This window comes from Zingiber officinale, chromosome 2B (genome assembly GCF_018446385.1).
Source record: "Zingiber officinale cultivar Zhangliang chromosome 2B, Zo_v1.1, whole genome shotgun sequence".
Lineage (NCBI taxonomy): Eukaryota > Viridiplantae > Streptophyta > Magnoliopsida > Zingiberales > Zingiberaceae > Zingiber > Zingiber officinale.
The window spans coordinates 122,489,806-122,631,611 of record NC_055989.1 but is presented as its reverse complement, the minus strand read 5'-3'; the positions used below and the strand labels follow the sequence as shown (position 1 = coordinate 122,631,611).

At 36.5% G+C, this 141,806-nt stretch overlaps 6 protein-coding genes and 1 long non-coding RNA gene across 13 annotated transcripts; 4 read left to right on the top strand and 3 right to left on the bottom strand.

The window, feature by feature from the left end:
- Positions 1–7,334: 7,334 nt before the first annotated feature.
- Positions 7,335–25,404, bottom strand: LOC122046975. Of its 4 annotated transcripts, none has more exons than XR_006130445.1 (9): positions 24,938–25,404; positions 24,412–24,843; positions 24,249–24,308; positions 23,908–24,037; positions 22,686–22,743; positions 17,985–18,670; positions 17,656–17,914; positions 8,682–8,781; positions 7,335–8,593 (listed from the first exon to the last, which is right to left on the bottom strand). It is a non-coding gene; the product is annotated as an uncharacterized LOC122046975 (long non-coding RNA). The 4 variants fall into 4 exon arrangements; XR_006130442.1 differs by having other exon boundaries at positions 24,412–24,822; XR_006130444.1 differs by having other exon boundaries at positions 18,566–18,670; positions 24,412–24,822.
- A 1,333-nt stretch (positions 25,405–26,737) lies between these two features.
- Positions 26,738–37,048, top strand: LOC122046974. The gene is made up of 2 exons (XM_042607961.1): positions 26,738–27,679; positions 36,899–37,048. Exon 1 carries the CDS (start codon positions 26,956–26,958, stop codon positions 27,673–27,675), a length of 720 nt encoding a protein of 239 aa, XP_042463895.1. The 5' UTR covers positions 26,738–26,955; the 3' UTR covers positions 27,676–27,679; positions 36,899–37,048.
- Positions 37,049–40,073: 3,025 nt separating this feature from the next.
- On the top strand, positions 40,074–41,324 carry LOC122046973. Its single transcript, XM_042607960.1, has one exon. The coding sequence runs from the start codon at positions 40,172–40,174 to the stop codon at positions 40,910–40,912; it is 741 nt and encodes a 246-aa protein (XP_042463894.1). The 5' UTR covers positions 40,074–40,171; the 3' UTR covers positions 40,913–41,324.
- Positions 41,325–52,593: 11,269 nt separating this feature from the next.
- Positions 52,594–108,557, top strand: LOC122046972 (exocyst complex component EXO70A1-like). The gene is made up of 9 exons (XM_042607959.1): positions 52,594–52,719; positions 52,860–52,955; positions 66,291–66,533; positions 71,344–71,482; positions 71,564–71,776; positions 73,776–73,981; positions 89,854–90,054; positions 90,131–90,276; positions 108,477–108,557. Exons 4-8 carry the CDS (start codon positions 71,471–71,473, stop codon positions 90,264–90,266), a joined length of 768 nt encoding a protein of 255 aa, XP_042463893.1. The 5' UTR covers positions 52,594–52,719; positions 52,860–52,955; positions 66,291–66,533; positions 71,344–71,470; the 3' UTR covers positions 90,267–90,276; positions 108,477–108,557.
- LOC122046971 (exocyst complex component EXO70A1-like) lies at positions 92,041–109,935 on the top strand. The gene is made up of 6 exons (XM_042607956.1): positions 92,041–92,259; positions 108,054–108,254; positions 108,331–108,430; positions 108,869–108,981; positions 109,053–109,199; positions 109,540–109,935. The coding sequence occupies exons 1-6, from the start codon at positions 92,090–92,092 to the stop codon at positions 109,670–109,672; spliced, it is 864 nt and encodes a 287-aa protein (XP_042463890.1). The 5' UTR covers positions 92,041–92,089; the 3' UTR covers positions 109,673–109,935.
- A 2,236-nt stretch (positions 109,936–112,171) lies between these two features.
- Positions 112,172–117,498, bottom strand: LOC122046970 (magnesium transporter MRS2-F-like). 2 transcript variants are annotated; one of them, XM_042607955.1, is made up of 6 exons: positions 116,953–117,498; positions 116,340–116,600; positions 114,754–114,882; positions 114,361–114,503; positions 113,434–113,569; positions 112,172–112,794 (listed from the first exon to the last, which is right to left on the bottom strand). In XM_042607955.1, exons 1-6 carry the CDS (start codon positions 117,340–117,342, stop codon positions 112,741–112,743), a joined length of 1,113 nt encoding a protein of 370 aa, XP_042463889.1. In that variant the 5' UTR covers positions 117,343–117,498; the 3' UTR covers positions 112,172–112,740. The 2 variants fall into 2 exon arrangements, with proteins under 2 accessions (XP_042463889.1, XP_042463888.1); XM_042607954.1 differs by having other exon boundaries at positions 112,172–112,757; positions 116,953–117,493.
- Positions 117,499–122,553: 5,055 nt separating this feature from the next.
- LOC122046969 (filament-like plant protein 3) lies at positions 122,554–126,810 on the bottom strand. 3 transcript variants are annotated; one of them, XM_042607952.1, is made up of 6 exons: positions 126,681–126,810; positions 126,434–126,589; positions 126,066–126,351; positions 125,320–125,518; positions 123,094–124,982; positions 122,554–122,942 (listed from the first exon to the last, which is right to left on the bottom strand). In XM_042607952.1, the coding sequence occupies exons 3-6, from the start codon at positions 126,171–126,173 to the stop codon at positions 122,697–122,699; spliced, it is 2,442 nt and encodes an 813-aa protein (XP_042463886.1). In that variant the 5' UTR covers positions 126,174–126,351; positions 126,434–126,589; positions 126,681–126,810; the 3' UTR covers positions 122,554–122,696. The 3 variants fall into 3 exon arrangements, with proteins under 3 accessions (XP_042463886.1, XP_042463885.1, XP_042463887.1); XM_042607951.1 differs by having other exon boundaries at positions 126,066–126,346; XM_042607953.1 differs by having other exon boundaries at positions 125,320–125,515; positions 126,066–126,589.
- Positions 126,811–141,806: the final 14,996 nt, after the last annotated feature.

Here is a 141,806-nt window from a genome sequence, read left to right as displayed (position 1 = left end):
TAACCTTTCGGGAAATAAGCAACCTCAATGCTCGGAAAGTAGCGTAGTATACCCAAGTCTTTCATAGCAAAACGATGAGCTAACTCAGACTTTAGGGAAGCAATTCTATCAGAATCATCACCAGTAATAATCATGTCATCAACATATAATGATAAAAGAATACGACCTGCACTCATACATCTAACAAACAATGTTGAATCATGATTACTAGGATGAAAACCAAGCGAAGTAATCACTGTAGATAACTTCTCAAACCAAGCATGAGGTGCTTGTTTGAGACCATAAAGTGCTTTACGAAGCCTGCAAACTTCATCAGGTTGGTGTGAAATACCAAGAGGAGGTGTCATATAAACTTCTCCATGAAGATCATCATTTAGAAATACATTCTTGACATCCATCTGAGATACTTGTCATCGACGAACAGAAGCAACAATAATTAGAGTACGAAAGTCGTCATTTTTACAATAGGAGCAAATGTTTCGGTGGCAGTAAGGATGAGCTTGGAGGCTCTTAATGAGTTCAAGGTCTTATTGACAGGATGCTCGCAGTACATCCTTGGAGAACTCACCTATGTAAGTGTAACTGTGTGGCCGCAGTGTGGGGGGTCTAGGCAACTCCCCTTAGCACTTATGAAACAAGATTCGGTGGCATGGCCGTAATGCACCAACCCAGAAGGATTCAACCGTCGCCCGTGATGAGTTGTTACCATTTGACTTCACATATAAAAAGGTTTAAGTTCAAGACCTAGTTCACTTCAAACCTATGTGAATAAGATTGGTGTACTTAGGTGAAAATTCAAACCGGAAGGTATTTTCACTAAAAGCTCATTGCAACCTAGCCTCAGGACATATTTTTTTTTATTTTTTGTTTTTAACCGAAATGATTTGAATTTGTGAGGGATTGTTGAATTTTGTTTTAAATTCAAAGCATTTTTTGTAGTGTTTTTAGTCCCACATTGCTAAGTGGAGAAACTTGAAAGGGCTTATATAGGAAGCCCTTCCATCCTTGCTTAGCAATGATAAGAGGACCTACACGCATGCGCGGGCCAAGCCCAAATCGAGTGGATTTGGGGGGTTCGAGCTGGAAATCCATAAATCGGGCGTCACGTGCGCGATTAACGCGCGCAGGGGGGGTGCAAATCCCCAGCCCGTGGGCCTTGCGCTCACAGGCGGCCCGGTCTATTTTTGCTGGTTTGGTTCAGTCTGAACCAAACCAGTTTGGTTTCCGGTTCTGGTTCGGTCTGAACCAAAACCAAACCAGAGTTTGGTTCCGCGCTTGAGGAAGGTGTTGGTGCAGCGGAGACCGGCAAGAGGGGGGTGAATTGCTAAAAACAAAAAGTAACTATACCCTCCTCGTACTTTCAACTCAGTTAGTGCAATAGTTAACAAAATAATAAAACAGTAAAAGAAAGACACAGAAGAATTAACCTGATTACAACCAAGGAGGTTGTTAATCCAGGGCAGTAGAAGCGCACTAAAAGAAACTCTCCTTTGCTGAAGGCGGAGAAGCCTTTTACACTTTCAAAAGCTCAGAACTATTGCTAGGAAACACTACAGATTGAATGCTTGAGTTGTTGTTGAATTCCTAGCTCCAGGGGCCTTTATATAGGCCCTGGAAATCTTATCCCGAGAGTCCAAGGCGCCTCCAACTCGATCTGCGGATAAAACTTTATCCGCAGCGTAAACGGTCAAACTGGCCTGCTCAAGGTGCCTTGAACAGGCTTGAAGGCGCCTTCAAGCTTGTTTAAGGCGCCTTCAAGGGCGCCTTCAAGCTTGTTTAAGGCGCCTTCAAGCTACAGTAACTTCTGCTACAGTAACTTTCTACTACAGTAATTTCCAGCTTATTTTGACTCCTTTTCTTCTTCGCTTTGGCTTCCGAAGCTCCATTCTTTTGGGTGATTGCAGCCAACCGGAATAGGGCTCACCCGAACCCAATTCCCGGCCTTCTCCTCGAGCAGCCTTCCGTCCCGGCTTAATGTCCCTCTTCACGCCGCGCACGCTCTTCACGCCCACCGGAGTACTCTTCCACAGCTCTCTCATCCTTCGGACGCACCGAGCCCGTCGGCTCCCTTCCCGTGCCATCCTTCTCGCTAGCTGCGTCTTCCGCTTGACTTCCTGTGCTCCTAAGCTCCTACACACTCAGACACAGGGATCAAACACAGCAGGACCTAACCAACTTGGTTGATCACATCAAAACTACCACGGGGTCCAACAATCTCCCCCTTTTTGATGTGCATCAACCTAAGTTCAAGTTAGGGTTAAAAATAGACAAAAAACATTAATTTTAAAGAAAAATTACTAAATTAACAAATTAAGAATAATTTTTGCAATTAGTAAAATTGCAACACTTTTTTTTAAAAAAAAAAAATAAATTTTAAGTTTTCTCTAACTCCCCCTAAACTTGTACTTTTCTCTCCCCCTTTGATCACAGCAAAAATGGGGTCTTAAGAATATTCAAGTAAGATTGAAGTTTTTTGAAAATATTCTAAGTTAAAAATGAATTTTTGAAAAAAAATTGCTAAGTTAAAATAAATTTTCAAAAAAAAATTCTAAGTATAAAAAATCCTAAGTAAATATTCAAATGTTCCCCAAAAAAATTTCTAAGTCAAGTGAATGAACTTTTAGAATTTTCCAGAAGAAAATTTCTAACCCAAAAAATTAAGTTAGAATTTAAAAAAAAAAATCTAAGGAATTTTTGTTTATTTTAACAAATATTTGATAAACTTTCAAAGCATTATTTAATTTTTGTTTAATGCTTTTTCAGAAAGTTAATTAAACATTTTCTTTCAATATTTTATCTTCCAGGTCGTGGCGAGGCACTAGGCCTTCTTGGTTATTGGAGCAACAACCACTTCCTTAGACAAATCTTCCATAAAGAATTTCAATGTTTAATTTTCTCATTGTAAGCTTTTAATTTTTGAAAAATTAATTAAGCACAGATTTTGGAACCCAATAGAGGTTCCTACCTACAGGGTTATTCAGATACTTAGGGGGTACATAATTTTTGGGTATTCTTTTAAGTTGACCCTGATGGTTTCTAATGTACCAGTTTAATTTTCCATAAACTTTAATTTTTGAATTTGGAAATCTATTTAAACATGTATTATTTCTTAACTTCTCAATTTCTAATTTTAGATTTTTATTTTCAGATTTTAAATTTTCATTTATTTTTTCTAATTGATCTAATTCTTTAGACAAAGCTTTAATAAACTCAAAAGACTGTTTAGAGTTTAGGGAACGTACCTTACTTACCTCATCTTGCGATGCTCCCCCTTCATCATTGCTTTCTCCTTCTGATGTTCCTACCCCTTCATCTATGCTCATTTCTGAGCTGGACGTTTCTTCTAGCTGATGGTTGGCCATCAGTGCTAGTCCCGAGAATTCTTCGACTTTGGAGTCGGAGGACGACGAATCATCCCACGTGGCCTTTAGATTGTGTTTGGGTTGAGTGGGCTTCTTGCTCCTTTCCTTACTTTTGCTCTTCAGTTTTGGACAGTCATCTTTGATATGTCCTTCTTCGTTGCAATTGTAGCAACGAACCACCCTTTTCTTTCGCTGGAGCTTTTTCGACTGCAATCTAAATTTGTTAGAATTTACAAATTTATTAAACCGTCTTACCAGTAATGCCACTTCGGATTCGTCGATCGAAGCTTCAGAATCAGGATCGTCCCTCCTTGCTTGTAGGGCGACGTCGAGGTTTGACTTCACTACTTCTTTAGGCTCTGCAATCCGAGACTCATGAAGTTCAAAGGTAGAAAACAAACTTTCTAAGGTACTTACTGTAGGATCGAAAAGAATTTAGATATCTCCACAATAGAATGATATTGTCCACTTTGGGCTTAGACCCTCATGGCTTTGCTCTTGGGCTCTCCCCAAAAGGCCTCATGCCAATGGAGATATCTTTTCTCTTTATAAACCCATGATCTTTTCCATGTGTTTCCAATATGGGACTATGTTTGCAACCTTGCAACCCCAACAATCCCCCCCTCAAACAAAGGACCATAGGCTTCCCACGTCCGATCCTCGACCCACCAGGTCTTCCTGCCCCTCGGTCCACCCGACCTACTAGGACTTCATTGCCTAGTCGCAACTAGGACTTCCTGCCTGGTGTCTGGTCCTCTTGATCCGAACATAGGAGCCCCCACTTTCTTTGTTCGAGGTCAATATTGTACTCACATGGCTCAATCATACCATAACTCTTGTGCACAGTCGGCGGTTAAACCTTCTGGCAGTCCGGGCTCTGATACCAATTGTAGGATCGAAAAGAATTTAGATATCTCCACAATAGCATGATATTGTCCACTTTGGGCCTAGACCCTCATGGTTTTGCTCTTGGGCTCTCCCCAAAAGGCCTCATGCCAATGGAGATATCTTTTCTCTTTATAAACCCATAATCTTTTCCATATGTTTCCAATATGGGACTATGTTTGCAACCTTGCAACCCCAACACTTACCTCAAGGTCCTTAGAGATGTAGTAAGCATCTACTAAGGACGCACATTCCGGAGTCCTCGGGAAGGCGTTGAGCGTGTATCGGATGGAGTCTCGGTTCGTTACCGTTTCGCCGAGATTCGTCAGTTGCGTTATCAGCTCCTTGATCCGTTCTTGGAGTTGCGCTACCTTCTCGCCGGTGTTCATTCGGAGATTCGTTAGTTGTGTTCGAAGAATGTCGCGCCTCGCTAGCTTTGCTTCCGAGGTGCCTTCGTGGAGCTCTAGGAATTTCTCCCAGAGGTCTTTTGCGGAGTCGTAGCTTCCGATCCGACTTACCTCTTGGGGCGGAAGAACGCTGAGCAAGTGAAACTCAGCTTTTCCGTTCGCCACAAAATCCGCCTGCTCCTTCTTCGTCCATTGGAACTCTTCTTTGTCTTTAGGAGCTGAAAAACCGTATTTCATTGTTAGTAAGATATCGAACTCGGTTTTGAAGAATACCTCCATTTTTCGCTTCCATGTAGCGAAATCTCCGTCGAACTTCAGGGGATGGATGTTCGCGCCGGCCATTGTCTTGATCGTAGTGCTTCAGTTGGCGGTTAGTCCTTCTGAGGCGATCAGGATCTGATATCACTTGTTGGTGCAGCGGAAACCGGCAAGAGGGGGGTGAATTGCTGAAAACAAAAAGTAACTATACCCTTCTCGTACTTTCAACTCAGTTAGTGCAATAGTTAACAAAATAATAAAACAGTAAAAGAAAGACACAGAAGAATTAACCTGGTTACAACCAAGGAGGTTGTTAATCCAGGGCAGTAGAAGCGCACTAAAAGAAACTCTCCTTTGCTGAAGGCGGAGAAGCCTTTTACACTTTCAAAAGCTCAGAACTATTGCTAGGAAACACTACAGATTGAATGCTTGAGTTGTTGTTGAATTCCTAGCTCCAGGGGCCTTTATATAGGCCCTGGAAATCTTATCCCGAGAGTCCAAGGCGCCTCCAACAGGGTTCAAGGCACCTCCAACTCGATCTGTGGATAAAACTTTATCCGCAGCGCAAACGGTCAAACTGGCCTGCTCAAGGCGCCTTCAAGCTACAGTAACTTCTGCTACAGTAACTTTCTGCTACAGTATTTTCCAGCTTCTTTTGACTCCTTTTCTTCTTCGCTTTGGCTTCCGAAGCTCCGTTCTTTTGGGTGATTGCGGCCAACCGGAATAGGGCTCACCCGAACCCAATTCCCGGCCTTCTCCTCGAGCAGCCTTCCGTCCCGGCTTAACGTCCCTCGAACGTCGCGCACGCTCTTCACGCCCACCGGAGTACTCTTCCGCAGCTCTCTCGTCTTTCGGACGCACCGAGCCCATCGGCTCCCTTCCCGTGTCGTCCTTCTCGCTAGTTGCGTCTTCCGCTCGACTTCCTGTGCTCCTAAGCTCCTGCACACTCAGACACAGGGATCAAACACAGCAGGACCTAACCAATTTGGTTGATCACATCAAAACTACCACGTGGTCCAACAGAAGGGACGCGGACTTCGGTTTTGTTCCGCGCGTGAGGAAGGGACGCGGACGTGACACTGAGGCGCGTTTCCTCGCTAGTGAAGCAGTGCTTCGTACCTTCTCAGAGTGAATAAAAGGGGACTTGCAGCACCTCTATTCTTCACTCAAGCCTTGAGCTTTCTCCCTTCTCTGTGCGATTCTTTCTGCTTTCTTCTCGTCTTTCTTGTCCTGAGGCTTGGTCTTACGGCGATCTGAGGTTGGGTCCAAGTGTCGCGTCCGTTTTGGAGTGCACCTACGGACGAGACGAGCGGTTGTCGGATCTTGGGGGAATTTTGCCGGAGAGCCTTTGCACCGTGAGACTGCAATAAATTCTCTAAGGACAGTCGGCGTGCCGACGCTTCAACCGGATAACTATATTTTAAACCCTACTCCTTTATTTATCTGTCCATTGCATGCTTATTTTTGTACAAAAATAATACTGCTTGTATTGCTTTATTATTTTACAACAGTTTAGTCATCTCAAGTTAGGACATTGGAATGAGAAGAAGCATATATATGATATCGCATACAAAGTTTCACTAACTTGGCCTAGGTCATGATGGAAGTTTAAGATAAGCTCCTTCCGACTCCTATCTTATAGAGGAGGATAAGAACCTCTATTAGATTCATGGAGAATTGGAAGAACTAGAGGAATTAATCATGAAAAAGAAAGAGGGTTTATTAAAGTGATATTAATAGACTCATGGTGATGATAATAGAATATTTTGCAAATAAGAAGAGGAAGGATAGAATATAGTGGAAACTTGAAAATAGAAAGTTATCTTATCCAGTCATAAGTAAAATCAAAAGTCAAAAGACATGAATGATTAGGATCATCGGTGTTCCATTCCCATAGAAATTAAGTCAATGATGACTATTTATAAGAAGAATAATCTACCACTTAAAACCACCATGTGAATTGCCAAATAAGAGTTATGTGTATGACGAAATCTTATAAATATAAGAAGAAATCTGACATTACTATTAGATCATCAATTTTTGCCAACGCCCACTCTATTATTTTTTTTTAATATACATCTCAAGTATCCAACTCTTACAATTTGATTAATCCCAATTTGATTAATCCTAAAATAACCGATCCGACTTTACATATAGCCAGCTAAATAAGTCAAGAAATAGTCATGATTGTCAATCCGATATCTTTAAGCTTATCATCCTATTGGAAGAAAATATCTTGCAATGCTAACTAGAATTAAACTTTAGATATCTAGTTAACCACTAGAATGTCTAACCGCTGCACCAAAGCTCCAGCCAAAGGCACACCCACTCTACTAAAATACTGCAAGAGTATTTTAAATAATTTTTGATAAAACTTTGATATTGACTGCTTATCTAGATTCAGCCAAATGACCTACCCAAATTATTATAGGAAAGATATAGGAAAAATAAGAAATAAGAGAAATAACACACACTTAGTCTCTCCTCCCCTAAGAAAGATAAATCAAACACTTCGGATCAAACTCATCCATTTCCAACGATAGCTACCCACCTTATCTAAACTGTATTCACCTCAAATGAACAATTTTTGTCCTCTATCAACCCTCAACCAACATAGCTAGTTAAGTGGCTCAAACCAGTTCAACACATTAAATCTAACTGGAGGAGCATTGGATGACTGAGAACACCCGTAGAGAGCATGTATGCCTGAGGACACTTGTTGTTCAGCTGTCGCCATTGCAAGCCTTGATGCTGAAATTTGTACCTTTTGTATTCTATACAATGATATCAATCGCCCAACAGCCAATTATGGCATACATTGTTTATACCTTCCACGGGAACTTGCAACCCCGAATGAGGTACATCAATCCATCTCTTCACAATCTTATTCTTTTAGTTTTTTCGTGTGCTGTTACATTACAATAATCCTCATTGGGAGGGACCAGATGCAACCCGTGTGGAACAAATCAAAGTCTTGCCGCATTCAGTATTGGGGCGGATAATGTATTTTTATTTCCTTGAATCTTGGACTTCTCTGGTTTGATGATGAAACCTGCTTAAATTAACCAAATCTGCATTGGGAAGACACAGGGCGACGTCAGCCGACTGACGTGCGTTGGTCCATTGGAACATATCAAAAGGAGGGAGGAGTGGGGATTAGTTTATCCTGTCAGATGATCACCCAGCTGGTGTTAATTATTTACATCCATGGTTCTTCACATGTCTTTCATAAGCCATTTGCAAATTAAGAGATTTTAGAGGCATTTTGTTCGCAACAAAATCTTCACGGATCAGAGTCGTTACTGGATACAGTGCGGATACAACGGAAGACGCATCCAAAGGCAGCTTCACGGCATTTATTGCTTCTTTTCAACGCTCACTCGAAGACACTTCTAACTATTAACTTGCTTCTTCATGAATACTGCTACCCTATATTTCCAGAGGGGAAAAAAAACTTCTTCCACTCCCTGCAGATTTTATTCTCTTTTAAAACCCTCACGTGCATAAATTTAGAGGTTTAGCAGAGCACGATGGGGCATGATGTTTCCTGAGGAAGCATTACCATTATTTCCCATGATGGCTTTCTAGCCGTACTCATCCAATAATCCAATAATATTCTTGCAGCAACTATTCTCCATCTGAGGAACTGTGGGACAAAACCTTATCTTCAGCCACAAGTTCCTGTGCGCAGAAAAGAAAGACGACCAATCTTAGCAGTGGCATGAAGAAGAAAAAGAATCCTGAGGGTATTCATTCGTCTTTATCTTACTGCTGTTTTATCCCAATCTGTCAAACTATGAAGTTCTAAGCATCTAACTGTCCCAAAGTGGAGACCATCCAGATTCTTTTTCTTCCTTATAACCACAAATCTGCAGAAACATTCAATTATTACTCTAGTTCATGGTAAAATAGCTTAGTCGAGAGAGAACCACCTCCTCAAAGATTAATTATAGAAAATCTCGATGTCACTCCAGCATAATAGATGATTTACAAATAACAACTATTCATCTTACCAAATCATTCAAAAGGAGCAAACGCATACTTATCCCTTTCAAAATAGTGAAATTATTTACCGTTGCAAATTTTGATATGGCATATATCTTTCTTAAAGTCTCTACCAACTTATCTAAAATTATTTATTTCATTTCAAAATATTAAATAAAATCTATCAAAATATTAGACAAAATATCAATAAATAATCTAATTAAAAAATACTTTACTTAGTTAAAGGTTAAGTTGCAATTTTATCAAATAAATTATTTTGTTATTATTTTAACAAAGAAAAACCTTCTAATGGCATTTATGCAAAGATTTCGGAGCATATTTGCTGGGAAATTTTTTAAAATAGGCATAAATAGTAAAGTTATTACAAAAATAGGTAAAATTAAAACTTTTTACCAATCTAGGTGAGATGAATTCATATCCGGGATTTAAATCCCGTACTTATTATTTTTATTTATTTCCTTATATTCCGGAATTTAAATCCTGTATTAATTACCGGGATTTAAATCCCGGTACTTTTTTTTAAATTTTTTTTACAAATTGTTTCATTTTTCATTTGCTTAAGTTTTATTTAAAAAAAAATAATTATAATTATTGATTTTGTATTGAGCCGCATGTGCTATGGTCCCATTAAAGTTTCCGCTAAAGTTTTCTCGACGCGGCTCCATGCAAAACGTAATCAAATGGAATCTTAATCAATTTGCAGCGGAAATTTCGTGACATACAACGAGCAGAAATCACGCTGACATACAGACATGTCACACGAATCCTGCTGATCAGCAACAGTCATTAATTAACATGCACAGCGCATCATGCTGATATTTAATGGGCAGGAATCCCGCTGACATGTCGGATTGATTAATTGAGCAACAGTCATTAATTAACATGCGCAGCGCATCATTCTCTATATAAATGTGTAATGAATTAATTGTGAGAAGCGAGGCTCTGAAGGGAAAGCTTTCAAAGCAATTGAGGCTGCGAACGAGCTAGGAAGAGAAAAATTGTGATAAAACAGGTATTTTTTTTTTATCTCAAGAGCATTTCTACAAGTAGATTAAAGATTTATTTATCTTCCGATATCGGTTGCTTAAATTTCAAATAAATGAATTAAACAATTCAAATATATATCATCAAGTTTCTTCCAAGTTAGTTTTATTTTTTTAAAAAATAAGTAATTATAATTATTGATTTTGTGACAGCTTGAAAACTTGTTAATTACATGAAATAATATATAAAAATTAGAATTGTACTGAGCTATAACTTTGGATAAAATCCTTGTCTTAATCTGTATAATTTGATAAGTGTTGACGAAAAAAAAATATAGAGCACTCAGTTTAACTTTTAATTTTTCCCTCGTTTAAATCTTGTTAGATAAATATCAATATTAAGTCATATATAATATCAATTATATACCTTTTTAAAAATAATGATACAATATATATATAATTTAATTATTTATTCACAGATAAAAATAATTTAAAGACATAAAAAATGATAAATACACTCGCTTATATGGTAGAATTATCCTAAAGATTTGTCTACTATCTATCTTTTTTTGAGTTCATAAAAAAAAATACTTTAATATTTTAATATAATCCTAAATAACACGAGTAATTAATTTTCAAAATTATTTTAATTAATTAAATAATTTAATCAATTTAAATCATTTAATTTTATTATTATTAAATCATTTACAATTTACACTCTTAATTATTTGACAACTTAAATTCACATTTTAATTATTTTTCTAATTACCAATGAATTAACATTATGCTCAATCAATCAAAACTTTTATTCGGCCTTTTGAATTACAATATTTAATTAATTAATCTGTACCCTTTTCTTTCTTTTTCTTTAAAACCAGCAGATATTAATTCGTCTCTGAAATAATATGATGAGTCTATTTTTTCTTATTGTAATTAAAAAAATCACTCTGCATTATTCCTCTGACATGATTACAAACTAAATATTCAACTTACTTTTGCCATTTGAAAGTAGAATTAACAATAATTTTAAAAAAATTAATTAGTAAGTAAATTTTTTAATTTTATTATTATGCAGCTAGTAAGTGAAATGAATTTATTAGTATTTAATATTAAATAAGAAAATTTTAGTATGTAATTTTAAACTTGAGATTTTCCATGAAAGATTTTTTAAGTTAGTAATATTAAATATTATATTTGAGGTATGTGAAAATATATAGTGTTTGTATCTTATGTAGTTTTTATATTAGATTTGTATTATAACTCGTTAGCAATTTAGTTGTATAGGTTTTTGCTTTTTTTTTAAGTATTATTAAGCATAATGTAATTAGTACATTTAGTTTATTATTAAATAAAATTTTGATGTGTTTAAAATAACCTTATCTTGATAATAAATTTAAATTTTAAACTAATGAAAAATATTAATTTAAGAGATGTGAAAATAAAAAATAATTTATTTCATTAGTTTAATTAAAAAAACGTGTTATGATATTTTGTTTGTTGAGAATTTCTTTATGTTTACAAATTATAGTTTATTTAAAATTTGGTGTACCATTACTTATTTATTGTAGAATGACTTCAAGAATAAAAGTCCTTGTTAGCTATGGAGGTAGGATCGTTGAGTGTGAGCACGATGCAAATTATGAAGGAGGGTCGCATCGAGTAGTGTTTTTGCAAGAGAGCTTTGAGTATAGTGACCTTGTTGAGTCCATAAGCCAGAAATTGGAGCTCCGATCAGATGATATTATATCTGATATAATATATAGATTGTCTTGTATGTCAAATGGAGTCATCCATTATTATTGTATGGAAGTCAAAGATGGTGATGATATACGTGTCCTTGTTGATAGTATTGCTATTGTTGAAAGTACAAGTTATCCTCAGCTATATGTGAAAACTAGAAAATATCGAGTTCAGGGTAGGAGAAGTGTATGTACTCAGGAGGCAGAGCTGGGTGGTAGACGAAGTTTTTGTGATCGTAGTTTGGGTCTTTTGCATGAACCTGTTATGCAAAGTGGTAGGCATAGTGTATATGCTCCTACTTCAGAGCTAATTGGTGATCCTTTTATACTGCCTAGTCGTCACTGTATGTGCTCCAAGTTCTCAACCGTTTGGTGATTCAACTCTACAATGTGATCGACGAAGTGTGTATGTTCCGAATCAGGCATTGTCTGAAGCTCCATTCGAACCAAGTCTCGGCGCAAGTATTTATGATGAGGCTGGTCCATCACATGAAGTTATGGAGTCTTTTCGTGTATTGAGCCATTCAGATGTCCCACTACCTGAGAGTATTGGCATACCAATAGCAACAAATGATTGTCAGTCCAACCCTTCAGAAGAGGAAGATAGTGATGGGCTACTTGGTCAAGACGATTGTGAGGAAGAGGCAATGATCGAAGTTCCTGAAGCATTTCAGTTTACTGTAGGAGACAACTACCCTGTTTCAGCAGATTGGATCGGATCAGTGGGTAACACAGTTGGAATGGTAGTTGGTACAGAATTTGATACAACATTGGAGTTTCAAGAGAAGGAAGATGTAATTAATGCAGTTAAACAGTATTCTTTGAATTGCAGTCGAGAATATGAAATTGCTGAGTCAAGTTCGCGTGTTTGGTCAGTCGTATGTAGGAACACTAAATATGGGTGTAGTTGGCAGTTACGTGCAGCAAGGCTAAAGAAACTTGGTGGAGGATGGGGCATAACACGATATAAAGGTCCACACACATGTGTTGCGAGGGCTATATCGCTTGATCACAGACAATTGGACTCAAACTTTATATGCAACTGCATATTGGAAGGGGTGAAGAAAGATCCATCCAAGTCAGTTGGAAGTATTATCGTTGAAATTCACAATTGGTTGTATTTCAAACCCTCCTATAGGAAAGCATGGGAGGCTAAACAGAAGGCTATTGCCAGAATTTGGGGTGATTGGGATGAATCATACCAATGTCTACCACATTTCTTTGCAGCTTTGCAACAGACAAATCCTGGAAGTGTAGTATGGTGGGCATTCGATGATCACACTCATGTCAGGCATCGTGCAGTTGAATTCAACAAAAAAAATTTGCGTTGGCTATTTTGGTCATTCAAACGAGTTATTGACAGTATCGAGTTCACAAAGTCAGTGATCCAAATTGATGGAACTTTCCTTTATGGTAAGTATAAACATTCACTCCTAATTGCAACAACCATTGATGGAGATAACTCTGTGATTCCACTGGCTTATGCGCTGGTAGAGTCCGAGAATGTGGACAATTGGGGATGGTTCATGGCGCTCCTTCGAACGCATGTAGTAAGGTGTGATGGTATATGTGTCATTTCCGATAGACATATTGGAATTATGCAGACAATGAATAACCAATATCTCGGTTGGGATGAAACTCATGCAAAACATCGCTATTGCCTCCGTCATGTGGCCAGCAATTTTAACACACGCTTCAAAAATGTTGGACTCAAGAATTTACTCATAAATGCTGGTACGGTTACAAAACTTCGCAATGCTATTAATACTTATGCATACATGTTTTATATACAACATCTAACCGATGTCACATTATAGGGAGGACGTGTCAAGTAAGAAAATGTGAACGAGTTTTGGAGCGGGTAAAAGAGAGGAATGATGAGGCATGGAACTGGATTTCATCGCTCCCAATAGAAAAATGGTCAATGTCCCATGATGGGGGTCACAGATATGGGCATGCGAATACAAATGTAGCTGAATGTGTCAATTCAGTTTTGAAAGATACACGTCGTTCACCTGTTGCTGCCCTTATCGAGCACACATTTTATAACATGGTCAAGTACTTTGATAACAGAAGAAATGTGTACTCTGATCAGATGGCCAATGACAAAGTGTACACTTCGCAGTGCCTCAAATTACTTGATAGACGTTTGAAAGTTGCGTACACCCATCAGGTAATCTCTTTCAATCGTGAAGATGGAGTTTTTGAAGTGAAGATTGGGCACTCCCGTGAAATGCGAAAAGGAGGTAATAAGCAAATGGTACATCTTCGCCTTCAACATTGTAGTTGTGGAAAATTTCAGGGGACGAAGATACCTTGTTCGCATACAATAGCAGCATGTATGGCAACTGGAAGAGATTGTTTTATCTATATAGATGTTGTGTATTTATTGTCAACTGCGATCAAATGCTATAAAAGTAGTTTTCATCCCTTGGGTAATGACGCCCATTGGCCAATTATGGAAGGTGATGATGGTCGATGCCTAATACCTGACCCAGACACGAAGAGAAAAAAGGGTAAGCCAGCGGGAAGAAGGAGAAATGAGATGGACGTTGGACCATCCACAAGCGGAGTGCAACATTGTCGACGGTGTGGGCAACCTGGACATAATAGAAAAACTTGTCCACATGTTTAATTCTTTTTGTTCGTGTGTAACTTCAAATATTTTATAACTTTGTAAGACATGTGTTTTTTAATTAACTTTGTAAGACATTATTAATATTATGTATGGCGTACTTATATTAACAAAGATTATGTGTATAAGTATGATATAATATCTGATATACATATATTCATTTGTATCTGTGTATAGATATGGACCGCAGGCATGGACGTGCCGATTACCTTAGACATCTAGGTCCAGTTGATGGCGAGTTATTACATCTGCAGACGTCGCATAGATCCGAAACAATATGGGATAATGTGGTAATAAAATAAATAGTGTCGTTAATTTCTTTGTCATTGTATTTGTGCACATATGTTATGGTTATGATAAAATTAATTTGTTGTACAATGTTTCTTCAGGTTAGAGCAAGTCGCGGTGAGTCATATGACGCCAGTTACCTTGAACCTTTGGTTGTGAAGCGAACCAGTCTACATCAAAATGAGTATAATATTCAAAATGATCGTTTTATTTATTGGATGAGCGTAGCAGGATTCTTAGGGGTTTTCCAGGTTGGATATCGCCGTATTGATGGAGCACTTATTATTGCTCTTCTTGAGAGATGGAGGCCGGAAACACATTCATTTCACATGACCGAAGGAGAGATGACATAACTTTGCAAGATGTCGCAGTTCTGTTGGGTCTACCTATTCATGGGTCAGCGATATCTGGTAGAGCGAATGTTGACATATATGACTATTGTTTAAGGTTCCTTGATCAAGTTCTACAACCCTCTAATATGAAGCTGGGACGTCTTTCAATTAGCTGGCTGGCTAAAACCTTCGATCTAACGAAACTTCCCACCAATGCAACCGACGAAACTATACAGTGTTATGTTCGTGCTACTATATTGCGAATGATAGGTGGTGATCTGATGGGCTCTAAAATAGAGGGTTATGTGCACGGCATGTTCTTTCAATTTGTTGAGGATTTACATCGCATGCAAGAGTATAGTTGGGGTAGCGCATGCCTTGCATACTTATACCGCAATTTGTGTAATGTCGTTGACCCATATATTAGTCAGATATCGGGTCCCTTATTGCTTCTGCAGCTATGGGCATGGGAGCGATTCACTCAATGTCGTCCTATTATTAGGGGTGGGATAGAACACACACCCATGCTTCCGCTCGGGACTAGGTGCAATAGTTATTTGTTCATATTATTTCATATTAAAGTATTATATACTCATTCACTTGATAAAATTATGATTTCAGGTGGGCAGGTAAGAAAGAAGTGCGACAATCACTGCGATTCACTTTGCAAGGATGGAGATATGAATTCGACGTTCAAACACACCACCAAGTAAGATCTTTGTTATTTTAACTTTTGTCGTTTACAATGTTAGCTATATTAATGTAAAGACTAATTGTTATGACATTATGTAGATCTCTTGGGAGCCATATGCTCAATTTATTCACCAGTTAGATCCGATTTGTCTATCCGGGCAGGACTATTCACCAGTTAGATCCGATTTGTCTATCCGGGCAGGACATTTGGATGGCTCGAGTACCCTTGATATGCTTCAATGTCGTCGAATGGTATTATCCAGATAGGGTACGACGGCAATTCGGCTGGCTCCAGTTTATCCCTTTTCCTCCTTTTCGTCATTGTGGTTATCATTCAACCAGTCAAAAGGGAAAGTATGACGTTGATTGGAGAGTTGAATGGGCAAAAGAGATTAACATTTGGAATAACCGCCAACAATTTGTGGTTCACAGTAATACCAGTTTATTGACCCAACACTATCATAGTCAATATGGAGACTGGTACAGGCGAGTAACGCGAAGATTTATGACAATCGAGGGGGCCACTCATGTAGGAAGTATAAGATATCACCAAATTCTCTAATTGTTTCATAAATTAATATTCAATTGCACTTTAACAACCATTATATTTATTTTTTTCTTCTTCTGCTTGATTGATACTCACGAGAGAGCATGAATCTCATCATGCTCAGATAATGCTCCGATCGGACGACAGCATAACCGGATGGCTGGAGCTATTCTTGGAGCTTTTGGAGAGCAGCGAAGATACATGGACTACCCAAGTGAATATATCATTCAGGATGATATGCATATTCCTGATTATGGGTTCACTCCTACCGCTAATGCACCATCAGGTAGAGGTCCGAGAACTCGTCAACCAAGGCAAAGGTATGTCGATCCTCCTCGTATGAGTTGTGATACTATTTATGAACCGCTAGTCTGGAGAGATCTATCAATGCAAGCTGGCTCATCTTCATTCACACAAGCCCGAACAAGTTTTGGTGGTTATCCCACATCAGGTGGGTTTGGCCACTACTCCGATCCCCAATCATCTTCAGAGTCATTTCCGGGTCCATCATCGTTGCCAACCGATAGAGATTTTGGCCACCCGACCACTTTAGAATTTTCAATGTTTGAATCAGGCTCTCATTTTCAGGGTAGTTTGGAACCTGATTATTTTACTCCTATAAATATTTTTGCTCCAGTTCAAATGGAGCGCATGTCCACAATGTCTAACCTCCAATCAGTAGATATATCTAGTATGCGTTCCCATTTATCTGAAGCTAATGATGATGATCCACAAGAGGGCAATCGTGGGGATGACGAAGAGGCTGGAAATGATGCACATAACGACGCTATAATCCAACAATCACATGAGCGGAATACGGGTGGTAGAATTCCTTTTCTCAGACGATTCCTTCCACACCGAAATCGTCGACGTCCGAGATGTGGTACCGATTGAATATAATTTGTAGCATATTTGATAAATGTTTTTATATTTAGACGTGACAATCTTTCTACCAATAATATAAATGTCGATTTTCCTTATATTTAGATGTGATAATATTAATATATTTGCTAAATCTCATAATATCTTTTATTTTCAGTTTATTGAAATTATTTTCTAAAATAACTTATAATATATTTAATAAATATAAATATAATTTATTATTATTATTTAAACATATGTTAATAAAATAAATTAGCTTTGTAAAAGAAATTATAAAAAATTATTACGAATTTGAAATTATTTTTAAAAAAATAAAACTTAAGCAAATGAAAAATGAAAAATGAAACAATTTGTAAAAAAAAATTAAAAAAAAAAGTACCGGGATTTAAATCCCGGTAATTAATACATATCCGAGATTTAAATCCCGGAATATAAGGGAATAAATAAAAAATAATAAGTACCGGGATTTAAATCCCGGATATGAATTCATCTCACCTAGATTGGTAAAAAGTTTTAATTTTACCTATTTTTGTAATAACTTTACTATTTATGCCTATTTTAAAAAATTTCCCATATTTGCTAGCCTATATTGCAAAAGCATTTCATTTCAGGTTTGGACAATCAGACCTAGCATATTACCTTGCTCCCTGGTAGAGGGTCATTGCTCCTAGCAAAATTCCCAGAAGAAATATCTTTGAGAACCATTTTAGCATGCACCTAGTGTGGGGAACTGCATTTCTCAGACTTGGTGCACTGATTTTTCTCTTTTTCTGGCCACAGCTACAAGTCTAACCATGTGATATGTTGAGATAACCATGATCAAGGAGCAGGAAGCTACCATCAAAAGTTGCTAGCCTTATTCAAGAACAGAGTTAGGAAGAGAAGGATCAATCTAGACCTGAACAAAAGAAGGAGATTTAGAATTAACTCAAAGTTGCCATTTGATTTGACTAGATAAGTGAAATTACATGACAGTAGTTTGCAATTATAAATGGGGATGATAGAGGATCAGCTACAGGAGGAAGGTTTTGTTGCTGAAACTTGTTGATCTGATCTGATCTGAGAAGGTAAGTAATCAAATAGAACAATCATAGAGTTGTTTAATAGTGTCCAAGTAACATTTGGATGGAATCCAACTTAGCATAACATCATCAATGTGATAAAGTAACTGCTTCAACCATAATATTTATTTAGCACAAAGAACAATATTTTTCTTATTTGACTGTAATGAAATCAAATGACCAAATATTTAAAAGTAAAAAACGATATGTTGAGTTAAAAAACCAAAGTAGCACTAGTGTTTTATGCTTTTCAGAATATCCACACGATTGTTCTAAATACTAACATTACTATTACTAAGTGAACAAACTGGGTACCTACAAATACATGTGTATGTAATAGACCCATAAACAAATGGATTAATTATCCTTGATGTGAAGATTCTTCATGATACTCTCTAAAATCTATGTTTAATAGAAGAAACTCCTATACCACTTGCAAAAACCAGGACAATAAATTCATGCATGTCACTGACAAAATAATCATCTACCTTAAGATTTCTAAATGTGCATAAGTTGTACTCCAGATTTACTCGGTAGGAGAACCAAGGGGAAGGCTATCTACCTCCAAGATTAGTCGGGCGAAGCCCAAACACCTAGATTATATATAAAAAAAATTAGGTATTAACTTTATCAAATTATATCTAGTTCATATGAATTGGTTGAGGAATTTAACAAATACCAATAAAATATTACTTTGAACTCCTGATCAGAATTAGATGGCTCAAGCAGCAATCAGAAATTCACAAAAATATTAATGCACATTTGTCAGACTTTACCTGTAGTTGACTTCACAGTTGTACAAAATTGAAATATTATGATATAATTACCCTCCCCCATCCCATTTCTAAAAAATGCATAAACATTTTTATCGAGTCATCTTATATTGGTTTAATTGGATTCCATAAAACAGATTGATTAAATCTGTGGGAACACCCGAGTGATGTTTCAATCTCCCTTATTATTTCATCTTTGAAAACTGAAGCTCTGGGTGAAGAAGTGATGGAATTGAGGTAAATCATGAAAAAGAAACACTACTGAATGGGAAAATAAAAACATATCATTTTATATTGGCTGTGGATCATATGTACCATATGCAATTATGAAATTCATAGGAGATCCGAGAGTAGTTAAGGTTTTAGTATAAGAATCCATGCAATGAAATACTAAATATTAACTGATTTACTCAAAGTTGATGCTATTTACACTCCAACAAATTAAGATGCAATTATCTCTGGCGGTTCCAATTTCCATTCAAAAATTAAAAAAAAAAACTACAGACTCAAAGACAACATTGGGGAATAAGGTGGCTTACTAAAATTTTCAAATTTAATTATAAGTACCATAAAAATATGTACCATAGTGATAGTGCTTTAGAAACAAAATGAAGCAATTGCTTCTTTAGTAAAATTATCTTATTAATAAATATTTGTAATAAAATCCAAATAGTATTATTTTTTAATAACAAATTGATTGAGATGTGAGACAATTCTAAGGCATACAAAGTGGTAGAATCAGATGTCCCAGTCATAGCAACTTAGAGACATTGATTTGGGGATACAATCAATACATGCTATATTTCTATTATAAGATAGACTGTCATATCACGCCAATAGATAGAATGTAGACAACTATGCATGTGAAATATTTGAGACCAACCAACTAGACATGTCTCACAATGAAATATCATTTGAAATGTTGCCTAATATTTTAATTTGCTTATTCAAGGTGGGTGCAAAAAGTCCTTAAACGTAAAATTAGCATGTGATAAGAATGTCAACTTATTTTAACACAGTTGTATATTGAACCCTTAAAAGTGTTATATGTATACTTATGGTTAGATATGTTGCTAGCCTTAGGAATGTGAGTGATTGGTATAAAACTTATCACTCATGGTAAACAGGAGAATATATCATACAAACAATTCAATTGGTGACCCTTTTAAATGTTTGATCATTTATGTCATGGGCGGAGCTAGCACAGGCCCATTGTGGGCAGCTGCCCACTGAGCCAGGACCCACTTAAAAAATATTATTAACACAACCTAGGAAAAAAAATAGATGATACAGATGACACAAAAAAAGAAGAAGCGCTTGTTCATTTTGTCTTGTTACAATAATATTTGATGCATGTTAATAACATTTTTTGCAATCCCAAATTCTTTATAAAATTTCATTGCATTTCAAATACATTATTGAACAAAAACATTAATTTTTTACATTTTTTTTGTTGCTGGACCTAGGCACCGAAATCACCCTTAATTTTATGATTCTCTCATCTAGTATTTGCTTTTTCCTAACTAAACAGCATAACAAGCATATGCAGTATACCGAAAGCAAGATACATATTGATACACTTCTTTTCTTGTTGTGTTTTCCATACAAGTATAAGAAAAAAATTAGGCAGATGATGCCAAAAAAAAAAATTAGGCAGATGATGCAAAAAAAATTTAGCAAGATACACGACAACATGACTTGTAAAGCGGAGAGCTTTAGTTGCTTCACTACTGTTGGGCTGCTGTCGGAACTGGACGAGGCACCCTCCGCAATATGTCCGTCAACGGTAGCTGCAATTGCCTACACTAAACCAATATCCTAGCTCCGCCCCTGATTTATGTATACTACCATTATCTCTAGGAGTCTACAATCTATGCACAAGGCTCAACCTATCGACAAAAAAAAACATGTAATTTGAGAGAGAAAATTGAAGAATCAAGAGTTAATTATGTTCATAACTTTTAGATAATTAAGTGTTAGTTACTTTAACTAATTTTAGTAGAGAATTTAATTGGAATAAATAAAAATTAATTTATTTAATTAAATTTGGCACTTAATTAGCATTAATTTGTACGATTAAATAAAATTTTTGGCACAATTGTAACTACCATTGTCTTTGCTGCGCTAGTGAAGTTTCATCTGTTGTGGCAACCACCACACTTATGTAGACCCATATCTATATGCCAAAGCTCTAAAATACATTTTTCAGAGGCAAGCAATTGGCGCACTTAATATGGTACGTGCAGAATGCAAGGGGGCCCATTATTAAAAAATTATTTAAATATTTATATTAATAAAATTGATTAACATAAACCTGACAAAGTATATTAATATTATACACTTAGAAAACTAAACACTTATTTCCTAATGGAAAAACCACAAAGAAATACAATTAGGGGAAAAATTCCTCAAGTGCCTTTTCCCTTGATTTCATCTCAAGAAAGAGTTGGGAATTTATTCCACATGAGTCATTTTTTTGCCCAAATTAGGTAAAACCTCTACTTCAACACAATGTCAAGTAAATATTGTAAAAAAAAATCAAAATTATTTTTGAAAAATCCATCTATTATTTATGTTTATTATGTTTTGACAAATCAAGAAATTTTTAACCTTCCCTACTCTCTCCTCCCCTCAACAACTCCCCAAAGAAACCCAAAAAAAGGGAAATATTTTCCTATCCTTTCCCAATTGAATTTCTTTTATCTACCTCACTTCTCTCCCTAGTCATTTCTCTCCCTCATAGAAAACATGGAGTTACTATTACAATATAGAATAAGTATATATGTTAGTTACACGAAAATAAAATGTTTATTCCTTCCAAAACAAATATGTAACACTTACAAATGCTATTCATCAAACTCTTATTCAGTATTTCACAATCATTAAAAAAAAATCTTCTTTGGTGGAGAAAAATCATCACCAAAGCCCTAATTAAATTCCTATCTATTAAATGGACCAAACCAATTTTTTCCCCCTTCTCACTACATAGATATCCTAAACAAGCACCCACCTAGCATGCATAAGTACCTAGTTAGCCACCTAGGCAAATCACCTAAAGAAACATAATGCAATCCCTTGTTGAAAAGGGCAATGTGGCTGCATAGGCTAGTTTTTAAAACACTAGCATATGTAATGATTCACCATATTATATATGCAGCATATGAATATGTTTGTACAGTTAGATGTTGTCTTAATTTCCAATCAAGTTTCTTATCAAGCTAGAATATAATCATTATGGGTGGTAACTATTGTCCTCACCAGATGCCCAATTAGCTAGAGGGTGGTAGACTTGCTATAATGGGCAAAGGATCAATTCCCGGTGGGCACATGCCCTTGGGGAAAAAACCCCTTCCCCACTAGCCAACTTAGCGGTCGGTTATAAGTTGATCCCGTGATTTACCTCCCTTCACATAACTTGGGGGCGGGCTATGAGGGACGCCTAGGGTGAGCGTAATCACCTTTTGCTATAATTATGGGTGGTAACTATAAATGATCAACCAATATGAATGTAAATAATATTTTACCAAAACACTTATAATGAGTGCATATGCACACAATTATGCATACTGATCATATGTATGAACAAATCTTTCCTGAATGCTGTTTTAGAAACTTGAGATAAATATAATCCAAATGAGATTTGTATGCTAGTGAAAAAAGAGTGAAATATAAATAAGCAGATTGTAAATAGGAAGAATTGACATTACCCATGTGAATATATCCATAGAAAATGGCTCATACAGCAAATTCTATATATTACAATAGCTTGGTAAAAGGAAAATGAAAAGTAGTAACAAGTACATTGCACGTACAAAGTAACTAAGATTTAACATACCTAGGTTGTTGCCTTTTGTAGCTCTGAAAAAATGCTTGCTTTCTTCTTTTTGCCAAAACTGTTGAGATCACAAAATACAGAAGTGATTACAGAATTCTCAGACAAACATATCATAGTGTAAGGGCTTATGTGTAATAGCCTTTCATACATGTAACATATACGTGAGGACTTCAAAGTTTGATGAATGAATAACACTTTCACACACTCCAGCAGACAAGTGATAGTATGAGAAATATCAGGACAAGATGAAGTAATGTGTATGTAAGTGTCCTGTCATTGTGCACATGCAATAATATACCAAATAAATATACTTATAGATGTCAACAAATTAATCAAAATTAACAATATACATGATATCTGCATCTCTTAGTCCAAAACAATGGAAATTTTAATTCTCTTAAAAGTTAAAACCGTTGCTTCCTATTCCTGGATGTGGGCATCAGGATTTCAGACAATACCACAGGGATCATATTCCATAATTCACTTTAAGCAGTCATCCATTATTAATCTTAAGTGAAAAATTACCTCTTTATGGATCAAAAGTGCATGTACATGAACTAAAAACACAAGGAGAGGCATAAAGTCCATGATGCACAAATTGAAAGAATTGGTTCTATTGCTAAGATATAAGACAAAATTGCTAAATATATTAGCATTTGGTAAATCCACATAGTATAGAAAAATAACTGAAGACAAACTGCTAAAAATATTAGCATTTGATAAATCCACATAGTATAAAAAGATAACTAAAAACAATTTTAGTAAACAAAGCAAGAAAGTTGGTGACATAAGATTTTTGAAACAAAGAAGAATATGCTAAAACATACATTCCTGGGACTCAAATACAAAATGCAAGTATATATCATGAATGTGGATTAATCAAAGCGTTTGATGTGGCTATTTCTAAAAATTTCACGTGTGATTGATGGGGGTGCCAAATGTCTACTAAAAGTATGTCCAACACAACTATAGTCGTTAAGTGATAAGGCTAAAACATCAATTTGAACTTGACTATTAGCATTTGGAAAACAAAGCACCCATGTAATACCCTATCTCGAAATCCAAAATCTTTTATTTTTCAGTTTTTCTTCTAGAAAAAAGGAGTGGAAAAAACAGTTTGCATTAAAAGTAACTCTCAAGTTGATTTTGAATTTTTGAAAGTTTTCTTCAAAATCTCTAATTTTAAACTATCATTGACACAAATAGGATAGGAGAGATTTACCATGTCAGTGAGTAATCGATGTTGGTAATTTACCAAAAAGGTACATTTGACCATGCTGTCTAACACAGGATGAGATTATAGACCAGACATGGAAGTATCTTCACCTTCTAGTACCAAAAAAATGATCAACCTGTGAACATAATACCCACTCTTATTGCTTCTACATTAAAATCAAGGACACATATTACAAGAATCTACTAAAATGATTGTTGTGAAAATGATTTCTGCTGCATAATTCAATTTTTGAAGAGTAATATAGAGATTCAAATGTTCTTTAAAAATTAGATAACTAAATACAGAACAAAGGACAACAAATTGCATATACAGAAATCATTCCATACTTTAGCACCTATGGAGCTCAAAGGACTCAAGCCATTCTGGCAACTCTGTGCTTTACTGACCTGAATTGGAAATTTAAATCTTATTGTCAAGAATAATAATCCCACATCATTTAAAGAAAAAAAAAATTCAAAACTGAGTAAGTTAGAACAGCTACTCTCTTACTGCATAAATAACTTCACAACTGATAATCCAGCAAAGAATCACACATGCAAGATGAAGACTTTTTAGTTCGAGGGGAAAGTACTGTAGCACAGTAAATGGCTAGAATGACATAATTTGCAAAGATGTTAGGTCACATCCTTTGGAAGCCAGAGATTACTTCCTTTAAGAAACTCCTCGTTTGCGTTCAAAAAATTCTCCACTTTAGCGTGCCCCTTCTCGGCTGCCTGGTCGCATATGCAGAATGAAAAATGTGAAAGCACATAAATACTGCACCTACCAATCCGTAATGAAAGCAACAGAACGGGGAGGCAATTGTGTGACAAGTCTGGTAATTAATCACACTAAGCATCTTTTTTTTCTCCTTCTCGTCTCCCCTTTCTTAAGTAGCTGTATCCTCTTATGCAAGATTTTCTGCAACAAGCTTCTTATGAACTGAAAATATTGGACTATAAGACGATGAAAGCTAGATCTAAGAAAATAACAATCTTCCAGATATTCGCATTCAAGCACCATTAACAACACTTACAAGGGAATCATCCCAGAGGCGCCTCTTCATAATCTTAGAAACAGCGATCCAAATCCCTCAACCCTCGACAAACCGGGAGATGCCATGCTTCACTCCATCCCCGTCCTCCTCATCATAGACTTCGCAACTGTCGCTCCCGTTATCCCCGACGCCCAAACCGTCCTTCTGTTCTTCCTTATCCTGCTCCGCGTCGCTCGAAGGCTCCTCCAGAACTTCCTCGTCGACTTCGTCGTCCTAGTCAGAGTGATACTCCAGGGCCCGCTCCCAAACGAGCTTCTTCATTTTCCTGCTAGGTTTCCAGGGTCGGCCCCGGCCATGGGCGATGCCTTCTGCTTGAGCCTCTTGCTAGGGTTCTTCCCCTCGTAACATTGTTGCTCTTTGAGTTTCTCTCTCTCAAGTAGCCGTCGGAGGGGGAGCAGAAGAGTCGAGGAGTCGGAGCTGGAGTCGCTGAAGAAAGGAAAGAGGTGGAAAACAGTTAGCAGGGTTCAAATTATAAAAATTAATAATTTTCTGAAAACCTTTTTTATTAGAAAATAAAACTTAAAAGTAAACTGCATTGTTTGTAAAATAAACTTAAATTGTTATATAATTATTTCATACTCAATCGCAACTGCATTGTTTGGAAATTGGGCAGATCCTTGGATCGTTTTTTGAGATTCAGGAATGGTCTTTTAGCATGAATTGATAAAATAAATGATCCTCATTCATAAAATAGATGAGGACTATTCATCCCTATTAATCCACATCAAGGGATCATCCCTTGGACCACAAAAAGTAATCCAGAGAATCCGAGCTGATTTGGAAAAGCTTCAGCGTCTAAATTTTTACCTTTTTTCTTAAGAAATGATATTTTTAATGAAAAATTTCAAGGAAAATTCTTAAGGATAGACACATAAATGATGGGACTCACAAAAAATGAAATAATGAATCTCATCATTTATGTATCTATCTTTAAAAAATTTTCTTACGATTTTTCCTTGAGTGTATCAAAAACTGTTTGTTTTTTATGTTTTCAAATTCACAAATTAACACAACTAAAACAAGAGTGGTATTTTATTAAAACGAAACGAAAATTAAGAGAGTGTTTCATTGAACTGCAAAAATTAACTAAAAACGGCAATTTAAAAAGGGAATTTTCAAAAAACAGTGTATTTAACTTTTAGATTTTTTTTAAAAATATTCATTTTATCCGTCCTGTTAATAGGTCATTGTGGTAATATCTAGTGCCCTAGGATTATAGTATTATGGTAGAATATTCACGGTTCGATCCTAATTATAATATATTTATAGGAATTTTTTCTCTAAATAAAAGATGTAACTAAAGAATATTTACTTCTGGACTGATCGTTATGTGTTTTTTTCGATTTATCCTGATGATCAATAAAAAAATATTCATAAGATCGGACTGATTACTCCTAAGATAATAAATAAAATTAATTGAAATTATTATTATGGTAATATATAGTACTAAATTTTGAAGATCATCATCACTGTAATATTATAATATTTGATGTTAGAAATAAGACTATTTTAATACTGTATAAATCTTTAAATAAATATCACAATAATATATTTTTTAAAAATTAATACCACTTTAATATTCTCCAACAATATCACTCAGGATAAAGTTTGGAAGGTTTTTGAGAATTCTAAACGCGCCTTGATCAATGGCTTAAAAAATAGGTATAATCCGTTACAGCAAAAGCCTAGTGGCTGGCAGTTGCAGCTGCTTCCAAATTCCACGTCTCAAGTGCTGTCTTTGCTTTGATGGGCCTAGACAGCGTGTGGACTTTGGAATCTCAGCGGCGTTGTTGCGAGTCCAAATTGGTTTACTTGGGAAAATGATACAACCGATGCAGCGACTTCTCTCTGACGACGAAAATCTGCAACTTCCTTTAATTTATTCTCGCTGTGGCAAATGGGAACAGGTTGACTGAGAATCTCTTCAGGCTTCGAGGTGATCACTACGGCGATTGTTCGAGCACCGATCATTCACCTCCATCGCCACTCCCGATTCCATGGAGAGCCTCCGCCGCCACCGATCCCCCGGCTCCAACCGCTTCCTCGGCATCTTGTCGCCCTCGCCGCCCTCCGGCGAATCCGCGGGCGCCGCCGTCGAGCTCCACGAATCCGACGTCTTGTGGACCTCCATCGCAGACGGTCAGGAGCCGGCGCCGCCCCCTCCGCCTGCCTCGCTGAGCGAACACCTTTCCTCTCGTTTCGCTCTCCCCCGCCCTCCCGACCGCGGGTTCGGAATCCTTGCTGCCCTTCCGGAGGACGACGCGAGCGGCTCCTCCTCCCCGGTCATCGCCGCTGGTCCGCATCTCATACAGAGGAAACCCTCGATTTCTTCCGCGTCCTCCTCCGCTTCCAATTCGCCATCGCCCGCTTCCGCGGCCTCCGCGCGGATGATCCCCTCGGTTCCGAAGCCGAAGCCCGAGTACTCGCTCTCGACGCCGAGCGGGAGGGCGCACCAAGCGCACTCTCTTCCGGTCAATGTGCCGGTTGTCCCCCGGAGGATGAGACGATTCGAGATGGAGGAAAGTGGTGTAGTTGATGATGGAGACGGGGACGATAACGAAATGATGCCGCCTCATGAGATCGTCGCCAGGAGCAGTGGAAGGGGGTCGCCCAAGACAACCTTTTCGGTCCTGGAAGGAGCTGGGAGAACGCTCAAAGGAAGAGATCTGCGGCGCGTCCGTGATGCTGTTTTAAGGCAGACGGGCTTTCTTGATTGATACGGTAAGCACTCGTTGCTGGATTTTTTTGATTGCCTTCTTATTGAAGACGGAATTATTGCATCAATTAGTTCTGGAATTGAATTGCATGGAATCCATAATATTTTGTCCAATACTTTTTTCCTTCCCTATTTTCATCAGTATTATGTGGATGTTTTTGAATTTCAATACAAATATTAGTTTCGATTTCCAAGTTCAGTTGGCATTGATCCTAACCAGCTGAACCGTTGCTGAAACCTGTTGGATTATGGGGATGACCTAGAGCCATTACTTCCGCTTTACTGTAAGACCATGTTTATTTGGAAATATTGAAATAGGAAAGATAGATGGAGAGGAAGTTTATTTGGAAATATAGAAATAGGAAAGATAGATGGAGAGGAAGTTTAGATAAGACGAAGGAAGAAAGCGAGGTTTGAAATCTTACCAAGTTAGGATTTTGGTCTTTGAGATGTCCCGGTGCCATGTCCGATGTGTCAACGCCTGACATATGGTGCCAAAGGCACCTACAAGGAGGACGAGGAATCAATTATGGAGGAGAAGAGGAAGATTTGGAGGAGGTGAAGGAAGAAGATAAGATATAAAACTCAAACCGTAGCTCACAATGTGGTCACTTCACTCAAGGGAGCATTGTGCCAAATCTTTGCCTTCATCACAACTCTCACTGTCATTGTTGAAGCCTAGCATTGAGATTGTCACAATCGTTGTGGTCCTCACAAAAGCTTTGAGCGCTAAGGCTCTAGTGTTGTTTGGGTTATTGTCGTTGTTGTGGTCATTATTGTCTTTGCTAAGCATAACTGTCATGCCCCAGAGGAGTCCCTACCAGATGAAAATCCAGCAGCATCTCCCCTGTACCGGTGACAATCTGAAATATAAATACATTGCCACACGGCTAATCACAAGCAACATCAGCCCACACGGCTGAATATAAACACAACCACGCAGTTTATAAGCAGCCCACATGGCTGGAAGTAAACACAACCATGCAGTTAATAGACAGCCTACACGGCTGTAACATTACACAGCGGAAATCACAAAATACCGAACATGAAACGAACAAAACAACTAACTGCGAGCCGGTCCGGCTTGACACGATAACATCAAACCAAATACAAGAGAACACAAAGCTAAATTCCATACAAAGATACATATACATAAATAAGTCCAAAACTAATAAAGCGAACAGAAGCAAGAACAGAAGAAGTCGCTCGCTGCGACATGGGACTGGCGGACATGATCTCCAGGCGGCTTTAACCTGAAATAAGAATAAATCAACGAGTGAGTTCAAGAACTTAGCGGGTATCGATCATACATGCATAATAAGATATAACTATCAGTAACAGGTAATGCAAAACTGAACAACAGAAGAAAACTGTACTTACCAGGACCTCCTATTCGAACATAAGGGTGTGAACCATACCAACCGGTGCAGGGTCGTCAGACCAAATACATAATGTTTCCTGTATACTTCCTGTATACATGTCAATCATATGCAACCACCAAAATGCAGCAATCACAAGCAATAAATGCAATCCATGCATATGATGCAAATGACATGCTCATCCCTGACGCCAATCATCCACCTCACACGCGATGGTGAAGTCGAGTGGGTAGGGCTATGACAACTGTGCACTCTGTCATCACTACTCCTGAGTGACCGAGTGGACAGGATGTTGTCGGAGTACATCTATCCTCCTATCCCAAACATAGTGGGGGAGACTAAGCTCTCATCTCCTTGTGTCATAATTAAGAGGAGGGATCCCTGCCCGCTACCACGCTGCAGTCACACTACCCATGAGCGGACGAGCAGAGCCCTGACAAAGCAAGCTGCACACCTAATGTACCACTAACCCATGAGTGATTGTGTGTGCAGATCATGTAACTAGCGATGTGCTCAACTATAAAGGAGCCGACAATCGCTCAGCATGCAAGCATGCAAAATAGTGCATGACACTAAAGCATGTAACTCCTGAAAATATCAACCTCCATATAATATATACCAAAAAGAAAATCGAGTCCATAACAAAAATCTAGGTATACATGCTAGGTAAAATAAATCTAGGTACACATGCCAGATAATAAAACTAGGTACACATGTAAGATAATAAAACTAGGTACACATGTCACGTATATCTAGTAGCTAGGCCTATACCTGATAATGCACTGTATGCCACTACTTCTATGAACATAAATACACATGATAAGAATCAAGAGGTATAAACATAAATGCATAACAGATAACAATATAGGCATATTACGGGTATCAAGTAGTGACATACCAAGCAAATATAAACATAACCATTACTACTAGCTATAACCTATTACGTATATCAGAATGACAATATCAAAAGAGATAAGTCAAAGGTGCCCACCTTTATCTGTCGATCGTGATAACCCAATGCCACGTCGAGGCACCTGCCTCGAATCAACGTCTTGCAAATCATATATATATGGTACAGTTTAGCTAATCATATAAACAACTAGCTAAATCCAAAGATCCCAACTAATTAGGGAAAAACCCTAATCGAACTTCATTTACTCTCATCCATAAATCTCTTAATCTTTCCAATCATAATCTACATTTCATTCATCCATCCAATATATCATCTACTAAACATCATGAATCAGTCCTGCAAAATACATCTGTCTCAATTAATCCATCATTAAATCCATAACTTAAAACAACTAATCACTTATTAACCAAACTACACAGATTACAACCTTAAAAGAAATCTGATACACATCCATATTAACCCAACACAATGACCAACAATCAACCACATCTAAAGGTTAATCCAGATCTTATTCCACTTATAGAAGCAATTAGGTTTATACAATCCTGGAAATCAAGATTAGGGCTTACCCTATTCGGCCATTGCCTCTCCAACGATGGATCCTTAGTAGTGGTACACAACAACGATGATAACGAGCAGGAGAGGTCGACTATCTGCTCACAGCGAGATTCCGGCGACAAGCTGCTATGGATGACTCACTTCAATTTCAATGGAGATAGAAAACTTGCAACAGGGAATATAGGCGAACCTGTGAGACCTTATCGTGGATGGTCAGAATAGGGAGGAGCTGCCAGCGATGAAATAGATGATGGTTCCGAGTGGCCAACAATGGTCGGCTGGAGACGGCAGCAACATCGAGTCGACACGAAGGGGAGGCAACGGATCTACATCAATGATGATGGGAAGGGGGAGTTGGCGGCGTCGGCAAGGCGACACATAAAGGCGAGCAACGAATCAGAGAGGACTATGGCGGACCAGACGACGACCGGACGAATCTGAGTGGCGCTGACCAAAAAAGGGCAAGCGGTGCTCAGATCGGATCAGGGAAGAAGAGAAGTAGGACACGAGCAAGGGCTCGACAGCAGGGTCGAGTTCAGGCCGGATCTACAGCGGGGAAGAAAGCCACGTCCAGTGATCGGCCATGGAGGTCAGCGGAGACACGGTGGAGGAGAGGAATCGGGAAGAAGGGGGCTCGACATCGAGAAGACCAGGGCAATGCAGTGTGGGCGGCGATGTTGGCAAGGAGATCGGGAGGATTCGGGGAATTGGGTGAGGATGAGGGAAATAAAACCTTGGTTTTATTATATACCTATGGTTAAATAATTATAACATTTAGCTTATTTAATTCAATCAACTCCTACTTAAGGGATATTCCAAACAGGCTTTCTCCAAGCTAAATAGATCCATCCTCTTAAAACATGTCATACGAGCTCCGAAAAATTCCTAGAAAATCCCTAAAAATTCCGTTAAGATTATTCGTCAATTAAACCTTATTATACTATTATTATTTTGTTACGGCATCTTACAATAAGAGTTTAATTGTTGTGCGAGTTTCTAGACACCTCACAGAATTTGTCTTTGCGGTCATCTTGTAGGTTTTGTGATCTCAATCGATTTAACGTGTTGGTTGGCATTTGGAATTAAATGTTTCACAGGCTAACTAATGTGTTGGTTAGCACTTGAAATCTTAAAATAGAGAATGCTTAGAACATTTTTATTTTTCAATTATCTTCCTACTCTTGAGGTTATGAAAAAATTATATCATTTTAACATGAGATTATTATAAAATCTTACTTTTGCTATCTTATGAATTTAAGATACTTTTACTTGTCTTACTCCCAACTCAAAACAATGCCTGATAATTGCTGGGTAGAAGTGCTCCATAATAGGAGTCAATATGAATCTAAGTAAATGGAAGTAATTTTGGTATGAATTTATATTTTATTCATTTCCACATACATTAACTCTTGACCTTTAAATTCATCTCTTTAAAAAAACTTAGCAGAGTTGAGAGAAGAAATTTTAGTATTTCTCTAATACATCACAAGACTATATGTATAATTAGTATACAACTTTTAGGAAAAGGAGAAAAAGGGAAGAGGAAAAAGAAAACCAATTAAGGAAATTTTATAATGAAGGAGAATCGGAGATTCTTATGAATAGTGAACCAAATATCAATAATTTCTAGGTATGTAAATGAATCAAATGTTAATGAGCAAACTAAGTGGTTGGCTTGGTAAGAGATTGTTTATCTTCGTTCGATATATAGAAGGTCAATTAAATGAATAAATTTGAATAACTTATTAAACTAAATGAATAAGCTTGAACTTATATGTGTTTAGATCGTTAATATTCATTGTAGCAAAAGGTGATTACGCTTACCCCAGACGTCCCCATCCCCATGTTATGTGAAGGGAGATAAATCACGGGGCCAGTTTATAGCCGACTGTCAAGTGACTAGGGGATGGGATGAGTTTTTTCCTAGATCGTTAATATTCATGATCAAATAAAAGATTGTGAAATGTTCGTGATTAAAGTTTATGAACAATGTTTACAAACAAAGTTTGTGAACCATATTTATTAATAATGCTCTTATCAAACTTGTAAATAAACAAGCTTTTGAAACAAACAAACAATCTTGTAATATCACGCTCACTAACCAACCAAACAAGCTTAAAGATGTAAAAGTTTCAAACGATCAAACAAGCTCAAATTGAAAGCTCAATAATATCTAAATGAACCAAGCTCAAGTTTATAAAAAAGAAACCAAGTCAAGCTTGAACACCTATTTTAATGGCTTGGATTATTTTAGGCTCAACTCAGCTTGGCTCGTTTACCTTATCTAACAAGGTTGAACAACACAAAGCTTGGCTCGGCTTAACTTGTTTACAACCCTAATAATTTCTAAGATAGTCACAAATTAATCCTCTAATGGATTATAATTTTTGATACTCCCTCTCAAGCTTGTGAATAGTCAATTTAATTCCTAGCTTGGTAATTAGTGTCTAAAATGGTGAATGGTTATTCACTTTTGGGACCTTGCAAGTACATAAGGAGTGCAAATGAGACCATGGGAACATTATCTTGTTTTTCCTTAATGAAGTTTCTATTAACTTTAAGATGTCTTGTTTTGTCATGTTGCATTAGATTATATGCTATCTTCATTCTTGACTTATTACCCTAGTAGAGGCAAATAGGACCGTTCTATTTAATTTTTAAATCTTCCAAGATAATTTTTAACCATAGTTATTCACATACCCCATGTTCAATGGCATAGAATTCAGATTCTGCACTATACTCTGCCACCATATTTCTTTTTGCTCTTGCATGCAACTAAGTTCCCTTCAAGAAAGGTGCAATACCCAGAGGTAGTTCTCCTCTTTGTTCCTGAACCCACATAGTCAACATCAGTATAGTCTTCAAGTGTAATCTTGTTATGTTTCTTGAACAAGATTCCTTTTTCCATAATTCCTTTTTGGTAATGCAATATCTTGTAGGCTACAAGCAAATGCAGTTTCTTCAAATTATGCATGAACTAGCTCACACCATGTATAACATAAGTAATGTTTGGATGTGTGTGAGATAGGTAGATCACTCGACTAACTACTTTCATATACATTTTTCTAAACATGTTAGCTTGCTTGCATGCCAATTCCCATATCCTTCAATAGTTTAATGGTGTGCTTTTACTAAGATATAAAGATCTATGTCTTGAACTATGCTATGATAATATCCAACAAGTACTTAAGGGGTCTTATGCAACACCAAATTGATCCATAATTTTTTTTTGATCTCGCAGAGAATTGAATTGGTTTTTTTTTATTAATTAATAGTTGTCCTAATCTATGGAATCCTAATCCCTTTTATTAGATTCACAAAAATCTCAATAAAAATCTTTCTTCTTTATAAACAACGATTCAGTTATCCTAATAAAAAGCTATTGACTTTTCTAAAATACTAAATTTTTAAAAATTCTCCAACCTTTGTTCTAAAAATATAACAAACTGTAAAGATTTTTTTTTAATCAACTTTGCAATTTTCAATAATTTTAAATAGGATTAAAAATCCTAACCATGTTATTCTTCCCAAATGAGGAGAACATTAATGCGACTGATCTTTCTTTCAGTAGCAACATCGGACCATCAGAATAATCTTTTTTTTTCACTTATTAGTGCAACATCATTAACCACCCTGATGTTAGTGCATGCATAGGCATTAAGCTTGGGATAAATTTGTTTCTCCAACTGTTTTCTTTATAGAAGTTAATTGAAAAATATCGGGAACAAAAATAAGATTTACACATGGTATTCATTGACTTAGAAAAAATTTATAATAAAGTTCCAAGAGAAATTATATGGAGAATTCTAGAAAAGAGAGGTGTTAGCGTAACATATATTGAACTAATTAAATATATGTACGAGGATATAACGACTAGAGTAAATACTTTAGGCGGAGTAACTAAATCATTTCCAATAAAGATAGGGTTATATTAAGGATCAACTCTAAGTTCCTATCTTTTTATACTAATTATGGACGAACTCACTGCACACATTCAAGACATAGTGTCGTGGTGCATGTTGTTTGGGAAAGGTTTTAGGGTTAGTAGAATAAAGACAGAATATATGGAATTTAAGTTTAGCAATATTAGACATAATGAGACAATTGTTAAGATAGGAGATGACGAATTGCCTGAAACCAAAAGCTTTAGATATTTAGGATCATTTTTGCAAGATGATGGAGGAATTAAGAGAGATGCCTTATATAGAATGCAAGTAGGATGGTTAAAATGGAGGAGAGCGTCAAGTGTTTTATATGACCGTAAATTACCTCTAAAACTTAAAGGAAAATTCTACAAAACCGTAGTTAGACATGCTATGTTATATGGAGCTAAATGTTGGGTCATGACTCGAGCACTGAGCAGAAGATGGAAGTTGCATAGATAAGGACGTTAAGGTGATGTGTGGACATACGAGAATGAACATAATAAGAAATGAGAGCATTACAGAAAGAAAGTCAGAGTTGCATCTATTAAGGGAAAACTCCGAGAGACACATTTAAGATGGTATGAGCATGTACTTAGACGATCAATAAATGCTCCAGTTAAGCGAAGTAAAACTATAACAAATACACATATCAAATGAGAAAGAGGAAGACAAAAAAAGACTTGGTTAGTAACAATAAAATAAAATAAAATTTATTTAAGTATAAATGATGATATAGTAGGAGATAGAGCTTAATAGCATAAAAGGATCCGTATAGCCGACCCCATCTAGTGGATAAAGCTTGATTGTTGTTGTTGTTGTTGTTGTTGTAACTGTTTTCTTTATAGAAACCCTATTAACAAGTAAGTTCTGAATTGCAGCAAAAATCCTCAAAGGAGAAATATAAGCCTTGGTACTCAAAAAGGATAAGCTTCCTCCTTGCACCTCAAAGCACTAGTAATCCTTAAACTGTACTATATCACCATATTTGTATAGAAAACACATCAGATACTTACCAATGCTAATCTTTTGGCTAACAAGATTGCAATACAAATACAACACAGACATTAATGAGGTTTAGGGTTTAGGAAACCCTGTGAAAGGTATTCTCCAAATCAATTTTCACATTAACATAAGGACTTGAGCACTGAGTTATAGAATGAGCGCACAATCTCACTCAATGCTGCACTATTGTTCTGAAGATTCTTACCACGTAAGAAAGTCCCATAGTTTATTTATAATATCATATTCATCATGTGAGGCCTCATTTTTTTAACCAACAACTTTGTCACGATTTTGTAACGACAGTTACCTCCATTTTCTTAATGAAAATGTTCCTTGTTTTGCTCTACAAAAGGCCTAATCCCAATATTAAAGAAATTTTGATAATCCTGAACGTCCTCAAGTTAACGGTATTGATAACGTCAACATCAAGAGGTAAGCAATCTGAAGACCTATAAACCAAAATTTGCCTGGGAATCATTTGTTGCCGTGTATCTCCATCTGAGCTTGCATCTTGTTCCGTTTATTTGTTTCAGGACCCAAGTAGGTATAAGAATTGTTGATGTTTATACCCATTGTTGACAGTTCTTCATCCATCACTTGATAAGGCAGATATTTGATTGGATTTTAAATAGATTTGCCATTTTGTTCAGCAGTTTCTGTTGGTAGTTTTTTTAAAAAAAAAAAATGGAATATTGAGCTGAAATCCAAGTTAGACAAGAAAATGAAGGGATGCAAACACAAGTAGAGCATCCCATCAGGATCATTGCCAATTAATTACCTTCATTTCTACCTCAGCTTGAAATTGCTAGTCCCCCAATTAGTATGTAATGTCTGATGCCTTATATTGGTGGCCCTCATAAGATACCTTTTCTTCTCTTTTAATTGACATTTGCCAGACCGTCATTTAACTTCTCAGTTTCTTATTTCAGCTTAGCTCTAATATAAATAGTGATTCGCATAAAATACTAATAGAACATTATGTTCTTGAATGGAAGTTCATTCCTTAGTGGTGTGATATGGTAAATATTTCATTTCGAGAAGAATCACTAGAAAGTAAATTCTTCAACAAGCTGCTGGCACGATTCAACTCAAATATCATGTTAGTCGAAACAGTAGTGGACAGACAGTGTATGAATTTGACATGACTAATTGTGTGATAGCATGAAATTAACATAAATATAAACACATTTATCCAATAGATGGACTTTTCATGAAGTCTGACTAGTTTGTAATGTTTGACTAATTTTACAGTATTGAGTTTTTCCAAAGTAAATACAATTAATTTTGTATCATTTGTTACAATATGACACTATTAAACTTGGTAACTCAAATCTTTAGCACTTGCTATTTCTTCAATTCCCTGTAGTGCCTAGAATTTGATTGATGTTGGAATCTTCTAAATTCCTGACGTTGGGAGAATCATTCTTTTTTTTTCCCCCTGAACAGACGCAGATTCAAGAAGAACCTTATTTAATCAACCTTGGTAAGTTGTGCAAGCTTCCTTGGCGGTTTAAACTTGATTCATGGTCGATTTGAGTGTAAGAAATTCCTTCAATACATTTTTTTCTCATGTAAACTTCATACTTGTTGCCTTCATTTTGGAGCTTCTGTAGTTCTACTGCCTAACACCCCTGATTGGATGTTATATTTAAACGTACGCTAGGGGTTGGTATTTACTAATTTCTCTACAATGCACTGCGTCAAATGACTGCATAAAATCATCATGCCACTAAATTGTACATTGCTTAGATATATATGTTTCGAAGTTTGGATCAAACTCAATAAATAGCTGATTTGTTGATGCACGTGATTCCTAGTATGAGATTCTTAGTACCCATTATATTCTCTATGAACACCTGCTTTCTCCTCTAGGGAGGGTGGGCAAAAGCTAACTGAACTTACTGTTGTCTTGATTTGTAGCTTTTAATCACAAAGCCTTAGATGTGGACAAAATGATAAGGTTACACATTTTGATAGTGGTATTAAACGTTTGATAGTCTTTTAATTTTGCTTGTTCAGTTATTACTAGCTCTGCACTTAGCAACTACTGATTTTGCCTTGGTTTTTAATATGATCAAAAAATTCTTTATTATTATTTACTTTGTTGGATTATTCATTATAAGTTAGATTTATATCAGCTATTGGCTTACTGCACGTTGACTTACCCTTCGTGTTTTTACTTTTTTTCTTTTAAAAAAATTGTCATCAACAAATATCCTAAATAGATGCAAAATAATATTGAGCAGGTATGAGTCATTGAATGTAGTGACTTGCTTCTGAGTTTTGCTTGAATAAGTAACTTTTATGGTCTTTTAATCCTATATTTAATTTGTTTTGTCATCAGTTAAATTTTAAACTAAGATGGATCTATAAATGGGAAATAACTTATTGGGCACTTTCATTTGGCCAAATCTTGTACATTTGTTCAACCACAATTAATCTTGGTAGACGATTTGATCTGATATTCCTTCTAAATTTTCAAGAAGACGTTATCTGATATAGCGCCTCAGTTTCACCAGTAGTTAAATTATTCTGCGTCTTAAGTGGGAAATATATTATATCTTTTACCATCGCATCAAGTCATGGAGGGCTTCCTTCACATCGATCATTAAGACATACAAGGGGTTCTCACGGGCTGGATCAATTGGTTAGGTATTTGTAGTTTACCAGGTATTTGTAGCTTGTCAATGAAATCGTAAGGTCGAAGGTCGTCAGTTACATTCCGAGATAAAATCCTGGTTTACTTTATCAAAAATTCCTTCGACTCCTAATCATCTATCCTGTCCAATATTAATCGTGATTTACTCCCTCTAGAATCTTGTGTGGCCGGGGCCAGGGGCCGCTAGAGTGACGGTTCTACCTTTTTGCCAATTAAGATATACAAGGGACGCTGATAGGTTTTAAGGAGGAGAAAGGGGATGAGGACTATGGAGATGAATGAAAAGGATGAGAAAGACATGGTCGTTAAATAAGGAGAAAGGAGAGATGAGGTTATATATATATATATATATATATATATAAAAAAAAAAAGATATGTCGTTCTTCGGATTGATTAATATGTAAGGATGACCTTCGGATTGATTAATTTTGAAGATGATCGGTACTGCTTCATCCGGAGTTATGATTAATATTTATATATGAATTTTACTAGTTTGACAAAATGTTATATTCTATTTTAAATAATATTTAAATATACTTGTAACATAAGTTTTTTTAATACACTTTTAAAAAGGATAAACAAATTTTTTAAAAGATAACTTTGAACCACCATTTAGATAAATTTATTCATTAAACCATATGAAAATACTTATTCCAATGTAACCGACAAGACATAAAAAAAGGTTTATTGCCCAATATAGCTTATAGTTTACTTATTTTAATAAATTTTTTCATAAACTTTCAACATTAACTAATATATTAAGGACGGTGCTAAATAGTTAGCTAGTTAAAATAGATTTTTTTTAAAAAATTTTAGGGTCATTATCAAAGATGTCTAAATAATATTATATTATATTTTATGATTCAATTATATCATTTTTCATATATTTTTATGTTTAATTTTTAAAAATTATATAATTAATTATATTTTAAAATGGCATGTATTAATTAAACCTTTAAAATTCATTTTCTCGCTGGCTTCTAGATTACCGTTTATCAAGTACATAAAATGCAAAGATGGATTTAGAAGATTTGGTGTACATAAAAGTTAATGCAATAATTAAATAAGAGGACAAACAGATGATTGACAAATTTATAATTAATAACAATTTGATTTAATTCAAATGGCATGATAAGTTTATTATGAATTTCTAAATAGCACGATTCAATAGTTAATTTTAAAATTTTATTATAGATTTAATGAAATGAAATATTATTCTACAAATCAAATGCACCGTTAAAGATAGAGGTGTAAATAAATCAAGCTGCTTACTATTCGAAATTTGATCCGATAAAAGTTCATTTGAACTCGTTTAATAAGACTCGTTAAGATAAATAAATCAAGTTTAAACTTCATAATATTCGGTTCGTTAGTTTATGAACACATTCGTTAAATTCATGAATCAACTTTTAAATAAAAAATAATAATTTTGATATTGAACTTATAAATTTTATACTGATATAAATAAATATATTAAATTTATTTATTATAATAAAATTATAAATTTTAATCAGAATATTATAATTTTTTAAAAATATATAATTTAATTTTTAATAAATATTAAATTTATAATTTATATTTATTAAATTTCTATAAAAATTCAAATAAATTTGTAAAATATGAATATATTTGTTAAATAAAATTCGAGTTCGATCCAATTAAAAATAAATTAAATTTAAATATTTAAAAATTCGGCCTGATTGAATTATGCCCCTAGTTAAGAGATAATTAATTTTATGTTGATAAATGTACATAAATGCAAATTAATATCGTCTGTGTTTAAACTCCTTTATTTATTATCTATAAAAAGTGTCAAGAGTTACGTGACTTATCGCCCAAGCAAACCCGATCCTAAATTATTCTCTTTCCTTCAAGAATTAGCCCCCACCACGTCATTGGAATTACCATTCTGCCCTACGTCCCTACCGCGTCACAACCGCCTTATAAATTCCTACTCGTTGCCCCAAAACCCTATCTGCTCTACTCCATTCCGATGCGTCTTCCCTACCCTGCTCCCCCTCCTGCGTACCTCGCCAATCGCCGACCTCCTCGCCGGTGATATGGCGGTGGATCTGCTGGCTTCCGCCGTCTATTTCCCCGTCGTATTCTTCGACGGAGATCGCGAGATTGACGTAGGATCCGTCCCGCTGTACTCCTCGCTAGGGTTCAAGAAGTTCCAGGCCATCGTTAGCCAGAGGATCGGCGTCTCCGCCCAGCAGATCTCGTTGTCCCTGGTCCGTCGGAAGAAGGCCCGGGTCTCGCCGGATGTCCGCCGCAAGGTGCCGATCGACGAGACTTCCGACTTCGCCTCCATCGTCTGCGAGAGGGACTGCTTCATCCTCGCCTCTCTGCGCCGGTCGCGACGGGAACGTCGGGGACGGTCGAGAAGGAAGGTCCCCGGCGCGGGGGAGGAGGTGGCGTTGCCGGAGCTAAAGATCCTGAGGCGCAACCCTGCGAGATCGGGCTTCATCGATCCAGCTTCGGGTCTGCTCGTACCGGAAGCGGTCGCTGGGATTGGGCGCTGGGAGTACGAGGTGCAGCTGCGGAACCTCCAGCGGCAGAGGGATAAGTTCTTTCTGTCGGCCGTGGCCGACGGCCCGCTAGCCCCTTTCGCGGTTCCTCGGTCGCCGTGTATTGCGTCGACGTGCGAGGATTGCGAGGTGGCGAAGGCGGAGGGGAGGCTGCCGGGGTTCCACTGGTGCGTGCACGACGCGGTCACCGTCGGATTCCGGTCGATGGTGGGGCCCATCCAGCGGCCTTTAAAGAAGGAGCTCGAAGCTTCCGCACAGGTGGAAGGATAAGCGGCAATGCCACCTCCTTATTCCTCCCTTCCCATTCATTCACATTGTTTCTTCAACCAAAAAAAGAAAGAAAAAAAAAAGAACAGAAAATAGAAATAGAGGAGGCGTTGTGGGCGGTATAATCCTCGGGCCGAGGTTCCATCGAAGAAGACCTGGCTCTCAGCTGGCGCTGGGCTCCACATCGGGTTGGAAGAGTCGACGTTGATAGGCGGTGAGTCCTACCACGTCAACGTGCGTGCGTTTGAAGTTTGGTGGGTGTAGTGTCCAGGTTTCGGGAGTTTTTTCTTTTTGATATATTTTTTAGTTTTTGGGAAACCCCAAAAATAACCGAATGCGAGAGGTTTGTTATGGATGTCTGATAGTGCAATTGCACATCTAGAATTTGAAACTAGAATTCAAACCTTACATTGTCGACCAAGTCATCTTGACCGGCGTACTAGAGAGAGTGCATAATGATGGACGGGGAAAAGCTTTCAATTGCTAGGCTGTGGATTATCTCAATTCGAGCACGTGCATCGTGTGAGTTCGAGCTGAATGTGCCTTCCCCATGATTGGAGAAAAGTAGGTGGTTAATGAACAGCAGTACGAGTATGTTGCACCCTTTTAACCTTCATTAATCTCACCTTTCCTCTTTGCTACCATTAACTCAATTAGTTATATTTTAAATGTCTGATTAGTGATAAGTATGTAAAATTAAATTTTTAGCTTTTTAAAAAGAAAACTCAGACATCAAAAGGATCTTTAAGTTGTTGCCTAATGCACCGCATTGTCTTAAATGGAACATGATATTAGAGACAAGTTAGAGCCTTCTCAACATATTTTATGGATTTTTGTAGTTTTTTGCTTGAGTTTGAGACGACTAATTATGACTAAAACTCGATTCTATTAAGTTTTCCTTCCTCTAATTTCGTAGTAGCATGGGTAGAGAGACAAAGAATTTTATATTCTATTTTAAATTTTCTAATGATTTGTTAAATAGATTTTTTTTCCCCCTTCAAATAAAATAACATTAGGTATGAGAGTGGAGGGGGATATGGTTCAATTTATCAAAGAAAAGTTCAGTTTAAAAATTCAAACCGAAATTATTAGGTTTGACCAATTATAAATTGTTAATTAAAAGATAAATTTAAATCATTTAAAACAAAACCAGTTATTATTATTATTTTTAAATTGTGGATTGAAAATAAAAACTACCATAGCTTAATATTAAAATAAATTAGGAATTATAAAATTAAATAATAACAAGAAGTCAATTCGACTAACACACCCAATTATTTATATATATACACGAATTTTATGGGCAGCATGGACCATCAATGAAAAGTTGATTTTTTTTTTTATTTTTTTCTGGAAAAAATCTTTCTTGATATATATATATATATAATATGAGGTTCTCCTGCGGTATTTTTGGTACGGTTTGGTACGGCATGGGACAGTGAGGATGCCACGTCAAATGCGGTAAAGGGCATACAAAGCAATCTGCACCAAAAACGCTGCGTCGTTTAACCTCTCCAGAAAAAAAACCCTAGCGCTCGCCTCTCCTCTCTCGCCGAACTAGATATCTCTCGCTGTGATCTCCCTCGCTCGTTCCCTCACTGTGCCTTCCTCACCGGCCTCGCTGCGATCTCCCCGCCGCATCTCCCTCTCTCGCCTGAAAACACTGCGTCGGGGCTCCCTCCCTCACTGTGCCTTCCTCACCGCCCTCGCTGCGATCTCCCCGCCGCATCTCCCTCTCTCGCCTGAAAACACTGCGTCGGGGTTCCCTCCCTCGCTGCACCTTCCTCACCGTCGCCTACCTCTCAACCGAAGAGAGCCCTAACTTCTCCCCTGACCAGCTGCCGGTGGAAACGAGGTACCTTGCTACCAATCTGGATCACTAGCTGATCTTTTCTTCATACACCTTGTTAATTTGCTACCAATCTGGAAACGAGGTACTTTGCTACCAATCTGGATCATTAGCTGATCTTTTCTTCATACCCCTTGTCAATTTACTAAACAAAGTCAGGTCATATAATTTTGTCATGTTAGTAGGATATGCTTCTGCAAATGGTTTATGTAATTGTATCATACAACTTAAGTTTATTGATAACAATATCAGGTTTAGAGTTTGTTGGAATTGTATCAGGTTTAGACAACTTAAGTTTATTGATATATCAGGTTTAGAGTTTGTTGGAATTGTATCAGGTTTAGACAACTTAAGTTTATTGATATATCAGGTTTAGAGTTTGTTGGAAATAATATCAAGTTTAGAAGCATTGTTTGCTGTTGGTGCATGTTTTTTTTAGAGTTTGTTGGAATATGCAACTGTTTACTTTTGCTAAGTTGGAGGTAAAAAACTTCCCAACTCCATCTGCAATTAGCTAACTGTGTTGGAAAGTGAATATTGACATTTATTTCAATTGGCATTCAATGTAACTACTCACTTTTCAATAAGTTGGGATAAAGAAGTTATAATGAACTTCCTGAGTTACATGCTTCATTGGTTTTATGACTACTTGAATATGGTTCATGTTTTATGCTACAATGTTTTATGCAGAATGTTATAAATTATACAGAATATTATAATTTTTTTAAATCTAAGTAATGAAAATGTGATTATTAGGTTGTTATTTCATGGCATCATCAAGTTTTAGCAGCATCGAAAACACAAGATTTCAACCTGTAACATGTAGGGACTGCGGACAAAGAACATTGGTGTGTATTTCTAGATCAACCAAGAATCCTGGAAGACAGTATTACAGGTGTAGACAACATGGATGGCAAAAGTGGGTGACGACCAATACTAGTTCATTTGATAATATTGAAAGTGAACACAATGCTTTTCATGGAGATAATCCGGCAATAATCCAAATACCGAAATTCATTTGGATAACAGTGATGGTGAACTTGATTCTCTTAGCCATAATCTTGATTGTGTTGTTAGTTCATCTTGTTAGTTAGTGTTAGGTAATGTTCGTGTTGTAATGTAACTGGCTAAATGTTTGTAATTCTGGACGCAAAATTGGTTTGTTAGTTGGTGTTGGAAACATTAAATATTGTTGTATAATGTTGATATTATAATTGTGGTATGATAATGGTGTTCTTTGTGTTATAGATAAAATTTATCTGAGTTAAAGTTGAAACATCTTGATTATTGTTATGCTATTTAGTGAAATTCTTGATGTATGTTGAAGGAAATGAAATTGTTGGTGTTTAAGTGAATCTTGTCCCGTTTGAGATTTTTTTCACTATGTACTATGTAATTTATGGCTTAAAATATTTATTTCGAATGGATTCTGACTAAACTTAATGTGCATCATTAGCAGCCTGCTGGCTGATTAACCATATTACATTCTTCGATAACCATCCAGATTAGCAGCATCCTAAATCCCAATGAATCACAACTTCTTCCACGTTCCAGGAATCAATGTGTTTACCATGTGATTGTAGCACAAGATAACCATCCAATTTTACCAGTAGAGCATTCTGGTAAAAGCAGAGCATTCTATGCCTAAAAGCAGAGCATTCTGTATTCTGAAGTCGGGCATTAAGAAGAGGCAAATCATAGGACTCAGCATACATCACGAAACAAAGGCCTGCATAAAGGCCACCTTAGTTCGTTCTCCAATAAATTTCAAGACAACAATTTTCAGGCATAGGCAATTTGTTCATTACTAAGCTTGTAGTTTTCCTAGTTGCTCATGGTGATTGCATCTGGCTTTTCCACTTCTGTTCTTCAGCAAAGAGCCACTACATCTCATTCTTATTGTTACCTCATTTATATAGAGCACTCGTTCTTATTTATATAGCAGAGAGCCTCTATAATATCATAAAAAATAACAATGATGGCATCAAAACACAAGAAATTAGATACAAGATATTAAATCAGTGTTATTTCCAGTTACTCTTTCAGTCTCAGTAAACTAAAAACACGACATTAAACCAGTCTTTGAAATCAAGTCTCAGTAAACTAAAAACACAACATTAAACCAGTTTTTGAAATCAAAATATAATTCTTCAATTATAATATAATGAAACAAAAAAAGATTTTAATAGCTTCTTTAACACTGGAGCAAAGGGAATAACCACATCGAAACCAAAGCCAAGTCAAAAATGTAATGAGCGTGTAGTTATTGACATCAAGAGCTTTTATCTTTTTCCAAGAGGCAACCACTGACATTGGCATTGAATCAAGAACAGAACAGAAGAAAATTATATATGATCATTTAATTAGACCAATTGAAATAATATATAACTTAAAAATCAAAATGTATATATTCACCATATCCTTCTGGATCTTTGTTCATAATCTTCATCAGGAAATCATTTGCAACCAGATTGGTATCGCTGAACTGGTACTCCACCTGTGATTCGGATTGCAAAAATCATTTAACATATATACTTTTTTAATATGTGACAAAATGATCAGAACCTGCTTTACTATCTTTTGAGCTAGATCGCTGCTATTCTTGGGGCTTGCTGTTGTTTTTGGTCTGCAAAGTAGAACCATTCTGCCTCCGCCGCCGCCATTGCCGCCGTTGAAGAACTGGAGGTAGGGGTAGAAGCACCCTCCTGGTAAGGAAGACGGCGGCGCAGGCCAGGGCCATCCCACCCCACCCCACTATTGAATTTATATAGAGCACTCATTCTTATTTATATAGCAGATAGCCACTACAATATCATTAAAAAAAACAATGATGGCATAAAACATAAGAAATTAGATACAAGACATTAAATCAGTGCTATTTCCAGTTACACTTTTAGTCTCAGTAAACTAAAAACACGACATTAAACCAGTCTTTGAAATCAAAATACAATTCCTCAATTACAATATAATGAAACAAAAAAAGTTTTTAATAGCTTCTTTAACACTAGAGCAAAAGGGAATAAACCACATCGAAACCAAATCCAAGTCAAATCTTCTCAAGCACTAGATTCACTGAAAGAAAATACACATTAAGTTAAATATATACAAAAAGGGGATAGAATTCTTAAACAGTAAGAAGCAAGTGACATGAAATCAGTAAGAAGCTAATGCATCCTGTTACCTAAAACATCAAAGGTTCCACCTTCCAAATCAAATACTGATGCATCCTGTTAATTATTCTTCTTTTCAAATCCATAAGCTAATGATGCATCTGTCAATATCCTAAAGCATGTTGTTAGAACCTGCAATTAAAATTACAATTTATTAATTTTATTTATTCAATAAACAATAAACCACTATAATTTAATAAATTAAAACTTTGATAGTACCAGCTATAGATCCCAAATCAGGTTCATATATGTCGTCGAGACTGATATGATTATTATCTTCAATTGATCTGGTAATTGACATATTGTTATATACAAAATATAATAAAAATGTAAAAATAATTGACACATACCCTTGCTGTAAATTAGGACAGTTACGCTTATCATGTGACACTCCTCGATGTTCGCATCCATGACAAAGTCTGGAATTTGAGGTTGATTTCTCCTTTGATGATTTTAATCTCTTCTCACATCCTTTAGTTCTTATTATAGAAGGATCAATAATACCAAGACCCTCATCAATGGATTTCTTTCTTTGACTTCTATCACTGCATGTTGTACTAATGGACATCTCTTGAATTTTGTTGTAGATATAATCGAATTGTTCATCCAAGAAGATTGCCCTCTCATTACTCAAAGATGCATCATCAACTAATACTGAAGCTTTATAGGATAACCCCGAGTGCCTCGATATCAAATACCTTTCTAAATCAGGCTCATCATTGACATTTTGCTCTCCTAAAGCGTATATTGCTCCAACTTTTGCATCTCGTGTCCATCGTTTGAGTATATACGTATCAGGCAAAAGAAACACTTGGTTAATACGAAAAAAAACTAACATGTGTCTGCATGGAATGCCCTCAAACTCAAATTTTGTGCAGCTACATGATATGTAGTCCCTTTGTTTGTCATGTGTGAGCACTCTTGATTTTGAGGAAGATGAACTTTGAAATTTCATCACATGGTAAACTGCTGATGCAACTCCTATAAATGTCTGTTGCACATAATAACTATGACTCTCGGTCATTTCACTTTAAAACTCCAACCATTTCTTTTTTGTGTATATCTTAACCATTTGAGTTTCCATTGGTCAGGTTGTCTTAACCTTGGGATGCTCATTCATATCAATATGGTCTGCAACTAACTCATTGTGTCTTTGGTATCTCAGTGCGCTATTAAAACGGGTGATAAAATCCATTAATGAGTTCTTATTTGAAACATATTTCTTGAAAAATGCATGTGAATCTTCAGATCTTTGACTACTTGATATTCCTGCTGAAAATACATGACTAAAATATACTGGAACCCATCTATGTCGTAATTCATACATCAAAGATAACCAATCATTTTTTTCTAAGTTAGCACACTTGATAGTCTCTTCCCATGACTTCTCAAAATCATCAGGTGTTGTAGAATTTGTAATGACATTCTTTATGTTGTAATAGTGGTTTCGAAAAGTCAAAGGGTCTAATTTATCTGGGAATTTGTTCAATATGTGCCACAAACAATATCGATGCACTGTTTGAGGGAAAACCTGTGCAATAGCTTTTGTCATAGCAGGATCTTGATCAGTGATGATAATGTTTGGTGCACCTTTAGGCATGACTTCTAAGAACTTTGTAAGCAGCCAAACAAAAGACTCAGTTTTCTCATCACTAAGAAACCCACAGTCAAAAATAATTGTCTGATGATGATGGTTAACTCCTACAAATGGTGCCAAAATCAAGCCATATCTGTTGGTGTTATATGTAGTATCAAATACAACTACATCACCTAATACACTATATGCCCTTCTTGACACATGATCAGCCCAAAAGCACCTACTAAATTTCTTATCTGAATCAGTCTCGTAATCAAAGAAAAAAGATGAATTCTTTTCTTGCTCAGAGGTAAAAAACTCAATCAATGTTTCGGCATCAATACCCTTTCGCTCATCCCTAAGATTTCTCTCAAAGTTTCTAATATATTTTTCTGTGCAACCTACCAACTCAGGGCCTCCATACTCTATCTCCAATAAACGTATTTGTTGACAAGTTGGTACATTGGCTTCTGAAAACTGTTTTGTCAATGCTTTCTTAGCTACCGAAACACTACGATGTGAGCGTAGCAAATGCACCTTTGATGGGGTTGAGAGCGGATGATTATGAGTTTCTATGAAGTTACAGACAACCCAATTAGGCCCCGTCTGTTTCTTGACAAATGCAATATTTGACTTACAACCCGTTCTAACTGTGCCACGTGCTCTTTCCTTTGTTTGTTGATTAGGCTTTGGATCTTTTTTGTTCCGCATTAGATCTGTATGCCCTTCTTTAAAGCAAACAATTTGTTTCCATGTCACTTCATTTGTCATCTTATTTTTCCTACTCGTGTTATTCCTTGAACTAAATCCCGCTTCTCGTGCATATTGGTTATAAAATGAATATGCATCCTCTAGTGATGGGAATTCCATTCCAATTTTTGGCTTTCGATCATCTGTAACTTGGGGAATGAATTCTTGATCATCAACTCTATTTTCTTCTATTTCTGTGCACCCCCCCATTATATTTGACAATAGATAAATAAATAAATAAATAAATAAATACCACATCTTATTTTAGAATAAACAACAAACTTAAGTTTTACAATTAACTTGACAGGGATCACAAACTCTAAACCTGATTTGTTATCAATAAACTTAAGTTGTTTGATATAATTACATAAACCATTTGTAGAGGCATATCCTGCTAACATGACCAAATTCTATGACCTGACATTGTTTAGCATACATCATATCATGAATAATATTATAAGTCTCCAACATGGTCTAAACGAAGTTAACCTCGATCAATTAAAGGTAATAAGCAATTGTAGCAAATTAACAAGGGGTATGAAGAAAAGATCAGCTAATGATCCAGATTGGTAGCAAAGTACCTCGTTTCCAGATTGGTAGCAAATTAACAAGGTGTATGAAGAAAAGATCAGCTAATGATCCAGATTGGTAGCAAGGTACCTCGTTTCCACCGGCAGCTGGTCAGGGGAGAAGTTAGGGCTCTCTTCGGTTGAGAGGTAGGCGATGGTGAGGAAGGTGCAGCGAGGGAGGGAACCCTGACGCAGTGTTTTCAGGCGAGAGAGGGAGATGCGGTGGGGAGATCGCAACGAGGGCGGTGAGGAAGGCGCAGTGAGGGAGGGAGCCCCGACGCAGTGTTTTCAGGTGAGAGAGGGAGATGCGACGGGGAGATCGCAGCGAGGCCGGTGAGGAAGGCGCAGCGAGGGAACGAGCGAGGGAGATCGCAGCGAGAGATATCTGGTTCGGCGAGAGAGGAGAGGCGAGCGCTAGGGTTTTTTTCTGGAGAGGTTAAACGACGCAGCGTTTTTGGTGCAGATTGCTTCGTATGCCCTTTACCGCATTTGACGTGGCATCCTCGCTGTCCCATGCCGCACCAAACCGCACCAAAAACACTGCAGGAGAGCCTATATATATATATATATATATATATATATATATATAGTGATGATATCGTGCACGACTAATGATTTGCTACTATGTGTGGCAGGTGCTCGAAGTGTTTAGAATTGATCCAAACTAGATAGATCCGACCCGATTATGGTTCAAACCTATTTTTAATGGCCAACCGCTAGTCCAAACTCATATCTCCTATATGAAATTATATTGTTATAATATGTCAGTTAGTTTATTAATATCTAATTAATAGTTTTCTTTATAAATTTGATATCGAACAAATAAATACTATGGAAACTAAAAATGAAAGTGAATAACAACACCATAAAAAAATAATAATAAGTAAATTATATAGATTTTGATTCCAAGATATGTAAGTAACTCAAATAAGTGTACAAGTTTTTTTATATAAATTTATGATTTTAAATTTTAATATAATAATCTGAGACAATGGTGAACCGTGCACCAACCATGAATCGGCGATTTCGAATCGTGAATAGTAATCATCTTGGATGGTTAAAATTAAGAGTTGACATCCCATGAATCGTCAAACTGACAATTTCAAACTGTCGAATCATTGATTTTGAATCGTGGTCAAAATTAATCCAGACGCCTCGAGTGTTACCTTTCACTGTTTTAATTTTTTTAATTTTTTTTATTTAACCCCATGAGCACATTATTTGTTTTTTTTTTAAAATAATATTTTCTTAAATCTTAAACTCAAAATATATATAATATACTCTGTGAGTATCTAAAAAATTTTTAGTGTTAATTTTTTTTAGCTGTAACATTATAACTGAACCGTTAAATCCTAAGGTAAATCCGGAGCTAAGAAAAATAAAAAAATATTATTAGACATCTAAATATATATTTTGTGAATATCTAAATTTTTTAATGTTAGTTTTTTTTAGTTTGAATATTATTAGAGTTGTCAAAAGGTCGACCCATGGTGGGCCAATCATTTGGCGGGGCAGGGCAGGGGGGGTCGATCTGTCAACTTGGCGGATTGAGAAATCTCCAACCCAACCTAATCGAAGGCGAGTTGCGGGTTTGGTGAGCCAACCCGTGGGCCTATAAAATTTTTTAAAAAACTTTCATATTTTCGACAAGCTTCTACAGTTTGTTATGCAACCTTTAAAAGAAGAATGAAGCCCCCAAAGCGTAGACAGACGATGGGTGCATGACATTACTGATGTAATGGTCAGGGAGCGATTCTCATGAACTGATGACCTAGGGTTTACCTCACCTTGTGTTTGACGCTTATGTACCTGTATGCACCTCCCTCTATATTCGTGGAACCGGCACTAGGGCACCATTAATGTAGCGGATTTACATTTTTTAAAAGGAGAATGAAAATTACAGCTTAAGATAAATTCACAGAAAATATTGCTTGAAGAAGAGATTGATAGTTTGCGAGAGACAATTAGAAAGATCAAAGCAGCAAAGGGTGAGATAGATGAATTGTGGGCTATGGAAGAGTTGATAGTTGTTGACTAACAGAAGTAAATTTCAATGCTTCAAGTTGAAAAAGATTCTTTGACCTTAATCTTATGATCAATAAAGTCAATAGTCAACTAGAAAAATTTTCATATCTTAAATCATATTGTGTCTTCTCTACGTCCACCAACATGTGTTTCTCAACTCACGAATCAACCCAAGGCTGTCGTTGGTTGACCCGCGCGGGTTGAAAGCCTAGGTGGGTCGACTTGCTGCGGGCTTAGGTTGATAAAATTTCAACCCAACCCGCTTTATTGGCTTGGCGGGGGCGGGGCAACCCAATGAACTTAATCCAAATTGACGGCTCTAAATATTATAACTCAACTTCTAAATATTAAAGATAAAATCTAATTGACTTAACTTGGAGTTAAATAATAATAATAAACTACGGATCGAATTCAAGTGCTTGAATTTAATTTAGGTGTCTAGATTCGATCTAGGTGCTTCAGTGCACACAAGCATGTAAGGAGGCACAATGTAGGCAAGAGAGGGGGAGGTTGCGACTTGAGAAAGCTCAGCGCAACATAGATCTCTTGCGATGAAGGCGTTTGTAGGTGAGAGAGGGGAGGCGCAATACAGAACTGAGGCGGCGGCGAGGAACTGAGGCGAGAGAGAGAGGGAAGTCATGGCTTGAGAACGCTTGGCGCGACAGAGATCTCTCGCGGCGAAGGCATTCGTAGACGAGAGAGGGAGGCACAACGAGTAACTAAGGCATGGTGAGGAACTGAGGCGAGAGAGGGAGGTCGCGGCTTGAGAAAGCTCGGCGCGATAGAGATCTCTTGCGGCGAAGGCGTTCCTAGGTGAAAGAGGGAGGTGCAGTAAGGAAAAGACATTCGTAGGCGAGAGAGGGAGGTGTGACTGACGGATCATGGAGAGCTTCTCTCGCGACTAAGGAGGCGTTTGGTTAAATGATGGGAATGACTATGAGTATGGATTTGATAATAGGATGAAATGAGAATAGGAATGGAAATGAAATTCATCAAGTTATATGAGTTTGGTTGATTCCCATAAATCTAGTAATCATTTCCAAAATATCATTCCTAAACTCATAATCTAAATACTATCTTTTATTATCATTCCATTCCTTCATTCCCAAATTCATCAATCAAATATCCCCTAAATTTTTCGAGAGAGAGAGAGAGAGAGGTGTGGCGTTTTGACACGTTTTCATTTTCTACGAGTTCATATTTCCTCTTTCATGCGTTCTACGTCAACCTCCCGCGCATCTTTGTCACACTAAACCGTTTATGTGTGTGTATATATATAATTTTAAACCGAAACTAAATTTTTATCTAGTACGCAAGCTGAAACAAGAATTTGTTGGTGAACCATCGCGTTGACGGCTTGACCAATTCGGCTCTTTGACTGTTCCTTACCGCGACGAGTGCGACACGAACGCCCGTTACGCAGTTTGAGAACCCAGCATCCTCCCTGTTCGGGTGGGACCACGCCAACTGGCGTTATTGCTTCTCCTCCGCCCTTCCAACCTGGAGCCGTAACGAACCCCCGACCCCCGTTCCTTGCTCATGAATCTCTCGATCCCTCCCGAGTCCTCGACTAAGACTGCTAGTCGCTTTCACTCTTCGTCCTCGGATCGAGTCGGCAACTAGGAGGAGGAGGGGGCGGCAAGGACGAGAGATCTACCGGAATAAGGAAGGAGGAGGCCGCAGGCCGGCGATTGATTCCTCCGCCCTACCAGCCATCGCCCATGGGGGCGAGCGACGCCCTAAGGGAGCGGGTGTCCTTTCTCCGCGGCTCTCTCCACGAGAGCCGCGCCAACACCGACCGCATGGTCTCCATCCTCGGCTCCTTCGACCACCGCCTCTCCGCACTCGAAGCTGCCATGCGCCCCACCCAGGTACTCGTCCTTGTCCTCCTTATCCGTGGATTGGATCTCACTGGTGTTGGTAGAGTCGTGGATGTGGATCTTTGTGTCATCGCTGATTCCGGCTGGGGTTTATTGAAAGCTCACTTTGTCTGCTGTTGGCTGTGGTGCAGGTGCGCACCTTCGCTATTCGTATGGCGCACGGGAACATCGACAAGACCCTCAAGTCAGCTGACGTTATACTGGAATACTTCGAACGCACGCGAGAGGTTGCCCATGTTTTCTTCACCTTTTTTGTTTTAGAAATGCATTTCCTGTTTTCTCGACCAACTTCGAGTTTCCACTTTTAAAATCGTCTTCTTTCTCGTTATGAATGTGGTGTGGGGCTGGGGGGACTGGTTGGTAATACGTTCATTGCTTAAGTCCATTGTTTTCGATTTGGGAAGTGCTTATTCGCTTCTTTGATTATTCCCTGGCAAACTGAATAAAGATTTTGCCATCTAAAAGAAAGTTGAAATTTTTTGTGCAAATCTGACTAGATTAGTTTGCCCTTGTACACATTCTGATCATTCATGTTAAATGTGGTGCTCTTCTCAATGAGTAGGCAGAGCTCAAATTGTCAAGGGGGCCACACGATGATCTTAAAAGTTATCTCACAGCAATTGAACAGCTTAGAGGCATCTCACAGTTTTTTAGCTCAAATAAAAGCTTAAGGAACAATGATGGTGTGGTTAGCCAAGCAAACAATACTCTTTGAAGGCTATAACAAGACTCGAGGATGAGTTTCGTTCTCTCCTAACTACTCATAGGTTTGTTTCCACATCATAACTAAACATAGGCTTGTTTACACACACCATACTTTCATTTTGTTTTAGTTTGTTTGGATGGATATTGAGTTAATTACACTTGATCCACCTACAAATCTATCTCATTTCACATTTCCCATGTGTTTTTTTTGTCAGCGCACTTTTTTGATATGTTGTTTGACAATTGCTCTTTCTATTGCCTATTTATGATTTAAAATGATTGAATTAGTTGATCTATAAAAACTCAAAAGAGAAGTCTGTATGCATCTTTAACAAAGCATGCCAGTGTAGATAACTATACCCCTTGCACAAGAAAAGAAACTAGTTTGATGGCATTAAGAAACTAGTCTCTTAATTTGCTTATGCCATTGTTTGTGCAATGAGGTGTTGCAAACTTGCAATGTAATGTCTTGGATTTTTACTATCTATTGCATATGGGCCATGCTTCTTCACAAGACAACTTTCATGTCCCATTTCTGAGATAACCTTGGCATGAAGCATAATTTTTCTGCATCCCAAGAGAGCAAACTTTGGCATTAAAAATCTAATATCAGATGTAAGTTTTGTTGACAATAAAAGTTAGCATTGTCCTAAGTGGCAAATTAAGAGCAAACAACTAAAATTATTATCAAGAAACTTAATTGGAATTCAAAACTTTGAATCTTATTCCTAATCTACATCGTCTACTCAGCATATGCTGCAATTGGAAAGATTGGATTGTTCGAGGATTATGTGGTGCAAACTTCGCAGTGGAGACTTGCATCTTCTAGCTACCTCATTCTCTTATTGGAAATATTTTTTATTTTAATTTAATTGATTTAGTTGATCACAATGTTTATCATTTTCTCACATATCATCAATTCTTGTTCATTTATAAAGGACCATTATTCTTGTTTGCTCACTTTTTTACTAATTTCTTTAATTTAGTAAACTATTTAATTTTATAATCTTCATTACTTGTCAAACCTCCACATTGGTATTGACGAAAAATCCCACTATTAGATACGTAGATATTAGGTGAGTTACTAGAAGATGAACTTAGGACCCTTTGATCATGGATGATAGAAAATGGATTAAGAAATACATTGCAAATGTAATTTGACAAAGTTAAAGGATCCTGAGCTAATAGATCATACAACTTCTTCAAAATATAATATGTATCATGTTCATTATTCTACCCATATCATGATCATTATTGTAGTGGGGAAGAATTCCTCTTTTCTATCACTTATACTTGATTTAGGCCTAGACATGAGTCTAACATTATTCGATTGGTCAAGCTTGAAGCCCCTAGCTTCGATGGTTGGCTAGATCTAAACATATTCCTCAATTAGATTGCTAAGCTAGAAGGGTAGTTCAAGTGGTACACTATAACCTAAATTGAGTAAGTGTGATTTGCAAAAATCAAAGTCATAGGTTTTGCCAAAAAAAAAAAAATATTGTCAAAATATTAAAGACTATTATGCCATAATAGTGGCTTAGCTCATCACAAGTTAGGTACAACACAAAAATTAATGGATAATTATGTTCCAATTGATCAATTTAAAACAATTATCTCTATGCGTAATTAAATTACCAAAGTAAGTTTGATGTATTGGATCAATTTACCAAAGTAAGTTTAAGGAATTACACGTATTGCAATCCCAAACTAGACTATATAAATCCTTATCCACTTTATTAACAACAACAATAATCAAACCTTTATTGTACTAAATGGGGGTTGCACTATATATGGATCCTCCTATTCTATTGGGTTCGATCCTCTATTATATCCTCATCTATATTTAAATAAATTTTATTTTATTTTATCATTCTGAATAAAGTCTTCTTTAGTCTCCTTCTTCCTTTATTAATGTGCATTTTTATTATGGTCTCACATCGTCTATCTGAGATATTTATTAGATGCCTAAGTACATGTCCTCACCATTTTAAACGCGTTTTTCGGAATTTTTCTTCCATAGAAATAACTTTAATTTCTCTCTAATGTTCTTATTTCTTATTTGTCCACTTATATAATCACACATCTACTTTAACATCTTCAACTTTGCTACTTTCATATTTTGCTCGTGTGCTTACTTCATAACCCAAAATTCAACTCCGTATAATATAGTAAGGCTAATAGTCATTTTGTAAAATTTTCCTTTAAGCTATAGACCTTACAATCACAAAGAACACACACCCTCCTCCATTTCAACCATACTGCTTGTGTCCTATGTAAAACATCTCTATCAACTTCTCCATCCTTTTGCTAAAACTATTCTAAATACTTAAAGCTTTCAATTATAAGTAACTCGTCATCTCCTATCTTAAGAACCGTCTTTCTATATCTAATACTACTAAGCTTAAATTCAACATATTATGTGTTTAATCTACTAAAGTTAAAACCTTTTAATTCTAGTGTTTCTTGTTAAGATTCTAACTTTGTACTAAATCTTTCATTGTTTTGTTTATTAAAACAATATCATTCGTAAACAACATGCATTGTGGTAATATGTCTTGGATGTGTCTAGTGAATTCATTCTTGACTAGTGTAAAAAGATATGTTGATCTTTGATGTAACCTTTATAGGAAACGCTTCAATTATCCATTAAGGAATTTTCACTCTCGCTATTGCATCCTCATATATATATATAGATTTTTTAATTATTTTGATATACGCTATGCTAACACCTTAGTTTTTTCTTAGTCAATGAATACCATATGCAAATATATTTTTTTTCTAATATTTTTGAATCAGTTGTATATGGAGATGCATAACTTCTATCGTCGACCTTTAATCCAAATTGATTTTCGATAACCTTGAACTCCTTTCTTAATCTTTTTTTATCACTCTTTTCTAAAAGTTTATAATATAAATTATTAGCTTAATGCCTCTATAATTCACACAATATTGTACACTCCCTTTGTTTTTATTAAGGGGGGACTAAAGTACATAAGACATTTTCTTTATTTTTAATATCAAATTGAATAACTTTATAATCCATTCAGTATACAAAAAAATAGAATGACAAATTGCTTTCCTCAACCCTAACTAAGGAGTCGACCTTAAAATTGTAGACAATTGAATAATTCCTAATCTTTAACTTATTGACTATGAAGCCCCTCTACTGATAGCACACCTTTTTAATGGGTGTTACCACAATCAGAAAAATTAACTAACTTGAGTTGCCATGGAACTGCCATCCGACGAACAAAAGCTAACACACAAGCACTAAGAGACCTAAGAACTCTAATTTTGGTATATAAAATTATAAATTAAAGATCATGTAGCATCAAAATGTCTTTCTAAATTCTCTTTAACTTAAAGTGACATACTTTGGAATCTCAGGGAATGGTGAAGAGGTGCATCAAGAGCATCAGGGAGGTGAGGGAAAGACTATAGGAATGATATGTAGAAATACATAAGCACCTTCTATACCTATGTGAAGTGTGGAAATAAGTCCTACAAAATTGCTATTAATAGTAGGAGCCACATGAATATACCTTCCACATAGGCTTTCTCAAGGATTTAGGTCACACTCAAATCACACCAAATTCGTACAAGGTGGCATGGATAAAACTAAATGTAAGGGTAACATACGTGTTTGGCTCTTTTTGAGAGATGAGCCATAGATTATATTGTGCAATAGTTTTCCCATTAGTGTTGCTTATGCCATACTCGACCAACCTTACCTTCACGATTTCTCTGTTACTCATTTCCAGAGAGGAAACACTTATTTTGTCATGCATAACGAATAAAATGTTCAGTAGTACCTAGCTCCCAATTAAAAATTGAACTAAATCCCAAGCTTGCATCCAAGCTAACCCAATCTTTGAGTTAACATTTTCCCTTTCTCATATATAACCAATTTGGGAAAGAAGGGAAAGATTCACAAGTCATAGTAACCTTACTGCCCTAGGACCTCATGGTTGACATCAGTGCCTCATTAAAAGGCTATCCTCTTAAGATTATGATCTTCTTAAAGGAGTTATAGTATGAACTTCCACTTGTGTATACGATCTAACATGCTATAGATTTGATCCGTAGTCAAAGTTGCCTAATCTCTCACATTATCCCATGAACTCTTAGAGCATCTTGGGACATATTGAAATAAATCGGTAACTTGAAGACTTTTACAAAAAGATTTATTGGGGTTAGTATAAATCCTTATATACCCCTGTTTTAGAATAACCCTTTTAAAAAATGTGTTGATAGTTGTGACATCTACTATCACTTTTTAATTATAGATTTCACATACTTAGATTTAACGACATCCTTGATTTGATGGTAAGTGCTTGATGAGTCTCTAAAACTTGCAGTGTGTATCTTAGATTTAGATCAAGATTAGTGATGACTTGAAGACTTTTTTAAGACAATACGGATTGTATGAGTGACTAACAATGCCCTTCAAACACTCTAAACATTTTCACACAGGTGATGAATTAAGCCTTGAAAGCTTTTATGGGAAAAATTGGTACAAATTTCCATTCATTTCTAATTAAGGGTACCCGAGTGGATAGGGTCAGGGATTAAGGTATCGAGCTATGCTGATTGGCATAGACAAAATTTACTGATCGACACCAAGCACTTTAGCACCTACACCAGGCTAAGAACCATATTCCTTCCTCTTGTTAAAACTCCAATGATTCCACACTTTGCAATGGTCTTGCTTGGCCGTGAGGACTTTTATAGTAGTTAGGCATGGCTGCGAAGCCACTCATGGCGGCCTCATCTAGTCGTGAGGATGTAGCAATCTTGCTTGGCTGTGAGGCCTCTGTGAGGTCGCGATGGGCCCACGACGGCCTCGCCTAGTTGTGAGGCGGCTGCTGCCTTATAGAGAGTTTGCAACAAGATGTGGTCATTGTGTGATGTTGTGACAACCTAACAGCAGCGAGGTTGCCTTTATGTGGGCGTTGACGCAGAGCTTGCTACCACACTACGACTATCAAGTCTGGCCGTAAGCTCCCGATGGCTGGGCCTAGTCATAACCATGCAATTTCCTAGCCTAGTCATAACGTTGCAACTGGCTGCGCCTCCCTAGTATTTCCCCTCTTTTTATTTCTTTTCTTTCCTCTTATTTCCATCTTTTTTTTTTCCATTTAGATTTTTTTTTTCCATCTGTGATTTATTTCCCTCCTATATCCATCTATGAGAATAAACCCAGAGAATAAGGAAGGAAAAAAAAATACCTTGTTGCAATAGAGAATGGAGTGGACGTGACGGAGGAGAAAAATTATTGGGAGATAAAAAAAAAGAGAATTAAATATAATATAATTTCTAACCTTATAAAATATACTATATTCTAATTAAATACAATTAAATAAAATTATTTTATATATAAATGTGGTTCAATTTTAAATTGACTAAAATGAATCCACACATAGAATAAGAGAGTAAAAAAATACATTGTTGAAAAAGAGAATAAAGTGGGTGTAGTAAAGGACTAAAGGAGACAAATTGTCAGGAGATATCAAAAAAGAGAATTAAATATAATATAATTTCTAACTTTTTAAAATATACTCTATTCTTATTAAATATGATTAAATCAAATTATTTTATATACAAATTTGGTTTAATTTTAAGTGGACTAAAATGAATCCAAAATTAAATATAGTTTATACTTGATCGTAATTGTCATATCTACTTGGTGGACTCCACCTAGCTCTAAATTGACTTTTACTCAATCCTATTTTTTAAAATATTAATTTAGTTTAACTTAATTAATTATTTTATAAAACATTATAATTAATTTAAAATGTAGTTTTTTTTAAATAAGATAAAATTTGGTTTCTATTTTTTTTTTTTGGGGTATGTTCTAACTCTTGTGATGTAAATAAAGATTGAGAGATAATGATAACATGCTATACAAAAACTAAAGCTTGAAGATATCATGTCGAGCTTCTCCTCCTCCTTTATGTGCCCTCTTAGCTTTCGTTTGAATAAACAATCCAGGTTTGACACAACAATTTATTTAATTAAGTCAATAATTAAACTATTTATTTCTTATTATTTGAATTTATTTTATTAAAATATCATTTTAAATACATTACTCTTTATATTAGTCATGCCCCATGTTATATATATTTTACTAAATTTACCTTAATTATTTGTATAAATTTTAATTCAAGCTAGGATTATATCATTTTTATAAAAGAGTGAAATGTGTTTATTTTCTTTTATCTAAATTGTTCAAACCTTTAGAAAATTATAGGGACTCATTCGTCCAAAAATTATCACACACACACACACATTTATATACACACAAGGATAGACACAAAATGATGGGCCCACAAAAGTGAAAATGATGGGACATGAATTTATATGTCTATCCCTGAGTTTTTTCTTGAGATTTTTTCCCTCTACGTATCATTACTCTACATATATACATTATATTAAGAAATCAAAATCATCATCCCTTTATCCTTTTATTATACAATAGAAAATTCAGGTAACACTTTTACATATTCTCAAAATACAAAAAGTATATTAATCCATGAATAATTTAAAGTTTTCAAATAAATATAACATAATCAATGCTTACAATTATCAAAATATATCAGAAGATGTCAAGACCAAAGATTAATCTTCATGACCATTATAAATGTAATCTGTCATACTTGATGCCTCTGCAATAAAATTTGGAGATCAATCTAATACAAGTTCTTAGACTTGTTGTCTCTGTTTGTGTAATAATAATAAAAATATAAATTTCAAATTTATACATCATTGAATAATTGATACAAGAAGGGGGGAGTCTGGGTCCAAGTGTAAAGTTGTTGCTATGTGATCTTGAGGTCATAAGTTTGAGTCATAGAAATAGCTTTTTGCAAAATATAAGGTGAGACTGTGTATAATAGATCCAATGTGGTTCAATCTTTCCCTGGGACCTTCATGCACCGACTGCCTTTTTTTAATTAAATAGTTGATGTAAAAGATTCAATAAGCACTAAGCATTTCATGAGATAATATAAAAAATTCAACATTTCAATTATAATTAATAGTAATCACCTATTTCAATCAAATGTTAATAAAGATCACGGTTTAAAATCTCGTGCTATGCCGGTCGGTACGGGTAAAACATTTCATTCCACTTGCCGACCAATACCGGCATCGACACGCCTCTTGTGTTGGGCATGCCGCAAGGCCTTGGGCGGTCGCGGAGGCATCGACAAAACTCCACAAATGTCGTGGAACGTCGCGCGAACCCCACGGAGCATCACGCGAACCCCGCGGACGTCGCGGAATGCTGCACAAACCCTGTGGATGCCGCGAGGCGTTGTGTGAACCCTATGAACCCTGCGAAGGCGTTGCGTAGGCCCCGCTATCACTGCTGCCATAGTGAACACGTCGCGTAGGCCCCATGATTGCCACGGTTGCCGCAATTTGTCGCGTGAGCCTCGCAATTGCTGGCAACACATAACAAGAAGGATCGCTGGGTTGCCAGCAAGAAGGCTAAACTTAGTGCTTTTAATTAAATAACTTATATTAATAATTTTAATCAATTCCTACCTATAATAGGGATACTTTAAATAGGCTTAATTAAACCATGAAACTATCCCATTAATTTAATATATATTTCTTTCTAAAAAATCTATAATTTTTTTATTTTTAAATATTTGATTTAATTTTTTATTTTTAGTTAATATATTTTATATTTTAAAAATACTGAAACCATATCGACATGATACAATATCAAAATCGTATCGTTCCGTTCCAGGATCGAAACGTTAGTGTAAATTGAGTTTTTAAAATATTACAAAGATATTTTATATTTTAAAAAATATTGAAGCAATATCGACACGACACGATAAGTACTATAATCATATTGTTTCGATCAAAAATTGAAACTCTGACATTATTCGAAATTTTAAACCTACCTGGGTGGGGTCATTTACAAAATTTTCACTATCCACATCTATATTCGCTTGGTGCTATACTTATTATTTTACCAACACCTCTCTTATTATTATTATCTAGGGGAACTTAACCCCACTTTAGCAGATCATGATTTCAATATCTAATATGTAAAACAATGATAAATTAGATATCTAGAATTGCTAAATTACATATGCAGGTTAAGTAAAATGTATCTAAAGTTATGAAAGTCAAACTCTAATAATGTTATAATTATATATGCAATAACATCATATACTATATATGTTTTATGGCCATGGCCACTTTATACAGGATTTTAACTTCTGAAGGATGAGTACCCCTTGATAAAATTGATTGGCTCCTAGTGAAGGTTTTAAAAGGTAGATTGAAGCGGTAGACAATGGGCATAAATAATAATAATAAAAAAAAGGGCAGCCTGGTGCACGAAGCTCCTGCTATGCGAGGTCCGGGAAAGGATCCATTGTAGGCAGTCTTACCCTGCTTTTTGCAAGAGACTGTTTCCAGAATTCGAACTCGTAACCTTTTGATCACAAAGCAACAACTTTACCATTGCGCCAAGGCTCCCCTTTAATGGGCATAAATAATATTAGAACTAAATAGAGAAGAATAAGAAAGCCTTTATATATATCAATAAATACTTTATTGAGTGTAAATTTTCTTTTTATGGATTTTTAGATACATTATCTCAATGCTTTTCATATATTATTTGTCGGTTTAGAATTTTAAACACCATGAAGGCATGAATTTAACATGCATCATTGCCTATAATATACATGAGAAATTCCAATATATCTACAATAATGATCAATTAGTTGTACGAGACATCATCAAATATGTTAATGTTGCATGTATTATCATTTTCGTGTGCAAAGTTTATATATAATCAAAATAAATTAATTAAATAAGTGACAATTGATCAGTAAACACATAAAAAATAAGCACATCTCATCCTATAACAAAAAACCATATGAGATAAATATTTAACACAATGAAGGATGGATGCTTATGGGGTCGGGTAATTTAAGTTTATTCAAGTGGGATTAATTTTGATAAACATGTCATTTTTTAAAAATGAATTCACTTGAACTGTGACTACACCATTGTTGTACTACCGCAAGTGCACGGTTATGCCGTCAAGTAATAAAATATTGAATCCATAGGGATTGTTGATTGAGCACTAGTCAAGTTTGCAAAGCAATTATCTAGACGATCGAAGTTGTTTAAAATCACATGAACAAGAGAGAGATCAGTGAGAGCAAATGATTGAAGAGGGAGGAATTGGTTTGGGAAAATGATTCTAGGATTTCAATTTTATTATGATGCTAGTTGATGTTCTATGTATTGTTCATCTCCTTACCTCTATGTTTACGCTCTTATAGGGATTCTAACCAAATTACCGGTACGGACCCGTGAAGGTTACATCGAAGTGTTTGCCCCATTGAATTTCAATGCTATTAAGTAAAGAGGTAATATAGAAAGTCCGGTTAAAGGGATACCCCTGTCACATGAGGGACCCCCGTCATATAGTCTAGATTACACAAGTCACTTCCTAATATTAAATTAGGAAAAATCCATTAAATTCTAATTATCTAATCCCTTGTAGAGAATTGACTCTCATTTCAAGGCGATACTCTAGAAAATTTAGTTAAAAGGATGCCCTCCGTCACTAAGGCCTCCGGTCATATAATCTAAAGCGTCTCCCTTACATGGTAACCAATCATTCACATCCATTTAATTAAACATAACATACATGTAATCATTCACCACACACACATTCAATCAAACAAGAACAGACATAAGCATATCATAGAACAAGGAAATGAACAAATTCATAGTTCATACATCAACATCACGCCATAATTATTCACTATATCCTAGAATCCGGAAAATCTACTCTATAGCAAAGGAAATACAACCACAAGACATAGAAGGAAGCAATCTATAACTCAAATCTGGAAGAAAGGAGAAGAGAAAGCTTAGTGAGATGTTGTCGGTATCTCCGGATAAAATCCTTGCTTTGATGATGGATGGATTGATGAAATCTACCTCGGATGGTGGATGAATTGTTAAAATCTGCCTCGAATATGGACCTTGTGGGTTCCTTTAAGGGAAAACCCTCTCCCCCTTAAAAAGGGGATCTTGTTCTCCTTTTATAAGATCTCCATACAACGGCCCTGCCTAGGAGGCATGGCTGTGTCGTGAATCGTGGAAGATTTGGAATTCTGCTCTAGGAAGAGGCACAGTCGTGCTGGGAGGCACGACCAGACAGTGGAACTCGCTGTGAGCAAGGCACAATTGAACCATGAGGCTAGTTCAATTTTGCACACCCTTATGTGAGCGAGTGTGGGTGACATCCGATGTGGGCACCTGACACAGCCAAAACCCAATTTTTTTAATCCCTCTCTCATTTGCATGTAACGACTTTTCTCTCTTTCCTCATAAATTAAAGTAATATTCTCTCTTCTCTCCTCATGCAACAATCAATGTGGTGCTGATTTTTAAAAACTAGCACCACAGCTAAATCTATCTGCCACAGTTGTGGTGCTGGTTTTTAAAGACGGGCACCAAGGGTGCACTACCTTGGTGTTGGGTTTTTAACCTGGTGTTGGTTTTTAAGAAACACTTTGGTGCTTTCTCTCTCTATGCATCATTGCTGGTTTTTAAAATTCAGCACCAAGATGTTTTGTAAAAACAACACCAAGGTGGTGCTACAACAATAACAACCAAGTCTTATTATCCCACTAGGTGGGGTCGACTGACCTCAAGGTGGTGTTGTTTTTTAAAAACCAGCAACAAGATGGTGTTGTTCTTTAAAAACTAGTACCAGCACCACCTTGGCGCTAGTCTTTAAAAACTAGTACCAGCATCACCTTGGTGCTGGTCTTTAAAAACTAGTACCAGCACTAGGTGGTGCTAGTCTTTAAAGTCAACACCAACCTTAGTGTTGGTCTTAAAGACTAACACCATGTCCACAGTGGTGGCTGGTGTAATTAAGCTAGCACTAGATTGTTGCATGTATTTAAAGGAGAAAAAAAATATAATTTTATTTTAATTTAAGAAGAAAGAGAGAAACATTGTTGCATGCAGATGAGAGAGGGATTAAAAAAAATGAATTTTAGTTGCGTCAGATCGCCCTCGTTGGATGTCGTCCACAGTCGCTCACCTAAGGATGTGCAGGGATATATATACACACACACACACTTACCTTGTGAGCACCAAGGATTTTTTTTCTTTATTTTTTTAGAGCTTAGGGTTTATAATTTAGAGTTTAGGGTTTGGATTATAGTATTAAAGCTAAAGAAATTAAAAAAAAAATTACAAGGGTTCTGACAAGGTGAGCACCGTAAGGTATCATGCCCAAACCCAAGTTTTCAAATTCAAATGTTTCTCATACCTTTTATGGGTATCTACCACTTCACCTAAACTTCTCCAACGGAAACACACATGCACCTGTACCAAACTCATCCATGCTTGTCAAGGGTTATCAACCACTTCACATAAACCTCTAATATCTATTTAACATATATGTGAAAAAACTACCCCTTTTCCATTATTTTCATAATTTCTTCTTTTTTGATATGTAAATGTGTATATTAGCTTCCCAAAAAATGTATACAACTGTCCTTGGACTCCAGTCACATCTGATGAAGTATCAAGATGGCTAAGGTCCTATACACGTCTGTGTATCTGTCTATAGGTACCCTCTACATCAAATCACATCCTCTCAAAAAGGTTCTGATTCTTGGATAGCCATGTATGATGCACCATACATGTTATGGCTAGATGCCTTGCCTTTGTCTAAATTTGTGCACCATGATATCACCTCTTGTAGACCCTGAACATCCGTCTACTTGTGCTTATCTTCTGCCTCATATCCGGCTAGTCTTTGATCCTTCTCCATAACAATCTCGTAATAGGACATTGGAAGGATAGATGCTCCTATGTCTCCTCTGCTCCCTCACAAAATGTGTTGGTTTTGTCCAAAACAAATGGTAACCGATCCCGCATAGGCAGTCTCCCATGGAACAACAGCCACACAGAAAGCATGACATGGTTATGCTTATGGTTTCCATATCGTACTAGCCCAAGGCTTCCTGCTACTTGTCCTCCTGAAGTAATCATATGCCCTGGTCACCCCTTTCCCTTCCTCTACATAGCAACCTGAAAATTGGGTTGATGTCGACTCTGCTGAACTCTCAGCCCTCAATATCTCATCTCTGATGCGTAGTAATTTCTTGATCAGAGGAGATTCCTCTTGCTTTTCTTGCCACATCTACAAGTCTTCACAACCCAAGTATGTGTGATGAATCCACTTGATCCATAAGGAGTCTTGGTTATCTTGAATGTGCCATAATACTTAAGATAAAAGTGTTTTGTTCTATGTCTTGAGGTCTTTGAGCCCGTAGCCTCCTTCCTCTTTTGGTTTGCATCAGGACATGGGAGGATGCTTTGATGTCCAAATAAAAGCACGACACTGAGTAGATTTTATCAACGACTCCAGATGACCAGAAACACTCCACCCCCTGCAACACTAAAGCTATCAGCTACATCTTCCCCGTGTAAGTCAAAGTGCGACATGTCACTTTTTATAATTTCTTTGGTTAGCTCTACATGGTCTTGTAATTATGTCTATTTCAAGTTATTAGTTACATTTAGTCAGAACAAGAGTGCTATTTTTCTCCTCCGAACTATAGGAATAGTTTTTATATTGCAAAAAATGCTGAGGTGCCATCTTTCATTGTCTATCTTTTGTTGTTGTTTCGATAGCATATTTTAGTCTTTTGATATGGCTTGCTTATGTGGAGACTAAGTGGTCAGCATGTTTGTAACTTTGTATGTTATTAAATATGCTTCATGGTATCTAAAAGGTGCTTCATGCTTTTTGACTCCCTTTGTAATGCTCTTTTTCTCTTTAATTTCAGTAAGCCAGTCCCTCCTGACAGTCTTTTTGGATCTCTTCCGGAGCTATCACAGCCATTGTCAGGATCATTTGATCTGCAGAGTGAAAGTGCTAGCAATCATTCTGAAAACCAAGTCAAAAGCTCTGAGGCTTCTGTGTTGACACCTCCTAAACTTATTCCTCCAAAGATTTTACCTCTTCTGCATAAGTTAGCTCAACAGTTAGTTCAAGCTGGGCATCAACAACAGTGCCTTAAAATATACAGGTATAGTTGAAGTATTTAGTTTTAATTTCTTCATCATCTTTGCTTTTTTATTCAACAGCATTTTCCGATGAGAATGAGGGTAACTACCAAAATTGTTTGGCCTTTGTTATATGCAGCATAAACGTATATCAATCTTTTATCCACTAGATAACACATTTCTTGTCACGCCTCAAGTGGGTTTCAAAGGTCGTAGCCATGACATGGAAGTCACGATGGCTACACAAGAATCTCTTCGACGCCTGCTAAGCTCGAAATAACCATATAACAAGACTATAAATCAAAAACACTACTTCAATATTCACAACCATAATTACTAAATCACACCATGAAAGTCAAATTTATACAAATAAGTTCTTATAGATTAATAACATAAATAAAGAGAAACATTAATATCAAAACTACTTCAACTACATAAGCAAAATAAGATTAAAAAAAACTGAAGGAATACCAAAACTCGCAAAACCATGTCAAGTGTCCTTAGAGTGATCCTCCGACCAAAAAAATACCTCAACCCACCAAAGATCTAAACCATCTCTTCTTGCTACCTTAAAGTGAAAAGAGGAAAGGAGTAAGTAGGCAAATTGAGTAGGGCAAGCTACATGAGTGGAATGGAGAAAGATTAAAATGAAATTGTAAAACAATAAGCTATATGTGTGCTGGAAACTATGTCATGAATAAGTAATGCTTTGCAATTTGTCATTACACTGCTAAACTTGCAATTAAAAAAGAGTGATGGCACCCACTCATGAGCATTCCCCTTGCACTCCCTTGCTTAACATTAGAGAGTGGGACCACATGTGTGCCTCATGTAGGTGTGACTACTAAAGGGAGCTTAGGTTCATCTTGCCAACATGGCCAATGTATGATCGTGAGAAAAATTGGTATAATTGCCATGGCCATATCATCTAATAAGTCAAATGTTTTATCTACGAAAGAGTCATCATTCATGATCCTGTCTGCGCACTGAGTCGATGGAAACTGGGGACGTGGCGCTCTTTGCTGCTCCCAGGTGATCTTCGCAGCGACGTAAGCCTCCGATGAACTTGTAACAAAGCCGGGCCGGGAAGGGGTTCCCGGCGACGACCCTCCGACGCTCAAGTCAGGCGATGGCGAGAAGAAACAGAGGCAGAATAGAGACTGTGGCTACAGTAGATGAGGGGAAAAATCATACCTCCGTCGAAGTCCGGGGGTCTTTATATAGGACCCCGGAGAGGCGCGTGCACGCTTCCCAAGGCGTGCACGTTCCTCAAAGCATATCTCAGAATGGTCGTGTCAGAAAAGCATGCCTGACGTCATACCGCAATTGTCCGAGCATATCTCTGCCATGGCAGCGGAAACTTCCTCCGTACAATCCTTGGTACGGCTCGGCCGCCGACCATGCTGCTTGTCGGCGACAGACGTCTCGAGAATGATATCACTAGCTGCCCCTTTTGTCCTCTTCTAAGCCCTTTGTCTCTAATTGGGCCGGACGGGCTGATCGCTCGGCCTCCAGGGCGCCCGAGTATATACGCAGCTCGGACCGGGCGAGACGGCCGCCCGGCCACATACTCGGATGGGGCACCAACTGGTTGTTCTGCAGTTTGGCGGAACAGCTTAGCTACTCGGCATAGCGGTCCCTCTATAAAGGACCTTGTGAGTGTCGGAAGCTCAACCCGAGGTCGAGCTGTCTTCGTGCCGGCCCGGGGTCTACTCGGGCCGGTCGGCCAGGAGACTTCCTCCCTGCTCAGCCGGACCTTTGACTCTCCCGTGTCATTGACCCCCTCTTCTGTGGGCCCCCCGATCTTTACCACCGGATCAGTTCACAAGGATCCCATCCTCACAAGTGATTCATATTTAACATTAACTACCATATTCACTAAATCACATCTATTAAGTAAAAACTCATTTGTACAGAAATATTTATATCAAGTTCTTACATGATCAAAAACAGAAGTGAAACATGAGTATCAAAACAAATATATAGCTTCAATTGCCTATGCAAAATATGATAAGAAGAACCCAAGAAATCCTCACAATAAAAATGGATCTCGACCCACAAGAGATTCAAAACATCCTCTTCTTGTCGTCTTAATGTGGCAAGAGAAGAGGAATCATCAAGGAAGTTGAGTAGGGAAAGCAATATGGGTGAGTGAACAATGGTAAGGTACAAAAGAAAAATAATAAATTAGATATATGGATTGTCATTTACATTATGAATAAGTACTGTATTAACTAGTGTTAACTGCTAGAACTGTAATCCAGCAAGATTGGTTGAACTATAGATTTGCACTCCAACCATACCATGTTAGAGAGTGACACCATTTGCATGCGCTACATGTGTGGGACTACCAAAGGGAGCTCAAGCTCATCCTCATCAACGTAGCCAACATATGATTGAGGAGAGAAAACTGATATAACTACTATAAACCACATCACTTAAAAGTGAAGATCTTATTCACAAAATTTCAGCATGTGATCCATTATTCACAAGTAATTTAACTAGTATATGCTATGTTACAGTCTTATGTTCACCATGTTGTAATGTAAGTAAGCATTCTAACAATTTGTCATCCTCAATATGCATCAATACTAATAACGATAAAACTAAATCATGTTATACTTCAAAAATGATTATCCTACATTGTTATATATAAAAGCCACATCCAATGATATCTACATATAACACAAGATGCCCTCAGGGCGTAGAGCGCGTGACATTTCTAGTGTAACAGCCAGGGGTCAAATCTCGCAGGAACTCACGATTTGGAATTCACCCCACCTTGCATCTCCCGCCTATGTACCTGAATTTACCTCCTTCTATACTCATGGGGCCGGCTCTAAAGGGGCTACTGAGGTGGTGGATCCACCTTTTTTACATATAACACAAGATTTTCATGTAAAACAACATATATGTTCTGCATAAATAACTCACATGTATAACAACTAATATAATGCATGAACCAATGAAAAACATTAAATAAAAAACTAACACATGTAAGACAAGCAACAAGCGAACAAGGTAGCTTGGCTTTCTCTGTAAGAATTACTACAAACTCAATCCTATCCTCACTCAAGTTATCTTCAACTTATTCCAACCTCGCAACTCAACTTCCAAGATGCAACTATAAGAGTATCGAGCAATCTCTCCTATCAGGTAGTCCTCAACTTGACAACCATAAGAAACACAAGGGTGCCAACAACAATCACTTAAACATACCCACTAAACATCTTCAGATCTTCTGTTGTCAAATTAATTTGATCAACTTTAAATTTTGTTTCATGCTAGTCGACATGGTAAAAAATTTCGTTCCACCATTGACCGACACACAAAAAGCTACAAATCCATGCTATTAGTGGAATTTAGTGCCTTTGTTGTGAAAGATTATGAATCTCTTGTCCTTCAGAATGGGAAGCTCCAAATTGCTCATCCTTCTCCGCGATAAGCTCTTAATTGTTCATCATTCATTGCGAGAAGATCTCTAATTTCTCATTCTTTGTGATGATCCTCTTTTGTGTGCCCTGAGTCTCTTCTGTGAGGATAGAAAGCATCTTCCAGTCTTGGATTCCAAGAAGTATACCGCACAAAATCACTCCTCTGCCTCCTAAATTTGGTGCTTGGCAGAACCATTGGTGTTGGCATCAAGCTTCATGCTCCTCCTTTGCCTAGGGTTGGTACTTGGCACACCACTGACACTTAGTACGACTGTTACATCTTGTTCTTACCAGGGACTAAAACCTTGACTTGGAACAGGATTTCAAATCTCGCTCTCCACTCCTGAGTACAACCTATAAAACCCACCTTCCTCACCTTTTGATTGCCTCTTCTTACGATTTCATAATATTCAAAGAAAAGATAAAGACGAATCTACTAACATGTGCAATGATTCACCAACATAATATACCAAATAAGTTGTTGCACAAGGAAAAAAAATGGCTTCCTTGATTTTGCACGGAGATCCTGGCTCACAAGGGCTGCTGGAGAAGAGTAGCAACATAACCAACATGTGAAGGCTACTTCTAGTGTAGCAGAGATCATGCCATAAAAGTAACAATACTCATGTTGTCTGTGAATTAAGAGAATAATAGGAATAGGGGCTAGGTTGTTGTTGCCCATGCAAAAAGGAGAGGAGATAGGAGGCACGCAAGCTAAATTGTGAGAGGAAACTGTGTGGGGGGGCTTATGAGTGAATGAAGAAGGCGGTGGTGGTGTGGTGCTCTTGTGGAAGAAAAGAGGGAGAGGGAGAGGGGAGGGTCTTAATAAACTCTACAAACCAAAGTGGTTTAGCTTGCTTTAAGAAGAACTCATCAATTTGAGTTTGAATTGATGAGTTCGAATTGAGGCCATTTCTAACCCCAAACCAATCTCCACTGATACAACCCTCAAGTAGCTACTCCAATTGTAATTTAATGCCCATTAAATTGGATTATTAGCATTGAAACATTTTGGTTCACACCTAGATAATCTTAATTCCTACAAGTAAAAAAGGGCAGCCTAGTGCACGAATCTCTTGCCAATACGGGTCCCGAGGAAGGATCGGACCACATTGGGTCTATTATATGCAGCCTTATCTTACATTGCAAGAGGTTATTTTCGCGACTTGAACCCATGACCACAAGGTCACATGACAATAACTTTACCGTTGTGCCAAGACTCCCCTTCAATCTTAATTCCTACATGTGACCCACAATTATCTCTTTGATTTCTCTAATAAACCCTAAACTAACCTTGGAATATGATACTTGTTGCATAAACATTACACTATGAACATTTTCATATTCTTTGCTCTTTATGGTTCTTGATGCTTCATTTTAGTATATTCTTTTCATATAGGGAAGTCCGCTCTTCAACTTTAGAGAAAAGTCTTTCTAGCTTGGGAGTTGATAAACTCAGTAGAGATGAGGTGCAAAAACTTCCATGGGAGTCTCTTGAAACAAAAATCGGGAATTGGATTCACCACATGAGAATTGCTGTAAGTATCTCTAAAGAAACTAATCTAAATAATTTGATTTCCTTTTTTAATTGTCCAATGTTTGACAACTGCTTAAAATAGGTGAAACTTCTTTTTGCTTGGGAACAAGAATTATGCAATCAGATCTTTGAAGGTGTTGGTTCTGTTAAGAACCAGTGTTTTTCAGAAATTACTGCAAGCAGCATGATGGTGTTAGTTAGCTTTGGAGAGGCAATTGCTAAAAGCAAACGGTCACCAGAAAAACTTTTTGTGCTGCTAGACATGTATGAAGTAATGCATGAACTTCAACCAGAGGTATAATAAAGTATAATTTTGTTTTCACATTGAAGTTCATATCAATCCTTTGATAAATTTTGTATGGAAATTTTTGGAAATCTTTAATTAGCTTTTCCATATTGATGGCTCTTTCATAAACAATGGCTAATTGGTGAGTAAGTAGTTCTTCATTAGTTCCTTATACTTCTTAATTTCTTGTGTATTTCTTATACTTTTTTATTTCAGTTATTTTCTTTAGTCTTTTAGTTTTATCATAGACAAGATAAGATTCCTAGTAAACTACTTGATAGTTCTCAAGTTAGTGATTCATATGTATATTCTACATAACTAAATGACACATCCAACATGGTTTGAAATATGGTACTGTACCGGGTGAAACGATGGAACGTATTGTTATGGTAAATCATCAAAACTCGATACCACTCAGCACCAAGGTTTGAAATCTCGAGTTGTGATGTAGTTTCGGTCTTTGACCGAAAAGATATTATTTCAGTATCATGTCGACACTCCAATGTATGATGTTGGTGACAGATTGAAGGTTGAAGGAGGAAGAAGATAAAATAAAGGAAGAAGATATTATCTGTGCTAAGTGGTATTGAATTTTGATAATTTATCAGAATGATATATTTTGTCCATTTCGCACAGTATGATACAAGGTGTAAAACCATGTTCAACAGAGACAATGCCTCATTCCTATGTTTAATCTATTTTCTTCTTCAACTCCAATCCATTACTGGCACCATGCATTAAAACATCGACACAATATTGGCCATATCGTTCGGTCAAAGATTGAATTTCGACACAGCTCAAGATTTTGAATCTTGTACTATATTGCTACATGAATATTCATATATTTCTGTTCACAATTTATAAGCTTCCTTGTTGTTGGCTTGAGCCTGAATTATGATCTTCATTTATTTATTTTTATTACTTTGACTTTGTTCCACTGTTCTTCAATTATATGTTCCTTAGTCAACATGGCCATAATGTTTTCTTTTCTGTTACTTACAAAATATTTCATATTCTCGTACTAAGCAAGATTTTCTATTTAATTGAATCCTTTTTTTTTGTCATTTGAGTTATCCTTCTTCAATTAATATTTATTAGATTCTAATGTAAGGGAAGTTGATGCAAGCATTGGCTTAATTTTTTGCCTTGACTAGTGGCTGTAGTAGAACACCAATCTTGATAGACGGATCATTTATTGAAATAAATATTGTGATATTCTTTTCACCTCAACCCTCTTGTATGTTGCAAAATACATGTACAATGGTGTTTAAATTTCAAATTGATTGCTAATTAAGCGGACACAGTCATGTCTGTATTTTACCATTGCAACAGGCTTTCTAATATTTAAATTGTTGTTAGTTTGTCTTACATTATTGGGCAACACTTAAAACACTTTATTTCTGATAAGTTCCCACAGAATATCTGTTCCTGCATCTGCAATTTGAATACAAAAGGAACCCAGAAAATCAGTTCTTACAAAATTGTTATTCCTTCACAGTCCTGCTTAATTTATTCATTTATCAGTCTTAATAATACTCCTTTATTCTTTAAAAAATTGCTTTCTTTTTCTTTCGCAAATTCCATTCTGCAAAACTCAACACTATTGGTTGAACTCCTAGGCAAATGAGACTTAACATCAGCTGCACTAAGTTTTTTTTTTGCAATACTTATCCTACAAGAATATATTTCTTATTCCTTGTCAACATCTGTGATTCCAACATATAATTAGTTGAAGTCCTAGGCAAATGAGACTTAACATTAGTTGCAATACTTAGTTTTCTTTGCAATACTTATCCTACAAGAATATTTTTCTTATTCCTTGTCAACATCTCTGATCCAACATATTATTAGTAGAACTCCTAGGCAAATGAGACTTAACATTAGTTGCATTACTTATACATCAATCTCACATTTTCTTTTCTGTAATGTAGTGGCTGGATTTTTGTTGTGTCATTCTTCACACAATATACAACTATGAACCTAATATATTTGTGCATTTTTTTATCAGATTGAATCAATATTTGAGGGGAAGGCTTGCTCTGGGATGCGGAATTCTGCATTTACTTTGACAAGGCACTTGGCACAAACTGCACAAGAGACGTTTGGTGATTTTCAGGAAGCTGTTGAAAAGGATGCTTCAAAAACATTTATTGCTGATGGAACTGTCCACCCATTGACCAGCTATGTCATCAACTATGTGAAGTTTCTGTTTGAGTATGTTTCTTCTTTTTTACTTTAGCTATCAAAAGTTTCCTTAACTATGCTTTTGCAGATATGATTCTTTGAAAATTAGGCACTATTTAATAATTGCCAGTCCGTTTCTGTCATTTTTTTTTCATTTTAAAGTGTTTTTTTAGTTTTCATTGTTCTTACTGCATATTTCCATTAGTAATGTTTCAATTTCTTCAGATTAGTTATTTTACCTTTAAGTGCTGCTTGTGGCAAGTTTACTAATCAAGAGCATCCAAATTCTATATATATTCCAAAGAGAGTTTAGACAACTTACCTATCCTTATGCAACTCATCTTTTCTAATTTGGATATCTGATTTTGTATGGATGTGTTTGCACGTGTAACCAGTTTTTCTTTGTTTGTCAGCATTGAATCTTGTTTTTTGGAATTCTTTATTTTCTATCAACCAAATAAATCTTATAGATCATCATCTTTGTATGACTAACATTGTACATGTTTAAAACTGTCAGACATTCTGATTCTATTCAAGGTTTTATTACCACTTGTGTGACAATCTAAATAATTAGTTGGGAAGTTAAAGGCAGGACTACATCACGTGATAAAATGCCACTGGAGAACAATAAATGGATGTCTACTAGTACGTAGATTTATGGCTTTGCACTGATCCTTAGTTGATTATTATTTACAAATTCTTACATAGTGGTTGGTTGCTACTCGGAAAACCTATAGGTTCCACTGTACAAAAATTTTGTACAAAGGTCTGAACCTTTTCCTAGCTACCATGTGTTCTTTTAAATTAAATTTTGGATCGCCTGCGGAACTTAACACGTTTGATCCAAAACTTAATCTATTTGTTCTTTTAGGTTTTGACTTGGATCTCCTGCGGAACTTAACACGTTCGACCCAAGTCACCTTAAGTTATTAATTCCATTAAATATTAATTTCCATAAAAGGTTCCAGTACTGACGTGGCGAGGCACATGGCCTTCTTGGATATGGGAGCAACCACCACCGACTAGACAAAACCTTTAATAGAAAGCTAATATTTAATTTCCTAAAATAACTTTAGGTTAACCAAAGAGAACAATCAAATCACAAGGAAAAGAAAGAAACAAAAGAACACAACTTCGAAAAACATATTCGAAATTCTAGAACGTAAGCCTCTTGTATTTGGTATTATTTCCATAAATAACTAGCATGATGCGGAAATAGAAATTACTAGTTATACCTTGTAGAAAAACCTCTTGATCTTCTACCGTATTCCTCTTCTAACCTCGGACGTTGTGTGGGCAACGATCTTCCGAGACGAGAAACCACCAATCACCTTCTTCTCCTCCTAGCTAGGTTCGGCCAACAAAGAGAAAGCTTCACCAAGGAAGAAAAACAAAATACTAACCAAGCTCCAAGAGATGCTAGCTTTCTCTCCTTCTTCTTCTTCTCCGAGTAGTATCCGGCCACCACAAGAGCTCGAATAGAAGGGTAGGGTTCGGCCACCACAAGAGGAAGAGAGGAGAGGTTGGCCGGCCACACCAAGGAGCAAAGAGGGAGAGGAATAATAGATGTTGTATCTTGTGAAGGCACCCTCACCCCTTCTTTTATATTCCTTGGCCTAGGTGAATTAGGAAATTTAATTACAATAAATTTTCCTTAATTTCCTTGACATGATTTAATTGAGAGAAATAAAATAAAATTTCCCAATTAATTTTAAGTGGCCAGATATTTTGAAAAACAAAGAGACAAGTTTTAATCAATTAAAACTTCCTAATTTGTTTCAGGAAATTTTAAAAAATAAAATTTCTCTTTAAAATCTCTTCATGGTTGATAAAGGAAATTTCTATAATTTTAATTTTATCAACATGTGAATAATTTTAAAGAAAAATAAAACATCTCTCCAATCTATAAATAAGGAAGAGATCTAATCTCTTTCTTTAATTTTATAGATCTTTTCAAGAGAGATATTTTAATTTTAATTCTCTTTAAAATATATCTTCACATAATAATAAAATTAAAATTAAATTTCTTTTTAATTTATTTGGCCCTACTAGCTTGGGTTGCTAGGGACCCCTGATATACCTAGGCCCAGCTTGTTCCCCAAGCTGGCAGATGGTGGGTATAGAAGGTGGGTATAGGTGGGTATAGAACTACATAAATAAGAGGCTACGATAGGGACCGAGAGGAGGAATTGGTTTTGGTCTCGATAAAATTAGCATCCCGTGTTGGCCGAACACATGACTTAATTTTATCGATGATTCATTCCACTAGAACTATCGTTGAACTCTGCACCGATCCCAATTACATTTTGGGCTCCTTCTTATTATGAGTGTGTTAGTCTCCACGTGTTTAAGATATCGAATGTCCACTAATTAAGTGAGTTCGACAACTCATTTAATTAATGTCTAAGTCAGAGTAGTACCACTCAACCTTATCGTCATGTCGGACAAGTCCACCTGCAGGGTTTAATACGACAATCCTTATGAGCTCCTCTTGGGGGTTATTATCAACCTAGTATTACTAGGACACGTTCCTTCTATAATCAACAACACACTTATAAGTGATAATTTCCGACTTATCGGGTTTATTGATTCATGAACTAAATCTCACCCATTGATAAATTAAAGAAATAAATATCAAACATATGTGCTTGTTATTATATTAGGATTAAGAGCACACTTCCATAATAACTGAGGTCTTTGTTCCTTTATAAAATCGACCTCAAATGGTCCTACTCGATACACTCAAGTGTACTAGTGTAATTATATAGTCAAGATAAACTAATACCTAATTACACTACGACCCTCCAATGGTTTGTTCCTTTCCATTTTAATCGTGAGCTACTGTTTATAATTTATAAGGTACTGATAACATTATCTTCTGTATGTGGCACCACATACCATGTTATGTACACTATAAATTAATTGAACAACTACAAATGTAGAAAATTTGAGCAAATGTGATTCTTTATTCAAAATAAATGTTTACAAAAGCTTAGGCTTTCAGTATACACTCTAACAATCTCCCACTTATACTAATGACTAAGTTGCCATATCTGCTACCATACATCCGATTCCCATTCCCTCCACATGCCGATCGAAACTTTTTGTAGGAAGGGCCTTAGTGAAAGGATCGCAGTTATCCAATCACGATCGCGATGTGACTTCTCCTCACGATATCTCGTATCGGGTGGTACTTGCGCTATATGTTTACTTGCCTTATGAGCTCGTGGTTCCTTGGAGTTCTGCACCACTTATTATCACGATAAATTGTGATGATTTTGGCAAACCAGAATCACATCTAAATCCATTAGAAAGTTCTGAGCCATACGCTTCTTTAGCTGCCTCTATCACATACTCGACTTCCATGGTTGAGTCCGAAATACATTACCTTAAGTAAACACATGCTGATGTAGACTTCATGTATCCTGTCGATTGAAATCAATCCAGTATAACCAGGGAGCGGATCGTCCGCTGGTAAACTAGCGTATAATCTCTAGTCCTTCTACTTTAATATATGCTTTACTGCGATCGATGTCCTTGTCGGTTACTCGATGTCTGCGACCGTACGCCAGCGAAAAGCAGATATCGGTCTAAATGCAATCGATACATTAGGCTTCCCACACCAAGCATAAGGAACCGCCTTCATGTCCTCTATCTCTTTTGATGTCTTTGGAGACATCTCTTTAGATAAAGCTACTCCATGCCTAAAAGGTAAGAAACCTTTCTTGGAATCCTGCGTGCTAAAGCGAGCAAGGATTGTATCTATATATGAAGCTTGGGATAGACACAATATTCTTTTCTTACGATCCCTTATAACTTTGATCCCAAGAATGTGTGCACGTTCTCCTAAGTCCTTCATATCAAATTGTTTGGACAACTATACCCTTACGTGCGATAATACCTTGACATTGTTGCAATTAACAAAATATCATCTACGTATAGTACAAGAAATACCACCACGTTTCCGTTACACTTTTTATATACACAAGACTCATCCGGACTTTGAATAAATCCGTATGACTGGATTACTTCATTAATCCGGATGTTCCAAGATCTGAAGCTTGCTTCAGTCGACCGATTGAGCTTGCACACTAGATGCTCTTTGCCTTTTTCAATGAACCTTCCGGTTGCTTCATATGAATGTTCTCTTCAAGACTTCCATTAAGGAAAGTTGTCTTGACATCCATTCGCCAAATCTCATAATCCATATGAGCGAATGGATAAGAGTATCCGGATAGACTTAAGCGTAGCTACCGGTGAAAAGGTCTTACATTGACTCTTTAAGTGAGCCCTTTTTGCAAAACAGCTTTGTTGATTCTCCGTCTGTCCCTCTTTTCCTTTGTAGATCCACTTGCATCCAATGGCTTTTACACCGTGGTGGTTCTACAAGCTCCGGACCTTATTAGATCATAGACTCTATTTGATCATCGCCTTTTGCGAGATCTTTCCGTATCTTGGAGTGCTTCGTCATGTAATGGGGATCGGTTCGTATTGCGGATCAGTCGAAGATTCTCCAACATGAATCTCAGTGCCTCACAACCCTCCCACTACGACGAGCCATTCTGTGGTGTGTATCATGTGTGACACGTGTTGCGTCTCTTGTGGTACTTCGTCTTGTCTTGTTGGTCTTGAAGTGAGCATGTCCTCTAAGTTCTTAAAATGACTTTACTTCTTGGGCTTGTGATCCATTATATAGTCTTCTTCTAAAAACGGGCTAACAATGACCTTCCGGTCTTTGGGACTATAAAATAAACCACCTTTCGTTCCTTTGGGATATCCTACAAACACGCGAACTTCCGCGAGATTCTAACTTATCGATCCGGTTTCAAGACACGTGTTGGGACTAAATCAGAGTAGCGCCTGATCGTTTGATGGTATGGGACAAGAAAGAGAGCTCATTTGAGTAAGAAGCAAGCAAGCGATATCTTCTTTGTTTCGTATCCCCAAAAATTGGTAATTCGAATAACTCATCATCGATCTAACCATCTCCATAAGAGTCCTATTCCTTCGTTCGCTACACCGTTCTGTTGGGGTGTTCGGTGCAAATGGGATTGAATCGACCTCGATAAGTAATTCCTAAACTCTCTAAGAGGTATTCGCCACCACGATCGGATCGTAGTGTCTTGATACTTTTACTGTCGCTTCTCCACATCGACCTTGTATTCTTTGAACTTGTCAAAGCGTTCGGACTTGCGGCGCGTTAGGTAAATGTATCCATATCTTGAATAATACATGAAAGAGACAAAATATTGAAAACCTCCTCTTGCACGGACAGACGTACCACACAAATCGAGTGAACCAACTCTAACACTTTGGCTCTATACCCCTTGGCCTTAGCGACCTCTTGGTCATTTTACCTTCTAGCAAGATTCACAAGTTGGAAAATTTTCCAACTCTAATGAACTCAAAGTCCATCGCTATAAGCCTCTGAATCTACTTAAATTAATATGACCAAGTCTTAGATGCCAAAGATATGCTTGGTTCGTTTCGAAGGTTCTTTTCTTATTAGAATTAGAAGATGAGTGATAAATTTCCATGTTTTGCTTTGTGGAAGAAATTGGATTTAAAATATACAAATGCAGCAGAACAGATAATCACTTTATTTCTTTTAATAACTACATCATTCGAAAGAAACCGAATATCCATCTAAAAGCAGTTTAGCGAAATTAAATTCTTTCTAAAAGCAGGTACATAAAGACAATTTCTTAAACCAAATTTCTATTTCTACTAAAAACAAGTAGCGTCTCCCATCGCCGCCTTAGTAGCATTGCCCGTATGAGCGGTAATCTCCCTTGAGATAGTCGTCGGGTTTCGGAACCCTAGGAATTGCAGACGTGATCATGGCTCAGATCTACACACGGTCTGGTAGATAACGCTAAACATGTTTCAACAACTAGAGTATGAGATATACCTTTGTTTTGGTTCTTACGAGGCAGTCGCCCAATGTCTGCACCTGCAGATGAAGCACTGCCCTTCTTCATTCGCTTTAAATCCGTACTCGAGATTTATTCACTTTCTTTCTTGAACCAACTGCTTTCTTCTTCTTTCCTTCGGTTTAGAAGTAGAACCATTTTTAACGAAATAACCCTTCGGCTGCTTGAAGTTCTGTCAGTAGTTCCCCAATGAATAAATCCTTTTATTCATATTATAGTTCAGGCGAAACAAAACTTAGGTAGGGTTTGGAGGATCATATCGATCTGGGTTTCCATCAATTTCTCCTCGAGGATCATATTTGATTCGGATAAGCCGTCATCTTTGGATATGATCCTTAGGGAGTACCCTCTTGCGTGGTGGTGTCATTATCTTTCTCATGGCTGCTTGAAGCCCATCTAGATACGAAGAGTTCCTTGAGATTGTTATGATATCATAGTTGTTGGTAAATCTTGATGTTGCAATACATTTGACATTGAAGCCAAAATGTAACACCGCGCCGTCTCATCTGTTTTACCCATTTCATGATATTGATCTCCTCTTGGGTAGATTCACCAATGAGTGCGTCGAGGACTCTATATTACGGTCAAATTTATAGCTTTCAAAGAAGAACAATGTCCAGGTTTCTTTTCCAATCATGTAGTTAGGTCCAGTAAGTCTATTTCATGATGGACGGTGGGTTGAAAGACATCCTAGAATCACAAATAACTTTGGTCGAACTCTAAATTTAGAATAATATTGATTCCTCAAACAATACTATTTTAAATTAACCAACACCTTAAAACACGTGAATTTTGTATGTCGCGTTAGTGTGGATATACAAATTCAACATTTGTAAAGAAGGGTTTAAACCCATTAATTTTATTATCTTGTCAACCTAACTTTTGTGAATAAAATTAATAGTTGTATTATTGGTCACAAATAATAGCGGTGACTCCGTTGGGGAGGATACTATTAGATGGTGTACACCATTACTTGACACTAAGTCCATTAATAAGATTATGCCCCTTGGTTGGGAAGATCACACGCTCTTAATTAACTTCCATAGTCATCCAAAATGGAAGTCTGCTCAGTGATCCGCAAACAAGTTCATCCATGAGGAAGGCACTTAGCCAACGCTTGACTTGTTTGCATCACTTACAAACCAAGATAATGGAGACCCGGGATTTACTTAAAAATCCTCTCCCACTTAGTTATTTATAAATGAGGAATTTTAACTATGCTAGCCTCTTAAACTTGTAAACTAACACGCACATTACAGATATAAAAGCAATAAATAGAAAATCTAATTTTCAACTATTATGGCTTTTATCTTTAATCATCTCCAGGTGTGTTATCATCCGAAAATTCTTGCCGTATGGCCACCGCCATCGGGTCTAACTGTCGCGTCCATCTTGCTCTAGTTCCACTGCGCCTGGTCCTTGAAGGTTCCACGCTGCAAGATTCGATCCGCGACATTAAATAAATTTACATTTTGATCCTATATTCCATAAAAGGAAGTATATGTATCTAGATCAAAATAAAATCCTAATAAAACTAAATACGACTCTCGTATTTTAATACAATCGTCGCACATATAAATTGCCCTTGGCGTAGTCCAAGGGTCGATCACACATAATTAACTAAAAGCCATAATAGTTGGATCCTGCGTCCACAAAGTTAACATCCTACTATTATCACGCCTAAATTATGTACATGTGTATAATTAAACTAAATACCAAATACACAGAGGCAAACCCAGCTCGATGCAATTGTTGGTTAAAACTTATAGGTTCCATGCAAAAATTTTGCGAAGGTGCGAACCTTTTCCTAGCTATCGTGTGTTCTTTTAAATTAAATTTTGGATCGCTGCGGAACTTAACACGGTTTGATCCAAAACTTAATCTATTGTTCTTTTAGGTTTGACTTGGATCTCTGAACTTAACACGTTCGACCCAAGTCACCTTAAGTTATTAATTCCATTAAATATTAATTTCCATAAAAGGTTCCCAGTACTGACGTGGCGAGACACATGGCCTTCTTGGATATGGGAGCAACCACCACCGACTAGACAAAACCTTTTATGGAAAACTAATATTTAATTTCCTAAAATAACTTTAGGTTAACCGAAAAGAACAATCAAATCACAAGGAAAAGAAAAACAAAAGAACTTCGAAAAACATATTGAAATTCTAGAGCGTAAGCCTCTTGTATTTGGTATTATTTCCATAAATAACTAGCGTGATGCGGAAATAAAATTTACTAGTTATACCTTGTAGAAAAACCTCTTGATCTTCTACCGTATTCCTCTTCTAACCTCGGACGTTGTGTGGGCAACGATCTTCCGAGACGAGAAACCACCAATCACCTTCTTCTCCTCCTAGCTAGGTTCGGCCAACAAAGAGGAAGCTTCACCAAGGAAGAAAAACAAAATACTAACCAAGCTCCAAGAGCTAGCTTTTCTCCTTCTTCTTCTTCTCCGAGTAGTGTCAAGCCACCACAAGAGCTCGATAGAAGGGTAGGGTTCGGCCACCACAAGAGGAAGAGGGAGAGAGGGGCCGGCCACACCAAGGAGCAAAGAGGAGAGGAATAATAGATGTTGTATCTTGTGAAGGCACCCTCACCCCTTCTTTATCCTTGGCAAATTAGGAAATTTAATTCTGATAAATTTTCCTTAATTTCCTTAGCATGAAATTGAGAGAAATAAAATAAAATTTCCCAATTAATTTCAAGTGGTCGGCACGTCGTTGGAAAACAAAGAGGACAAGTTTTAATCAACAATTAAAACTTCTAATTTGTTTCGGAAATTTTAAAAATAAAATTTCTCTTTAAAATCTCTTCGTGGTTGATAAAGGAAATTTCTATAATTTTAATTTTATCAGCATGTGAATAATTTTAAAGAAAAATAAAACATCTCTCCAATCTGAATAAGGAAAGAGATCTAATCTCTTTCTTTAATCTTTAATAGATCTTTTCTGAGAGATATTTTAATTTTAATTCTCTTTAAAATATATCTTCCACATAATAATAAAATTAAAATTAAATTTCTTTTTAATTTATTTCCCTACTAGCTGGGTTGCTAGGGCGGCCACCTGATATCTAAGTAGCCACTAGTTTTCCCAAGCTAGCTTCCCGATGGGTGGGTATAGAAGGTGGGTATAGGTGGGTATAGAACTCTATAAATAAGGCTACGATAGGGAGAGAGGAGGAATTGGTTTTGGTCTCCGATAAAATTAAGCATCCCGTGTTCGCCCGAACTCAACTTAATTTTATCATGATAATTCATTCCACTAGAGAACGTTGAACTACAGCACCGATCCCAAATTACATTTTGGGCTCCTTCTTATTATGAGTGTGTTAGTCTCCGTGTTTAAGATATCGAATGTCCCTTAATTAAGTGAGTTCTTGACAACTCGTTTAATTAATGTCTAAATCCAAGAGTAGTACCACTCGACCTTATCGTCATGTCGGACTAAGGGTCACTTTGTGGTATGTGACAATCCTTATGAGCTCCTCTTGGGGACATTATCGACCTAGTATCTCTAGGACACAGTTTCCTTCTATAATCAACAACACACACTATAAGTGATACCATTTCCCAACTTATCGGGTTTATTGATTCATCGAACTAAATCTCACCCATTGATAAATTAAAGAAATAAATATCAAACATATGTGCTTGTTATTATATTAGGATTAAGACCACACACTTCCATAATAACTGAGGTCTTTGTTCCTTTATAAAATCAGTATAAAAGAAACGACCTCTAATGGTCCTACTCAATACACTCTGAGTGTACTAGTGTAATTATATAGTCAAGATAAACTAATACCTAATTACACTACGACCCTCTAATGGTTTGTTCCTTTCCATTTTAGTCGTGAGCTACTGTTTATAATTTATAAGGTACTGATAACATCATCTTACGTATGTGACACCACTATGTTATCTACAATATAAATTAAATGAACAACTACAAACAAATGTAGACAATTTGACCAAATGTGATTCTTTATTCATAATGAATGTTTACAAAGCTTAGGCTTTCAGTATACACTCCAACAGTTAACTGGTGTTAAAGGTCATTAAGATTGATGACCTATGAGTATCCAATTAAATTTGTCTTTAATATGTAAGTCACTCCTTTTCACCTAAGGATTGAAATCTTGTATATTTTCAGTCGAGGCAGAATTTATCATTCCACCTACAGATAAAACATGGCATAATGTTTTCATAGGCATTTCATAGTTGTATTGCTCATGTTGACCGATATCACTTAATGCCAAAACATTGTGGTGTTGGTTTGTGAGGAGGGGGGATGTTGATCCATGTGGTACAAGTTTACGCAGTGGAAGAAGAGAAGCATCCGTGATATGTGTGTTAAGTTGTGAGGAAAAACGACAAAAGATGGTGATAATGTAATTCATCATTTTGTAGGCATAAGAGGAGTCTTAGTGCGAGGGCTCACTTGGAGCATCACAAAAGTGAAGCGGGTGAAGTTATAGTTGAATGGTTGGAATTAATTAATATAATGTTAATCAAATTTATATGGCTCAGTCCAATTAATAAATGTTAATGTGTTGTAGGGTTGAGTATAGTTATCACGGAATTAAGTGATAAATATAAATAAAGGTAAATTATTAGTAATGATAAGATTAAATATCAATTAATTTTATGATTTTATTTTATACTGATAATATAGGCGTGACTAGGATAATAGAATTCTATTTCTACTAGTTATTATAAGTTATATTATTTTTATTTTAAATAAAAAAATATAATCTTGATTATGTTATAACTTTATACTAATACCTATTAACTTTCCATAGAGGTTACTAATAATTATGGTCGCTTGGATTTAATTGACATATTATTGTTTTATTATTAATCAGCATGGTGAAATAACAATTTGAGAGAAAATTAATAGATACTTTCTAGTGATGTAGATAAAATAATATATTTATCAAAGATCATAACTTATTAGCGTACTTATAATCAAGATTCAAAATTTCAAGCAGTGTTGGAAGGGTACTTTTTTTCATATCGTGTCGACATTTAGATCTATGGTACTAGTGGAAAATTAGAGGTGGAAAGAGAAAGGAGATAAATAAAAAGTTCTTAGTTCTAACTTTGTTTTTATTTGAAATGGTACATTTGGGCATTTTCTTGTATGAAGATAAGCTAATTTAAATAAATTTTATCTTGTTTTATCATTGCTAACTAAGCTTTCTTTAGTCTTCCTCTTCCTCGTTTAATGTGGTATTTGTCATAGTTTCACATCATGAGTATTTATTGATCAGTACATATCCATATCATCTTAAATGTGTCTCCTAAAATTATCTCACAATAAGTACAACTATTTTTTCTTTAATGTTCTCATTTTTTATCTTGTCCATCCCCATTTGTCTGCACATCCACCTAAACATTCTCACCCATGCGACTCTCATCTTTTCCTCATGTACTCGAGTCTGAATATTCAACTATATATAATGTAGCAGGTCTAATTATCATTTTGTAAAGTTTTCTTTTAAGTTTTAGAGATTTTTTACGATCACAAAGAATACCTAGCCCTCTCCTCCATTTCAATCATCCTACTTATTTTATGTAGTGTTTTATGTAAGATATCTCTCCACCCCTCTATCCTTTTACAAAAATGATCTTAAATATTTAAAGCTCTCAATTATGGACAATTCGTAAAAAAATTCACTTCTAATGTTTTCCGCCAAGATTTGAATTTAGCATTTATTCCTTAATGTGTCTAAAAAAAATAGCCCGGTGCACGAAGCTCCCGTTATACAGGGTTTTGGGGAAGGATTCCTTGTACGAGCCTTACCTTCTTTTTATAAGAGGCTGTTTCCAAGATTCGAACTCGCGACCTTTTGGTCACAAAGCAACAACTATATCATTACGCCGAGGCTCCCCTTCTTATAAAAGGGCAGTCCGGCGCACGAAGCTCCCGCCATACGGGAACCCGGGAAGGATCCATTATACGTAACCTTACCTTGCTTTTTACAAGAGGTTATTTCTAGGATTCCTTAACATGTCTCATCTACCAAAATAATATTATATGCAAACAACATGATGGCAAAGGCGAATACGCTCGCCTCCAACGCCTTCGCCAACCCGTCCCAGGGCCAACAACACGGAGGAGGTAAATCACGGGCGACTACTAGCCTTTGGAATACTGACTAGCACATATGGGAGACATTTACTTCGGCTTTGCTGAGATTCGAACCCCAGACCTCATGATGGCAATACCTCATGCGCTAGCCACTAGACCCATCCGAGGGGACTCTTGGATGTATCGAGTGAGTTCATTCATGATTAATGTAAAAAGATAGGACTTAGAGATGATCATTAATTTAATTCTATCTTTATGGGAAACATTTCAGTTAATTCATCTAGAGTCTTCACATAAGCTATAAAAATAATATTTTTATTTAAATTCAGTTAAATTTACCTTTTAGCATGCCAAGAGTTGGGTGTTGACTTTAAATGATGCTCATTTAATATGATGGACACAATGACATAACTAACATTGCCTATGCAGAATAGTATTAAGGTTTGGTAATTTATTGGAATGATACATTTTGAATTTTTGTTTGTTTCGCCCGATATGATATGAGATTTCAAACTATGCTTTTAATTATATGATTTATTGTTGTTTTACTAAGTTATAATTATTTTCTTTTAATTAGCCTTGAATCGGTTAATATTCCCTTGAATATAATACCAATATTTTGTATCTTTATAAGCTATTTTAATTAATAGGTTTGGAAAATTGCATCAATATCCCTTGCAAATATGATTGCATATTTGCCATTTTAAAATTTATTTTTACATGATTTAGAACTTGAAAATAACAAAATACTGAATATGCTGATACTCGACCTGGTGAGTGCTGGTAAAATGCTGTTGCTACTGTAAATCTCATTGATTTATGGAATTTGATATTGAAACCATGATGTATAGTAGCTGATGTAGTAATCTTCTGTCCCCGGGGTCATGGTGTCGCGGTAAGACATCAAGGTTGTCATCCAGGCACCCGCGGTTCGAATCCTAGCTACGACGTATTTGCAGGAATTTTTCCTCCAAATGGGGAGCGTAACCAAAGGATGCTGGGCTTCTTAACTCGCGTGCACTTCCCGATTTACCCTGATGGCTGGTGGGAAACTTTCGTGGGGCCGGACCGGACCGGTCATCCCCAGGGATAGTGAATGAGGCTAATTGGTATTATTATTTTTTTGATGTAGTAACCTTCAGCTATAATTGACAGCCCTAAAAGAACATGTCCTCTATCATCAGTTGAGGAGATATATTATCTTTATGGAGCCACCTTCTAGTCCCTCTAGATAGGATATTCTCTAGATAGGACATTGTCACTGTCCCCTCGGGGCGGTGCGGTAGTTAAGGCATGGGGTGTAGTGACATTAGGCCATGAGATCAAAACTTGGCGTGTCCGAGTATGCCTTCCCCCATGCCTTGGTTACTGCACTAATGGTTAGAAGTCACCCGTGATTTACCTCCTCTATGTTGGCCTAGGGATGGATTGACGAGGGCACCGGGGGCAAGCGAATCGACTTTTTTTGCCACATTAGATAGGACATTGTCGTCTTGTCAGTTTAGCTCCCATTAGGTGAAAAGAAATTGTTCCTGATTGACGATTTGGGTATATTGCCCATGACAGACTTGAGATATGAGGATCATGACAACTAATTGTGGTGCAACCTTAGTGCTCCACCCACCATAATCCTTCATCATAACATTCTAAGTGATGTAACCATGTCCTGATCAATGGAGTTGACTTAGCGCTGACTGAAAAATAAAATATTATTGATAAGGAAGAGATGAGTAATGTAGAGTACAATATGAGATAGGATAAGGAGAAAGAGTATAGAGATGATGAATCAGGAAATGAGGAAATGGAGTTAGAGATTTGGATATTTGAGATGGAGATTATTTTTGGGTAGGATAGTTAAAAAAAGAAAGAAAGTATTTTTTAATTATTTTAATAAAGGATTAAAAAGCCCCTTCTAGTTTGTTTTTTAAATAAAAAATATGGGTATTTTGGGGAACATAGATAGAAAAGACAATGGGCTAAGGAGTATGCCAGCCTAGCTAGGTCTTGGGTGATCTAGACTTGCGCCAAGTAGTAGTTTACCGTCCCAACCTATTTGAAACCTCTAGGACTAACTGCTGTGAGGCTAAGCATTTTGGGAAAACCCTCCATATAATGACATTCCGTCTTTTCTTTGTTTGAAGAGGAGCTTACAGTTCGTCGCTTTTTAGAAGATTATGAGAATATGCAACGGAAAACAAACAACCTCAACATGCTAACACAGTAGTTTTTACTTGGTTTGGAGCTGTCGACGACTCCTACTTCAAGGTTCGCACTCGCTGAGTACTTTCGTTGGGCAATCACTATAATCACGAAACAATTACAGAATTTAAGTACAATTACAGGAATTAAATTATACCAATAATACAACTTTGAAAACTTTAGCGCATGTTGTTGGTGCAGCTTTTAGGTATCCCGGAGACCTTTTTGGAGCAGCGGGTGAGTACAAAAGTTGTAGCAATTGATGTTCTGAAGTTGTTGGTCGAAGCCTCCTTTTATAGCCTCGTTCGGGCGTCTGGAGCCCCTCCTGGGCGCCTGGATTGTGCTGATGTGGCAAGCCCTCGTCGAAACATCATTCTCGAAGTTTATCCACCTCCGAGCGCCTGGACCCGGGGGTCTGGACCGTTGACGTGGACCGGGCAATCACTGTGCTCCACCACACCTCGAAGATAAACTTTCCCTTGTCTAGGCGCCTAGAGCAACTCTGGGCGCCCGGACCGCCCGAGTGCCTGACTAGGCACTTGCCTGGGCGCTCCTCGTCAAAACTGGTTCGAGCGTTCGGATCAACTCCAAGCACCCGGAGTCCTAGTGCCCGGATCCGGGCGCTTGGACAACTCTTTCTCGTCTTTCTTTTTCCTATAAAAAAAGAGTTAATCTAGGCAACCATAAGATGTTTATCCTGTAAGATAAAGTTAGTACATTAAGAATATGATCAATTTATGATTTAGATCCTGTCTTACTAAGACCAGGATCTAGTCATGGTCTCAGCTTAGACTTCCCAAATAGCTCTAAGTTGGGTCGCGCTTATAGTCCTACCGGGACTCATCCTCATTGGATCTCTCTCCTCCAGTGACTTACCTCACTTACCATTTACAAACTTCCTTGATGTCAGGTCCCTTGACCTACTAGGACCAACCAATCTGGACTTTAGCCAGTTGTCAACCCAACTGGACTTCCTCTTGCCAGATCTCAACCAATCTGGACTTCTTGCCGGTTATCAACCTAGTTGGACTTTCTGCCTAGTGTTTTGGTCCTCTAGACCTATCAAGTCCTGCACACTTGGTAAAAGGTTGGATAAACAACACATCTAATTTTAACCTATTTGTCATACATCAAAATCTGATTATCAATGCAACTTGCACCAACAGAAACTACAATAAGTGCACTATTCAGGTGGTTATTAGAGATTTTGATCAAGACAGTGAAGTGTTATTTCATGTTAACACAAGAAAGCATCTAAGACCAATATTTTCTTGGTCTAGTGTTAAGCAAGCTAGATGTGAAGGGCTTTCTGTTTGATGTCAAGTATTCAAATCCATATAACACCATTATTAGGATGGGTTTAATTTTGTTGCTTGTGTCACCAAAAAATAGAAACCATATAGTTTTTATGTGGTATATATGTAGGCAAAAGTTAGATAGTTGGCCTGCTTGCTTGCCGACTGGCTTGCATCATAGGCACTAAACTAATTCATGCACAGAATTGGTAAAAATACAACTCACGAGGATAGATCAACAACAAATTCTGAAATTGGTGGATTTGTTTTCTAAAATGCATTTTAGTATGTATCCCTGATTCATGGATACATGACATTATGTTTTTCCCTCCTCACTTTCTTCTGTCTGTCTGAACTTCTAACTGCATTTGTACAGCTATCAGGCGACACTCAAGCAACTTTTTCAGGAGTTTGGACCAGGAGATGGGGCAAGCTCTCAGCTGGCGTCTATAACTATGCGAATTATGCAAGCTCTTCAGAGGAATTTGGATGTGAAATCCAAGATGTACAAAGATACTGCTTTGCAGTATTTATTTCTTATGAATAACATCCATTACATTGTTAAATCTGCACGGAGGTATGTTTTTTTTATGATTTTATGAGATGCATGATAATTCAGGTTTTCTGATTTTTTTAATTATTTTTTTAATTAGGTCAGAAGCAAAAGACTTATTGGGTGATGATTGGATCCAGAGACATCGTAGGATTGTACAACAGAATGCAAATCAATATCGAAGGGTTGCTTGGTCAAAGGTTTGTTCTTATAAGTTGTATAATATTGAACATTGAAGAGGGGTAGGCTTAGTTTTATCATAGACAAGATAAGATTCCTAGTAAACTACTTGATAGTTCTCAAGTTAGTGATTCATATGTATATTCTACATAACTAAATGACACATCCAACATGGTTTGAAATATGGTACTGTACCGGGTGAAACGATGGAACGTATTGTTATGGTAAATCATCAAAACTCGATACCACTCAGCACCAAGGTTTGAAATCTCGAGTTGTGATGTAGTTTCGGTCTTTGACCGAAAAGATATTATTTCAGTATCATGTCGACACTCCAATGTATGATGTTGGTGACAGATTGAAGGTTGAAGGAGGAAGAAGATAAAATAAAGGAAGAAGATATTATCTGTGCTAAGTGGTATTGAATTTTGATAATTTATCAGAATGATATATTTTGTCCATTTCGCACAGTATGATACAAGGTGTAAAACCATGTTCAACAGAGACAATGCCTCATTCCTATGTTTAATCTATTTTCTTCTTCAACTCCAATCCATTACTGGCACCATGCATTAAAACATCGACACAATATTGGCCATATCGTTCGGTCAAAGATTGAATTTCGACACAGCTCAAGATTTTGAATCTTGTACTATATTGCTACATGAATATTCATATATTTCTGTTCACAATTTATAAGCTTCCTTGTTGTTGGCTTGAGCCTGAATTATGATCTTCATTTATTTATTTTTATTACTTTGACTTTGTTCCACTGTTCTTCAATTATATGTTCCTTAGTCAACATGGCCATAATGTTTTCTTTTCTGTTACTTACAAAATATTTCATATTCTCGTACTAAGCAAGATTTTCTATTTAATTGAATCCTTTTTTTTTGTCATTTGAGTTATCCTTCTTCAATTAATATTTATTAGATTCTAATGTAAGGGAAGTTGATGCAAGCATTGGCTTAATTTTTTGCCTTGACTAGTGGCTGTAGTAGAACACCAATCTTGATAGACGGATCATTTATTGAAATAAATATTGTGATATTCTTTTCACCTCAACCCTCTTGTATGTTGCAAAATACATGTACAATGGTGTTTAAATTTCAAATTGATTGCTAATTAAGCGGACACAGTCATGTCTGTATTTTACCATTGCAACAGGCTTTCTAATATTTAAATTGTTGTTAGTTTGTCTTACATTATTGGGCAACACTTAAAACACTTTATTTCTGATAAGTTCCCACAGAATATCTGTTCCTGCATCTGCAATTTGAATACAAAAGGAACCCAGAAAATCAGTTCTTACAAAATTGTTATTCCTTCACAGTCCTGCTTAATTTATTCATTTATCAGTCTTAATAATACTCCTTTATTCTTTAAAAAATTGCTTTCTTTTTCTTTCGCAAATTCCATTCTGCAAAACTCAACACTATTGGTTGAACTCCTAGGCAAATGAGACTTAACATCAGCTGCACTAAGTTTTTTTTTTGCAATACTTATCCTACAAGAATATATTTCTTATTCCTTGTCAACATCTGTGATTCCAACATATAATTAGTTGAAGTCCTAGGCAAATGAGACTTAACATTAGTTGCAATACTTAGTTTTCTTTGCAATACTTATCCTACAAGAATATTTTTCTTATTCCTTGTCAACATCTCTGATCCAACATATTATTAGTAGAACTCCTAGGCAAATGAGACTTAACATTAGTTGCATTACTTATACATCAATCTCACATTTTCTTTTCTGTAATGTAGTGGCTGGATTTTTGTTGTGTCATTCTTCACACAATATACAACTATGAACCTAATATATTTGTGCATTTTTTTATCAGATTGAATCAATATTTGAGGGGAAGGCTTGCTCTGGGATGCGGAATTCTGCATTTACTTTGACAAGGCACTTGGCACAAACTGCACAAGAGACGTTTGGTGATTTTCAGGAAGCTGTTGAAAAGGATGCTTCAAAAACATTTATTGCTGATGGAACTGTCCACCCATTGACCAGCTATGTCATCAACTATGTGAAGTTTCTGTTTGAGTATGTTTCTTCTTTTTTACTTTAGCTATCAAAAGTTTCCTTAACTATGCTTTTGCAGATATGATTCTTTGAAAATTAGGCACTATTTAATAATTGCCAGTCCGTTTCTGTCATTTTTTTTTCATTTTAAAGTGTTTTTTTAGTTTTCATTGTTCTTACTGCATATTTCCATTAGTAATGTTTCAATTTCTTCAGATTAGTTATTTTACCTTTAAGTGCTGCTTGTGGCAAGTTTACTAATCAAGAGCATCCAAATTCTATATATATTCCAAAGAGAGTTTAGACAACTTACCTATCCTTATGCAACTCATCTTTTCTAATTTGGATATCTGATTTTGTATGGATGTGTTTGCACGTGTAACCAGTTTTTCTTTGTTTGTCAGCATTGAATCTTGTTTTTTGGAATTCTTTATTTTCTATCAACCAAATAAATCTTATAGATCATCATCTTTGTATGACTAACATTGTACATGTTTAAAACTGTCAGACATTCTGATTCTATTCAAGGTTTTATTACCACTTGTGTGACAATCTAAATAATTAGTTGGGAAGTTAAAGGCAGGAATACATGATACATCACGTGATAAAATGCCACTGGAGAACAATAAATGGATGTCTACTAGTACGTAGATTTATGGCTTTGCAGTGATCCTTAGTTGATTATTATTTACAAATTCTTACATAGTGGTTAACTGGTGTTAAAGGTCATTAAGATTGATGACCTATGAGTATCCAATTAAATTTGTCTTTAATATGTAAGTCACTCCTCATCACTTAACGATCCAAATCTTAATCTATTTGTTCTTTAGGTTTTGACTTGATCTCCTGCTGAACTTAACATCGCTCGACCCAAGTCACCTTAAGTTATTAATTCCATTAAATATTAATTTCCATAAGATCTGACGACGCGAGGCACACGGCCTTCGGATACGGGAGCAACCACCACCGACTAGACAAAACCTTTAATAAAGCTAATATTTAATTTCCTAAAATAACTTTAGGTTAACCAAAAGGAACAATCAAATCACAAGGAAAAGAAAGAAACAAAGAACACAACTCGAAAACATATTCGAAATTCTAGAACGAAGCCTCTTGTATTCGGTATTATTTCCATAAATAACTAGATGATGGAAATAGAAATTACTAGTTATACCTTCAAGAAAAACCTCTCGATCTTCTACCGATTCCTCTTCTAACCTCGGACGTCAGTGGGCAACGATCTTCCGAGACGAGAAACCACCAATCACCTTCTTCTCCTCCTAGCTAGGTTCGCCAACAAAGAGGAAGCTTCACCAAGGAAGAAAACAAAATACTAACCAAGCTCCAAGAGATGCTAGCTTTCTCCTTCTTCTTCTTCTTCTCCGAGTAGTATCCGCCACCACAAGAGCTCCAATGAAGGGGAGGGTTCGCCACCACAAGAGGAAGAGAGGGAGAGGTTGGCCGCCACACCAAGGAACAAAAGAGGAGAGGAATAATAGATGTCAGATTCATAAGGCACCTCACCCTTCTTTTATTCTCGGTTTAGGCAAATTAGGAAATTTAATTACAATAAATTTTCCTTAATTTCGACATGATTTAATTGAGAAATAAAATAAAATTTCCAATTAATTTCAAGTGGTCTACCACATATTGGAAAACAAAGAGGACAAGTTTTAATCAACAATTAAAACTTCCTAATTGTTTCCTAAATTTTAAAAATAAAATTTCTTTAAAATCTCTTCACGGTCGATAAAGGAATTTCTATAATTTTAATTTTATCAACACGTGAATAATTTTAAAGAAAAATAAAATATCTCTCCAATCTATAAATAAGGAAAGAGATCTAATCTCTTTCTTTAATCTTTGTAGATCTTTTACAAGAGAGATATTTTAATTTTAATTCTCTTTAAAATATATCTTCCACATAATAATAAAATTAAAATTAAATTTCTTTTTTATTTATTCGTCGGCCCTACTAGCTGGGTCTGCTAGGGCCCACCAATTTTATACCCAGCCACTTAGCTGCTCCCAAGCTACTACGCCCCCACTGGGTATGTATATAGTGGTATAACTCATAAATAAGAGGCTACGATAGGACCGAGAGGAGGAATTGTTTTCGTCTCCCGATAAAATTACATCCCGTGTTCGCCCAACACACAACTTAATTTTATCAACGATAATTCATTCCACTAGAGACTATCATCAACTACTGCACCAATCCCAAATTACATTTTGGGCTCCTTCATATAAGTGTGTTAGTCTCCCTGTTTAAGATATCGAACGTCCACCAATTAAGTTATCGACAACTCATTTAATTAATGCCTAAGTCCAAGAGTAGTACCACTCAACCTTATCGCCACGTTTGACCAAGTCCACCCTGTGGTTTAACATGACAATCCCATGAGCTCTCTGGGGACATTATCAACCTAGTATCTCTAGGACACGCTTCCTTCTATAATCAACAACACACTATAAGTGATACCATTTCCAACTTATCGGTTTATCGATTCATCGAACTAAATCTCACCCATCGATAAATTAAAGAAATAAATATCAAACATATGTTATTATATTAGATTAAGAGCACACTTCCATAATAACCGAGGTCTTTGTCCTTTATAAAGTCAAGATAAAAGAAACGACCTAAATGGTCCCACTCATACACTCGAGTGTACTAGTGTAATTATATAGTCAAGATAAACTAATACCAATTACACTACGACCCTCTAATGGTTCGTCTTTCCATTTTAGTCGTGAACTACTTATAATTTATAAGGTACCGATAATATCATCTTCCGATGCGACACCACATACTATGTTATCTACAATATAAATTAAACGAACAACTACAAATAAACGTAGACAATTCGACCAAATGTGATTCTTTATTCATAACGAATGTTTACAAAGCTTAGCTTTCAAGATACACCCAACAATCTCCCACTTATACTAACGACTAAGTCGCCATATCTTCTACCATACATCCGATTCCCATTCCTCCACACGCCGATCGAAAGCTTTCACGAAGGGCCTTAGTGAAAGGATCCGCCAGTTATCCATCAATCTTGGCGATGACAACTCTCCTCGCTTACGATATCTCGTAGTGGTACTTACGCCTATATGTTTACCGCTTTACGAGCTCGTGGTTCCTTCGAAGTTCAAATCAAGATCACTATTATCACAATAAATTGTGATGATTTGGGCAAACCAGAATCACATCTAAGTCCATTGAAAGTTCCCGAGCCATCGCTTTAATCGCCTCGAGGTCTACATACTCGCCACGGTCGAGTCCAAATACATCATGCTAAAACACATACCGATGTAGATTTCATCATATCCCTATCTCGATCGAAATCAATCAGATAACCCATGTGGAGCTGATCATCCGCTGTAAACTAGCATATAATCTCTAGTCCTTCTCGTACTTTAATATACGCTTTACATCAACGTCCTCGTCCAGGTTACTCGATATCTCGACCACGCCCACGAAAAGATATCGTGTCTCGACATAAGATTGCATACATTAGCTTCCTACAACCAAGCATAAGGAACTGCTTTCACGTCCTCTATCTCTTTGATGTCTTCGAGACATCTCTTTAGATAGAGCTACTCCACGCCTAAAAGGTAAGAAACCTTTCGAATCCTCGACGCTAAAACGAACAAGGATCAGATCTATATAGCTTCGATGACACAATATTCTTTTCACGATCCCTTATAATTGATCCCAAGAATGTGCACATCTCCCAAGTCCTTCATATCAAATTGTTCGACAACCATACCCTTACGCCCACCTCGACATCATTGCCAATTAACAAAATATCATCTACGATAGTACAAGAAATACCACACTTCTTTTATATACAAGACTCATCCGGACTTCAATAAATCCATACGACCGGATTACTTCATTAAACCGGATGTTCCAAGACTGAAGTTGCTTTCACCATAAATGGACCGATCGAGCTCAGACACTAGATGCTCTTTCGTTTTTCAACGAACCCTTCCGTGCTTTCATATGAATGTTCTCTTCAAGACTTCCATTAAGGAAAGTCGTTGACATCCATTCGCCAAATCTCATAATCCATACGAGCAAGAATGGATAAGAGTATCCTAAGCATGACTACCGGAAAAGGTCTCTCATAATCGATTCCCCTTTTCGAGTGTACCGCAACAAGCCCAGCCAAGGTTTCTACCTTCCGTCCGTCCTCTTTCCTTTCAGATCCACTGCATCCAATTTTACACCATCAGTGGTTCTACAAGCTCCTGCACCTTATTAGAGTACATAGACTCTATTTCGAATTCATCGCCGCCAAGACGCCGATCAGATCTCGAGCTTCGTCATACGATCGGGGATCGTGTTCACATCCGGATCAAGTCCCAAGACTCTCCCAAAACACGAATCTCTCAGTCGCTCACAACCTCCCACTACGAGGCACCGCCTGCGTCAGGTATCGCGACACGCATTTAGCCTCGGTACTTCATCTTGCATCGCTGGCATCAAGTATACGCCCTCTAAGTTCTTCTAAACGACTTTACATCGGGTTTCAGGATCCATTATATAGTCTTCTAAAAACTGGGCATTGGTGCTAACAATGACCTTCCGGTCTTTAGACTATAAAATAAACCACCTTCGCTCCTTCGATATCCTACAAACACGCCGAACTTCATTTGAGATTCTAACTTATCAAGATCTCGTTTCAAAGACACGTCGGACTACCCCAACCGAATATGCCTTAGATCGGGTTTTCACCATTCCACAACCCCTGGAGAGTAAGAAACGATTTGAAGGTACTAAGTTCGTAACGATAATCTTTCCAGAGCATATCCCCAAACGAACTCGTAATTCAATAACTCATCATCGATCTAACCATCTCCATAAGAGTCCTATTCCTTCGCTCGCTACACCATTCTGTTGGGGTGTTCCAGGTGCATGCCTCTGATAAGTAATTCCTAAACCTCCTAAGAGGTATTCGCCACCACGATCGATCAGAGTGTCTTGATACTTTTACCTAATCGCTTCTCCACATCACCCAGATTCTTCGAACTCACAAAGCATCTCGATCATACAAGCATTAGGTAAACGTATCCATATCTCAATAATCGCTCACAAAGAGACAAAATATTCAAAACCTCCTCTCGCTTGGACATAAGGACCACACAAATCGAGTGAACCAACTCTAACACTTCTTGCTCTATACCCTCCTTAAACGACCTCTTGGTCATTTTACCTTCTAAGAAGATTCACAAGTTGGAAAATTTTCCAACCTAATGAACTCAAAAGTCCATCCGCTATAAGCCTCAATCCTACTTAAATTAATACGACCAAGTCTTAGATGCCAAAGATACGCTTGGTTCATTTCGAAGGTTCTTTTCTCTTATTAGAATTGTAAGACGAGTTATAAATTTCCATGTTTTGCTTTGTGGAAGAAATTGATTTAAAATATATTGCCAACTAATGCACCGTAACGTATAATCACTTTATTTCTTTTAATAACTACATCACATCGAAAGAAACTGAATATCCATCTAAAACAGTTTAGAAACTGAAATTAAATTCTTTCTAAAACTGGGTACATAAAGACAATTTCTTAAAACCAAATTTCTATTTCTACTAAAAGACAAGTAGACGCCTCCCATCGCAATGCCACCTTAAGTAGATCGCTTACGTAGACTTGAATCTCCCTTCGATAATGGGTTTCTGAACCCCGTAAGGAATCGCAGACACGATCATGGCTCGTGATTCTACACACCTTGGTAGATAACACCGCTAAACATGTTTCAACAACTGTAGTATGAGATATACCTTTGTTCTTACGAGATACCGCCTTCCAATGTCCCGCCGTCATAGATGAAGCATCTTTTCTGGCTTCTTCATTCCAAATTTTAAATCCTGACTGAGATTTATTCACTTTCACGAACCATTGCTTTCTTCTTCTTTCCTTCTTGTAAGGTAACCATTTTTAGATAGTGAATTTGAGCATCATGACTAAATAACCTTCATTTAAGTTCCGCAAGAGTTCCCCAATGAATAAACTTTATTCATATTATAGTTCAGCAACCGCTCAAAACTTAGGTAGGTTCGAGGATCATATCGATCCGGGTTTCCCATCAATTTCTCCTCCAAGGATCTCAGATTGCCTGTATAAGCCATCATCTTTGGATACGATCCACAGGAGTACCTCTCGCACGGTGGTCGCCATTATCTTTCTCACGGCTTCGCTTTGAAGCCCTATCCCGACGACCAAAGAGTTCCTCGAGATTGTTCACGATATCATAGTCGTTGTAAATCTGACGTCGATGTTGCAATACATTCGATATCAAGCCAAAATGTAACACCGCCGCCATCTCATCTGCTTTTACCCATTTCCTGATATTCAATCTCCTCTCGGTAGATTCACCAAGAGTGCACTGTGGCAACGCCACCAAGACAAATTTATAAATTTCAAAAGAAGAACAATGTCCGTGTTTCTTTTCCAATCTATGAAGTTAGTCCAAGAAGTCTATTTCATTAAGTACGACGGATGTTTAAAGACATCCTAAGAATCACAAATAACTTTCGGTCGAACTAAATTTAGAATAATATCGATTCCTCAAACAATACTATTTTAAATTAACCAACACCTTAAAACACCGTGAATTTTGTATGCCACGTTAATGTGGACGATACAAATTCAACATTCGAAAAGGAGGGTTTTAACCCATTAATTTTATTATCTTGTCAACCTAACTTTTGACAAATAAAATTAATAGTTGGTATTATTCGTCACACAAATAATAGCAGTGACTCCATTGGGAGGATACTATTAGACGTGTCTAAGTGTACACCATTACTTGACACTAAGTCCATTAATAAGATTACGCCCCTTCCGCTGGGATCACACGCTCTTAATTAACTTCCTATAGTCATCCAAAATGGAAGTCTGCTCTAGTGATCCGCAAACAAGTTCATCCGCATGGAGGAAGGCACTCAGAGCCAACGCAAGCTTGTTTCAGATCACTTACAAACCAAGAATGGAGACCACGGGATTTACTTAAAAATCCTCTCCCACTTAGTTATTTATAAACGAGGAATTTTAACTATGCTAGCCTACTAAACTTGTAAACTAACACGCACACACAAGACAATATAAAAGCAATAAATAAAAATCTAATTTTCAACTATTATGGCTTTTATCTTTAATCGTCCTCCAGTTATCATCCGTCACGCCATATTCGCCACCGCCATCGGGTCTAACTGCCGCATCCATCTTGCTCCTAGTTCCACCGCCCGGTCCTGAAGGTTCCACGCATAAGATTCGATCCATGACATTAAATAGAATTTTACATTTTGATCCCATATTCCATAAAAGGAACGTATATGTATCTAGATCAAAATAAAATCCTAATAAAACTAAATACAGCTCTGTATTTTAATACAATCACGCACACACATATAAATGCCCTCGACATGTCCAAGGGTCCAATCACACACATAATTAACTAAAAGCCATAATAGTGGATCCTCAGATCCACAAAGTTAAGACATCCTACTATTATCCCGCCTAAATTATGTATGATACGTGCATAATTAAACTAAATACCAAATACAGAGGCAAAACCCTAGCTCGATACCAATTGTTGCTACTCGGAAAACTTATAGGTTCCACTGTATAAAAATTTTGTACAAAGGTCCGAACCTTTTCCTAGCTATCACGTGTTCTTTTAAATTAAATTTGATCGCCTGGAACTTAACACGCTCGATCCAAAACTTAATCTATTTGTTCTTTTAGGTTTTGACTTGATCTCCGCGGAACTTAACACGTTCGACCCAAGTCACCTTAAGTTATTAATTCCATTAAATATTAATTTCCAAAAGGTTCACAACTTTGAGCGCAGCCGACAACTCGAGAATCATACCACCGACTAGACAAAACCTTTATATAAAGCTAATATTTAATTTCCTAAAATAACTTTAGGTTAACCAAAAGGAACAATCAAATCACAAGGAAAAGAAAGAACAAAAGAACACAACTTCGAAAAACATATTCAAATTCTAGAATCCTCTTGTATTTGGTATTATTTCCATAAATAACTAGATGATGCGGAAATAGAAATTACTAGTTATACCTTGTAGAAAAACCTCGATCTTCTACATTCTCTTCTAACCCCGGACGTTGTGTGGGCAACGATCTTCCGAGACGAGAAACCACCAATCACCTTCTTCTCCTCCTAGCTAGGTTCGCCAACAAAGAGGAAGCTTCACCAAGGAAGAAAACAAAATACTAACCAAGCTCCAAGAGACGCTAGCTTTTCTCCTTCTTCTTCTTCTTCTCCGAGTATCCGCCACCACAAGAGCTCCAATGTAAGGGGGGGGTTCTGCCACCACAAGAGGAAGAGAGGGAGAGGTTCCGCCACACCAAGGAACAAAAGAGGGAGAGAATAATAGATGTTGTATCTCGAAGGCACCCTCACCCTTCTTTTATATTCCTTGGCTAGGTAAATTAGAAATTTAATTACAATAAATTTTCCTTAATTTCCATATGATTTAATTGAGAGAAATAAAATAAAATTTCCCAATTAATTTCATGGCCGGCCACATCATTGAAAACAAAGAGGACAAGTTTTAATCAACAATTAAAACTTCCTAATTGTTTCCGGAAATTTTAAAAATAAAATTTCTCTTTAAAATCTCTTCACGGTTGATAAAAGGAATTTCTATAATTTTAATTTTATCAACACGTGAATAATTTTAAAGAAAAATAAAACATCTCTCCAATCTAAATAAGGAAAGAGATCTAATCTCTCTTTTAATCTTTGTAGATCTTTACAAGAGAGATATTTTAATTTTAATTCTCTTTAAAATATATCTTCCACATAATAATAAAATTAAAATTAAATTTCTTTTTATTTAATTTGGGCCCTACTAGCTTGGGTTCAAGCTAGGCCGCCACCAATTTATACCCAGGCCTACTCTAGCTGCTCCCAAGCTAGCTCTATGCGGGTATGTGGTATATGTAACTCATAAATAAGAGGCTACGATAGGGACCAGAGGAGGAATTGGTTTTCCCGATAAAATTACATCCCGTGTTCCGAACATAACTTAATTTTATCAATGATAATTCATTCCACTAGAAACTATCATTCAACTACCGCACCAATCCCAAATTACATTTTGGGCTCCTTCTTACATGAGTGTGTTAGTCTCCTGTTTAAGATATCGAATGTCCACTAATTAAGTGAGTTACGACAACTCATTTAATTAATGTCTAAGTCCAAGAGTAGTACCACTCAACCTTATCGCCATGTCGGACTAAGTCCACTGCAGGGTTTAACATGACAATCCTTATGAGCTCCTCTTGGGGACATTATCAACCTAGTATCTCTAGGACACAGTTTCCTTCTATAATCAACAACACACACTATAAGTGATACCATTTCCCCACTTATCGGGTTTATTGATTCATCGAACTAAATCTCACCCATCGATAAATTAAAGAACTCAATCTCAAACATACGTGCTTGTTATTATATTAGCATTAAGAGCACACACTTCCATAATCACTGAGGTCTTTGTTCCTTTATAAAATCAAGATAAAAGAAACGACCTCAAATGGTCCTACTCAATACACTCTGAGTGTACTAGTGTAATTATATAGTCAAGATAAACTAATACCTAATTACACTACGACCCTCTAATGGTTTGTTCCTTTCCATTTTAGTCGTGAGCTACTGTTTATAATTTATAAGGTACTGATAACATCATCTTCTGTATGTGACACCACATACTATGTTATCTACAATATAAATTAAATGAACAACTACAAACAAATGTAGACAATTTGACCAAATGTGATTCTTTATTCATAATGAATGTTTACAAAGCTTAGGCTTTCAGTATACACTCCAACAGTTAACTGGTGTTAAAGGTCATTAAGATTGATGACCTATGAGTATCCAATTAAATTTGTCTTTAATATGTAAGTCACTCCTTTTCACCTAAGGATTGAAATCTTGTATATTTTCAGTCGAGGCAGAATTTATCATTCCACCTACAGATAAAACATGGCATAATGTTTTCATAGGCATTTCATAGTTGTATTGCTCATGTTGACCGATATCACTTAATGCCAAAACATTGTGGTGTTGGTTTGTGAGGAGGGGGGATGTTGATCCATGTGGTACAAGTTTACGCAGTGGAAGAAGAGAAGCATCCGTGATATGTGTGTTAAGTTGTGAGGAAAAACGACAAAAGATGGTGATAATGTAATTCATCATTTTGTAGGCATAAGAGGAGTCTTAGTGCGAGGGCTCACTTGGAGCATCACAAAAGTGAAGCGGGTGAAGTTATAGTTGAATGGTTGGAATTAATTAATATAATGTTAATCAAATTTATATGGCTCAGTCCAATTAATAAATGTTAATGTGTTGTAGGGTTGAGTATAGTTATCACGGAATTAAGTGATAAATATAAATAAAGGTAAATTATTAGTAATGATAAGATTAAATATCAATTAATTTTATGATTTTATTTTATACTGATAATATAGGCGTGACTAGGATAATAGAATTCTATTTCTACTAGTTATTATAAGTTATATTATTTTTATTTTAAATAAAAAAATATAATCTTGATTATGTTATAACTTTATACTAATACCTATTAACTTTCCATAGAGGTTACTAATAATTATGGTCGCTTGGATTTAATTGACATATTATTGTTTTATTATTAATCAGCATGGTGAAATAACAATTTGAGAGAAAATTAATAGATACTTTCTAGTGATGTAGATAAAATAATATATTTATCAAAGATCATAACTTATTAGCGTACTTATAATCAAGATTCAAAATTTCAAGCAGTGTTGGAAGGGTACTTTTTTTCATATCGTGTCGACATTTAGATCTATGGTACTAGTGGAAAATTAGAGGTGGAAAGAGAAAGGAGATAAATAAAAAGTTCTTAGTTCTAACTTTGTTTTTATTTGAAATGGTACATTTGGGCATTTTCTTGTATGAAGATAAGCTAATTTAAATAAATTTTATCTTGTTTTATCATTGCTAACTAAGCTTTCTTTAGTCTTCCTCTTCCTCGTTTAATGTGGTATTTGTCATAGTTTCACATCATGAGTATTTATTGATCAGTACATATCCATATCATCTTAAATGTGTCTCCTAAAATTATCTCACAATAAGTACAACTATTTTTTCTTTAATGTTCTCATTTTTTATCTTGTCCATCCCCATTTGTCTGCACATCCACCTAAACATTCTCACCCATGCGACTCTCATCTTTTCCTCATGTACTCGAGTCTGAATATTCAACTATATATAATGTAGCAGGTCTAATTATCATTTTGTAAAGTTTTCTTTTAAGTTTTAGAGATTTTTTACGATCACAAAGAATACCTAGCCCTCTCCTCCATTTCAATCATCCTACTTATTTTATGTAGTGTTTTATGTAAGATATCTCTCCACCCCTCTATCCTTTTACAAAAATGATCTTAAATATTTAAAGCTCTCAATTATGGACAATTCGTAAAAAAATTCACTTCTAATGTTTTCCGCCAAGATTTGAATTTAGCATTTATTCCTTAATGTGTCTAAAAAAAATAGCCCGGTGCACGAAGCTCCCGTTATACAGGGTTTTGGGGAAGGATTCCTTGTACGAGCCTTACCTTCTTTTTATAAGAGGCTGTTTCCAAGATTCGAACTCGCGACCTTTTGGTCACAAAGCAACAACTATATCATTACGCCGAGGCTCCCCTTCTTATAAAAGGGCAGTCCGGCGCACGAAGCTCCCGCCATACGGGAACCCGGGAAGGATCCATTATACGTAACCTTACCTTGCTTTTTACAAGAGGTTATTTCTAGGATTCCTTAACATGTCTCATCTACCAAAATAATATTATATGCAAACAACATGATGGCAAAGGCGAATACGCTCGCCTCCAACGCCTTCGCCAACCCGTCCCAGGGCCAACAACACGGAGGAGGTAAATCACGGGCGACTACTAGCCTTTGGAATACTGACTAGCACATATGGGAGACATTTACTTCGGCTTTGCTGAGATTCGAACCCCAGACCTCATGATGGCAATACCTCATGCGCTAGCCACTAGACCCATCCGAGGGGACTCTTGGATGTATCGAGTGAGTTCATTCATGATTAATGTAAAAAGATAGGACTTAGAGATGATCATTAATTTAATTCTATCTTTATGGGAAACATTTCAGTTAATTCATCTAGAGTCTTCACATAAGCTATAAAAATAATATTTTTATTTAAATTCAGTTAAATTTACCTTTTAGCATGCCAAGAGTTGGGTGTTGACTTTAAATGATGCTCATTTAATATGATGGACACAATGACATAACTAACATTGCCTATGCAGAATAGTATTAAGGTTTGGTAATTTATTGGAATGATACATTTTGAATTTTTGTTTGTTTCGCCCGATATGATATGAGATTTCAAACTATGCTTTTAATTATATGATTTATTGTTGTTTTACTAAGTTATAATTATTTTCTTTTAATTAGCCTTGAATCGGTTAATATTCCCTTGAATATAATACCAATATTTTGTATCTTTATAAGCTATTTTAATTAATAGGTTTGGAAAATTGCATCAATATCCCTTGCAAATATGATTGCATATTTGCCATTTTAAAATTTATTTTTACATGATTTAGAACTTGAAAATAACAAAATACTGAATATGCTGATACTCGACCTGGTGAGTGCTGGTAAAATGCTGTTGCTACTGTAAATCTCATTGATTTATGGAATTTGATATTGAAACCATGATGTATAGTAGCTGATGTAGTAATCTTCTGTCCCCGGGGTCATGGTGTCGCGGTAAGACATCAAGGTTGTCATCCAGGCACCCGCGGTTCGAATCCTAGCTACGACGTATTTGCAGGAATTTTTCCTCCAAATGGGGAGCGTAACCAAAGGATGCTGGGCTTCTTAACTCGCGTGCACTTCCCGATTTACCCTGATGGCTGGTGGGAAACTTTCGTGGGGCCGGACCGGACCGGTCATCCCCAGGGATAGTGAATGAGGCTAATTGGTATTATTATTTTTTTGATGTAGTAACCTTCAGCTATAATTGACAGCCCTAAAAGAACATGTCCTCTATCATCAGTTGAGGAGATATATTATCTTTATGGAGCCACCTTCTAGTCCCTCTAGATAGGATATTCTCTAGATAGGACATTGTCACTGTCCCCTCGGGGCGGTGCGGTAGTTAAGGCATGGGGTGTAGTGACATTAGGCCATGAGATCAAAACTTGGCGTGTCCGAGTATGCCTTCCCCCATGCCTTGGTTACTGCACTAATGGTTAGAAGTCACCCGTGATTTACCTCCTCTATGTTGGCCTAGGGATGGATTGACGAGGGCACCGGGGGCAAGCGAATCGACTTTTTTTGCCACATTAGATAGGACATTGTCGTCTTGTCAGTTTAGCTCCCATTAGGTGAAAAGAAATTGTTCCTGATTGACGATTTGGGTATATTGCCCATGACAGACTTGAGATATGAGGATCATGACAACTAATTGTGGTGCAACCTTAGTGCTCCACCCACCATAATCCTTCATCATAACATTCTAAGTGATGTAACCATGTCCTGATCAATGGAGTTGACTTAGCGCTGACTGAAAAATAAAATATTATTGATAAGGAAGAGATGAGTAATGTAGAGTACAATATGAGATAGGATAAGGAGAAAGAGTATAGAGATGATGAATCAGGAAATGAGGAAATGGAGTTAGAGATTTGGATATTTGAGATGGAGATTATTTTTGGGTAGGATAGTTAAAAAAAGAAAGAAAGTATTTTTTAATTATTTTAATAAAGGATTAAAAAGCCCCTTCTAGTTTGTTTTTTAAATAAAAAATATGGGTATTTTGGGGAACATAGATAGAAAAGACAATGGGCTAAGGAGTATGCCAGCCTAGCTAGGTCTTGGGTGATCTAGACTTGCGCCAAGTAGTAGTTTACCGTCCCAACCTATTTGAAACCTCTAGGACTAACTGCTGTGAGGCTAAGCATTTTGGGAAAACCCTCCATATAATGACATTCCGTCTTTTCTTTGTTTGAAGAGGAGCTTACAGTTCGTCGCTTTTTAGAAGATTATGAGAATATGCAACGGAAAACAAACAACCTCAACATGCTAACACAGTAGTTTTTACTTGGTTTGGAGCTGTCGACGACTCCTACTTCAAGGTTCGCACTCGCTGAGTACTTTCGTTGGGCAATCACTATAATCACGAAACAATTACAGAATTTAAGTACAATTACAGGAATTAAATTATACCAATAATACAACTTTGAAAACTTTAGCGCATGTTGTTGGTGCAGCTTTTAGGTATCCCGGAGACCTTTTTGGAGCAGCGGGTGAGTACAAAAGTTGTAGCAATTGATGTTCTGAAGTTGTTGGTCGAAGCCTCCTTTTATAGCCTCGTTCGGGCGTCTGGAGCCCCTCCTGGGCGCCTGGATTGTGCTGATGTGGCAAGCCCTCGTCGAAACATCATTCTCGAAGTTTATCCACCTCCGAGCGCCTGGACCCGGGGGTCTGGACCGTTGACGTGGACCGGGCAATCACTGTGCTCCACCACACCTCGAAGATAAACTTTCCCTTGTCTAGGCGCCTAGAGCAACTCTGGGCGCCCGGACCGCCCGAGTGCCTGACTAGGCACTTGCCTGGGCGCTCCTCGTCAAAACTGGTTCGAGCGTTCGGATCAACTCCAAGCACCCGGAGTCCTAGTGCCCGGATCCGGGCGCTTGGACAACTCTTTCTCGTCTTTCTTTTTCCTATAAAAAAAGAGTTAATCTAGGCAACCATAAGATGTTTATCCTGTAAGATAAAGTTAGTACATTAAGAATATGATCAATTTATGATTTAGATCCTGTCTTACTAAGACCAGGATCTAGTCATGGTCTCAGCTTAGACTTCCCAAATAGCTCTAAGTTGGGTCGCGCTTATAGTCCTACCGGGACTCATCCTCATTGGATCTCTCTCCTCCAGTGACTTACCTCACTTACCATTTACAAACTTCCTTGATGTCAGGTCCCTTGACCTACTAGGACCAACCAATCTGGACTTTAGCCAGTTGTCAACCCAACTGGACTTCCTCTTGCCAGATCTCAACCAATCTGGACTTCTTGCCGGTTATCAACCTAGTTGGACTTTCTGCCTAGTGTTTTGGTCCTCTAGACCTATCAAGTCCTGCACACTTGGTAAAAGGTTGGATAAACAACACATCTAATTTTAACCTATTTGTCATACATCAAAATCTGATTATCAATGCAACTTGCACCAACAGAAACTACAATAAGTGCACTATTCAGGTGGTTATTAGAGATTTTGATCAAGACAGTGAAGTGTTATTTCATGTTAACACAAGAAAGCATCTAAGACCAATATTTTCTTGGTCTAGTGTTAAGCAAGCTAGATGTGAAGGGCTTTCTGTTTGATGTCAAGTATTCAAATCCATATAACACCATTATTAGGATGGGTTTAATTTTGTTGCTTGTGTCACCAAAAAATAGAAACCATATAGTTTTTATGTGGTATATATGTAGGCAAAAGTTAGATAGTTGGCCTGCTTGCTTGCCGACTGGCTTGCATCATAGGCACTAAACTAATTCATGCACAGAATTGGTAAAAATACAACTCACGAGGATAGATCAACAACAAATTCTGAAATTGGTGGATTTGTTTTCTAAAATGCATTTTAGTATGTATCCCTGATTCATGGATACATGACATTATGTTTTTCCCTCCTCACTTTCTTCTGTCTGTCTGAACTTCTAACTGCATTTGTACAGCTATCAGGCGACACTCAAGCAACTTTTTCAGGAGTTTGGACCAGGAGATGGGGCAAGCTCTCAGCTGGCGTCTATAACTATGCGAATTATGCAAGCTCTTCAGAGGAATTTGGATGTGAAATCCAAGATGTACAAAGATACTGCTTTGCAGTATTTATTTCTTATGAATAACATCCATTACATTGTTAAATCTGCACGGAGGTATGTTTTTTTTATGATTTTATGAGATGCATGATAATTCAGGTTTTCTGATTTTTTTAATTATTTTTTTAATTAGGTCAGAAGCAAAAGACTTATTGGGTGATGATTGGATCCAGAGACATCGTAGGATTGTACAACAGAATGCAAATCAATATCGAAGGGTTGCTTGGTCAAAGGTTTGTTCTTATAAGTTGTATAATATTGAACATTGAAGAGGGGTAGGCTTGGTGTCCTGAGGTTGTTCAGTCCTTCCCGAACACGCACACACACTTCTTGGTGTTAGCATTGGATTGGTGTTATGCATCCCACACCATTCCGATCAGGCACCGATACCTGACACTGGACGGGATTACCTTGCATCACAATATCATAGTGTTGTAGCAGCATCTTGGTGGTTGGCATTAGTTCGACTAACAATTCTTTTGGATAATTGCTATTATATTGTTTGCATTACAATTACAGGCGGAACCATGCATGGCTTGATGCTTCTAAATTGATAATATGCATCTTTTTTATTTACTTTATTTTTTGAAAAAAGAAACTGACACTAATAATCAGATAGTTTTTCATCCATTTCTTGCTGTATGATTTTTCCAATTTGGGCAATTTCACAGATATTGCAGACCCTCTCAGCCCAAGGTCTGTCTTCGTCGGGAGGTAGTGGTGTGCCAGGGATTGAAGGTGGTGGTAGCAGTGGTTTGGTTCCAAAAGCTATACTGAAGGATAGGTTGGTTCTATATTTTCTTTTTAAGTGACAAATCAATGATGTTACACACCAATTGCCTTTCTTGTTGCCAGGTTCAAATCGTTCAACATGCAGTTTGAGGAGCTATGCATGAGACAATGTGAGTGGACAGTACCTGATCAAGAGTTGCGTGAATCATTGAGGCTTGCAGTCGCTGAGGTTCTCTTACCGGCATATCGATCTTTCTTAAAACGGTTTGGGTATGTTCTCAGCAACAAAGAACAATATATAATAATGCTTCCACTTTATCCATTTGAAATAACAGATTTCTTGTCATTTATTCCTCTGAATCCCATAATTTTCAGCTTCACATGGACATGACTACGTATAGAATCTAATCATCTCTTTTTTATATATATTTTTCCTTTCGAGGTATTGCAAACTTCTATATTTGTATTTATTAGGAGATGATTTCCAAAACAGAAAATATACTAGGTTAGCACTGCATATGAAGTTTTGTAAACCTAATGGTATTAATATAATATCGGTTAATTACTTCTACATCCTTATCGGTTAATTACTTCTACATCCTTGTGTCAGGCCGCTGCTCGAGAATGGAAAGAATCCGTCAAGATACATCAAATATAGTCCAGAAAATCTTGAGACAAAGTTGGGCGAATTGTTCGAGGGGCAGTCAGCAGCAGCAAAGACAACGACAGAGACCAGGCGATAAATTCTGTACAAACTACGAGTTCTTTGAACAGATCATATTACTTCCTGAGTAGATGCACATGTTGCTTTCATAAAAGCGACGCTCAGTTTTTTTAGCTCCTGTACGTTGCCTTCGCCTGTCTCATTTGACAGATTCGGCGGCCCGGATCTTAAAACCAGCGTCGGCTCTTTTTTCGTTTCTATAGACGCGCAATTGCGTACATTTTATACGGGCAGAGCTGTAAATGAACTGGACGGCTGTGAATTATATTTATTGGTGTATGTCTGTTTAATAAATTTATTTATTAACTTGAAAAAAAAATATATATTTTTTTTTCATCATACGGCAAGGACACCATCCCTCCAAAACAACACACTTCTGACGTTTACCGCCTAAATGCAGGCCAAGAATGTTGCATTGAACATATTTAAACTTTAACAGCATCAATTTATGAAAAAAAAAATAAAAATTCAATTAAAGCTTATAAATTTTGACAAAAAAAAGTTAAAAATAGTCTCCCCTACGCATATGTTTATAAAAGGTTTATATTTTATAAACGAACGCTACCTTGAACATGCCTAAGCTTAAAATAATATAAATTTATCATTTTTGGTGTTGTGAGTGTAAATGAAATAACATCCAAAGTGGTGTCATTTTAGAGGTGATCAAGTTTCAGGAGATCCAAATTAATGTACAGGAGGGGAAAGATTGTGGATAGGGATGGATTCGATATGAAGGGAAGAGGATAGGGATGGATTACTTTTATACTCTAATTAAATTATATATATACCTATAAAATCTGAGATTTTTACATAATCGGATTCCCGATGGATACGAAGACAGACGATATAAAATCCAATCTATTATATCTCTAATATCTAATTGGGGATAGGGAGGAGATACTGGTGCCGATCATGGAGAGCTTTGACTTCCGGCCATGAATGATCACCGTCAGCCTCAACTTGAGGAGGGGCGGCAACGCGAGGTACCAGAAGACGGCAGCCTAAGGCCATTTGGGCCGTGAAAATCCTTAAGAAGCCTAGATTCGATGATAGCAATTAGCTCCTCTTTCATCTGTTTGGAGGTCAGTGAGGGTTGAGAGTTCATAAGGATGAGGACCACAAACAAAGGTTGTCTAGGAAATAATCAACAAATTAAGAAGCTAAAACATCACACTTGGAGGGCAGAATGCCCCGTCAAATTTTTGCTAAACTAAGCAGACGAAATCAGCAAACATGGCAAAGTACCACTTGAGCTTCACAAGCTTGACAGAGATCATAATAGAAGGCCATGAATAAGCTTCCTATCGCGCACACTTATACTCCTCGACTAGGGGCCCTCTTGTATTGTCTTGTTATGTTATATCATGGAGCCTGTGTATATATATATTATATATATATATATATATATATATATATATATATATATATATATATATATATATATATATATATATATATATATATATATATATTAAGTTTAGTAATTTAAAGCTAATAATGTCGATGATCAAGTTCCCTCTTCGGACTTATATTTTGAAACATTATCAATTACCAATAGATGTGTTCGTGGGAAGTTCACGATTGATTGTATTAAAATATTAGATTCAAGGGTCAAATTCCTTGAGAAACGATATATTTAGATTTGGAAAGGTAAGATAGACTGAAGTGAGGATGTAGAAAAGTATTTGAGACACTAGTAGCGTAATTGATATTTATTTATTTTTCTAAACAGATAAGTTTTTACTTTTATGAATCCAACAAAATGATATAGTTTTAAACTTTGAAAATACCTTTTTTTTTTTAAAAAAAAATAATTTTTATCATGTACTAAAAAGATGAGAGTTCATGTTTTAAAAAACAAAGCACACATGGACACACACAAACAATTAGAATGCATTCACTTCTTATTTAAAAAAAGCCACCTAAATTCTTGAAATTTTGTTCTCTTTCGAACGTATCATAAACATGTTTTCTTTTATTTGCAAATAAAATGGAAAATGGGGAAAAGAGTTCAAAACCCACGCCATCCCATCAATCCGTATCGTGAACACTTCACACCGCTATATCCAAATAACATGTATTAAACATGCTAGTCCCGAAATAAATATCTCATTCATGATTTACCTCTGTGTTAGATCTTAAAACAAATTAATAGGAAAACTAAGGATGAGCACAATCATCCTTTACCAATGTATTAAACATGCTAGTCCCTTCAGGATAATCTAATGGTTAGTAAATAAAATCTTGTCAACTTGAGATCTAGAATTTAAATCTCGACATATCCAAGATAAATACCTCTCATACACTAATTATTATCCAAGAACTAATAATCATATATAATTTACTAATTACTATTCCAAGAGCTTATAATTATATATAATTTACCTTGACCCTAAAATAAATTGATAAAAATACTGAGATCAGACAGTCATCTTTTACCAACATCCTAAAAACATACTGTGATACGACATCCTCTTAAAGTTAGAGTTAAATATCATATCTTTAAAAATAAAAGAACTCGACGATAAAAATAACCCTTTCTTATTGATAAAAAGTTTAGCAATGCCATAGAATTCCCAAGTCCGTCTTTTATTTGATAACAAATAAGTAGTTAAAGCACACTATCAACACCTTTATTAACATTCTCCAGAGAAGCTACAAGGGCAACCCAAAAGAATAGATGTTATACGGTACCGTGGACTTGGAATGAACTCGGAAGCACTTTCACAGAGCTCCCTCTCAGTTAGCTGAGTTGAGTTCGGATCGAATATGAAACTGATAGGTTCCTTCCATTCATTTTACAGGAATCTACAGGGAAATGCCTGTCACTGAAGCAACCCGCTCCTCTTACCGAATGCAATCGCTAAAATATAGAGAATCACACAGCCGACAACAGTGCCCCAGGTTGTTTCCCAGAATTTGTGGTAGGGAGCGCTGTATAAGTCAATGCCAATGTTCATACCAAATAGACCTACAACCACCACACCAGCAGTGGTCACCACAGTGGCAGTGCTCAGCATGACTCCCATTTGCAGCAGTTGATTTTGCTTCTCATCCAGCATAATGTTGATGTAGTCCTCTGTGTCGTCAACATACTCCCTCAACTTCATGCATCCCAAGAGAATAAATAGGCACGTCAGTCTTGTGGAGGAAAAAGAAAAGAAATGAGAAAATTGGAATTAACCATGAACATACCTAATAAACAAAGAATTTACCTTTAGATAGAGATTATACAATAAGACAACCAATTCTAAACATGTCTTATAGCAAGCAACATCTCACAAGATGATTAGCTTCATCTAGTTCCACATTGATAAAAGAGGAATAATGTAGGGGATAGAGGCACATAATTGGGGGATGAAGCAAGGTCAGCTGAGTTAGGCCATGAAGGTTATGCTTAGTGTAAGCCAAAAGGTGATGAGTCAGATTACAAATACTGAGCTTAGTATAGGTTGTAGCTAGTGGGATTCTTCAGGTTTTAGGCAAAGAGAGCCACAAGCTGACTGGCTTCCTTGACTAATGATGGAAAGAGAAACTCCACCAAAGTGACCAACTATTCCAAATTACTAGACTCATTTAGTTATGATTACAGATATTTTCCTTGATAGTAGTAACGATTCTGTCTGTGTTCATGATTACATGCGCATCATGAATTTTCTCAAGTAATAAACAATTTCTTAAAAATATGTGCTCAGAGGTTTCCGGCTTTAATATTGGTGATAGATAATAAATAAAAGATAGCAAAGCTTGACAGTTGGCAGTGAAAATGCATAAACATACATGAGAGAGCTTGTTAAGAGTGCCATCAATCTGCACAAAGTAAGCCTCCAAAAGCATCTCCAGCTCCTCAATATTGGGCTTTAAGACTCCTAAGCTTTCTTGACTGCTTTCTGTTTCAACTCCCAATTCATCATCCCTTAACATGCAAAATTTCATGTAAAGCACTTAATTATCTTAAATGGTTTTCATAAGAAATTTCAAAAAATAAAATAAGCTAAAATTCAATACCGCAGTCTTATAAGACCAGTCAAATCTACACATTTGAACATAGTCAACTATTTTAGGCAGTTTGCAGTTGGTTATTTGTTGAGCTGCACTGCTTAGTAATCCAATATAAATAAAAACCGATAGTGCTAAGTAGCAACCAAACTACGTTCAAAAGATGAATTACTACAAGATAATAGGTTTAGAACCCATAAAATGGAATATATCCATCAGACACAATTATTTAATTCATGCAGAAATGAAGAAAATTTAATATACGAAAAAAAATACAACTCAATACTTTTGTACACTGGTTTCAAAACACCATCATTTGATTTTAAATGCACACACACACACACACACACACGAAAATGCTGTGCACCACGCAGTTGGCGCCTGTGTGGTGTACAACATTTTTTTTCCTTTTTGTTAATCTTCGGGTTTAGCCATTTATGGTTTTGGCTTTAGAATTTAGGGGTTAGGGTATAGTATTAAGTCTAAAAAAAAATTATATTAGGTGCTGACAGGATGTGCGGTGTAAAGTGTGCGGCATAATATCAGCAATTTCTACGGATTCAATATATGTCAGAAGAAAAAAAAGGGCAATGAAATTAGTACTTTGACGAACTCATCAATTATGAAAAGTGTCTTGATATGTTGAAATAGTTTATTCTATAATTTTCATTCTATTTGCTGTCTTCTAAAAACCTAACGATCACTCACCCATCTTCCTGCTCAGATGCATCATTCTCCAAGTTAATCCTCGAGGAAGATTCACCAGCTCGCTGATGAGTAAGTTTATCCGTAAGATACATCTCAGCCATGTCCATGTCATCGTCAAGTAAATGTTCCAGTTCGTCTCTGACCTGCATGTAAAGTACATAGTAAACATAATTAAAATCCAAAAGGAATGAAAAATGTTCAATGCTTCACAAGAAAACAAAAGAACTAAGAATCCATGCTTAACATCTAAAACCATAGGAAAGGTGGTAAAATTGATAGCATCAAGAAAGTAGTATTGAACTATACATCTCAAAAAACAAAATTTGCTGCATATTGGCAGTAAGAATGTAACATGTATCTTTATTAACTTCAAGTAATATAGTTATACATTACCTTCTGCACACGCCCTGATAATGCCACCAAGCGACTCTTGATTTGTCTGACACGCTCAAGATTAAGAGTACTAATTTTTGAAGTCAGTTCATCTAAGGCTGGATAAGCTTCTTTTTCCAAGGTTAGTGTCTGAATAAAAGCCAAAAGAGCATCCGTATGATGAATAATTGAAACATTCTATCAATATGACAGTAAAATAGTATAACATCTAAATTGAACTCACTATTGAAGGTATAAATATACTTCCTATGGGAAAATTCTTGCAAGAACCAGTGCCTGACTAGTCAGAACATTGACAACACACTTCAATGAATTATATCATCTAAGATGATGCACTTGTACTGAAGATATAATTAAAAGAAATTGAACAAGATGTTTTCCATGAAGAGACAAAATAAGAATAGCTTCTTATGAAATAAAATTTAGCAAGCCTTAGCAGACCAAACAAGGGAAAGGTGAATGTCTAAAATGATAACTAGAAATAAGAACACAAACATGTTAGTAAAGACAAACAATCTTAGTAATAGGCAAATAATTCAGCAAATGTAAGTCAGGAAGCTGGCATCTTTATTCCACAAGAAAGAACATCAGCTAAACTAAAAGGAGATACAGACAACATAAAGAATCAGAATGCAGGCATTTACTGCAAGGAAAGACATGTATCAGCCAACCAGGAGATAATAGGAAAGATCAAGAGGAAAGAAAAAGAAAAAAGGTATTCTGAGAAAAATTAACCCAGTAATCTGCTTAAGTAGTAGCCTAGTAGGCAAATAACAAAAATGTAAATGAATTAGACACTAGTCTGGATAATATGAGTAGGGAAGTAGTCATGTTTACACCATGATAGAAAATATTAGCTAAACAACATGAGATATATGAAAACATAAAATGCATCAGGAAGCAGCCATTTAGTCAAGAAAAAACATGGATCAGCAAAGAAAAGAATATGGGAAAAATTAAGAGAAAAGTAAAAGAACAAAGGCATAATGAATGAAATTGACATGGTACATGGCTCATGTGACGTACGATGCAAAACAGTTTCTCAAGTATGAAGCACATACCAATATAGGTAATAAAACTGAATCTACTTCCTTTTTGCATACTATTTAGCAGTTATCATAATCATATTGCAACTACTATCTCCAGCATCTTCCTTTTAAATCCAATTGAATCCATGGTGACAACCAAAAATTCACCCTTCAGATGTTTGGAGCGGAAATGCATAAGAGAAGGCATGCCATGTTGCTGTTGTTTTTGGTTTGTATCTTATCATTTTCATGTCTTATTAATATTGGCGAGTTCCACAAACCTTAAAGAAAAATAACAAATATTGAATCGATTTTTTCTGAAGCATAAAAAGTGAACAATGAAAAATCACAAAATTTATCCCAAAAAGTGAAGTTCTTGGAGAATCTTGAAAAGAAAAAACTGCAAAAAAAATACAGTTGCCATTGTTTTAATACCACATGAAGACCTCCAAGAACTTCATTTCTACAATGTTATTTTGTGTGTTTAGAAAAAAAAAACTCTAGACAAAAATATATGACAGAAAAAATTATCATAAGATTGCATTGCAAGAATCAAACCTCTGATTCAAGGCACCTGCAAGCAGACTCAAGACAGACTTCAAGAGCTCTGAACTCAAAAGGTACCACGTTGATCCTCCCATCAACTGGTACATCTAACCCAAGCTCAGGGCTGCCTTCTGGTAAACCACTAACAGGAGAACCATTTTGTTTAGATGCATCAACTCCGTGTCTGGATGCAACACCGTTAACAGGAAGCGAAGGAGAGTATGGTGATGCCTTACCCATAGCGTCCCCATCTATGTCACTACCCTCACCAGCCTATATATAAAGATAACAATGATCACGGTCAGATTTATAAATCCAAGACCAACCACATATAGCTCAAGAATAAAAGTACTTAACAATTCAGAATTAGCAAGTTTAAAAATCCACCTTTGAGAAGTTTATGCACTAGACGAACCTAAAGAAATCAATAATCATAGTTAAGTGATATGGTAATCCAACGATTATTGAAGAATAAAATCAAATAGGTAACCGGAAAAGTAATTACTACAAAACCGAATCGAATCATTCAAGCATAGGTATAAATCCTAGACAGATTTCTATTTTTGCTTCCAAGAACCGTCAGAGTAGGGTCAACAGATTGACATATAAAAGAAGAGTCAAACACCTCCTGCTGAGGAGCGCCATAAGAACTGAAGACTCGGGACTGCAGGTCCTGGACAAAAGGGGCAACCATGGGATCCTTCGAGTTGGGCACGAGCACCTCGGTGGCGGTTATGATGGCCTTAATGTGCTCCAGATTGATGACGATGGCGCGTTCTCGGCCAAGGATGGTAGACGGGTAAGAGAGGAGGGGATCGAGGACGCGCAGATCGCGGCCAGGTAGGCCCGTCCGCCGCATAATGGAATATTTCCCGACCTCCTCATGGTACGACCTTCCGGAGTCCGACACCACCAACCACGCCCGGTTAACGGTGCCCTTCCGACGCCCCGCCGTGCCAACAGCTATGCGGTGGTGGATGTCCTCATCCGGCGCAGGCTTCGGCGATCTCATCATCGCCGCCGCCGCCGCCGCCGCCGCTTCCGCTTCCGTCGAGTGCTAGGGTTAGAATTTATCGAGGTGGTGGAGCGGCTCCGATCTCTGAGGGCTTCGTTCTCAGCCAAAGAATTAAAAAAAAAAAAGCAAAAAGGAAATCGAACGACACGTTTTCCTTTTTGCGGGAAAAATAAATCCGGGATTGTTCTGAAACAAAACAAGTCTCACCGAGAGATACCCGAAAACTAGTGGTTTTCATTTGAGTGGGGCCCACAAGAAAGCCTCCTGGCCATAGGACGGTCGAAGCGTGGGGTAGCTATTATTGGCTGCTACGACCGGAGTACCAAAGAAGTAACTCAAAGATAGAAGGTGGATGATTAACAGATGCTCGGTTCCACTCTTTTATAATTCATATTTAGGAAAAATATGGCAATTTTTTATTGAATTATAAAAGATACTTTTTTATAATTGAATGAATATTCTATTGATCGATTTCTATAGGTTACGCACTGAATTTAAAATTATAAATAACCTTAAGGTTCATAAATAAATTTGATATTTAATTAATTAAAATTTTATTTATATTCATTCAATATAAAATTAATTAACTAAATAAAATTTAAATAACAAATTTGAATCCACATACATTCAATTCGTTAATATTTGTACATAATATTCATAAACAATATTCATTGGAGCAAAAAAGTAAAATCATCATCTTAGCCGAAGGAGGTAAATCACTAGGGCTACTAGCTATTGGTACAAGTGGATAAGACATAGGGGAGGACATGCTCAAACGGTGGCAACACCCCATGTTTCAATCACCGCACCACCACGAAGGGACGACTGTGATTCTGTTAATAACTTATACAAACAATATTTATGAATCATATTCATCAATAAAACTCTTATCAACATAGTCAATAAAAAAAAATAAACTTTCAAAATAAACAAATGAGTTTGTATTATCAAACTTAATAATCAATCAAATAAGATTAAAATGTAAAAATTTTAAACAATCAAACTTAATAATCAATCAAACAAGATTAAAATGTAAAAGTTTTAAACAATCAAATAAGTTTGAAATGAGAGCTTAGTAACATTTAAAGGAATCAAACTTAAGTCAAACTTGAACGAAACTCAAGCTCATAAAAAAAATCAAGTCAGGCAAACAATTATTTCAACGACTTGGTTGATTTTAGGCTTGACTTGGTTACTTTATCAAATAATCTTGAATACCACAAAGTTTGACTAAGCTTAACTAGTTTACAGCCTTATTCAAATTTACTTGATAGGTGAACCTAGAGAGGTGAACCGAGAGAAATCACCTACCTTTAACATTAGTCGAGTGAAACTTAGATACCTGAGTTATTAAAAAATAAATAAATAAAAGGATACCCTTTTAGTTTATTAACAATTTTTTGTCGGTTAAATTTACCTCAAAATTTTCATTCCCCTAGATATTTACCAGAGATATTTCTTCGAATATCCTCAATCTCAAATATCTCCTATTGAAAGAGGTTATTGTGGAGTAATTTGAAATCATCGGACATAAAGTTATGCCCATGATTTCTCTCTCTCTCTTTGTTCTTTTAACAAAAAAATAAAAAAAATATATATTTAATGGTGGGATTTGAGATATTTGAGAGTAAGGGCATCTCCAATGAGGAATATTTGGAGGAGATATTTCTCCAAATATCCCCCCATCTCAAATATCTCCCATTGTATTTGAGAGGTGAATAGAAATCACCGGGCATAACTTTATGCCGATGATTTCATTTTAGGTGGCATGCAAGTGGGCCCCACAAGGGGCAATGATTACTTTATTGAGATATTTTATTATATAATTTGAGATATTTGAGAGTAAGATATTTAGTAGGTAGGACCCATAAATATTTGGTTGAGGAGATATTTGATTATGAGATTTGGGATATTTGAGGAGTGAGATATTTGATTGATGATGTGGACGTGGGGACCACAAATATTTGGGAGAAATATTTAGTGTTATTGTGGATGCTCTAAGATATTTAATAGGTGAGTCATATAAATATTTGATTTGTGGGATATTTAATTGTAGGATTTGGAATATTTGAAAAATAAGATATTTGATTGATGATGTAAAGATGGGAAGCATAAATATTTGAGAGAAATATTACTTATTTGCCCATATAGAAAAGTCCTAACAAATTGGTATTCAAATATAAATATTTTATTGATTCAATCCTGACATTTAATTGACTCCTAAGTCAACTAAATTGCTCGAATTGACTAGATCAAACTTTCAATCTATTAGAGTTTGCCATTAGTCCCTTTTCCACTTAGCTCACCTTCATGTAAAGTTTCAAGATTGAATTAAGGTGGTATTTGGTTAAATGATGAGAATGACTATGAGTATAAGTTTGATAGTAAAGTGAAATGAGAATGAGAATAGAAATGAAACTCACCTATTTATATGAGTTTAGTTGATTCCCATAAATCTAGAAATCATTCCCAAATTATCATTCCTAAATCCACAATCCAAACACTATCTTTTACTATCATTTCATTTCCTCATTCCCAAACCCATCAACCAAACACCCCCAGATAAATTATGATTTGGGACCTATGTTTATATTCGAAGGCTTCAGATCAGTCACTTTGTAATTTAGTCTCATTTAAGATTGAATATTTCTCCCAAATATTTATGATCTCCATATCTACATCATCAATTAAATATTTCATTCCTTAAATATCTCAAATTCCACAATCAAATATTTATAAGACTCATCTGTTAAATATCTCACTATCAAATATTCCAAATTCCACCATTAAATATATTTTATTTTATTTTTTTAAAAAAAAAAAAATAGAGAAATCACCGAGCATAACTTTATGCCCGATGATTTCAAATCTCCTCCACAATATCCCCTTCGAATGGGGGATATTTAAGATTGGGGATATTTGAAGAAATATCCCCTCTAAATATCCTCTACCGTGGATGTTCTAACTAAACACATCATCCTTGATGATACTATTGCCACAAAACACTATCTTCAAGATTATATTTCATTTTTATAATCTTTCACGCTCTTATGCATTCAGTTTTTCAACTTAGTCGATCCTCCTCACACTAGTGTCTACCTCGTTAGGCCTTACGTTCATCAAATGAATCAAACCCCTTGAGTTTTGTTCTATCATCCTATCCTCCCTGCCTTTCGAGTTCACCTCATACTAGGTATTTAAGCCATTGAATTTGCAATAGTTCAATATTTTTTATCCTAGAGTTTACCTCACGGGCCCTCTAGTCCATCAAATGCACCAAGCTTCATATGCTTGTTCCATGTGGTTTAATCTTTCTTGTTGTTAAGTTCACTTCATACCAAACCATTGAGCCATATTGAGCACAAATCAACTCAACTTATCAAATCAACAAGCACTGTGAGCTCCATACGCACTATGCTAAATTTTTGCAAACTCTATGTAAGAATCAAAACTGTAAGTAAAACCTAAATTAAACTTTTTCAAATATATCAAAACAACCTGGTCGAATCGGACAGAATCATTTCTTTAACAATCCCTACTTGTTTAATGACCATGCTTACCTTCTTATAATTTTGATTATGCTTATATGTTTATTCATTAGTTTCTTGTCTAGATTTTTTTTTTTTAATTAAGTATGATGAAGAGAGAGACATTACTGTGATTTAAGTTAAAATCTCCCCTATCAAAAAACAAAGTCATCATCTCAAAGGTAGCTCAACTAAATGACATAAAATTTCACAAGATGTAGAGATAAGGGGGGAGCTTAGGTTGAGTTTCTTGATTCCTATTATGCATAAATAGTAGCTTTTGTTATTCCAAACTTGAACCAATTGTCAAGCATAAAATAAAATAAAATTTTATTTTAAACATTGGTTCCTCCCTTGTTGTTAAGGTATATTCATAGTACTTTGATGCAATGCAATTTTAAGTTAGACATGTGGATTTAATGAGATGCACGAAGTATGTAGGAAAAAATATTATGCAAATAGATATTGGAATGATTAAGCTTGGATGGTGGACTCCATGGATTAAGCTTGAAAATTGACTTGAAGACTATATGCCCATGTGTTATTAATTGATACTGATCTTAGGTTAATTTTGGCATAGATTGATTATATTGATAGGATTTAGCTTCTAGGTAGATTTTGTTATCTAGACAACTTCATCCTAGGCTTCAAATGTGGCAAAAGATAATTCGCTCGTACTCAGTGCCCCCACCAATCCATTCCTAGGTTAACACAGAGCAGATAAATCACGGATGACTACTAACCATTAGTGCAATGGCCAAGACATGGGAGAAAGCATGCTCGGATGTATCGAGTTTTAATCCTATGACCTAATATAGCAACATCTCAACTACCGCACCGCCTCGAGAGGACTTCATCCTAGGCTTCTAAGATTGAATTCTTAGTGGTTGGAGGGTCGAACAAATTGAGAAATACTATAAAACAACATTAGACGATGTTTGGTCAACAAAAGGAAGTTCCTAGGATAACCTGACAGTTCTGTCAACCAAATTTAGGTTACGTTAACCAAGTTTGCTTCTATATAAAAGTGTGTTAGTATCTAGCAATTGTAGGCTCTTACTCGAGATGACCTTAGTAGACCATATAAGGTGAGGAAGGTCTCAATGGTTCACTTGGTTAGAGGATATCTATTCCAAGTATTTCTTGATTAAAAGACGAGTATTGATCAAGGGTTTGCTCAAATAGAGGATACATATTTAAGAGTTATACTAAGTGCTCCATAATTTACTATTGTGAGTAATCTAGCAATCTATCATACATAGAAGGAAGATTTTTTTTTTTATTCTTTCTCATTTACTTGGTAAGTAAGTCGAAGGAAGAGGAAATATATTGGCATTTTTACCCTTGGATTTTACTAAGGAGAGCCCCACAAGTTGAAAATGGTCTAACTTAGACTTTAATGGGAGCATTAGAGATAAATGGAAATCAACTTCTTCCATCTCCATTGATGAGATTCAACTCAAACGTTGATGGGAGTTGTTTCAAACAAGCTCAATACAACTACAAGAAGTTAAGGTTGCTAGCATTCTAATGTTGGCCTCATTATATAGGGATGTTTGTATTTAAGGTTTGTTGTCCTCCCCACAAATGATAGGGCCACATGTGATGAAGCACAAAATAAATATTGTGGACGTTGATTGAAATCAACGAATGAATGTATTTTTCAAATGGTGAAGACAGATAATAATTTCAACCAAATTGTATTATTGACTTACATCTTTTCCACATACACACTTCCCTTTCCCCCTCAATAATATACATTTCCACTGGTTTCTGTATGATTATTTTCTATTTTTCTAATGAATATAAAAAATTTTATCAAGATGACTATGGGGTGATGATCTTTTTGTTGTTGGACATACCTGAAGAAAGCACCAAGCTCTCAGGAGAAATGCGAGAATAATAAAATTCAGGTTCCATTCCTAAATCTAGTAGATCTCCATATGACCCTGCCTTCATTGATTGAAGCATGAAAGCATCAAAGTTTGCCAAGGTTTTCAACTGCTGGTCAAGAGAGGCTATTGTCCTCTGGCACTCTGCAAGCTTCCTGGCAGCCACACTGTTCTCTTCCACCTGTGCACAAACAAGAAACGCTTAACAAAGAACCATAGATGGAATGGTTTACCCCATAAACTGTTGAAGAGTGTAGGTGGATGCGTTTGATCTAACATACTTCAAAAGAAGTTATATCAAGGATACTTTTGGTGGCATAATGCAAACTCACCTGTCTAATATTCAGGACCCTTTCTGAGCTTGCAAACGAATGGAATTTAGTTTCATTAAGCTTGTTGGATATCTCATGCTCCAAGTTGTGGTATTTTGTCGCAAGTTTTGTAGATGTCGTCTTCTCTTCAATTTGTTTCTCCAGTGCCAGCAACTTCTCCTGGAGGCACCCAACTTCCACTTGTGCCAACTCAAGTTGCACGACAGATTCTATTCTCTTTGATTCTTTCATCTCTATATTAGCTGCAAGTTCTGAGGACCGTGCTCTTTCCTCCTTCAATTTCTCTTCCAGAGTGTTGGCTTTCACTTGTAATGCACTAACTTCCAAATCTTTTGCTCTAACTTGACACTCCAGTTCCTTTCTCTTGGCATCCATGTCCACCATAGCTTTGCACTTAGTTAAAAGCTCTGTTGAAAATACCTTCTCTTCTTGGAGTTTCATTTCCAATGAGTCAACTTTCTCCCTTAGAATGTGAAGTTCCAGATTTGCCGACTCAAGCTGACCTTCTGCTCCCTCTTTCTTTTCCTTCAATACTTCCATTTTCTGACACCTAGATGCCAACTCAGAGGACAATGATTTCTCTTCTGCAACTTTTCCTTCTAACAAACCAACTTTCGCCTTCAACTCTGCAATTTCACAATATGCTGACTCAAGCTCAAGTTCCATCTTTTTCAATTTTGCTTCCATTGCCTCCGTATGTTCACACCTTGCTTTGATTGCAGCAGACAATTGTTGCTCTTCCTGAAATTTGCTTTCCAATATGCTTATTCTCTCGTGTAGATTAGCATTTTTGCTGTATGCTGATGCAAGCTGCATTTCTAATTCATTTTTCTTTTCCTCTGCTGCTTCTAGTTCCATCTCAAAGGCATACTTTTCCCCATTAACCAAATTGACATGCCTTTGCAACTCTGCCAATTTATCTTCAGCTGCAACCAGCTGATCGCGTGAATTCTTCAGCCAGTTCATTTCATCTAAGGACATTTGCATTGAAACTTTCTCGCATGGCATTGTCTCAACCATCTCTTTCAACTCAGGCTTATGTGCACAGACAGTCACATATTCTTTTCTTGAAGAGCAATCAGCATTAACAGTAGTATCCAAAGAATCAGCATGAGCAATATAAGAATTTCTACGGTCAGAATCTGGCAACCCAGCAAGTTTTTCCATCTCAAGGAAATCATCCATTAGTTCTATTTCATTAGACGTGGTGAGATTTCTCATGTTAACCTTTTCATTTTTCGACATATCAAGTTCTGCCATTAAGGTTGACGTCCATGAATCTGAACAACTTTGCTCATTGTCCAAGCTCAACAATAACTCACCTGCATTTGATTGGCTATCGGTGACAGACTCAGCATAGTGTGAGTTAGTAATGAGCTTTTGCTCATCAGTCAAAGAGGATTTACGTGCAGCAGCTAGTAATCTACGGCATTCAACTTCGAGCTTGGCTACTTTCTTTATGCTGTCTAAATGTTGTTTGCTAGCTGTTTCTGCAGTTCTAGCGCTAAGCTCCAAATCTAATATTTGCATTTGGAGATCCTTCTGAAGCGTCGTGACCTCCTCTTCAAGGAGAATTTTTTCCTTCTCAAGGCTTTCAATTTTCAAGTGAAGTTCACGGTCTAAAGAAGTAGAAATTTCAGCTTTAGCTTGAAGCTCAATTAGTTTGATTTCAAGATCCATTTTTACAGACTCCCATTCATGTGTTTTCTGAATGACAGCATCATGAACTTTCTGCTCTTGCTCGTCCCTTGTAAGCCGGAGCTGACTTAGGCATTCCTTAAGGGCAGCATTAAGATGAACAACTCTATCTTCAAGGAACGAGCTCTTCTTTGAAGCAGCTTCGAGCTGCCGTTTTAGGGATGTGACTTCCTTTTCTGCATTTTCCCAGCCTGAAAGCATAAGTCAAAGTGAATTATGTAAGCTACAAGGGAAGAATAAGAGCGATACTTTGATATATAAACTATATTCATGTTTGAATTGCATATCGTTAACACAAGGTAAACTAAAGATTTTTGAGCATCAGCTTGATCATAATTGAGAACTTTATGAGCTATATCAAAGCTGGAAATCAACTTTTGATCAATAGTACATAGATAGGACAAAAGTGTAGATAATAAGTGTGCTTGTTTCTTCGAAATTTCTAGTACATATGAATTTGTTACTTATGTCAAAACACCAACTATTTCCCTTTGTGTAAATAGGAGTATCAATGAGGCAGGGTTTTACCTAAAACAGCTTCTTCTGCAAGTCTTCCATGCTGTTTCACCAACTCTTCTTTAGCATTGATGTTCAGCAAAGCAGCTGACAGTTTCTCATTCAAAATCTGAATAGTTTCTTCGACCTCATGATTAACATCCTTCAATGAAACCTCTGGTGAATGAGCATTATTTGGAGAATTAACTGAAGAAATTCTTAGCCCCTCCTGCTAAACAATACAGAGCAGGTCATCTGATATTGGCATATAAAAGATGAACAAACATATCTTTCAACTTTAATGTTTGAAGGTCATGCAGAGAGGAGCACTTTAGAATCAAAGTGAAAAAAAAATGCATTTATCAAAGAAAGTTTTATCAGTCATCCAAATCACATTTAACAATCCTAGACCTGCTCCTTTAAATTTAAAAACATGTTTTGATTCTTCTGATAGAACTTTCATTCAACTAGAAAGATATACTTCAATGAAACTATAACGATTTTGCAAGAACATATTTGTCTTCAGGACGAAGTGAACACCCAAAAGACATTGTTTAACTAATTGGGTTTCTGGTGGATGCTACTACTAACAGATCATACCATGAAGAAATGGAAGTAGATGACATAGCAGGTGAGGCAACAACAATACGAACAACCAACGCGCATGGTTTTGCCGCAGGTAATGTATTGTCAAGGAAGTACTGCTGCCGAGCGGCATTGATGCCTATACAATACTCCTAAAGTGCATATGGTTCTACTAGGTAACGAAAGAACCAGACCTGTTCATCCGAGTGCCTATCTGAAGATGCAGACAACGAGCTCTCGGTCTCACCGGGGGACGACTTGTCGATCGACTTCCGCCTCCACAGCCAACTCCGCCGCTCCATCTCGTGATCTCAATCCTCCGCTTCGAATCGCATATCAACGCCACCGAGCTTCCAATCGATTAAACACCTTCCGAACCGTAAAATCCTCTGGGGGAACTCCGCATCGAAGCCCCCAAAGTATCACCCAAAGACGAAAAAGGATGCTCGAATGCCCAAAATCAACTTTTTTTCTTCTTCTCTTATCAAAACGGATCCAAAATCAAAACTTGGCAAAACCTAGCTTATAAGATTGAAGCAAAAGACAGAAATGGAAGGAATACCATGTAGAAAAAAGGAAAAGGAGTGGCGTTGAAAGAGTAAGACAGGGTGAGAGTTCTGTGAGTTGTCAACCATGAACATGCAGATGGGTGGCCGCCTTTCTTTTTTCTTTTTGGGTGCTAGGTGGAAGCCATTTCTGAAGACAACATTTCCAACTCCTGAAGGATTCGATTTCGATTTCGATCTATATATTAATAGCATGGTGGGCAAAGGCAAAGAGAAGAGAGAAAAGGAGCGTCTTTTTCCTACCTGATCTGATGGAGATGGGAGAGCCAGAAACATGGGATCAAATCGATGCTTTTGTCCATTTTCTCATGGGCCACAAAATGTAATTCACACTCCTCTTCTCCTCCGCTCCGTCGTCGTCGTCGTCGTCGTCGTCGTATAGAAGACTCTAATTACATGAATAATTAGAATCTACGAAGTCCTGCCATGCTCGCCTCTACGAAGTACGGCCATGTGTCTTTTTACACGAACAAACAAAAGTACCATGGTTAATTACTCTTAATTAATATTTAAAAAAATACAGAATAAAAATTTAAAAGGACAACACTTTTTATTAGAATCATTAAACGATAAATTAGAGAAAAATCTCTAATCACAATCACAACTTTGCATGCAGTCCCCAACCACAAAAATTTTTGTTTCCACTCCCTGCATGCAAAGTATTATTTGTTTCAACTCCCTCATGTAAATTTTGTTACCTAAATTACCCCTCAGATGTTTTAAGTATAAAAAGTTTAAAAACGAGTATAATTCTGGTTAAATTCAATACTTTATAACTAAAATTCAGTACTTTATACTATAATTGAGTATATTTTCTATCAAAATTAACTCTGATATTTTTTCGGTACAAATAATCTAAAAATGAATATAATTCCTATTAAATTCAGCACATTAAACTAGAAATGAGTATATTTTCTATTAAATTGAGCACACTTTTTTCCTGCTTAATATAATTACTTAAAAATTTAACACCATTTACCATTTAAAGAAAATATAGTAGATTTTTCATCAAATTGAGTACCATTTAAAAAAAATCTAGTATAGTTTTCATCCAATTAAGATGAAAAAGAATCGTACTTAATTTGATAGAAAATATACTAGATTCTAATTTAATGTACCGAATTTAAGAGGAATAATACTGATTTTTGGACTTTTATACATAAAAGTGTCATGGGCGATTAGGTAATGTGTTTTGACTAGGGAGTGAAAATAAAGATTTTACCACTAGGGATTGCATGTAAAATTTTGTTTCCTAATAGGGAGTGCATGCAAAGTTACCCATCATTAAAACATTTTTTTATTAATCATTTAAAAGGACATCTTATTTTTATATTTCATCTTGAAAATATTTTTATTTAAGTACTATTATGACATTTATAATTTTTAATCCCATAATTACTGCTATATAAAAAATTATTACATTAATTTAATTAAAATGGTTAGGGCCTTGCGAGCTAGGGGTTGAATAGTTTGGATTTATTTTGACAATATTGCGTGATCATCATTTGAATGCGCATTTCATCAAACTTGGTGTTATATGCACAATACTATTAGTTTTACTTGATTCATCGCCTTCCAAAATGATTATGTCCAAAGGTCTAGTCCCAATGATAGAATCAACAAATATATTCTCCTTGGGCTCAGGGCTAATGGATCAGGAGCATATTTGTGCAGAGCCTCATGCTGAAGGAAGAAAGGATGTTGGATATGACGGGTGGAAACATGTCGCCCATCAATATGGAATTGTGGAAGCACATCGAGCCCTTGGGCTAAAGCTTGGGTAGGCTAACACGTGGCTTTGCCCTTGCCTAGTCATGATGACTACCACTATTATCCTTCTTCTTCTTCTCAGTTACCTTTTGGAGACGAAGAAACCTCTTACAAATTGTTCTTACAAACAATACAAGCAAATACAAGAGATAAAAACAAATACAATGAAAGTAAATTACTTACTTTACATGAATTTTACTTTGGGTGCTTTCTTGTTGTTTGAAATTGACTCTTGTTAATCTAAAAATATAGTAGTACTTCATACTAAACCTCTAAAAACTGACGCCTTTGATTTATCTCAGAAACCTCTCTCTCTTATAAGTTGTTGTTCGGGCTGATTTCCCTCTAACAATCGATTGCTAGTCTTCACCAATCAATTATTTCACTATAATTCGATTGTTGACACCTACAACGACTCTTTTCACGTTGTTTGACCACCATCAATTGATTATTGAGACACATCACTCGATTTCCAGCCACCAGTTGTCAATCGATTTGGAAGTGTTTTGTTCATTCAAATTAATTTAACAATCGATTGCTATCACCCAACAATCGATTGGAAGAATCACATGTGCAATCCAACCCGGGCCCAAGTGGGTCACCACTAACTGTCGTGTCGCAATCCCGAGTAGGTTGAGGTCATGGCAGAACGTCGAAGCCCAAGCTCGAGTGGGCTGTGATCAACTGTCGATGTCCGAGCTTGAGTAGGTCAAGTCGACTGCCATGCCCCGACCTTGAGTGGGCCATGACCGACTGTCGTGTACCGAGCCTAAGTGGGTCGCCATAACTACCATGTCCCAAGTTCGAATGGGTACCACCCGACTACCGTGTCTCCACTATGATTCCCAAGCCCGAGTGGGTTCCCAAGTGCTAACTTGACTGAACACTGACTCTTGAGCCCAAGTGAGTTCTCAAGATCCAACTAGGTCAAACATTGACTCTCGAGTCTGAGTGGTTCCCAAGTTCCATCTCAGTGAATGTCTTGCCCAAGCACCCCAAACCTATTTCATTCGTCCGAATCTCTAGACCCCAAATTCAGATTTTAGGGTTTGTCGGACGATTGCTACTACCTAGCAATCGACTACTAGTCCTATTTCAGTCTTTTCAAGGTCGAATTCACATTTGGCTTGGTATCCAGTTGACCTTAATCTATCAGACATTTCCTTTACTCAGTATATGGTCCACATTGACCTGTCGGAATTTTTGTTGCTTGACATTTAGTCAATCCTGACCTATCAGACTTCATGTGTCTAACATCCGGTCACCCTTGGCTTCCTTTGTTTATGCCAAATATTCAGTCTTTCTTGGCTTATTTAGACTTTCTTAACATTCTATCTTTTAGGAATTGTTAGGACTTTTCATACTTGTCTAACATTCAGTCATTCTTGACCTATTAAGGCTTGCATCCACATGTCAAATGTTTGATCCTCCATGATCCATTTAGTTTTCATCTATATAAGGCCAAATGTTTGGCCAACATTAAATGACTTAGACTTCTCTTCTTTTGTCAAGTGTTGGACTCTTCTTTTTCCAACTCCCTATTAGACTTTTGATCACTAAGTGCCCGGTCAACCGTGTTTTACTTGAATTTTTCATCTCGTGCCAAATCCTTATCGATCTCTAAGTGTTTGGTCAATAGTAACTCATTTGGACTTTTCATATTTTGTCAAGTATTAGGACAACTTTGGTCTACTTAACTTTTCGCTCAATCAACTTATCATATTGATCAATTATCATGTATCCAATCAACCTTATAACATGCTTGATATTTTACTCGACCAACTAATACATTGATTAAATATTAAAACTCAACTTGAGTCAACTCGAGCTTGATCAACTTTAACTAGAGGTCAATCACACAAACAAAAATGACTACATATAAAATATTATTATCTTAAAAATTTCTTTACTAAATTGGTTAAATTTCTATAAATTTGATCAAAATTATTTTAACTTAATTAAAATCACTTTAATAATAATACTGTAGCAACTATGATATTTAGTTGTTACAATATGTACTTGAGCGATTGTAATTATGTTTGAGGATTTTGATACATCTTGAGCAATTTTAATTAAATTGGTAAAAAAAATATATAAAAGAAGTGGAATAAAGGTATTATTGGGATAAAATATCAGATGAGTTGCCTTTTGACGATTAATGAAAGAGAAACGTCTTTTGCCTTTTTTTTTTTTAAAAAAAATATTTTTTCTTTTTTACAATTTTAATTGGGCACAATCAATTGAGGACATGTCTAATTGGTCGATATACAAATTATGACCTCTGACTTCAAATATAATTAAAAATTTTCGTTAAGTACTAATAATAGAGATAACACGCCAAGAGAGGACCATGTTAATGAGATGCAACAACCATTTCATTTGCATTTTATTAATTGATTATGTCAAATTGAAGATAATTTAATGATAATAGACTGATCAACAGCTCTAATCAATCTTCTTATTGGAAGGCATACTAATCAAGATAGGATACACTTTGTTACCTACTTACCTTGGAACTTAATTAACCTTGTTCTTATTGGCATAGTTGTCATGACAATTAGAAAACGATTAGATCTATTTTCCCATCATTAATTTTTTGGTCAGATTAATAGATAATTAAATCATATATTTATTTTATGAATTAAATAGAAAATTAATAATATAGTAAAAAATATCATGATTGTGGGTTTGATATTGTGTTAATTGTGTCATAGATAATTTATACCATTTTAATCAATAAAAATTATATGAAATAGAAATAGTATATTTTTGAAAAAATAAGAGATATAAAATTAACTGAACTTTTTAAAGAATTAAATTATCTAAAACAAAAATTATTAGTATTTTTTAATCAATTATCTTGATTAGAGTTAGAGGTGCAAACGAATTAAGTTGACTCAAAAAAATATTTGATTTATATCCAAATTTATCGAATTCAAGCCGAATTCAAACATAATCAATATTTTTTTTTAGTTAAATTCAAATCCATAATATTTTATTCAATTATCCATGAGGCACTCGCAAGAACTCAAACCGAATTCTCTCTATTTGTATTCCATTGCACACAACTTTACTTTGAATATACTTAAAATTAAGATTCAAATAACTCAAATAATCAAATTCTAATTTTAGTTCTTTCAAACTCTAGTTTGCTTCTACTCGGAGAATCAAAGTTCAAATAACATGAAAAGAACTAGAGCTCAAATTTCATTTGGAACCAAGCTAAAGCTAAAATTATTTATATTTTCAAATTTTGGATCAAATTCAAATATCACACATATTTTTAGAGTTCAAATCAAATATCAATATTTTTATATTATTTGAATTCATTTGCACCCCTAGTGTTGATTAATTTTTGTTAATGCCTTAATTTATAAATAGAAATTATGTGATACTCACTTGGAATCATACTATTGAGTAGTAGGTAATATTGTTATATCTCTCTCTTTATATAGCTAGAGAGAGGATGTATGTAAATATCTATGTGGTAATATATTCTTCATATAATGAATATTGATTACTGTATGCCGTACCATGATTAAAAAATATAATATTGAACCACCTATTCTAGTGCATTATAGGACAACTCGGATCGTCTCTCAAGGAATTACAAGGAATTACAATGGTGGATTATAATCTTAAGATCAATTGATAATGGGGGTTCGGGTTTCAAATGTTAAAGCTAAGGACAATAAATAGAAATAAATGTAAGTAGTAGAATTGGAAATTCACTAAACTAAGATAGCAACAAAATTAATGAAAATATAAAGCAATGCATCCTAATCTAACCTACTTGCATCTTGTAATCCAAATGAACAACATAAACTTAAAGCATTCAAATGAAACAAACATTACAGAAATTAAATGAATTGAAATACATTGACTAAAATAAAAGTAATGTAAAAGGAATTAAACTAAACACATTGCCATCAAAAGAGCTAAACAAAACTAAGTGCTACAAATGATGGGGGATTCCGATAATGGAAGATTCTGACGGTGGAGATGGAGAGCTTAGGAACAAGAAGAGGCCGAAAATCTCCATGCCTACTTCTCGATAGGAGATGAACTTGCAGAAGTGAAGAAGGTGGAAGATCTTGACACCTTTTTCTCTTCTACAAGTGGTGAGTTATCTCGTGAGAGAACCTTCTCAATTGGGGTGAGATGAAGGTAACTTGTGAATGAGAGATGTCCACCAGAGATGGAGATATCAAGAGATTGCTTCAGTGAATGAAGGTAGCGCCTCTCCCAATCGGGACAGGGCTATGGAGAGTGGATGGAGGTGGAGAGCGTGAGGAAGACGATGATAGCCCATATATGAATGGTGGCTTCTCATATCCCAAGAGTTGAACCAACTTCTTCAAGTGGTGAACCGCCACCACGCGCCATGGTCATGTCATAGGACACGACCAGCCATGTAGGCTGCTATAAATGCTTCAGGTCGCATTGCAGAGAGGGAAACAACCAGGTCATGTTAGGGGACACAACCTACTCCCTATTGTGGTGTGCTTCAAGTTTTGGTTGATGCTCTCCCTTGCTTCCCTACCATACAACACTCATATTTTAGGAAATAATGTCATAATTGTAGGAAAATTATAATGAAGCTCAAAATACACCCTTGCTCTTAAAATATGATATGAATAAGTATTTAAGCATACAAGGGGATTAAAAACATCAAGAACGACAACAAAATAATGTCAAAATGTTGGTTATCAAATATTTATAAATTAACTGTTTTATTAATTCAAATATTAGTAAACTTGACATAATCCATAACATGTGCTTTTTAGTCATTAATAGTGCAAAGCCTCTTAGATTTGTTTGAGTTCAATGGGAGATGAAAAATCCATCCACCTCTCTTTTAAGTAAGGAAATTTACTAGTTCATAAATATTACTTGAATTGCTTACTATTCATGGAGTCAAGAGGCTTAAGTCGAAGTGTGACAAGCTAAAAGTCTTGGTCCCCATGCATGGGCTTAAAAATAGTAGTTGAGGAAAGTGCAACAATCACTAAATACTAGTCATTTGTGCAACGATACTTCAAAGTGATTTGAAAAAATTATTGAAACAATAATGCCTATAAGTGGGTTAGGTTTAACTATGTTACGCTGTCTAAGGATGTTTAATATATTTGATAAAGGATTTAAGTTAGTTTTGTATGTGTTACTTATATGAATGCATCAAGTTTGCAGGGGTTGACAAGTTGCACATGGAGTTTGTGATGATAATTGAATCAAGTTGTGATGGTGGACCTGGGCCGGGGTAACTAAGTTATTTTGGTTTGATTTGATAGCTTAGAGGTATGGTATATAAGATAGAGTCAAAGACAATCAGTGCAGGATGGTATAAAACATTAGAAAGATCGAAAAATTCTTAGAATTAAAGACAGACTCTAAGATGAGAAGTAGGGAGAGAGTGATGGTTCGATGCTTTGTCAACATGAAAAGAAGTGAGCTTGTAGGTGAACGACAAAGGATAGTGTGGATCATCCAAAGTATAATACAAAATTCCATGTGTGACATATTCTAGAGGACCTCAAGAATGTTGGGTTGCAACAGTTGCAAGTAAAGTCTTTCATTAAAAACACATGAAAAAAGATCATGAATTTATAAAGGAAAGATATTTCTATTGGTATGAAGTATTTTATGTAAAATTTAAAAATAAAGTCATGAGAGTATAAACTCAAAATGAATAATATCATATCATTATGAAGATATATGAATTTCTAGACTACTAGAAAAATTAATCACCGACTGTACACAAGAAATATGATCCAATCGAATCAAAACTCATGGATTGTGGTGATTATTTTTTATCCGTTTGAGAATTGATCTCAAAATCTATTAAGTATCCACCCATACAGGTACCAACTATCCTAACTCATGAGAACCAGATGGAGCTTATTCAAGGTCAATTTGAATGAGTTAATAGACCATGAGTAGTAATTAGAGGTCTGAATTAATCACATTAAATATCATTGTTAAATTATTTTTACCTTGTTAATGAATTTGATTTGACCTCGTAAGAACCCACAAGAGAAATTTCAATTTGTAGGCCAAGGCGTTATTTGCCACGCCCCCTCTAACACCTCAATCCTCATCGTCCATACTGTGGATGAACTCGAGGGCAACGTAAAGATCCAATAAATTGAAGATGCAGAATGGTGAGTAGTGAGAGATTAATTACTAGCTAGTAACTTGTAATTTAGCTTTACACTTTTTTTTAATTGTCTTATAGACATTATATCCTTCGACCAGGAAACAACATATTCCTAGTTATAGTCTGCGATCAACTTCAATTTTGAAGCTTTAATAGGTTTACAAGTCTAAGTTGAGTGCAATTAATTAAAATCTTTAAGTTGATTGAGGTAAACTTAATTGATTGGAGTCTTGACGACTATAAATTCTCTATACAGAAGCAAGCAGAACTGATTCTTTTTTTTTTAGCCTGGCATGTGTGGGAAAAAATAATTGAAAATTTGTGAAGTTTTTTATTATAAAAAATAAATCATGTCACCAAAATAAAAATTAATATAAAAATAAATCACTTACTTTATTAAAACCACTATGGTTATTTTATATTAAGATAAAGAAAATGAAAATGAAAATAAAAATTTAACAATCTGCTATGTTAGAACCCCAAGTGATAAAGCCACGGATGTATTGTCAAATAAAGTTAAATTAGATATGTGTGTCTCTAAGTACGTAAGGATTTAGAAGAACACACATGTACTCGATGACTCAAGATCTGATGGAGCATGATGAAGAATAGTATGAGACACTCAAGGGATTGGAAAGGACGAGGAGCATCATAGACAACAAGACCATAACAGAAGATGATGTAAATGATCGAGAAAGATAATATGATAAGGGAGCCGACTAATTCGATACATCCGAGCGATGAAAAAATACGGAAGAGTACTCCAACATCTAACGTCCATAGAAAGCATACACAAGTAAGCTAGAGAGATGAGAGATTGAGTGGCTTGTATTCGGATGGTGGTAGACTCAATCTTAGGCGGACTTAGGTGTAGTCGACTGAGTCAAAAGATTTGGTCGATCAAACCAGCCATTTGGCCGACCAATGTACAAAATAAAGCTAATATATCTGTAGGTTATCATTGGAGGAGGATCATCTACTGAATGTTGGGATTGGGTCATTGGAAGCTTCGTAGAAGTTGATCTGACAATAGAGATCCAATGTAAGCGGGATCAAGTGACTGAAGATCGAGATCAGGCAACCGAAGGACAAATGGCAGCAAATCCAAAGAAGCTATCTGAAGTGACCAGGTTTTTGATTGATCAATAAGTTATTAGGTCGACAGAAAGGATGTCACGTCAGCAAACAGATGAGATAGGACCGTCAAGTAGATGAACTTTATCTACCACGTCATCCATATTTGGTCAACCCAATAGCCCTTTCGGTTGATCGAATGTGTCGCGTCAACAACTCAAGCAGAGGATATACAAGGAGATGAGGAGTTGAATTGAAGGAAACACAACCAAGATCAAAGTTTTAAATTTTTCTCGAGCTTCATTGTTGTCTTCCTTCTTATACTTATTGTAAGAGGTTTCCCCGCCTCTAGTACTTTACCAAAGAGGAGAATGATAACGGACAAGTATTTTTTGTGCATAAATACTTGGATGTAGCAACCTAAGGTTATGAATCAAGTAAATCTCTCATGTCCATCTCTTTATATTTGTGTTTATTTTACTTAATTAATGTATGTGTCTTGCTACACTGTTCACTACAAAAATAACAGCGAATAACGGCGGAATTTTTTGTAGTAATTCCATCAGTAATTGGGATTACCGATGGAATTTGTGATATCGGAAGTTATTACATCAAAAAGGTAATTTACCGATGAAAATGACATTCAATCGATATTCATCGATAAAATATAAGTTTCCGTCAGTAAAATTTAATGATAGAACAACCGTCCCGTCTACATAAAGTAAACGGTGAATAACGAAATTTACCGACTGAATCAAATTCAATCAGTAAAATTACTGACGAAATAGTTAATTTCATTGGCAAGTACCGACGGAATCGTTAATTCCATTGGCAAGTACCGACGGAATCGTTAATTCCGTCGGTAATTTTATATCGAAAATTTATTGTGCAATTCGATATTTTGTTGATGGAATGATGATTTTTGTCGAAAATCACTTACAAAATTATAATTCCGTCAGTAAAATTTAATAAAAAATTTTAAAAAACCCCTCTTTCATTTACAACGTATCCTGTATACAATTTTCATATAAATAAAAATCATCACAAACGATGGCAACACAAACACAATCCACACATAAATCATAATTCATACAACATACTCACAAATGCAATATGCTCACAATATACAAACAATAAAATTATCCAAAATTCAATACAAAACACAATCATAACTGTCCAAATCTCCAAAATTTAGTACAAAACACTAGCATAACTATCCAAATACATCATACTCACAATCATAACTATCCAAAAGTGAATGACAACTAAAAGACAAATACAAAATATCCAAAATACTTACCATAATACATCTCCTATATATATATCCAAATATAATTTTGTAAAAGTCAAATGCAACATATTATGATTAGACTGAATCGATGTAAATGTAATATATAACTCAAAAATTATAATATATAACTAATTTTACATGTAAAAAAAATACCTGGATTATATTTTGGATATCCAATGATGATGGTGAATGTATCAATACAGACTCCTGAAAAAATGTAATACTATTTAAGATAAATATCTAATAATATCTGTTAGGACCTTTGGTGGCCGGCTTGAGGGAGTGCATTGCCTGAAAAAGAAAATAATACCTTTCCCGTTCTTTCAACTCTAATTAAAAAGAAACAATAATAATAAATTAAAATAACAACTAGAAAGAAAAGGCACAAGGTTTACTTGGTTACAACCTAGATGGTTGTTAATCCAAGGCAAGTGAAAGCGTAATAAAAATCTCTTTTGTTGGAGGCGGAAAAACTTCTTACACTCGTTGAAAAGCTCAGATAGTTGTTAGGAAATGATACAAGAGTTGATCTTTATTTCCTACGCCCAAGGGTCTTTTTATAGCCCCTGGAAACTTTATCCAATACTGGAAGGCGCCTCTAGCAAGGTAAGTACGGATAAAACTTTATCCTCTTGCAATAGCAGAATTTACCTGGTCGAAGGCACCTTCCATAGGGCTGGAAGGTGCCTTCGTACTGTTCATCAAAGGCACCTTCCAATCATGGAAGGCGCCTTCCACAGTGAAGGTACGGAGGCGCGCGGAGGCACCTTCAACTCCCTTTGAAGGCGCCTCCAGCAATATTTTCCAGCATTCTTTTTGCTCTTTTGCTGCTCCGATCGCCTGGGTGATCACAACTATCCGGGATAGGGCTTGCTGGAACCCCGTGGTAGTTTTGATATGATTAACCAGGTTAAGTTAGGTCCTGTTGTGTTTAACCCTTGTGTCTAAGTGTGCAAGAACTTAGGAACACAAGAAGTTGAGTGAAAGATGCAGCTAGTGAGAATGATGACACTAGAAGGGAGGTGACGAGCTCTGTGCATCCGAGGAACGAGGTACTACGGAAGAGTACACCGGTGGACGAGAAGGGCGTGCACGACATTCTGAGGGATGAGAAGCCGGAGCAGAAGCCTGCTCTAGGAGAAGGACGAAAAATGGGTCCGGGTGAACCCTATTTCGGATAGCCACGATCACCCAGGTGATTAGAGCAGCAAAAGAGCGAAAGGAGGCTGGAATTGTTGTTAGAGGCGTCTTCAAGGTGAATTGAAGGCACCCCCGCACCTTCATTGTGGAAGGCGCCTTCCAGCCCTATGGAAGGCTCCTTCGACCAGGCTGATTTTAGTCGTTGGCAAAGGATAAAACTTTATCCTTTGGCACCTTGCTGGAGGCGCCTTCCAGCCCTATGGAAGGCACCTTCAGGCCATGGATAAGATTTTCCAGGGGCTATAAAAAGACCCCTGGACCTAGGAAATAGACATTAACGCTTGTATTGTTTTCCAAGCAATAATCTGAGCAATTAACGAGTGTAAGAGGCTTCTCCGCCTTCACCGAAGAAGATTTTTAGAGCTTTCATTGTCCTTGGATTAACAACTATCTAGGTTGTAACCTAGTAAATCCTATGTCTCTTCCTTCATTTTCTTGTTATTTATTTTAATTATACTATTGCTGTTGATCTGAGTTGAACGGTCGAGAAAGGTGTTGTTTTATTTTTTTTTCTTTTGACAGATAAACTCAACCCCCTCTTGTCGGCCCCGCTGAGCCAAAAAGTGGTATCAGAGCCAGACCGCCTCAGAAGGACTAATTGCAGACTGAAGCAACAAGATAATGGCTGGTTGCAAGCATCCACCCACCAAAATTCGAGGAAAACTTCGCGCAATGGAAACGTCGAATGGAGGTATTCTTTAAAACAGATTTTTGAGATTCTGTTAATTATGAAATATGATTTTGTAGTTCCGAAAGATAAAGAAGAATACCAGTGGACGAAGAAGGAGCAAGCCGATTTCATGGCGAATGGTAAAGCAGAATTCCATCTGCTCAGTGTCTTTCCACCCCAGGAAGTTAATCGAATCAGCAGCTACGACTCCGCCAAAGAGCTCTGGAAGAAGTTCCTAGAACTCCATGAAGGCACTTCAGAAGCAAAGTTAGCAAGGCGAGAAATCCTCCGAACCCAGCTAACAAACCTGTAAATGAATAATGGAGAAATGGTAGCGCAACTCCAAGCACGAATCAAAGAACTCATCACTCAACTCAACAATCTCAGAGAATCAGTAACGAACCGAGATTTTATCCAGTATGCATTCAATGTCTTCCCAAGAACTCCAGAATGGTCATCCTTAGTAGATGCATACTACATCTCTAAGGATTTCGAGGTAAGTACACTAGAGAATTTGTTTTCCACTTTTAAACTTCACGAAACTCGATGTGCAGATTCTAAAGAAATTGAAAAGTCGAACAACAATCTTGCCTTGAGAGCCAAGAAGAAGGTCTTGACTCGCAGATGAAAAAATTTAATAAAGTCGATCAATGAAGATGAAGCGACGCTATTATTAAGAAAATTTAATAAATTTATTAAATCTAATAAATTTAAATCGCAGATGAAAAAATATTATCAAAACAAAAGGACGGTCCGATGCTACAACTGCAACGAAGAAGGACACATCAAGGATGATTGCCCAAAACTGAAGAACAAAGACCAGGAAAAGAATAAGAAGCTAGCTCGACCCAAACATAATCTAAAAGTCACATGGGATGAATCGTCATCCTCCGACTCCGAAATCGAAGTCTATGCCAGACTAGCCCTAATAGCAGACCATCAAAAGGAAAACGAAACCAACTCAGAGATGAGCATCGACGAAGGGGGAGGATCATCAGAGGAAAACTGCGATAAAGGAGGTGTATCAGAACTTAAGGTAAGTGAGGTACGTGCTCTTTCACCCAAACAATCTTTTCAGTTCATTAAAGTTCTTTCTAAGGATTTAGTATAACTAGAAAAATAAAACAATGATTTGAAAAGACAATTAGCAAAAGCATGCCCATTAGATTTGTTTGATAATTTAAAAATAGAAAATGATAAACTGAAAACAAAAATAGAATACTTGAAAAATCGTGCTTGTTAAAAAAATCAAAATATTTGGATATATAATAATTTGAACTGGTATATTACACATCACTAGAGACAAATTAGAAATATTTCTAAAAATTATGTACCTCCAAAATTTCTGATTAATCTAGTAGGTAGGAACTTATATTAGGTTTCAAGATCATACCTACACTAAAATTCTTTTAATCATAAAAGAGTTAAATTGAATATTAATTTCTTTAAAAGGCTTTGTCTAAGAAATTGGTTGTTGCTCCAATATCCAAGAAGGCATAGTACCTCACCACAGCCTGGAAGCTAATTATCAAAATAAATATTGAATTAACTAACTATTAAAATGATTTACTCTGTTAACAAAGTTAGATTTTTTTCAAAATGTTTTTCGTTATTTTTAAAAAAAATACAAAGTATGACTTTATGGAAATTTTTAACCATTTTTTTTACTATTTTATTAAGTACCCCTCAAAATTAACTTCAAAATATTCTAAACTTCTCATGTTATTTTTTTTGATGTGATCAAAGAGAGAGGAATAGATGAATAGGTACAAGTTGGAGATTTTAAAATTTTTTAATTTTGCAAACTTTTAAAATTTTGCAACATTATACTTAATGTTCCTAAAATGTTATTATTGCAATTTCTTTACAATATTTTTATTGCATTGTTTTTACCCTAACTTGAACCTAGGTTGATGCACATCAAAAAGGGGGAGATTGTTGGAACCCCATGGTAGTTTTGATGTGATCAGCCAGGTTAAGTTAGGTTCTGTTCTGTTTGACCCTTGTGTCTAAGTGTGCAGGAGCTTAGGAACACAAGAAGTCGAGCGGAAGACGCAGGTAGCGAGTGTTGGTGCAACCTTAGGTCAAGGTTGACCTGGTTGACCCGACTCGAGTTGACTTGACTCGAGTTGTATTTTGATGTTTGACTTGGGAAGATTGTTGATGTAACCTTAGGTCAAGATTGATCTAGTTGAGTTGTATGTTGATGTTTGTCGAGAAGAGAGTTCTATTCTTGATGTTTGACAAGAATAGATGTTTGGGAAATTGTTGGTGCAACCATAGGTCCTGGTGAGTGACCTGATTTGGGAAATTCTTGATGGTTGACCTGATTCGGGAAAAGTCCAAGCAGGGAGCTTGGCACGCGGAAAGTCCAAGTATGGAGACTTGGCACTGGAAAAGTCCAAGCAGGGATCTTGGCACGAGGGAAAGTCCTAACTGGGATGTTAGGCAGTTGGAAAGTCCCAGTGAGTGAAGCCAGGCAGTGAGAAAGTCCTAACTGGATGTTAGGCAGTGTGGAAAGTCCTGGTGAGTGAAACCAGGCAGTGGGAAAGTCCTAACTGGGATGTTAGGCAGTGGGAAAGTCCTAACTGGGATGTTAGGCAGTTGGAAAGTCCTGGTGAGTGAAACCAGGCAAGGGAAAATCCAGATGGATCAGGGATGATCGGACTTCTGGTGTTGAAAAGTCTAAGTGGGTCAAAGGGATTGACCGGACACTTAGCGGGGAGTGCTAGCAGGTCAAGGGAGTGACCGGATGCTAGGCATGATGTACCAACAGGTCAAGGTTGACCGGATGTTGGTGTGGAAGCCTTAGGTTTAGGGCTGAAAAGTTTGGATCGGGCTGCGGACCGATCCAATGATACATGGCTCATCTGATCGGTCTGGTGACCGATCGGTGACCGATCCGATGATGGAGTTATCGATCGGTCCGGAGACCGATCGGAAGGAGATCGATGGCGCGGAGCCGATCGGTCCGTAGACCGATCAGAGGTTCCGATCGATCGTGGACCGATCGAAGCATAGGCTTCTTCCCGATTGGTCGCGCCGATCAGGATGTTGCTGATCGGTCCACGCATCGATCGGGGTTCTATGACGCAACGGCTAGTTTCTTCGCTGTTTCTTCTTCGCGGTATAAAGGGGAGCTTCTACAGGGATACTTCTTCCTTCCTTCTTCTCTTCTGCTGAAGATTTGTGGGCTGCGATAAGAGC

Bases quoted from the DNA above. Each gene is read 5' to 3' on its own strand.
- LOC122046974 (XM_042607961.1), top strand. From the start codon at position 26,956: ATGGAGAGCCTCCGCCGCCACCGATCCCCCGGCTCCAACCGCTTCCTC.
- LOC122046973 (XM_042607960.1), top strand. From the start codon at position 40,172: ATGGCGGTGGATCTGCTGGCTTCCGCCGTCTATTTCCCCGTCGTATTC.
- LOC122046972 (XM_042607959.1), top strand. The intron at 73,982-89,853 runs GTATGTTTCTTC...GCATTTGTACAG, and splicing joins TATGTGAAGTTTCTGTTTGA to CTATCAGGCGACACTCAAGC. The intron at 90,055-90,130 runs GTATGTTTTTTT...TTTTTTAATTAG, and splicing joins ATTGTTAAATCTGCACGGAG to GTCAGAAGCAAAAGACTTAT.
- LOC122046971 (XM_042607956.1), top strand. From the start codon at position 92,090: ATGCGGAATTCTGCATTTACTTTGACAAGGCACTTGGCACAAACTGCA. The intron at 108,431-108,868 runs GTTTGTTCTTAT...GCAATTTCACAG, and splicing joins GAAGGGTTGCTTGGTCAAAG to ATATTGCAGACCCTCTCAGC. The intron at 109,200-109,539 runs GTATGTTCTCAG...TCCTTGTGTCAG, and splicing joins TCTTTCTTAAAACGGTTTGG to GCCGCTGCTCGAGAATGGAA.
- LOC122046970 (XM_042607954.1), bottom strand. From the start codon at position 117,342: ATGATGAGATCGCCGAAGCCTGCGCCGGATGAGGACATCCACCACCGC. The intron at 116,601-116,952 runs GTGTTTGACTCT...CTTTATATATAG, and splicing joins ATGGCGCTCCTCAGCAGGAG to GCTGGTGAGGGTAGTGACAT. The intron at 114,504-114,753 runs GTAATGTATAAC...CTTTACATGCAG, and splicing joins TATCAGGGCGTGTGCAGAAG to GTCAGAGACGAACTGGAACA.
- LOC122046969 (XM_042607952.1), bottom strand. From the start codon at position 126,173: ATGGAGCGGCGGAGTTGGCTGTGGAGGCGGAAGTCGATCGACAAGTCG. The intron at 124,983-125,319 runs GTAAAACCCTGC...TTATGCTTTCAG, and splicing joins TGCAGAAGAAGCTGTTTTAG to GCTGGGAAAATGCAGAAAAG. The intron at 122,943-123,093 runs GTGAGTTTGCAT...GTTTGTGCACAG, and splicing joins GGGTCCTGAATATTAGACAG to GTGGAAGAGAACAGTGTGGC.